Raw genomic sequence first — 144,179 nt, forward strand, 5'->3', positions numbered from 1 at the left:
CCCAGTACCTATTCTTGGCGATCTTCGGACCAGAGTGTGGCGGACACGGTCTTGGAAGAGAATGGGGCGGAACGAGCTGCCCTCCCTACAGTATTAAATCTGGAACCCCACCCCTATCCCCCGCCACTGAAGCAGATGTGCACAAAAAGTTCCCAGACTGGCGACCAAAGCGTCGCAATAGACTGAGATTAAGGATGCGATAGTGAGGCATTAAGTGCTTCTGGGAGATAAGGTCCTGGAATCTTGGAGGAATTTAACCTCTCTTCCTTACGTCAGCAAGTTGCCTCTTGTTTGCGTCACCTGCCGCCCCACTCACCTGGAGGGAGAAGTGGACCCCAGAGGTAGCTGGGGAAGACCCTCCATTCCCCCACTCCCGAAGGCCACGACACGAGATTTGCTTACTTCTGGCGAAAGTCACAAGATGCTAAGTGAGAAAATACATCAAGGGTCAGGCGCAAAGAAGCTCCCTTTTCATAAACATTATTCCAAATGTGTTAAAGACTAAGTGATTTTTATTGTTTGGAACCTCTGAACACCGTAGGGTCGGGACTAAGAGAGAATAGTTTCCAAAGGAACATATATGCCACTTAACCTTATCCAAAAGGTTCCAATGATTTTTATTAGGGAAGTTACATTAAGAAATTACATTTCCAGTTAAATAAAATTTAGTTCTCTTAGTCATTTTACAGTTTTTATAAACTGATGTCATTTGGTTATAAAACTTTACTTTGCAAAAAAAAAATATTGCTCCTTTATCAAATGATAGCATCATAGCAGCAAATAGTATGGCCAGCTTTTAAATACGGTCATTTGGAAACAAAATGTTTTCAACTACCTAGAAGCATACACACAACAGCAAAAAGAAGGTTATATTTTAGAAATTGTAATCATTCCCCTCTAGATATAAGAATTTACCCCAAGAAAGAACAGCTAAATCTGATTAAACAACTTTTCAATTCTCAGGCATGGGTTGGAAAATAATACATGAATATTTGCAAGAAAACATTAAACAGCATGAAGCATGATTAAAATGCCTTTACAATCTTCCTAGTAAGACATAATTTATCACACATTTCATAGGTAACCCCATTAAACTGTCACTTATTACTCTTGCACTTTTATGAGATATAATTCACTTATAATATTCATATTTTGTAGCAAAATTGGAAAAAGGTAATATCACTTACCCTAATTTAAAGCTCCCCCAAATGAGAGACTTGGAGTCTAAATAGCAAATACTGAAATTTAAAAATGTGAAGGAATTAGCTACTTGAAAACGTTTCTGCAACTTTAGAGGTTGTATTTGTGGGGTTGTCACTCTCTTATTTCTATATTTGACATGGATAAATAATTGGGTGACCCTCACCATTTTCCCCACATAAACCATGCATATTAGGTAAGAGAAATTAAATTTGAAATTCTTATTTATTTTTATAGTGATATGTATTATTGTTATAGTGAGGTGAGTAAGCTAAAAGCTTTTTAGTCACAATAATGGAGCAAATATAAGTCCTGCTCTATTGTTGACACTGAAAGGCAAGACTTATAAGCTGATCGATTTTTTTAAAAAATGTGTATTGAATGCTTTGGTCAGCATAGCTATATAATGTATGTTTTTTTATTAAAATAAAAATTAACATCAGGATTATAGAGCTAACTTTATTCTGAATTAAAGAGAACTTCTGAAAACACAGCATAAGAGAGTAAAAATATCTACCACACACATTGGAAACCCAAACTTCCTAGCCCCAGTGAAGCAGGAATAATCCTCTTATTCCATTAAAATGGTCACTAACCTTATAAAAAGAAAGGAATGTTCTAATCTCTTACCTGAAGAAGTCTTGTCAATGTAACAGGAACTGAAATTGTGACTGCTCTGTGCTGCCTATTACAGTACAGGGTTCTGTACAGCATTGCCTTTGTGAAGGCTAAAGTAATAATGTATGACTATGGCCTCCCGAGACCCTTATGAAAATGAGATATGTAGCTGGTTCACATGAATGCTGTAGACCTCAAGGGATGTAGTTGAGAAAAACAAATTATTTCATACACACTAAAACATAATTAAAGTGTTATTCTTAACTATAGTGTTTGCATGTATGTTATTTTGTATGTGCATATTAAAGTTATATGCAATCACAAAGATATGTTATGAAATTTTTGTACTTATGGAAATGTTACTCAGACTTTGTCAGAGGGGCAAAATTGCCTTAAAAAGCAACTGCATTGTAACTTCCACTTTCAAAGTCTTCAGAGACTGGATATTTTAATTTATGCCCCCCCCCAACCCCTGGCAGTGCTGGGGGATCAAATTCAGGGCTTTGAGCATTATGGATAAGCATTGTACCACTCTGCAACTCCCCAGCCCACATCTTTCTCATTCTTTTAAAAATTTTTGGGTTCTTCACAGATGGCATTTAAATTTTTTCTGTTTTTTTTTTTTTAGGCTCTGTATTTAAGGTTGTAGTTTCCATTGACCATCAAAATAAAGTAATTTTTTTTGATATTATATTTATTTGAAAGTGTGTGCATATTTGTTTAAAAGTATGAACTCTGGGAAGAATTAAAATGTATTATTATATTGTCAACCTACATTCATATTGATTTGAAAACAAGAATAAGCTGTTTAAATAAACTATTGGCATACTATATGTCATGTATATAGGGTTTTATTTATTTGTTTGTTTGTTGGATGACTTTAAAGAAATTAAGGTGGATTATCTAGTAAATTTTTCCAGTTTAAATTTTAAGGTGCTAAAACACAATTTAACATTTCACTTTTTGAAGTTCATTTTTTTAAAAAATCTCAAAAATCAAACACTTCTTAGAGGAAAACTCTATTTTAAATCATAAAAGTCATTCACACCTTTACGTTCACTGAAGTAGAAACATGAAATGATATTATGTAAAAGGAAAATTAAAAATATGACATATATTCATATATATGTGTATGTGTGGCTTTTTTAAAAAAAGAAGGTTAAAAGGATTTCATAATTTTGAGCAGCGGAAAAAGGGATTAACAAACAGCACGGTCCAAAGCAAGAATAAATCTAAGAATGGTTTTTAGACAAAGAAGGAAGGGTTATATTTAGTTTTATTTGGGGCAGTTAGGATGAAAGAGAGGCAGGTTTTCACTGAATGAAATTATCTGGATTATCTGTCTACATGGAGTAATAGAGACATATCCAAATGGGCTATGTAGATACACCCATAACATGAGAATATAGTCCCCCACTATTTACTTTTAAAATAATTTAGATTTTCCTTTCAGTTTTGGTAACATCATTTTGAGACTTAATTTTCAATTACATATTCCCTATAACAATATTCTTTAAGTGCAACACACCTCTAGTGAGTGCTCACCATTTATATAACATCTATTTATTGACTGCCTGTTAACATCCAGGCACTATTTTAGGGTCTCCAAAGAGCAAAACAAAGAAAATAACTACCCTAGGTGGAGTTAGGACTTTTTCTGGAGAGTATGGAAATTAATCGTAAGAGGTAGAAAATCCTGTAGTTTTCAGTTTATCCACTAGGTGGCAAAGTGTGCAAAACTGACAGCATAATATGCAAAGAATAGACGCTTTTGGACATATATTGAGTGAAAATTTCCAGCATATCTTGCTACAAATGTCTCTGTTTGAGTGTTACAGTTAATAGATAAATCTTGCATTTAATTTTAACAAAGTTTTCTTTGCTAGAGATCTCTCCTAGGAAAGAAGAGAGCCAGCTGTATTCCTTAGAGGCCCATTTGCAAGATCCCCAAGCTTATCTTAAAATTTTTCCCTCATTTCCTCCCCTTATTTCTCTGTGCCCCCAGATGTGTATATTGTAGAAATCTGCTTAAGGGTCTGAACATCTGGCTTTGTAGAAGGCCCAGGGAGCCTGTAATTTTATTCAAACTTATCTAGATAAATTTAGGTTTCACACTTTGGTTCGTTAATTTGATGGGGTTAGTGTCCAAAATACAAACACCCTAGAATCATGTCCATGGGAACAAATAGCTAAACACACCAATAGACACATATATGAAATCGTGCTTGTATTTTGTTTTTTGAAACCTCTTAAGTGCTACCTAACCCTTACACTGAGGAATTAAGATTACTTAATCAGACCTCTTCTTTGGAACGATTTTGAGATTTTTTTCCCCCAAATAAAATTGGATCCTTGCTATGTTTAGGTCTCCCCAAAAGATTTTTTTTAAATCTTCATTTCTTTGATGAATGATTTATAGAGGACACAGAAATACTTGAAGAGAAATTTAAATGCGGAGTTTGATATTTTTCTGTGCTTATTTAACATATGAAATCAAGATCTTCATTTCTAGATAGGTGTTCTTTAGATCTCAGAATGAGATGTTAAAAATGAATATTGCTATATGTGAAGATGCTATCTTCAATTCTTCCTAGTCCATGTGTTTCCCCCCATAAGGACACAGTTAGTAGAATATTAACATTTTAGTATATACAGTTGAAATTTTTCTCCTTACATATTCACTTTAGTTGGAGTGATTCTCAATACATTTGAAATGCATGGATTATAGCAAAGATTATATGTTTGGTCATGAGGTTTGGTAAAAGTTGTGAATAAACAAAGTTTATTTTATACATGAACAACTGGGAAATGCAATTAAGTTTTCTGATAGATGTAGAGTTATCAGAGTTCTAGGATAACTATTGTTTAAAGGAAAGTCAAAACATGTATGTAAAACTCAGTTATTCTTAATGTACAAGTAGCACCAATTAGAGCCCCTGTTGAATCAATAACTTTATTAGTAACTATGCTGTATTTCATAGAGAAATTATTTGTATAAAATTTACTTGTAGATCTTAATGTAGTCAAGAAAAGGTGGTGGTATGGTATTACTATTGAAAAATCCATTGTTGATTGGATTTTAATTATAAAATGATTTAGTTAGAAAACCATTTTAGGCTTGAGATCTAGCTCAGTAGTAGAGCAGTTGCCCAGCATGCTCAGACCTATGGGTTCCATTCCCAGCACTGGGGCAGGGGTGCAAGGAGAAGAAAGGGACAAAAAGGAGTTTACTTATAGTTAGTCTAAAAAAAGAAAGGACAATGTAGGGTTTTAAGTAATAAAGTGCTGTTAAATTGAAGGAATTGAAACCAGCTATTATCTATTCCCACTGATAGCAAAATTAAGCCCTGAAGAGGCTTATGAACTTTATATTTGAAGGAGGAGGAGGAGGAGGAGAAGGAGGAGAGGAAGAAAGGAAAACTTTTAAAGAAACTAAGACTATAAGAAATGGAATAGATTATAATGGGAACTCAGACTATTTCTCTTGAGGGTGTTTTGTTTGTTTTTGCTTTCTGATAATTTTTATTTAAGCATGAACTTTTAGCATAACTCAACCTAGAGCATGACTTTGAGTTATGTTTAATGGAGAGTTCAGGTCTGCAGGGACATGATGATGTTGCTGGTGTTAGTACAACTTCATCTAAAGGTGTGAATATGACCCAAAGGAAAACAACCCAAGAAGAGAACCCTGTGAAAGCATCTATCACTTTGCAAATCAGTTACCACAGACCCGAGATGACAGTGGCTCTTAGAAAATCTACCACAGAACTTAAATAACAACAACTAAAAATACTTGGGTGGGACAAGGAAATGGGAATACTCTGGTGGGAGATAGGGCCTTCGTCCTTATTTCTTTATTTTTAGCATTGCTGGGAATCAAACCCAAGGCATCTTGCATGCTAGGCAAGCACTCTGCCACTGAACTACATCCTTAGCCATTCATCCACAATTTTTAAATACAAACCATTTCAAGATTTGGTATTTTCCTTATCCACAAGACAACACTAAATCAACATATATTTTTAAGGAGTATGTTAAAAGAGATTCCATTAGTTTTGCAACCATTTTCTTGAGTATCTCTATTAACTATTTGTAAAAAATAAAAAGACCAAAATTCAGTAGCATACATCATAACAAACATGGTGTCCATGTGTAATATCATAGAAAAGAATACATAAAGGACAAACAATGACAATCAAACAAGGGCTGGGAATATAGCTCAGTTGTAGAGCACTTGCTTAGCATGTGCAAGACCCTGGGTTCAATTCCCAGCATTGCAAATAACAATAGTAATAATCATATAAAATATGACAAATGGTTGAAATATAGTCCATGTAAATAGTTTTGTGACCAAAAATGTTAATACAGTACTACATGTTATTTGAAACATAAAATTTCTGAATTTGTGTGCTTAATTTTTTTTTCTGTTGAACTTTTTTTTTTCTCTATACTGCCACTGTGACTAATATTACATCATCATTTTCATGAAGCCACCACCATGAGAACATCTACTTATAAGTCAGTTGTTATGAGATCACAGATTGGCAAAGTGGTGCATAAATGGTCTTGAACAGGACTTTCAATTGAACACCAAGTGTTTCACAGAAGTGGAGTCACCTTTGTCTCCTTAGAACATATTTGTGAAGACCAAATGAGTTAAAGAATAAAAGCCCTCAGCAGAGTAAGTGTTATAAAACAATGACACATTTTACTTAAAATTTTGATTTCCTTACCATTATTTTCAGTTAAATCTTTCCACAATCTTTTTCAGAGATTTCTGAGATTCAATTTCTCAGGGTATTGACCAAACTGTAAAGTTAGCTCCCCTACAGGAAACCTGAATTACAAAAATACATTTCCAAGATACTGAAACAGTGTTTCCTCCCACAGTCAGGACTCTGCTGTATGGCATGACACAGACATTCCCAGCTTAACAGGGTGGTTTTTATCATGGATGCCAACTGGAAAATAATTTAGAGATGTTTTTGATTGGAAACAAATTTGACCCTTTGGTGCATGCATTACATTCAAAATGTCTCCACTCCAAAGTGCTTAAACTTTTACTATTGCATTTATCACATTGTATTACAGTCTTGAGTAAGGTGACCATACATCCTTAGTTTATGCATGTTGTCCTGAAGCGCCATCTGGTTTAGCATTTTAGCACTCTCAGAAGTGTCCTGGTTTAGACAATAAACTCTATAGTCCTCCAATTATGAAGCAGGTGCCTGGCCAGAGAGGCCAAAGAGCACTGGGGTGGTCCTAAACGGAGTGTGGGCCTGTTTGACACATTGGTGGTGCTGGTGACCCAGAGATGTCTGGTGGCTTTGCCTGCAGAGGAAGGCTTTAAGGAGAAACTTAGGCTCCAAAGGCAGGAAGAATCAACAGAGGAGAGTTAGAAGGCCTCAAAGACTATGATGAAGCCTTGCAGGGAAATGGCTCCTATTCCCATTTCTGCTAGGAACACAACATATTCTAAAATAGTGTGGACCCCAGAGAACAGCACCATTTTGTTCTTCTAGGTTTGAGGTTGTATTAGGAAATAGCAGCTTGGTGAAGAAATCAAGCATAATGAAACACATCCCAGAAGACGCTTTGCAACCCTCAACCTCGGTGAGGAATGAAAACAACTCACCCAGAATTTCTCAGGCTTCTGAGAAATACTCAGAGCCCAGGGGGTGAGGTGGGATTGAAGATTGCATTTGTGTGTGTCTTAACCATCAGTGCAAAATTTAATTTTGTTTAGTATAACTTCAGTTTTGAGTATTCCAATTGTAGGGTCCATTACAGTCTATTAGCTAAAGAAGAATATTTTCTACCCACTTTTTGAAAATTAAAATTTACTTATTTTGGTGCTGGGGATTGAACCCAGGTCCTCACACATGCTAAACAAGTGCTCTACTACTGAGCCACAACCCCAAAGCCAACCCAACCCTATTTTTAAAACTGACATAAAAACTAGAAGTTGTACATAATAATGGGGCACCATGGCTGTTTCTATACATGTATATGCTATGTAATGTTTAAGCTGGGGTAAAAATATCCCCTCAAACATTTATCATTTCTTTATGGTGAAAATAGTCAAAATCCTTTCATCTAGTCTTTTGAAATATACAGATCATTATCTTAATCTATAGTCACCACAACGTTCAATAGTAAATGAGTCATTTGTTTAAGTAGAACACCTCATGTCCTGGCAGGGACATGGACTGGCAAGAGGAAACTTTTCTGAACAATTTGGTTAGTTTTTAAATTTTAATTGTGAAAGATTCTTTAACTTGAGAAAGAGTGGTGTTTGTTTGTATCCAAGGTATGTTATTAAAGTACTTGGATATTTTGGGATGTTTGGTTTGAGAACACTTGTCAAAATCAATTTGTCCTTTCAACAAATTCTTATTTTTGCCACTGTATTAAGTGCTTATGATGATGTCAATATTCATCTATTTCTGCGATTTATTCTACTGTTTCTATGCTGAGGACTCTCTGAAAATATACCAGCCATTATCCCTCGCCTGAGTGCTCTATTACATTTACAAACTAATTACTGAATACTTTCACCTAGATGTACATTAACCAACTGACCAATTGCTCACCTACACCCTCTCACCACCACCTTCCTCCCAAGGCAAGCAAACTTGGCTTTCACCTGTGTTTCTTCCAGAATGGCAGCACTTTCAGATTATTTGGAGAGTCAGTAGGGCACTGAGATGATTTATTCTTGAAAGTGCCTCTCAAATCTGTCCCCTATTCTTTCCACTCCAATAACAGTGCTGAAGTTCAGATTTCCTTCAAATTTCACTTACATAATTACAAGTGTAAAATTACCAGTCTTCATTGATTTCCTCAGACTACATTTCTACTTTTCATTTTTGATAAGCATTAGAAAGATCCTAAAACAGATCAGATATGACACATCTTAAAAATCCCCAATTGTCCACAAAATAAAAATGCCAACTTTCTATTACAGCTTACTCTCTCTCCAACTTATACTTTCCAGTCTTTCCTTTCACTAAACTGCTGCTCACACCTTACCCTCCAGCTCCCACAGGTAATTCCCTACTCCATGATGCCCATCCACGTTCGTATCTGTGCCTTTGGTCATCTCTTCTCTCAGTAACATACCTATTAAAGTAGCACATTTTCTTCTGCTATTCCTCAAGTTAGTAACACACACAAAGTACTTGGGAGTCAGTGTCTTTCTTGATCCCTGTAAATGGTCATATGATCCTCCAAAAAACACCTAACGTCTACCAACCTCTGCAAAATTAGGTTGACATATACAAAGTATTATAGGACTGGATATGGCTATGGTTGCCTTCCTCCCGTGAAAGTCCTGACAACAGGGGACAGTTTTCTTCCCTTTTCTCTTTCAGTGCACCCGTTAAATTCTTTCCTTGCACAGAATGAACCATCTTTAAATGCTTATTTGAATGTTTAAATTACAATTTCACTGTTATATAAAATAATGTCCTAATTTATTGCCATGTTATGGGGACTTGGGTGTTACATTGACCTTGATTATGTGCAGCAGAACTTTGGCATTTGCGAAATTGAGATTTTTCTTCAACACTGAGAAAAAAGCACAAAATGCATCAGAATGGACTGAGGCCTTAGATATAATGTAATTGGCTATATTAAGGTTGTATTAAATCGATGTGATTAGTGGAAGTATTAGAAACATTCTGAGTCAAAGAAAAGGTGAAGGAAAAACAAGGCACTACACCACTTACCAGTATAAAAGAAAAAGAAATCTGGATTGTGGGCTGGGGATGTAGCTCAGCAGTAGAGTGCTTGCCTGGCATGCCTGAGGCCCTGGGTTTGATCCCCAGCACTGAAAAAAGTAAAATAAAAATGGAAGCAAATGTTGGCACTGCCTAGTAGAAAGTGATTTATTAATTTTAAATGTGCAATACCACATCTACTGAGAAATGCATTTGGCTATTTCAGTCTGACACAAAGCACAAAGCACTTGATTTAAGTAACTCCCCTTACTCTAATTCCATGATTGTCAATCAATTTTCTACAGTAGGCTGGTAAATACTGATCAGTATTATCACTGATCAGGTTATCACTGGAAGATTTCCTTCTGTTCTGAATTTAAAATCAATGTCACGAAAAATACATTTGCTTAAGATGTGTTGACAAAACCAAATTTTTGAAACCAAGAACCAGACCCAGCATCAACATAAATTCATCATGGTAATAAATGCTCCCAGGGGACAGCTGTTACAAGGCATTGGATTTCACCTAATCTAATATGAGCTTAGTCCCATTCATTTAGGATATTTTTATTTCTCTGGTTTATTATTACTATGGCCATAGTACTTTTGGGATAGGACATTCTAGAAAATTCTATACATTTTTCTAATTTCACAATCAACTAAGGGAAGAGGAAAAATACATATTTTTTCAATTTCTGCAATAAAAATAAAAATCTCCAAAGAGAAGTAAAATAAATAACTCTGAATCCCTTTGTAAACACTATTACCTACATTAGATTTTGCAGTTCAAGCCAGGTATGGTGATCAACACCTGTGATTCTAGCTACTCAGGACACTGAGGCAAAAGGATGGCAAGTTTGAGGCCAGCTTTGGTAACTTAGTGAGACTGTGTCAAAATAAAATTTTAAAAGGGCTGGGGATGTAGCTCAGAAAGAGACTACTCTTTGGTTCAATCCCTAGAACCACACACATGTACACAAACATTCACACACTCACACACACACATACATATTTTGAAGTTCTTTTTTAGGTATTATATATGTAATGCAGCAACCAAACTGCAGTTGCTACAACTAAAATTCACATCCATTGAAAATAAAGTATATGATTTTTGAGAATTTTAGAAATGCTTTAAACTATTTGATGGCCTCAGGATTGAAAGTGATATTTGCTTTGGAAGAAACTAACTGTGGGCCATATGATAGATGACAGATGTACTGGTATACACACAACTATTTTATTTAGCTCTCATTAGTGTCCTTTCAATAAAACCAGTCTTGATAAAATTTTCTAGGTTATTCCACTGGATATTTAATGAAAGGCTGGTTCTGGCTGAAGGTCTCTCTCCTTGAGGAGACATACACTCAACTGAGAAAAACTACTACTTTGAAATTGTAAACATGAAGGCACTTTTGTTCATTTTTCATTTTGATGAAAACTGACAAATGTACGTTAGCTAATTTTCTACAAAGTAGTCAAGTGTCTCATATTCTCAAGATATTTTCTATGATGCTCTTGTTGGAAAAAATTTCATTTGCCTGAACTTTCTTGGATAGCTATTTGAATAAAATGATAAATATTGATATTGTATTGCTATTGATAATTGGTACAAATGCAAGCAACAATTTGCACAATGTTATTGTAATTCAGTATTGATATTTGGTATTGGTAATGGTAGTTGGGGTTTAATTTGTTTAATTAATTCTTGGTTAATTAAAATACTTGGTTAATACAAATATCAAACACAATAATTGTCCAATATTGAATATAATACCAATACTGAGGCAAAAATTTATATTTATTACATTTATTACCTAATAACTAGTCATATTCAGCAGTTTGGTTTTAGGTAATAATGTCATCATTTTTAAACATAACACATGAGGAAGAAAAGGTGTATTAAAAAGTGTTTTCCCTATTGAAAAATTTTACTTTTCAAGTGCTTCTTCATTTCTTTAAGTAAAAAAAAACAAAACAACAAAGTAACCTGAGATTCTAAAATTCCTTATTTGTTTATTTTAATTTTTAAAACAAATTAGGGAGGAGAGGGGGACATTAGTAAAGATTTTGTCTTAAGTACTTTCCATTGGAAAATGTCAACAACTTAAAAATTTAAAAAGTGATTAACTACTTGCAAAGAGACTGAAAACAATATCTTAGGTATGTGTGTCCCTAAACATACATATTTCTGATTTAGACTTTTAAACTGTCAATACCAGAAAGACAATGCCTTTGACGTGTACCTGGCACTAGTCCTTCCAGTTAATTTTTTCCCTGGAGAGTGGTTTTGGGCGACAGAGTGGCGTCCGGGCTTCCCAGGTTGTTGCACTGACAAACTGCAGTGGTGGTAAAGTCAAGGAGCTTGACAAAATCTCATTAATCATTTTAAATTAAATCCAACCCTCCTGTCCAACCATGCCAAGAATAAAGCCTTTTCTTTGCTTCTTTCTTCTTTTTTCAACAAATAAAAATTTCCTCAGAAAAAAAATTTGGTATGTTTCTCTTCTTGGTCTTTAATTTAGTTAGACAAAAATAAAACAAAACAATCCACTTTTCTAGGCTTGAAAACAAAACATTTGTCCAGATATGATTTAACAGATCAACCAAGTGTCTTTTAAAGATAAAACATATTTTGAATAAAAAGTCACGGAAACATTCTGAGAGGAAATTATACCACGCGGATTAGAAAGATCATTTATCTTTATTTCACTCATAGTTCAATGAATTTACTTTGTTCTAGCTAATAATCCTGCCAGGCATGGTGGCACATGCCTGTGATGCCTAGCAACTTGGGAGGCTGAGCCTGGAGGATTATAAGTTCAAGACCAGCCTTGGCAACTTAGCTAGACCCTATCTCAAAATAATAAATATGAAAAGGGCTGGAGATGTAGCTCAGTGGTAACATGCCCCTGGGTTCAATACACACACACACACACACACACACACACACACACACGCACACATACATGAATGCATGCATGCACATGTATATGCGCTCACTCTCATGTGCTTTCTCTCTCTCACATATACATGCATATTACCCTTAATAGGATTTTAAAGAAGAAATAAGAAAAAATTCATTATAATATGGTATCTTTTATTCCAGTCTCTTCTTTCCATTCATGGTTTATATGGTTATTATAATGTGTGTATGTACATATGTATATACACATATAATTTCATATCTTTTATATTTATAAGTGGTTTCCCATATTATTCAGAAACATCATGGCTTCACAGTAACACATCACGAGAATGTATTTTGGTCTACCTGACCAGTCCCTAGCATAGTGTCATGTACATAGTCCATACTCAAATATTTGTTGGTTATTTCTTACAATTGCCCCAAGTTTTGGGCATTCCACATGTTTCCATCTTTTTTTTTTTTTTTTTTCCTTTAAAAATAAGGATGTGATGAAGGGGATACACACTCCCTTTTCCCTATTTTTATTATTTCCTTAGGATGGCTTCCTAAAAGAGGCTCCATTCATTTATGAATGCTTGAAAAGAAATTATAGGTAGTTATAATATTTAAGAAAACAAAAAACACTTTAGGCACCAGAAAATGGGTTACAATTAGAATAAAGAGATTGTTATTTTAAATATTATAACCGAATAAGTCGACTTTCATCATCTCTGCATTCATTGATATTCATAATATTGCCAAAAATTGGAAAGAATAATTAAAAGAACTAACAAGATTAGACTTAAATTATTGAAGTCAAAAAAAGGGAGACAATTTTAAATCAACAGTGATTTATCCAGATATTTATAAGTCCTAGAGAGATGAATTTATGTTTCAAAAAATACACAGGTTGAGCCTGTCTTAAAAATTATTTTGTTAAATAATTATATATTGTGTACACCTGAAAAATCTGAATGTTTTGTAAAAATGAAACCAGTAAAGCTCTTTCTATATACTTATATAGAAACTGAATCAGAGCTAAAATAACTCAAGAAACTGCTTTTGGGAAACATTTATGTTAAGAACTGAATGAGACATAAGAAGAATTAAATTTCCATCTGCATGGACTGAGAAAAGTTGTCCTGGAGGGAACAGAATTTGAGAATGTTGAATGATGAATAACATTTCAACAGGTAAACATGAAGGAGCATTTAACAGTTTCCCAGAAAGCAGAGTGAAAGATGAAAATAGAGCATTCATTACAATCAGAATGTTAGATTCATCAGAATAGACTCAGGAAAAATCCTGCTGATGACAAATATGGAGGAGGCTCTAAAAGATTTAAGTAGTTTCTTCTTTTCTTCTCTGCCCTCTCCTCCTCTCTTTTCTCCTTTCCCCTTCTCCTTTTCCTTCTTTGCTTTTTTTCAGCCTTTCCTTCCCCTTTCTCCTCTTTCTCCTTCCTTCCTTTCCCCTTCTTTCCTTTTCTCTTTCACATGATCTGTATCTTAGAAAACATAGCCGGTGACTGTGTGGGAAGGAGTCACAAGAAGTACCCTACTGGCACAGTGCATTCTGGGCTTGAAACAACACAACCCGTATTGGGGAAGGGAGGTGTAGACAGGCCTAAGCACTCTTGTGGGTTTCAGCAGAGCTCAGATTACACCTCGGGTAAGGCAATATTTGCTAACAACCATATAAAAGCCATTAGCAGTATGGTGATTTTCTAGCCTCAAAGAACTCAGTCCCAGGTGGAAAGGTAGACTCAAGAAGGTTGAGTGTAGATGAGAAAAAACTTCCTTGGGCTGCAATAAAAGTTCAGCACTATTCTTGACAATTTCCTTCTTTAGTCATTGGGATACTATTCTTCTCTAGTGTTTCTAAAGCTTTGATGAACCCTCTTTTCTGACTCTTCTTTTTTCTCTACCAAAACCTAAAATAATATATTTCCCAATTATTTCTTTATTCTCCATACTTGTAAGAAATGTTAGCTTTTCCATGCATCACTCAAAATGCTTTAAATATTGATGTGTACTCCAACTTACACATCTAGTTCCATTTACTTTAAAAAAAATTTTTTTTTAATTGTAGATGGATGCAATACCTTTATTTTATTTACTTAATTTTATGTGGTGCTGAGGATTGAACCCAGTGCTCTACCATGAGCTACGACTCTGGCCCTCCCTTTACTTTTAACTCTAGTCCTATTTCTAGCTATAGTCAATGAAAACTCTATTCATTCATTGAAGTTCAAAATATGCAAAAATAGGGAAAATTCTTTACATTTTACTCCACCTGTTGCTTTTCCTAGTAGCTACCTTTCATAACAGAACAACCAGGCACTCAGATTAGAAATGTTTTTCCAAAATCACCAAATCCTATCAATTTCCAAATTTATCACTTCTCTTTACATCCTCTGCCACTTCCCTAATTCAGAACTTGAAACAGAACCTGGCTGGTTGGGAGCAGTCCAATCTTAAGATCATGTTTAACAAAAAAGTTGGACATACAAATGACAATAGTATAACTATTATAATAAAGATATGTATGGAGTGTCACAGTTTACAGAAGAAGAAGTGATTAACACTAGTGGTGTGTCTAACAGTTTGAGAGCTTTGAAAAAGAAATTACATTTGAGGTGACTCTCAGATGATTAGTAGAGGAACATTAGATATACAGGCAAGAAAAAGGTATCAGAGAAAGAGAGCTTATAAAAGGCAAAGAAAAATCAGACCATAGTTGAGGAATGTTATTAGAAATGAAGCTTTAAAGATAAGCTGAGGTCAGATTGTGAAAGGTCTTAAATACCATACTAAGGAGGTTATACTTAGCTATTTTTAGGGCAAAAGGGGACTTTGAAGTGTCATCAAGAAGATTTGTGTTTTAGAAAGATGTAATTGTTAAATCTGAAAGACGATGCAATTCTCAATTACAGGTAATTTGTTTCCCCAGCAGACATCTGAATATATGGAAACATTATTTGTATATCATGACTGGGAGAGGCTACTGGTATCTAGTAGCAAGATCCAAGCATGGTTATGCACTGTACTGTATGTGACATTATATACAATACAAAAATTCATCCCATGATGAAGACTAACCTTCCCTCAAAACCAATAGAACCCCTACAGGGAAACACTGAATGACTAATGTAGTTTTTATTATTAAGGGTCTTCATAGATGGAACATGTTAAAAATTTCTAATCACCTATTTTTAAAAATAATGAGGAATAAATCCCTAATCAGTAATCATAAAAAGAATATTACTCAATTAGAGAGGGTTTCACTTTAAGTGATAGTCAAGTAGCTCTTTCAACCTTCCAACTGATAAAACTACAAACTCTGGGCAACAAAGAAAAATCAGTGACTCAAAAGTAGTAGAAAGCAACCCAAAACAAGCTGATCCTACAAAATTTTGGGTAGTAGAGAACTTGGCATTGAATAAGCTTCCCATTCTGATCATTAGCCCAAAGGCAGTCCCCACTTTGCATCATGTGCAACCCATTGTTTTGTTGATGTGAAGAACTATAGGCTAGAGTTCGGGGTCATGGCTGCTACTGGAAAATGCAGAGGGAAAGCCTAGCAAGGAAAAAACCAATGAGAGTCTCAAATCCTGCATATGGACCTTGCCCCCAATTCTGGTGGTCTCTGAAGCATGCACACACAGAAACGACTCAAAGTAGAGCTGCCTAATGAAAGAACTGAACTGAAATTTGAGCTGCCATCAACTATAGGGGAGCCAGAGTTTACAGTTGGAAGTTTAGTCAGGTTAACTGCCTGTTTGGGGGTGGAAAAAAGTATCTGGAGAAACATATAAGAATCCAGGGCTTCTATTACATCTTATTCATCATGTCCAGAACACAGTCTAAGTTACTCAGCATATGAAGAAACAGGAAAATGTAACCAATTCTCAAAAGAAAGGAAAACCAAAGATCAACACTGATATGCTCCAGGATATTGGGATGAGCAGACAAATATTTTAAAGCAGTTTTTCTAACTATGCTTAAGAATGTAAGGGAAAATGTGCTTATAATAAACTAAAAGATAAGAAATCTTGGCATTGAGATATAAGTTATAAAAGCTAAAGGAAATTTCTAGAACTAAAAAAAATGCAGCAATTTAAAAAATATTTATTGGAGGTCTAAAAGGAGAATGATTATGTAAGAGTTAGTAAACTGGAATATAGATCAAGAGAAAAAACCCAAATGAAGAAAACAAGATTAGAAAAAAAATCAAGTCTAAAAAAACCTGAGACTATATGAGATTAAAAAATATTGGATGAAATAAAACACTCAGAGGGAAATGACATCAAACATGGGGAAAACAATTTGAACACTACTGCCTTCTCATCAGAAATAAGAAGTCAGGAAATAGTGAAATAATATCATTATAGGGGAAAAATGTTAACTCAGAAATATTCAGTAAAAAATTCTTCACAAAGGAAAACACAGACATTTTTAGCAGACATGAACTGAAATAGAAATCGGTTTTTCATTTTGAAAGGAATAATATTGCAAGAAAACTTGGATCATCAGATAAGAATGAGTATCAGAAATGATAACCTGGGTGAGTATGAAAGAGGATTTTTTCCTAATTTATTTAAAGTGTATATGCTTGTTCAAGGCAAATTACAACATGTAACATATACTGTATGTAATAAATGACAAGAATAAGAGTGGATGGGAGGATGGCATAAATGGGTCTCTATAGTCAGGCTGGTTTGGCTTGCACAGATACATGTCTATGTGAAGATTCATTGACTCTGAAGAGTTCTGTTGCTGAACGTAAGTTTTATCTCAAAGGAGATAAAAGAGTTCTGTTGCTGAATGTAAGTTTTATCTCAAAGGAAGAAAACTAAAAAAATAGACTTTTAATTAAAGATATGCAAGCTTAAGTCTTTAGGAAAGAAGTGTATATTGATGTTTGAAACTTATTTTAACCTGTACCAAACTAATAAAATGGATTCATTGAGGGAAAGAGGGAGGGATAAATATGTGATAAAATAAATACAGTAAAATTTTAATTGTAGAATCCATGTGGTATGTATATAGGCATTCTCTGTAAAATATGTCCATGTTTCTATATGCTTGAAAATTTCCATAAGAAAATGTTGGGAAAAAAAAGATACTGCCAATCCATTTTAATAATCGGATCATAGTAGTAGAAAAATAAGACTGATAAAAGAGAAAAAATTGGGAAGTGGGGGCTATTAAAAAAAAAGAGATACTGAAATTTAAAAAGACAGCAATCGAGAGGAATAGAAAAAAAGAGGAGTAGACAGAGAGGTCTATGTGCCACTGGAATACATGAACAAAAAAAAAAAATACATTACCACTGCTCTTTGTCTTTTGAAGCTTAATAAATTAGTCTGAACTTTACAAATTAGAATTATTTTGTTATGGAATTCAAAATTATGTACATGTGAACATTACTTAGATATTGATTCAGAATTTAGAAATTGTTTCCTATCAGTTTAAAATTCCCTCTGGCATTAAAAATCATTTAATTACCTTATATTTTGTCCGTGAAAAATCTACAGTACACCACTGCAGCTGTAATATTAACAATCTCTATGCATTTAAGGTCAGATCTGAAAGGAAGCCAGGATTCTACACCTCTAGCAAGAAGTCTCTACTCCCACTCCCCTCCCTCAAGCTAGCAGCTCTACCATCACATTCTGTGTCACTCCAAACCTTTTGTTGTTTATCTTACTATAAATACAATGTTCTCTATCAATCCAATGCTGTGTATTTAACCATTAAATAATTATTAAGATGCACTGAATACATTTGCTCTCCATTTAGTAGGATTTATCCAATCATGTAACACCTGTGAATTCAGAATTCATGCCTAGGTATCACTCATACCTAGCACAGTACTTAGCACATGGAAGTCCCTTGATGAACACTGACTGAGTTAATGAACAAAGACTATCATTCACAATATCCCTTTCTTACTGAATTCTGAACAGAGATTATCAATATTAGGAAAACAGTCAAGTTTGACTAGTTCAGCTATAAGCGAGCAAAGATTTATCAGAGTTCTAATATTTTATTCTGTTCTGGTAAGTGTAGATGTTAAGTTCAGACACATTTTTAAATCCTAAGTGGTTTAAAGGACTTACTGAGAATTGACTAACTCAAAAGTTATAAAAATGAAGAATCAAATGATAAATTTATATTATACAAATAAGTGCCAGTTTTGCATAGTAATATAGTAACAAATCAACACTCTTGAAAGTTCAAAGACAAGGAAAGCTGGTATTGGTTTCCATCTGAAGCCAGATCCTACTTTTACGAAGACAACAATATTCTCAGATCAGAACCAAATAAATTTCAGAACCAGTTTGAGAGAAAAGGAAAAAAACTTTAGTTAAAATCTTTACAATAAAATAATTATGATTATAAATCTCTTTCAATATGTACACATTACATGGAATCTTAAAAAAAGAACGTAAATGAATAAAGTTTTTCAGGCAAATCTAATGCACAAATACACCATCTTATAGAGTATAATGTATGTCAGTTTAACATATTTTCAACAGTTGAGTCAGACAATGGCTGTGCTTTGTGCAAACCATGATAAGCAAAATTAAGAAAAATCTTACTTAGTTCTCCAAGAAAATTACTAAAAAATAAAATAGTGAAAGAAAAAGAGGTTGTATACTCAAGCTTGATTGTATACAGAGGCTAAACGGGCCAGTACTGATGAAACCCCCATATCTGCTAAATAAGTCCTTGGGTAGCTTTTAGTCTGAAGTAGAAAGTTGAAGTCCTAGTAATTGTGCTTTTATGCAGCCACATGGCCAATAAGGTAGATGTTGTCATAAAGGTGCCCTACAAAATCTTCACTAATATTTTGAGCAGCACGACGGGTATTTCTAATAAATTCTCTTTTTGACATCTTATTCTTCACATGAGGGCTAGTGAGGTCAATGGAAAGTAGAATCAAAGAGTAGCACAGTACATAGACAGCATCTGTAAGGAAAAAGAAACATTTGGAATTATTTGATAGTTTAAAAAACTATCCCAAAGATTTTACATAAGGACAAATGTTCATAATTTCAAAGGCTCAAGATGAAAACCCAACTAAACAGGATGACCAGCTCATCCCAGTTTGCCTAGTTTTTCCCTTTTTCCAGTTCAGCACTAAAAGTCCTGGGAAACTCCTCAGGACTGGACAAACTGGGACCGTTATCCTCCATTCTGAATGCAAATTCAGTAAGCATTTCCTCCCTTCCTCCCTGACCCCAAATCCGACTGAACCCAGGGCCTCATTCATGCTAGGCAAGTGCTGTAGTACTGAGCTACAATTCTGGCCCTCATTGAGTATTTTCTTCAGTTCAGAAGAATTTTAGAATAGCTTATGAGTTAATAGTTAAAACACTCATTCTAGAAATAAGAATTTCAGAATTAACTTTATTTTCATTTTTGCTTTCAAATGTGATATTTATATCCAACTACCCATTAAAATTTACACTATTAGCATATTTTCCTGTTGTTTAAAAAAGGAACATATTTATTTACAGAGTGCTTTACAAAAACCTAGTTTAATATGAAAGCATTTTAATGACAAGAGAATGCATTACTTGCCATTAAAAATAAAATGTTAACGATTTATAAAATTATTAAATTAATATTCTCATTTGGAGAGATGTAGTTCAAAAGTCTATGAAATTTACCTATTAATTTCAAAAGTAAATCTTTAGGGAAAAAAAATCCCATACCAGAGCACTATGCAACAAAATAATTTTCTTTCTTATATAAACTCAGATCAATACTTGATGTTTAATATTACAATAGTAACAAATGATGGTTGGTCTACTGTGGTGTTTATATTTCATAATCCTACAGCCAACTGAAACATTATGTCTTGTAAAGCATGTTCAGCAAATTTCATATAAGTAAATGTTCTGTAATCTCTGCTTAGTAAGATAATCAAAATAGATTTTTGATATGAAAAGATAAAGCTATATTGAATGAAAAGAACATAGGAGACTAAGGTTGTATCACATGCACATGCACATGTACTCACAAAACACAATGAATACTAATTGTATTAAAAACAAATTTTAGTAGAAAATGTGGATTTTTAAAAGCTTTAAAATAATTTCTCAAGTTTTTAATTACACTAGTAAAACTACCAACACTCAAATAAGAATAATTTAAAAGAATATATGTAGCTACATCTAACTTTCTTCCTAAATCAATAAATTTACTATATATAAATGATAGCTATGACCAACTATAGTCTTTCTGTCTTCACATAAATGATATATGCCATACATGTAGTCACTGCTAAAACAGTAAAACAAGCATTTTTAATTAATGGAGGCATTTTTCCCCACAGAAAGAAAATGTCTCATATTAGACTGTTTTTACCTGGAGGTGAGGGGAGAAGGGAGGAAATAATGTACTATATATATTCTTACCAGGACTAAGGCCAAGTTCTCGCATTAAATCAGGATTACAAGCACAGAACCTATGTGAGAACTTTGTAATAAGAGTTTCAAGATATTCTCCACGCTCTTCAGGGGCATGGATATGACGAAAAAATTCTCTCAGTGCATTTGGCAAGAATTGATTTCTAAAATTATGCAATGTTACAAGGTCATCCAAGACATCTCTCCTATAGAAACAAAAAGAGGTACAGCTTTAGTTAACTTTATTAAAAAATGATAATAATAAAAATTGTAATTTTTTGGATAAAAATAATGGATTATTACTCAATCAGTTAATCCTACAAAAGTGTTTATTCTTCTTCTCCTTTTCTTCTTCTTTTTTAATGAATCCAGAGGCACTTAACCACTGACCCATCCCCAGTTCTTTTTTATTTTTTTATTTTGAGAAAGGGTCTCACTAACTTGCTTAGAGCCTCACTAAATTGCTGAGGCTGGCTTTGAACTTGCAATCCTACTTCCTTAGCTGTCTGAGCAGTAGGGATGGATTACCACCACACCTGGCTCAAAAGTATATATTATTCTTAAACTTAAAAAAATTAAGTATGATTATCTAAGAAGTTAAACAATTTTGAACTCTTTCATGAATAGGTTACAACAAAACAAAAGAAAGTACCCGGAATAATAAAGAAAATTCTGCAAAATTAAAACAGGGCTGTTTCTTTTGAAGTGTCTTCTTGGCTGAGTCTTTATTTTTTAAATTATGAAAATAATAACAATTTTCACCTACCATACCAAGCTACAACTTCAGAGGTAAAAACTATGTAGAGTTTTAAAAATGCCTACATATACTATATATTGCTTAGAATTTACTTTTGCTTTTTTCACATGATATACTGTTAACAGCTTTCTCTAACTTCACACATAGATTCACCTCACTGTTTTTCATGGTGCCACAGCAACCATTACAATCCTATTGATATATCCATCTTACAATCCTACTGTGTATATCCTATTCATATCACATTCAGGTTATTCATAATTATATAAATATTTGAATATGTATATTATGTATATTTAATCAACAGCATTCTAATATCTAGTCTCACTTTATTATAATATCCTGCAATTCTTACTAAACTCAATAACAAATGTGATCATAACCCGCAACTTGTACCAACTGCTTATGGCAGGAGAAGGCAAACTATAGACCCTGAGCAAAATCTGGCCCACTGCCTGTTTTTGTAAATACCTATATTAGAAAACAATCACAGTACTTTGTTTACAGATTGTGTATGTCTGTTTTCACAACACAATTGCAGAGTTACAAATATCTGTGACAGAGATTATAAGATTAGCAAAACATGAAATATTTATGGAAAGATTTGTTTCTTTACTGAAAACTGCCAATTCCAAGAGCCTGGCATTTAAAGACAAGAAGAGTCAATGAGAATATTTTTACATAAGAGACTTCTTGTAGTGACTATGCACCCTACTCTTTAGCAAAGTTTTCAGAACAAAGTGAAGATTTACAAATTGGTATTGAAAAATCCTGAGAAATAAAAAGATTGAAAATTATAAGGAAAGGCAAGCATTTTTGTGCCATTTATTAGTTTAGTATCAGATCTATAATTTTTAAAATGATAGTTTGTGTGGCATCAAAATGTCCCTTATTTTTTGTATTAGGGACTGAACCCAGGGGCACTTAGCTACTGAGCCACATCCCCAGCCCTTTTTATTTTTTATTTTGAGACAGGGTCTCACTACGTTGCTTATAGCCTTGCTAAATTGCTGAAGTTGGCTTTAAACCTGCAATCTTCCTGCCTCAGCCTCTGGAGCCACTGGGATTACAGGTGTGCCACCATGCTGGGCTCCAATTTTTTTAATGTCCATCAATAACCAGAATAATGGAGTATAAATAACTGACTATTAAATCAGAATAGCATACTAGTCATTATCTTAATGTGTGTAAAACCACTACTAAATGTTATGGTTTCAGAATTTTCAAACATGCACAAGGTATTTCTGTGTAGTATTGCTATACATATATATATTCTTATATCTCTAGGTTTTGATAATTTGTTTTCATAATAGATTTTTATATGAACATTTTAAGAATTCAGAATTTTCATTTACTTATTAAACACTTAAGATTATAGCTAGTTATTAGGAAAAAGGGCAGCAGCTTCCACAGAAATATTTGATTTTGGTTTTTTATTAGAAAAATGTTGGGCTATCACTTTGTGTACATGGACTTATTTTACTTTTATAATGGCAACTTCTTCATTACCAAGTTAAAACTCACAAAACAAAGGATTATAAGATACAGTCATCTTGTCCCATCATTACTCAATTTGCAACTAGTTGACTGTTATGTAGTATAATTTTTAAAGTAAAAATTAATCAAAAGTATCACAACTTATTTCTGATGAAAACTAAAACTTTTTTTTTTTTTTTTTTACCTTTCATCAAGATATATTCTCAGCTTTTTCCAGTTCAGTGTTCTTGTACAGAAGATAAACTTTGCTATTTCCTTTGGTGAATCATCTAGGATACCCTTGGACATAAAGTAGTTCACTCCCTAAGGCAGAAAGACAAGTCTACATAAATAAAATCACTCTTTATTTATAAATTTTAACAATTAGGCAATAGCAGAACCATAGCTACAATTTTTTTCCCAGCATTACTAGACTTTCTATAGCTTTATCATGCAAAATACAAGCTAGAACCTGAACTGAAACTATTACTTGTGACTGATAGTTTACATGCAATGAAAAGTAGGAAATTCAAAGTTAAGATTCCTAAAGAAATACTAATTTAATTTTCTGGCTCATGTCAGGTAAAACTAACAATACAGAAATACTGCCTAATCTGGGATAGCATGTGAAAGAAACCACTATATAGACTATAAAATAAGACTTGTAACTAATACTTCCCCTGCCTAATAGAAAACATGATTTCTTAAAACTCAGGCCATTTTCAAGGAAAACAGTTTCTTGAGAAAAAATAATATTCTCAAAATTAAGGATTAACAATTTTTATTCTGGAAAGAAAAATAATTAAAATATTGAACTTTAAGTAAAGCAGGCCATGTTTCAGGCTGGTTCATGGGTTTTACTACTTTGGTTTTAAGTATCACTACATTTACAAGAATTTAGCTACAGTGCACATTGAAGCAAAAACAATGTCAAAGTTTTCATAGGATTTATCTTTGAATTTCCTTTTCTCTGCATGCAAAGTTTTCCAGAGAAGCAATACCCATAATTTGCATCTACTTCAGATTTAAACCACCAACAACAAAACATCAACAAAAAATACAAAAAATCAAATGCTGAAATCACTGTTCTCTCACATATATGGAGGTCACATTCAAATAAATGTCTTAGGTGGATTTGAATGTGCAGTATTGAAATAAAATGCAGGTGTGCTTATTTCAACTTGTAGTTATCCAGAGCCATGCATTTCTATGAATGCTTATGTCTGGATACTAGCACTATGTGTGCAGTTAATTGGTAGAGAAGATGATGTATTACATACACAAAACATACTGTTTTCACACATAAATTCCTTCAGCATTTTTACATTTTACAAACATACAGTATGCAGAAATACTGCATGCATTAGAATTTAAAAGGTTGGAATAATTTCTATAAAAGATTCAAAGACAAAAGCTTTCTCATAAAATTTTTATATTGACATATTTTAAAAGCAATTTGGTACCATGAGGTAATGCTTTTGAAAGGTTATAATTATCTGTAAACTGTAATTCCAAGATAAGACTTTTTATATAAAACTAAATTTTATGATCCTTCAGAATAATACTTTAATAGCTATGTTACCAACTTTTCTTGTGAATCTTAATAGTACAAATGCAATGCCAAGGCCCTGATTTAAGAATCTACATAAAGAAGAGCAGAGTGTAATAACATGAAGCTTTCAGGTTAACTCAACTGTAAGTCATATTTCACTGAGTCCTGGATACAAGGGCTAGAAAATGTCATATGATCAAGACAGAAAGTCAAATTTTATCTGGAATGAGGCTCTCAGCAATTGTCTGAGGAGGCAGGAATGAGAGAACTTACAATGCTTGTTCCATCCTTTCCTCCATTAATTTGAATAATCGAGAGTTGACTGTATGTTTAATCAATCTGCTTAGCAAAAGTTGAGTCGTTTGTTTCCAAAATTCCTCTGTGTAAAAGAATAACTACTTTCAAATCATTTCTGTGTTTAATTTTAATTGAAGTAATTTAAAGACAAAGGAATGTCAATTAAGTATTACTTAAGAGTCTTTATTCATACCCAAATCATTATTTAAGAGATGTAAAATTAATTCTCATCTATTTATTTACAAATACACTAATAAAGTTCACTAAGTGGGGTATAATTCTGTAATGATATGATATGTCATTTTAATATCATTTGATGCTATTTAGTTATAAAGTAACCTTAGTATTTGCTTCATGTAATCATCATAAAAATATACTGCTGGCTATTTCCTTTTTTATGGAACATATGGTTTGAGAATTAAATATCTAATCTAACCAGAATTCTCCAAATTTAATCAAATGTATAGGAGTAAGCACATACACAAAGAGTTTTAAATCCAAACCTGAAAACTAGAAACGTACAGCCTGAAATAAGCCAACTCTATTGGGTTTATGAGGAAAGGAGGTGTCAGTTTCAAGCCTGAGATTTCTCGAAGAGGAAGCACTCTCAAAGTGAACATTAGGACAAACAAACTAGATTATAATTGTCTTGAATAAGCAAGCTGGCAATCATCTGAACTCCTTGTTACGTAATAGTAAAATACAAAAATATATCAGAACATGATATCTGCTGAAGGATGTTATATTTGTTTAATTAGTTTTTTAGTTTTTAACAAATTTTTAGAAGAATGGTACAGAAAGATCTCTAGAACACACAGCACACTAGCAACTAGAACTCTGAGCTATGTGTGTACGTGTGCACATGCATGTGAACACACTAATTTGTCTTTGTGGTCTCTCATAGTCATAAGAAATCATGAACACTCAAATTAGTCTATATTAATACATATACAAAGACAGTTTCCAGTAAAAGGAAGGTTGCAGCTTGTTATAGTCTATCTGATTACATGATTCACTAAAAAAAGTGTCCAATCTTGAAAGTTACATTTTATGAGGCATACTGACAAATTAGAACTTATGAGGATGGGGAAATCAGGGTGTAAAATTCATGTGATGTAAGAAGGGTTAAGGAATGTAGAGGTATTAAACCAAAGATGGAAATAGTTAGACAAGAAGAAAAAATAATGACTTTTAAGGTATCAGAATAAAACAGCATTAAATTTTTTTTTTTTTTTCAGAGCTGGGGATCAAATCCAGGACCTCTCACATGCTAGGCAAGCACTCTAACACCGAGTTACCCCACAGCTTTCCTATGCACTTTTAGAATAGAAATTAAACACCTGAAGTCCATCTAAGGACTGCAAGTTAGGAATCCCTATTCTAAATGAGTACAGGAGGATAGTCAGCGAGTGTCAGTTACAGGCAGGCCTGTTAGCATCTCATTAGAAAGGCATGCTTACAACTACAGCTGAGTTGTTCAAAAGCCAATAAGTTTGTTATTTGCTTGAGTCTATTTTTTTCTTTCGTATTTTCAAAATAAACTTAAACTTCAAACCTATTACACTATTTAATTTCATTGTTTACAAATTTTTTTCATTGTTTATAAAATTTAATTCCATTATGGAAATTCTATTCTGTTCAACTTTTAGAATTATTTAAATTGTTGCAGTCACAGTGTAGGTTTTTTTTTCCATGCAGGGAAGATTTTAAAATATTTCCAGAAGATAACTGTGAGATAAATCTTGATAGTGTCAAGATTTGGCTGGCTCCTTAGTATAAAGATAAGTATACATCAGCTGAAAGGAAACTATTGACCCAAGTAGATGCTACTTAAAAGAGTTCTAAAGGAAAGTTACAGTAGGATAAACAAAATTCCTGTTATGAAAGTAGAAATTAGGCCTCATATTTCTTTGGAAAAATGACAAGTTGGTAAATAATATTAGTGCTATAAATCTTAAATTTCTTAATTATTTAATCTTTTTTAAAAGTGTCCATTAACTTTATATTGATATAAATATGAATGCCCAGACTAGTTTATATAATAGATATGTATATTTACATGTGTGTGCATATTTACATATGTGTGCACACATGTTTAGCAGTATTGTTTTTCTAAAACAAATAAAAATTCATATATTAAAATGGCCCATATCTCCATTTAAAATTATGTTAAACATTGGTATTAAGTATGTGGTATTCAGTGATAGACACTAAGTAGTGTAAGACAGAATCTTGCCCCAGGAAAATTTAAAGTTTGTGGTGATGAGACAGGTACACAAATAACTTGAATATACAATGTGACAAATTGATGATAAAAGGCATGCCCTAAATGAATGGGTATGAAAAATAACAATTTCAATAGTTCAATAAAAGGAAAAATCACAACAAGATGGGACATTTGGATAGGTCTGAAGGAAAGATAAGAGTTCAGATAGCTCTGAATGAGGGGAACACTGGAGAAAAACTTCTGTTAATATTGTATTATGTGAGCAAAAGCAATATAACATAAAACTTAGTCTATTTTCAGGACAAGGGGAAATATCTTGAGTTTGAGAATAAGTCTGGAACTGGACTATAGTATAAATAGTGCTGAATTTTAAGGTAAGATTTTTATTCCATATCCATATGTAACTGGAAGTCCCTGAAGGATTTTTAACATGATGAAGCAATAACCTACAATATAAATTTGACAATACAGTAGTTTTTATTTGTGGTTTTGCTTTCTGTTCATTTAGTTACCCAGTCATCTGCAGTCTGAAAATATTACATGCAAAATTATGGAGTAAACAATTCATAAGTTTTAAACTGTGCACCATTCTGAGTAGCATGATGAAATCTCCTGCTGTCCTGGCTCCATCCCACCTGCTTCATATACTCACTGTATATGTCACTTAGTAGCTATCTTGGCTATCAGATCTACTGTCATGGTATCATAGTGCTTGTTTGTAATAACCTGTGTTATTAAAAATGACCACAAAGACCAGGAGAAATAATGCCAACAACTCAGATAAGTCAAAGAGAAACCATAAAGTGCTTCCTTCAAGTGAAAAGGAGAAAGTACAATAGAATATGTTGGGCCAGAGGGCACAGTCACATACTTTTTTTTTTTTTTTTTTTTGCAATATATTGCTATAAATGTTCTATTATTTTTCTTAATATCTTACTGTGCCTAACTTGTAGGTAAACTATCGTAAATATGTATGCATTGGAAAAAACAGTATATGCAGGCTCAGGACTATCCATTGTTTCAGGCATCCACTGTGAGTCTTGTAATGTATTCTCTATGGATAAGGAAGGACCACTCTAATATAAAAAGAAATAATAGAAGATAAATTAGATAGTGGGCTACTACAATTGTTTGAAAGCATGGACAAACAGTAGAAATAGGAAAGAAATAATAGGGTCTAAAAATATATTTTAAAAACTCCATATATTCCATAAATGAAAAGAGGTGCGGGTACTTGACAAATATGCTTGACAGACAATAATGAAGAACAAACGATAACTGATGTTTCTAGCTTGATGAAGAGGGAATTGTTTGACCAAAAAAAAAAAAAAAGACTGATAGGGAGAAGGAAAAAAAAGAAATTACAGAAGGTGTTGATTTGAAGAAAACTGATAAATTTAGTGTTAGGTTGAATTGGAGGTGATGATAGATAAAACCAGAAAGGCATAATAAGCAGTTGGCAATGTAACAAGATGTAGAGAAAGAAGTGAGGATTAGAGATATCGATTAAGGATCTTGATTAAGAAGGATCAGCAGGGGAGGTGGTAAAAAAGAGGAAAAGAGTAGAATAAGGTCCTAGAGGCCAAGAGTCTTTGAGATTCAAAAAAGGGAGTAAATATAGCTACATAGTAGAGTTGAAAGAGCATAATTTTCAGAAGAGGTCTCAAACATGGCTCTGCCAGTAAATGATGATGTGACATAAATAATTTACTCAATCTTTCTGAGTCTCAGTTTCCTAATCAGTAAAAATCTTGGATAGCTAATGTGAAGATTCTGAAGTGCCTAGCAGAAGAAACAGCTAACTTACCTTTTCCTTTGGATAGCTCAAATATGGGAGACAAACATGGGAATAGAGGTCACTGGGTTTAGTGAACTGAAGAAAAGAAAGTAGTGACTTTCAACAAGTCTCTTTCCATTCAGTAGTGGAGGTTCAAGTCTAAGTAGAAAGCTAAAGAAGAGGTCAAGATAAAGAAACTGAGTAAAGTCCACTTGCTTTAAAAATTTATTAGTACAAAAGGAAAAGATAAGTGATAAAATTAACAGGCAAAAAGAGAAAGTGAATATTTGTCAAAATTATTTTGACCTATGCATGTCAGAATACAAAAAAAGTCAATGAGGAAGAAAAAGCAGGAAAACTATTTCTCTGCAGGAGTGGCAACACAGATAAATGGGAGCAGGGGAAAAGACAGAAAAATACCATTGGAGTACAAAATGCTTTCTAAGCCAGGAGGACAGGGAACAGCACTGGTTTAGAGGCAGTGTGAGAAATAAAAACTTTGATCATTTTCAGAATATGGTATTTAGGCTTAATTGGGATGTCAAGATTCAATTGTAGCCATTTATAACTATAGTCCTTCCCTTTGCCCACCTCAATTTTAAAATTAGCTAATGGTGTAGATTGTAACCCCAAACTCCTCTTACTAGAGTAAGGGGGAGCCCTGTGGTCTGCTTGCCCATGTGTGCTTGGCTAGCCAGGTTCTGCCCTTCCAACGGAAGTAAAGTTTGCCTTGCTCACCCAGAGCATGTTTGATTTCTTGGGGCATGTTGGTATTTCTAACAATAGATATATTAAGAAAGTAAAAAGCAGAAAACAGCCTATGTTGGTTTCCTTCTTAGGGAGAATATCCATTTGGAAAGGGATTGAAAAGAGAGCTGATCTGGATCCTTGTGCAAAGCAGTGAAGATTTCTATTAGCAATGGTGGGGGGTATAATGGAATCCACTAGTAATAAACTATAATGGTGCTGAGCAGCAATAAGAATCCAGGAAAAGTCAATATGAATCAGTCCTGATCTCTCATGTTAAAATTCCGTAAAATCTATCATATATGTTTAAAACCAGTAAATATATATTTGGGAATAGAATGCATTCTAAAAAAATTAGGCACTTAAAGCCAAATGGAAAAGTATGTTCTACTGACTACTAGCACAGATACCCTGCAGGAACATTGTGTAACAGTTCATGTCAAAAAAGGAGATCACTAACATAACAAAGCCATCACATACGAGGGAAATATTCTTAAATTGTTTTCTTAGAGAACAGCTTAGTAAAGAAATTTTTGAAAAAAATTGATTTAGCTTGTTTCGTTCAAATTTGTCCTTTTATACAATGCAAAATCCAGTATCATGATAAACCTATTGTCAGAACACTAACAGAAAGAAACTGGACATTGCATTTAATTTTATTTTTTAAAAGGACATTTTAAAAATCACAACTCTTAAATTTTAGCAATAAATATTTATAAAATAGTTCAATCTAGATTTCTAATCTTCCTTTCAATATAAAACTGATATATTAATTTTTACATATACATTTTAATTACAGTGAAATGAACAAATAAAATTTAGTTGAAATGAAGTGTTTTCACAGTAAAAGTAATGTGAAAATTAAGAGATAAGACATGTAATGAAAATTTCACTTTCTACATAGTAACAAATAGCATATCAGAACATGGCCTGCTATTGTCTTCTTAGGAGTATTCTCATTGTCTACTTTAAATACAGAAGCAACAATGATTAAGATGACTGCTCTGATAAGATTTCTTCTTTTACAGGATTTCAGAATTGCTAAGATAAATACAAAATCTATTTTGTTCAGTTCAACAGCTCTCACTCTTCCTGTTTACTCAGAGAATATGTGCTCAATAGTTAAGGAAGTAAAATAAAAAGTCCACAAAATTTGAATGGCTGAGAATAATTTATCTGGTGATTTATTTGCAAATAAAATATCAATACCTTGTTTTTTACATGCAGTAAAATAAAGAGGATTTTTTCATTTGAAGCAACTGAGGGTCTGACACCTGGTAGAGATAACCACGGGTGGTAATCAGATGAATATTACCTGGGAGACTTTACCTGCACAATAAGACAACCTCAGTTGGGTGTGTTTTCTTTCTGTCACCATTCCATAACAGGTCATCACCTTCCCCAGCCTCATGACCCTACTTCTCTCTGTAGCTCAAAATAAGCTTAAGCATTTGGCCCTTTCTTTGATTCTCACAATTTGTATATGGCTCAGATGTTTCTGCACCTTGATAAATTTATGTGCTTATTTCCCTGTTAATCTATTTACAATTTGTTTTACAAACCAAAATTATCAAAACTTCAAAAGAGAAAATTTAAAAATTCTCCATATTTTATTAATGATAATTTAAGATGCTCATAATGATAATTGTTATTCCTAATCTAGCAACTAGATTCAAAGTTAAAAAGTTATGCCTGTAACAATGGCTACTCCTTTGTGCATTGTCTTTTGCAGTTTCAGCTCCTCCTTTTGCCCTGCATTCTAAGTTCCAAAGAAAAGCTGCATGGAAATGATCAATCTTTGAAATTGAATAATCTTTCTTTATAGAACCCAGAACATCTACTGACCTTCACCTTATATCAGAATGCATAAAATGATGCTTAACTTGTAGAAAAATCATGTGTTGGAGCTGGATGAATAACTCAGTGACAGAGAGTTTATCTAGTATGCTTGAGGTTCTGGATCTGATCCTCAGCACCAAGAAAAGAGAAGCAGGTGGGGTGGGGAGAAAAAAAATCTATTTGTCTACAGCATTTTAGAAATTAGCCCAGGAGATCAAGGTACTTTGCAATGTTCCTAAGAAAAAAGATACATGCCCTGGATGAGGAAAAGCCCACTCATCACCTAGCCTTCCTGCACATTATGTCAGTGTACCTTTTTTCCCTCCCTATAAAAGTCCTTATAGTCCTGGATTTCCCAAAATGGTCTTTGCGTGGGGGTCGGCAGGGATGATAGTTTCTCCCCATCTTCTCAGGGTGTCCATCTTCAAATAATTTTGATTATGTCCTTCCCAACAACTTTCATCTTCTTAGTATTAGTTTTTAAATAGTGAGCAGATGGGCCTGGGTTTCTTAACACCCCCAAGTTTTTAAAGTTGTACTATGTAGGCAGGGCACGGTGGCGCATGCCTGTTGTCCCAGCAGCTCGGGAGGCATTACAAGTCAGGAGAATCAGGATGGAACTGGAGACTATCATGCTAAGTGAAATAAGCCAATCCCAAAAAACCAAAGGCCAAAAGTTCTCTCTGACATGGGATGTTGATTCACAATAGGCGGCAGGGAGGAAGGAGTGGAAGTTCACTGGATTGGATAGGGCAGAATTGGGGGAAAGGAGCGGGTGTGGGAATGGGAAAGACAGTAGAATGAATCAGATATAACTTTCAAATGTTCATATAAGAATACATGACCAATGTAACTCCATATCATGTACAACCACAAAAATGGGAAGTTATACTCCATGTATATATGATATGTCAAAATACATTCTACTGTCATGTATAACTAAAAAGAAAAAAAAATCTAAAAAAATCCAATCCCAGCAACTTAGTGAGACCTGTCTCTAAATAAAATATTAAAAAGGGTTGGGGATGTAGCTAAGTGGTTAAGCAGCCCTGGGTTCAATCCGCAATACCAAAAAAGAAATATAGAAAGATTAGTTTATGAGGTTAATATGTTTTCCTTCTATATAGGTACCCATAACTAAGTTATGCACTGGAAGACTCTGTAATACACAGAACTAAATGGAAAGGGAATTTTGACGTCAGCTTGAAATCTGAACTGCAGATCTCAGTCTCTTCTTTTCCCTATGAAGAACAAAGAACAGTCACTGTCCACACACATGTGGGAGAAAAGAAAATCATGAGAAGAGAATGCATCAATGTCCTGTAGCTAATTCCCTTTACTATAGTTACTGCAATGAATCATAACATCACAATTCATCTGGAAGATAATGAAGAATTTTATTATTCAGATGTATGCAGGATGTGGGAAGAATCATTTTGTTTATGCATGTTCAAATTAGCAAGGATTTTAGAAGCTTCTGGGAACTATTTATTCAGAATGCTGAGGAATTACTAAGTACAGTCACATATATACCTGATATTATTTGTAGCTAGAAATCAACAGGAAATCTCACAAAAACGTAGGACAGTTAAAATAAAAATGAGAAATCTCCTCCAGTGGAATCTAGATAAACTGGAGGAGAGATGTGGGACAGATGTTTGTTTATTCTTCAAGAGAGAGAAAGCCATGACTTGAGACAAAATATATGAACCTCCCTACCTAAAATTTTAAATAAATAATTAAAAGTCATATTAATTATTCTAATAGTTTCAAACAAAAAAATGAGTCACATCTGGGAAAAATAATAGCTCCCAAAACAGGAACACTTGTCACTGGGATGCATCAATAAGATGACAGAGATGAAGTCACTTCACAAATGATAAATTACCAGTAAGAATTAAATGTAACAATAATTATTATAATTATTACTGAGAAAATTGCTATTAGTTGAGGCAAGATTCTTGGAAAAAGTCTTCTATCTTTAACCTGCCTCTAAAGTGGAAGGAAGAAAGCATTAGAATTAAAATATGGAAATAAAATTCTATTAAGGTACAATTAATAACAACTGAAACTAATGATAATGTAATATATTCAACACTGATGTTAGCTAATTTAGAATTTCCACTTTACAAAAATCACACAAACACTGCATTTGCAATGTTATAAAACTATGTAGCTCACTACAAATAAGGTATAGTTTTTAATCACATTATCTTAATATGCATATTTATAAATATTTTAACAGCTCTGAAACAATTGTGAAATGAACAATTATTTAAAAATTTTATGGTGCATATCAATTATGCACATAGGGGGTTTCATTGTGGCACATCTATGCATGTACATAATTGAATCAATTTCACTCTTCAGAACCTCTCCTTGCTTTCCCTTCATCCTTCTCCCTGATCGCCTTCCAGTTTTCATGAGATTCTTTTTATTCTCTAGCTTCCACATATGAAAGAAAACATATGACACTTTAAATAACTATTTTTTTTAAGTCTTAACAGCAGACAAGCAAAGAAAAGCAAGTTGAGGCTTAAATGGTACTTTCACTGCCAATGTATATATACATTTATTCATGTAATGAAAGTGTCTATTCCTGCTAACACCATTTGAGCCGAGACACATGTTTTAATTTGGACATAATTTTTGGACACCTAATTATTATTTAAAATGTCTTTAAAAAGATTAAACTAGGCATCATTATTGAAACAAAATGTTCATTGCACCTACAAAAGATAATTCATCATATGTCAGGAAATACAATTAAAGGCAAGGGTATCACTAAAGCTTGGAGATTTTTTGTGGGACCAATACACCCCTCATGAAGGACTAGTACTCAGGTATCAAGATAGTTATCTAATAGAATCTAAAAGTTCTAAAACTCCAAGGCCTAAACCAGCATCTGGTTCTTCAAATTTTAAGTTGTTGTAGTTGTACTTCTAGTATAAATACCTAGACCCATTTTGGTGAGCAGTTAGAAGCACTAAGAATTTAACATGTCTGTTTCACTAAATCTTTATGGCATCATGTTATACGTACTCTTATCGTACCCTTTTTAAAGAAGAATCAACAGAAGCACCGAGAGTTTAAATAATTTGCTCCAAATCTAAGTCATGAAACTTTGTAAGAGGCATAGATAATAAATATTTGTTGAAAGAATATCTGAACTTAGTGTACAAAGCTCTCAGCTGACATTCAAGAGAAGCTATAAACTTTTAAGAATTATTTAATTCATCTAAGAGAAAAAAAGAAAATAATACAACCCCTATAACTCTATGAGTTAGATTAAACACAAAGGGCAGATAAAACCAAATATACCTTGAAATGCCTCAAATTATAAATTCTAAAAGATCAGTGTCATTAGTTCATATAATCAAAAGCAGCATATTACTCTTATGCTATATTTAACTGTTGGTGGCCTAAAATACATCATAATTAAAATTTTGATTATAAAAAAGGTAGCTCTAAAAATTTTGATATGTAAGAAGGAAAAATGACAAAATCTTATGGATAAATGTATATTACATTATGATTAAAAAAATGCCCTTAGTGTAGTGCTTCTTTCCTATTCCTATAATTTAAAAACTGTAGTTGATGGTATCCATTAACTTAGACTTGACGACATTCAATAATTGAAGAACTACTGTCATACTTTGCAGTGACACGTACTCTGACAGTGGTAGTAACAACTGCTAAACTCAGAAAAGACATATAGGAGAGACTCCTAACTTAGACATTAAATCTAGACAGTGACATTAAGTTGCACTGAAGCTGTGGTTACATCAGATAGAAGAAATCATTTTGGACTATCAAAGTGGTCAGGTAGTATATGATAAAGACAAAAGGAAAATAGATTTTTCTTTGAAATATACTTAAAATACTTAAGCTAATATTACAATGTCTCTAAACTGGTAACAATTTAAATGAAGAAAAAATCTCAGTTCTGTAATCAACACATTGTTCATTAATACACTGTCTACTAATTTCAGATAACTTTTACTTCTAAAGATTCATACCTAGTAAGGTAGCAAGCATATTGGTATTTCATAGCATTCTGGGAAAACAAAAGCAAAATCCATTGGGTGGTTTGACCAATGAATAAACTATGGGAAATTTGTCTCTTTTAAGCTTCTTCTGAAAGGTTTACCTGGAATCCACAAATCTTTCTGTGGACTGATTCTAAACCACATGTTGCAATGACTACTGGAAACAAGGGAGGAGGAAGTGGCCGGAATAGAGTATGCTTAGGGCAAGTAATATAAAATTGACCTAATAGACACAGGATAAAGTTGCCCTTTTAACCATAAAATCACCTCATGGAGCATATTAAAAAAGAGATAGGTGGGTGGATAGACAGATAAATACACATATTCATGCCTTCATATATACATATTCACTTATACTACCTTACCCTCAAAGAAGTAAAAAAAAAAAAAAACCCTCCAGATTAGCAAGATTTGACTAGCTGTAACCTTTTGGTTCAAATTATTAATTTGTTTAGACAGAGAATGATATTTAGTGTCTAAGGGGCATAATTTTGCACTTTGACTAATGCTGATCAAGCAGAAGAGGCTTGGTCAATGAACATGAACATTTTAGCACCTTTGGATAAAGAATTCTTAGAAGCTAGTTAAGCTGTTTTTGGTGAGGGACTCTCTTCATTGTTAATTAGCTCTTTTTTCTCTGATTAAATTCTCATCAGCAAATCTGGGGATAAATTAATTTCATTTTCCAATTAGAAATGTTTAAAAAATAATCTGCATTCAGGATTACATATCAAACTCCTATAAGTTTGGGTAATAATGATAATAATAATATATCAGGCTGATTTGTGTTATAAACAATAGAGATCCTGATTCAAAATCAATAAAGGGATAAATTTACTTTAAAATAAAATTATCTTGTAAAACAAGAAGTTCCAAACTAATAGGGCCCTAGGGTTGTTGGGCTCAAGAATGGCAACTCAGACCCAATTTTTTCTTTCTAATCTTCTATTCTGTGTTTCTAATACCCCTCGTGACTGCAAAATGGCTGCAAGTGGTTCTATCATTGGACTCATACACCAATGCCCAGAGTTGTGCATGCCTATACACACACACACACACATACACACTCAATACTACTTCCTTTTGTTTCTTTTTACAACCTGGAAAATCTTACATTCCTAATCTCATGAGTCAGAACTGGATTATATGAATGTCATAGAAGCCAGGGGGGAATTGAATTAATGTGATTAGCTTAGAATAAGCTATATTTAACTCTTGAGACGAGGAATGCTACTGCAACTTAGCTGGTTGAGGTTCTTTCTCTAATGAGGAGACAAAGTAATGGGATCACATAGGCCTACCGTGAATTTTTAAAAAATTATTTTTGTCATAAAATACAGTCATATTAAAAGGAACTCTAAGGCATCTCTTGAATTCTATCTCTGTTCTCTTTTTCCTCACTGTGCAGTAGTAGGTATTTCCCTCTGGTAATGAAGCTTCAAGCACAACATAACCATCTCCCTTCTTTTTTGTCTGTTTGCTCAATGGCAGATGATTTAAAATGGTAAAAAGGAAGAGTTAGCTGCCAATTCAAAAGGCTGTGCTTCTGGTGTCACTACTTGTCCTCATACCTCTGACCCAACAGAAACCAAAAATAAGGGAGACAGAATCACAAATTTTGCAAGTGATCACTAATTAAATTGATGCTATGGATGCTCGGATGCCTTCCCATATGCCATTTCCCACTTTTCTAGCATCTTAGTAGTGGTTACTAAATCAATCTATCAGTCTAAATCAATCATGTAATCCTTCCTATTCTGCTCCCTATTAGTCCAGGAGTGTTGATGTAATTGTGATTCACTTCTACTCACAAGGAAATGAGAAGAAGTATATTGAAGGTTTCTGGAAAAATCTTTTAACCTAGTACATTTAAGGAATGTAAAGAAAGAGCTTCTTTTCCACCCTTTTTTTGTGCTGTGAAGAGTATCACTGGAGAATGTGATATTTTTGAACTATGACAGCCATCTTGCTACCAAGAGGTAAAAGTCAATAGGTTGTGGGCCCACAATGAGATCACTGTATTAATCTGGGATAACCACTTCCAGAACCCTTTTGAAATAAACAAATGTATATGGTCTAAGTCACTATTAGCTTAGGTTCTGTTGCTTACAGTAAAAAATATCCTAGCCATATATATAGGCAGAAGTGAGTGTGGCAAGCAACAAACCATGGAACTGTTGAATGAAGCAGCATAGTATAGGGCAATTGAGAACTAAATTATTCCTAAATAGACTCTAAATAATAGCCAAGAATTAGGAGTCTGTATTTATCTTTCTTTATGTTCACAGTCATTGTTCAGAGAACATACATCTCACTGTTGTTCTGGTTCACATTCTACTACTACTTGTAAGTTTAGTCCTGAGAAATTAATCTACTTTTGGTAGAATGATAAAGTAAAATTTCTAGATATATAGACCTAAGAATAAAATCTCACAAGGCAGTACATTTTCTAACATAAAAAGCATCTTGTGAAACAGGAGCTACTTAGATTTAATAGAGAAAGAGAATGAGATATTGAGGATTTAATGATGAATCGTTTATTAGTTTCAAATTATTTGACATGGACATTTATATCAGGGTCTACAGGTTGTTGCTTAAATTTAATATTGCTTTCAGGTTTATTTTCCTACACTTATTTTCCAAATTAACATTTCTTTCTTAACAAATTAGATACATAATCAAAATGAGAACATGAAAAAATACCTCAGTCTATCAAGACTCAAACACAACTCTCAGGTTTTTTTTCTTGATAATAGGTATTATCAGACAACATAAAAAAAATAGTTACAGATCTACAGACTTTCGTAAGAAAGAATATTACAGGTAAAACTAAAAAATAAGCAATTATGGATCCACAGATTCATTGAGAGATTCTATCAGATAGTTATAAATTAAGTATTTCAACCATTCTAACATTTATACACAGTAGGATTACAGATAATCTATAGTAGTGTATCTCAATATATGTTCCCTGGAATGTTCTTTTACAAAAAACATATATATACATATAGTCAAATAAACTTGGATAATTCTACATATGACGTCTCCCTTTTAAAGAGTCACAATGTGCATCAATGTATTAAAGGCTTTGAAAAGTTATGCTGTAAATAAGCCAATTAATCATAACATATGAGGTTCAATTTTATTAGACTTAGAAACTTCCTTTAAGGTAGGTATTTCTAAAGAATACAACTTGAGAAATGTTTGTCTATATATTCTTATAACATCAGGCAGAGCTTTTCCCTAGGAGTAAAAATCAAAGTGTCTTTCACCCCTGTTACTCTGCTATGAAGTAATGACCATTTTGTTGCCGTATATTGAAGTAAAAATTCAGGAAGATTCAGTATCAGTAAGAATTGAGTATAAACTCCTAAGATCCTTTCTAAAATGGAGAACTCTTACAACTTTCTTGTTTACACTTTAACAGGTCCAACAACAAAAAGAATATGTTGTCTTAAAAATAAATTGCATGTTGATTTCTATCTAAAATATGTATATAGGTCAAACTAAAATATTTTTATATTGGAGCTTATCTATGAACAACTTAGTAAATTACAAAAAAGTATGCATGTAGGTCTTTCTGTGTGAATACGGGGGAAAATACTTTTTTTTTTAATCTAACCCCAATGAGGATATAAAAAAAACTGTAAAAAATGTTTTCAGAAATAAAAAGCCTATAATAAAATTAAATCATATTCATTGCCAGTTTTTTAGTCTCTAAATTTAAAATACATGTCAAGAAAATGTTTTCATACAAAATATAGCACAAGAAATATAGCTTACTGGTTGGTAAGTAAAATTACTTTATTATAATACTGCTAGTAGAATAAAATCAACACACATAACTTGTACATGCAGGGGAGATACGACTTAATAGAAACAGGTCTCAGCACATTCCTTTACAAGAATGTGGTCATCTGCCACTAAATACACAAGCTCATGCATAAGATCAAGACATTACATACAGCTGAGATCACAACATCATGCATATAACAACAGCGTGCTAGATAGTCGTACCACAAATTGTGCAGATGTTCTCCCCCACCCCATGAGCCACTGCCAGCAGTTGTTGTGGAGTTTGGTTACCCATATCGGTGACATGAACGATGTCCTTTGGAGATTCTTGTTCCCTGTGGCTGTAAGTATTCTTATTTTTATAATATTTTAATGATGCTTACTATTAAAATGTTAAGTACAAAACTAGAAATTATGGAAAGTAGACTTTTATAATACTGAACAATTATATACATCTTATCTCAGGAACCTGTAATAAACACCACTTACATTTAAACATATCATCCAAAGTAATTTACTGCTCAGAGTTAAATGAACTAAAAATAATATTTCTGATGACAGTGCTCCAGTGAGTGGGGGGAAAAATCAATTTCCAAAAAATATTCTTTGATTCTAGTGCTCCAAAACCTTGACAAACATCATTCTAATGACCTGGCTAATGTATGAGTCATACAGATAAGTTCAACATAACAACATCTTTTTGGATAACTTTTACTTTTCAATTTGAAGACTTGGTAAACAATTGACCAAATGGTTATTATTTATATTAGTAACAAAAAATATACAAGATAGTCACTAAAACACTTTCCTTCAATTCTCTGAACATATTAAATATATTTCATTACTTTGTTTTGCCCATTTGTATCCTAACTGCATTCTGATAAAGACAGGATTCTATTTTGCTATCAGAAAACACCTGCTAAATTATTGATATTTATAAGAGCATAGCATCAGAATTCTGGAACCACAACACACTTTGAGTGGTTCAGGTTTCTGCTTTTGGCAGCACGATAAGGCCCTTTCAAAATGGTGAATTTGGTACTTTTGGAATGCTCAAGGATATCTTTAAATCAGGCCAAGGAGTAAAGAAAAAGAAAATACAGCCAACTCTCAATAGCAATGGAAGGTAGGATGGATAAGTAAAATCTTATGATCAAAAAAAAAATCTTATTTAAATTAATAATTTCAATCCACTCTCTTAGCAAACATTTTGACTTAAACTTTTTTAAAACTGTCAGATTAAAAAAAAAAGAATGTGAATTTTACCTCTTTTCTCTGCCTCCCCTCCAAATGCTCTAGAGGAGGTACTAACAAGAATGCTATAGGTTGATATATGTAGTTGTAAAGATGGACTCATATTTTTACATCTAGCTTTTTCAATTTGAATACTTAAAACTCCCACATTTTAGTGTATGAGGATATATATGTGTAAGTTTATATATAAATATATTTAATCTTTGAATAAAAAGATGGCTTTATGATTTGTTTTAAAAACAGATACTCTTAGCAAGGAATGACTACTTACCATAATCAATATCAGCAGTTACATCCAACTTTTCTCAATTTTATAAATTTACAACTTGGTACTTACCAAGTTTCATTTTCCTTAGAATGTAACATTTTCAAGTCATATCAATTAAATATGACAGTTTTTCTCAACATCAGTATAATTTGTGATAAGATCCAGTATGATTTGATAAATTGGGTACAATGAAGATTGGAGCTTAACAACAGCTGCCTCTCCTGATTTGTATGTATTCTAGAGTAAAACACGGTATAATTCTGCCTCAGTTCTTCAATTACCTCAAAAAATGGAGGCAAAACATATATCTTGTCATAAAATTTACCATGAGAACTATTTTAATTAGCAATGAATAATGTCTACTGTAAATAATAAAAACAATGAAGTCTCTGAAACCATGACATTCTCTGATCATGTCTTGAATGGAGTAGGTAAGCCCAAGATAAGCCCTTGTGTGAGATCAAAAAGGTGACATGCTCATATTCCTATATGTTTACAAGGAAAATAACTGGGATTTGATAAAAAATAAACTAAAAATAAGTGTTTTTTTCAATAATAAAGAGCATCAGAAAAATTTACAATAAAATAATAAAAAACCTAACTTATGATAGGTAATTTATCCATTCATTTGCCTTTCTAAAGAATGATCATTAGGTTCTAAAAACAATATTTTATTGGTTCTAAATGTATAATTTGAACTTTAACTTCCAAAGAATCATTCTGTTTTCATTAAGAGTATCAATTTCTACTTACCTCTTAGAACAGTAGAAAGAGGAAAGAGAACAAATACCTGAATTTCAAAATTATACCAGGTTTTAAAATATGTAAATTTTGTAAATTTGTGAGGATAAAACTCAAATGATATTTGTGTAACCATAAATCTTTGCAATGAAACTTTGATTTTTTTATATGCACAAGAAAAATTTAACAAAGAAAGAAACTATGTAATTAGTGAAAATCAATTTAAAAAATGCTGCCACTGGTATTATATGTATATTTATAAAATCAGTATTTCTATTTAAGATAAAAAATATTGTACATGGGAGAAACATTTCCCTAATAATAACCAAAGTTAAGATAATTTTAGAAAATAATTGGCTGCATAATTTAATGAGTCCTGTGTTTTTTCCTTGTGATACTGGGAATTGAACCCAGGGTCTCATATGTGCTAACTAAGCACCCCACCACTATGCTACATTCTCAGTCCTAAACAGTCCTTAAGACTTCCATAAATAAATTTTAAAAATTGGTTTTAAATTTTAAAAATTTGGCTAATTTTTTCCACCTAGAAGTATTAATTCTGAGTATTGAATAACTTCTACTTAGATTTCAAAGAATTAGTGTAGTAAATATTTAAACAATTCTGAAAGTCAGAACTTTTTCAGAATACATTAAAATGACAATAGGAAAAAAAGTAGAAGAATCAGCTTTGAATTTTGATCATTATTACATTTTAAGAAATAATTAAATAATCAATACAAAATTCTTCATTTTATAACAATCTATAAGTACTTTTTATGTCAACAAAGAATTATATTGTTAAAGATATCTATTAAAGATAACATGCTGATGTTGGAAACTAGAATGATGTTCTTTGTGATTACCTATGATAAAAGTACATCACTAGTAAATAGAAATAATAAACAAAAAATACAGTAGACAACATTTGATGAACATTTTCTATGTTCTAATTATCTAAAATGTCATACTCTCCACTAGTAAGTATCTCTATGAGACAGCAGAGGACTGCATATGTCACGTGGAAACTGTCATACAAAGTGAGCAGGCAGAGAGAAGAACATGACATAGTAAAGGAAAATGACTATGTCATACAGCAATAACTTAAAATACTAAGCTTCTCAGTGATTGAGAAGGTATGTTCAATGACTTATTTCACCTGCAAATTTGTTATATTAGAAAGCTGCAGTAAGATAATAATAAAGTTCGCATGACACAAACATTCACATTTTTCACTTACCTCATCTGGGTTGGCATTAAAGGTAAGGCTACCTTCATCCAGCTGCATATACAGTTTTCTAAAAGAAAATCCTAGAGGTGGGTTCTTATTGTAAATGGAACAGTGACCCCAAGTGGATTTGCACAAGCTGTAAAAATAAGAGAAAATGAGATAAAAAGTTACTGCATTTAATTTCCCATGCATGAACATGATAAAATAGTAATATTAAATGATATAAAATTAGATCTTGTAGTTCTAGAGTTTAAAATTTATAATTTTATACTTGATTTTTATTTATCAAATATGATAAATGCCTTAAATTTGGCAATTTTGATAGAACTTAAAAATCTGAGTTACAAAGATTAATAATAATATTCACGAGTACTATCTGAAGTTTAAAATAAGTATAAATAATAGTAAAAATAGCTGACAGTGCTTACTAGATGCTAGGCACTATTTTAAGTATTTCAATTGTATTAATTTATTCAGCCCTCTGGACAATCCTGATGTTGGTGCAATCAATAAGAAACAAAAAGACAAAAAAGTTGTCCAAAGTCACCCAGGCAGGATTTGAACACAATAAGTCTTACTCCACAGCTAGAAATCTTAATTAAGATGCTAAATGGAATCTATTAGGTAACCTATGCCCTACTGTAAAATAAAAATAAGTGGGATTTGGGGTTGGGCAGGAAGATTGTTGGGCAGGGGAACAATCTTTTGCTTTTTCAAAAATGTATATATTAACAGACAAATTAAACATAGTAACTGTAATGTTACAATTTTAATACATCAAAAATGTAATGTTAAGCACAACTGTTAACACAGTTCTTCAAACACACTGATTCATTACCATTACAATATACATGATTGTTTAAAAAGTCTATTGAACCTAAAATACTATTTGCATCTAAAAATACACTATTTTCTGCAGACTAGTGTAGTATAGTGATTTCCAACTTTGTACAGAGGTAATAGTTACAGGTTGTCTGAAAGCTCAAGTTTTATCTTGTTATGAATGCGTGGAAATTCTGGAGTCTTTGCCTCAAAATATGTGAATTTTTGTGTGTTCAAAACACCTGCAATTTGAGACAAAACGGTTTTACCCTCTAATATTCATTATTGATTTCTGACTCAAATTTCCTTCTTTTCCTTCTCTCTCTCTCTCTCTCTCTCTCTCTCTCTCACACACACACACACACACAAACACACAAACACACACACACACACACAGAGGAAAATCTGAAAAAAGTTATTGTCTTAGTAGTCTAAAACATCAAAATTTGTGAGGATAAGTGGTTAAAATATTTGATTTGAGACTATCCTCTTAATAGTTAATTTACACCCCGGCATTACTTTTACTAACTAAATAAAACCATTGACTTTAAAATCATAACTACAATAAATTGTTTAGAAAATTATTAGTATTTTAGCATTCTTTATTATCACAGCTTTTGAGTTTTATTACTAAGCTATGTGAAAGCAATAGAATCTCCCAACATCAATAAATATTCAACACATTCAAAGTTAAAAACTCAGTCAGCCTTTAATTTCAAATAGAAACAATTTATTAATAAGAAAAAAATCCAAACAATAAAGAAAGCATTTCCATCAGAGATCAATCATTCTGATTTAAACTTCAAATGAAAAATTCTGTTTGAGTTCAGATAAGCTTAGAAATGAACTTTTTTTCAAGTTCAAATGTAGGAACACAAATTAAGTTTGAGGGGAATGCTAAAATGTAGAAACAGACTATAAAGGATAAACTAGTTTTAAAGTATTTTAATTCCCTCATATATTCATAGGTAAGTAAACATTATATTTATTTCAAACACTTCTAATAGAATTTCCTCTCACATAATACCTTCACTATGACAAGGTACTGAAAGAATAACAATAACATACTAATTATTTTATCTATTTAAAAGCTGAGACATGACCTCTATAATTTTATAATATAATTATGTAACATTAGGAAGTCTAAGAAATCTCACTACTGGAAATACATTTTTAATAAAGTTTGACAATTTAGATTAACTTATTTATTCCTTCAATTAGATTCCCAGTTAGAAATTATTTAGCTTTAAAAAGATTTTTATTTCTAGATATGTTCTTTATCATTATAAAATACCATTTAAAACAATAAGACTTAAATAAACTTTGGTAAAGAATTCTAGAAAATCTGAGAGCCAATTATTCTCCTATGTTTGGTAACATTTTCAGGAGCTTAAAGAAACAAATCACAGGGACCTATGATTTTTTTTTAAGTATGTAATGCTATTTAAGAAGTAACAGGTTCAATTATAGACTCTATATTACCAAATGTTCTTAGATTTGTAATTTAATTTAAACTGGTATAATATTCACTAACATTTCTATTATCCACTTTAAGTTTAAGCAAATAGAATGTTTATCCGCTTGCTTTCTAATTTTTTTCTGCGTTAATCAAATGGTGGTTAAAAAAAATAAAAAGTAGATGAAATTTTCACCAGCTAAAGTTTATGCTAGCAAGCACCTTTGATTAAAAAAGGAATATATAACTAAAAACACACACATATACTCCCTTGGAAACCATTAACATCTAAGGAATATTTATTGATGTTTATGTATGCCTGCTCTTCAGAGGGAATACCCGTGGGAAGCACAAATGACAAGCAAGGATGTGAAGACTCCAGGTTGAAATTATAAATTCTCAGAACTTTATTGTACTTTTAGAATAAGCTGGAAATTTCTAATTTACAATAAACTGACATATTGAAATTTACAACCTCTCTTTTCACTGTAAAGTCATTGCTCCATTTTCCTTTCTACTGTCTTTCTTTTTTCAATATCAAATTTGCCTGTTATGATAACTATCTCTATTTTTTCAGGTTTTATTTAATAAAGTGCTATTCAAAGTACAAGCCAAAGTGAAAAACTTATTTTATAATACATACGTAATACAAGAAAAACATTAAACCTGATTATGTTTAGAGAGATCTGAATCAAATATTGGTGGGTTTAACTTACCCTTGCCAGAGAAGTTCATCATTAGCAAGGTCCTGCCAAACACATGAAGCCAAGCAGAGGTCAGTTGCATTCAGGTAGGACAAGATGGTAAAGCTTAGCTCAGGAGGCAACATTTCCAAGTTAATGAATCCTTCTTGTTCTTTAGATTTCCTTGCCTTTAAAAGATGATATATATCAATGCCTCCTTGGACTTGTTTACGGTGACTGGTGTTAGAAATGTTGCTTGCAGCCATTCTCCTGTTCTGCTCTCTGGTGAGGTAGCCTTGCTCACTATAGCCTTCCTGTTGTAGCTGCTGGTTTCTGGCCACTCTCCACAGCCCTTGACCCATCTGCAAGCCTGAGAGAAAGCCAGAATGTAATAAGGGTAACATTAAAAAAGTAAACCATCTTTCCCAGTAGTACAACAAATTTGACATGAAGCATTCACTTATCAGAATTAAAATTCCTCAATAAAGACTAGTAAAACCAAAAGCATATTACAAAGAATAGTGGGAACATTTTAAGTACAAAAGTTGGATGGAGAAAGTTTCAGAAATACTTGGTCTGATCATCACCTTTATCCCAGCTTGCTAACTACTTTTAAAGTCCATGGGTGACATAATCATTTTTCACATGGTAAGATTTAAAAGTTACTGATGTCCTAAAGACTCTTACAAATTATAATTATGTGGACTTATGGGCCAGTATTAAATACAACTCTGATCAGAGCACAGGACTTTAGTTAAAAGGCCTCCAGACCCTGCTTTTTATCACAATTCAGGCTAAGCTAAACTAGCTCCTTTTAACCAAACTCCCAGATGCATAACAGCTGTGAAACAGGCTTTTGGTTTAATTCTTGCCAGTCTACACTTATGTTGTAGACTGTAATAAAATGTAACATAGGCCCTGAAGTCTAATTCAGAAACCTTATAAATTAGACACCTAGAACTCCATGATAAATAGCTTAGTAACAGTGGACTATTTGACTTGCTTCTTTCTTTAATATAAAAATCATAATTTGGACTAATTTTCCAACACTTCTCCACATAGCTCCATGGATTCCCCTGGGGAACCTGGGGAAAAGCAAAAGAAGGTGTGCTCTAGTCTCCCTCACCTCCATTTGACCTGCCACCAGAGCAGTTCTAAATTTTTCAGTTACAGATACTGGACTTGCCCATATACAAATATTTAGAAAACAAGTGGCCTAGATTTCTTATTTAGTCTTGCTTTTAACATAAGTAGTTTTTCCTGATTAAAAATTCATTGAAAAAAATTAATAAGGAATAGCTTTTAATACAAATAATTATTTTAATGATCATTCTTACAAACAAAATATTCTTGCTTTATTAACCCAAGATGACTACTAATACCTGCTTGTGTTTAAAAAGTTTGGGAAAAAAATACTGATTTTCACATAAAAGCATTAATATTGTCAAATACTTTTCATAGCATTATCTGAATTTAAAATATAGTTTTGTTTAAGCAAAAAAAGAAAAAGAAAGGAAAAAAACCAGAAAGATGAAACAAAATAAATAACAAGTGAATGAACACAGAACTCCAAAACTGCTGGCAAGAAATTTTGAAAATTCTTAGGAATAACTTGAAAATTAAGTAGAGCTTAAAAGAATATCAAATGTATTATATTCTTAATATTTAAAAAGGAATAATCCACATGTATATTTACTAAATTATGGGCTATTATCTGGACAATGACTATTACATTAGGTTACATGTTGATCCAAACAAGAATACTTAATAATTTTTAACTACTCCTTACATTGAACTGCTTGAAATTCTAGCAGCTTAAACTAGAAATGGTGGCATGTTTGTGTGCATGTTGAAGTTGGAGGTTAAAAGAAAAGGAATATATTAATGATTTTAAAATGTGGGAAAATTTGTTGCATAGAAGGCACAAAAACTAACCTTTCCCCCTCCCTACCATGCACACCATTATAATGCTATCAGTTCCTAAATCAGCATTTCAGATTTAAAAATTTAATGCTTAAAAAACACAGATGATTAAGAAAATGGAAAGACAAACCACAGATTGGGAGAAAATCTTTGCAAAAATACATATATAATAAAAGACAATAATCCAAAATATACAAAGAACTCTTAAAACCCAACAAGAAACAACCCACTTAAAAAATGGGCAAAAGATCTCAGGAAGAGTCTAGTAAATTTTGTGTGTTCTTTTCCCTGTTTAGAAAAAAAAATCTCAATAGACACCTCACCAAAGAAGACATACAAGTGACAAACACATGAGAAGACACTCAACATTCTATGTCATTAGGGGATTGCAAATTAAAACAATGAGATACTATTACACAACTATTACTATTAAAATGGCATATTCAAATCACTGACAATAGCAAATTCTAGTGAGGATGTACAGGAATGTAAAAAGATATAGTTACTTTGGAAGACAACTGGCAGTTTTTTACAAAATTAAACATACTTTTATCATATGATCCAGCATTCATACTTTTTGGTACTTACCCAAATTAGTTGAAAACTAATTTGTGTAGACTAGGTCTACACAAAATCTGCACATGGGTGTTTATAGAAGCTTTATTCATCACTGCTAAAAATTGTAAACAACCAAGAAGTGCTTAAGTTGGTGAGTGCATACATATGATGGAATATTACTTAGCACTAAAAAGAAATGAGCTATCAAGTCATGAAAAGTCAAGGAGGAAACCTACATGCATATTACTAAGTAAAAGAAGCCTGTATGAAGATATGATCCCAATTTTATGATATCATGAAAAAGGCAAAACTATGGAGTTAATAAAAAACATTTACAGCAAAAAATATAAAATGCCAACAAAAATTTGTAAGGAGTTTTCAGTTTTCTTAATATTTAAATAGGTCATATCACATTATAAGGTAAGCACACTTAATTTTGACACAAATGTAACATTTTAAGACTTCCAATCAAAGAGAAAGATATTTTATTTTCATCATTTTTTTCTGGTCTGTTTAACATAGCAAGAAAATACCTAGCAATCACGTGTTGCTAATTACAACTAGTGTATCTGTTATTTTAAATAATTAAATTTATTTTTCTCTTTTGCTTTTGCATCACTAAAGGTAAGTAATCAAACATGGTAACTATAGTGTCTGAAGTCTTAAGATTTAAGTCGTTTAATAAGAACTTCCATGTACTTCCTTTAGAGCATCTTTCTAGTGGCATATGGTTAAGCAGCTGTTGTTAGGCATGTTGCTAGGGAACAAAAAATCAGGGTGATTTCCCTCAGCTCTGGGCTTTAATGAGCATCATTTAAATTGAGCACTGGATAATGTGATTCAGGAAGCATCCAGCAGGCAGTAAGAGGTAAAGAGCCAGTTGCTGATTCTTTAAAAAAAAAAAAAATTGATGGGGAGAGTGGAGATCATTGTGGCTCAAAGAAAACTGCAAGGTTACTTATGGGGCCTTGAGGAGGTTACTTGACTATTTACTCAAAACTGCTGCTTTTACATATGTGATATGGAAAAATAATAATACCTAAAGCTCAAAAGGCTGTTATATTAGAGATGAGTTTACAAATTCATTTCATGCCTAATAATCAATACATGTTAGGTATTACTTTGTTTTGACAAAATCATTTTGGCTTACGATGATAAACACTTTCATAAAATGTATTGAAATACTTTAGCTATTCTCAGGCTTTGCCTGCTGAATAAAGTAATTTGTTTGTTTATACTTGCCTAGGTTTGTAGGGCTTATACACAATTTTATACCTCCTTTAATTATTTTTATATTTTGGTCAAGTAATTTTTGGTTTTGGTTTGTTTTGGTAAATGCAATTCGTTTTTCAATGACCAACACCCAACCACAGAAAAAAAGTCCTTAGGAAAAAAAAAAGGTTGTTAATACCACCAAAAAATTTCAGAATGCCTGACACCAATGCCAATAGCAATATCTTGAAACAGGTTTTTGTGTTATCATTAGTAATCTCTTAACATCTGGCTTTAAAATTGAGATTCAAAATATGATATGAAACATGAGGAGATCTAAAAGATGCAGTTCATGCTGAGTTCTTGTATTATTGAATTAAACAAAACTTGATTTCAAGGTATGGCATTTTTAGAATTATCAAAGTCTTAATTAAATCTTGGCATAAGGATTTTTTAACACTGAAGCATAATATAAAAGATAGTGCTGTCACTGATAGCAATTATTTGGTCAAAAAAAAAAGCTGAATAGTTAAATTACTGAATATACAAAGAATTCCAAGTTGAAAAAAAAATGAATACAGAAGAAGCTTTTGAATTTGAAATCACTAGTTCTGTTGTAATATGGATTTTTGTGGTAAAGGTACTGCTGGTAACTTATTTGCTCACTACAAATAGGTTGAAGAAAATGGATAATGCTTTCTTGGAAAAAAATTCACTCTTAAAAGAGAATAATTAGTGTATTTCATGTATAAAAAATAGAAATAAAATTTCTTCTTGTTATCCATTGTAGCTGTTTTATAAAATTGCCACAAACACTGAATTACTAAATACTGAACCACTGTTCCTACAGACAATACAGAGATATTTACAACAGCCAAATGAATAAGATTCAAGAACTTCTATTTTCCTAGAATTATATAAACATGGTTATCAATTAATCCTGAAAACAACAGTCATTAAGTAAAGCTCCTTATGTCTCAAGAGTCATATACTATTTTAGTTTAGGAGCAAAATATTCATGTTCAATTCCACACTGCCCACAAATATACTCATGTAGCACAGTAGTGGACAGGACACTGAAATCTATTAATGACTGTTGAGTGGGGGACTGGTAACCAAACTGGGTAATCTTGAATACTCAGTTGGAATGCATCACGCAAACTGAACAATAGCTATTTTATTAATTTAATATCATGCACAAGGATTTCATATGTTGGTTGATTTATTATCATATTTTACATTTCAAATTTAACTTTCTGTTCCTAAAGTCCTATGCTGCTGTGGCATAGCAGCCCCAGTAGCCAGCAGTAGGATGAGGTAAATGAAAGTAATAAGATTCAGAATTATTAAAAAATAAACAAAGCCTTTCAAAAATATTTACAAGACTGCACAGAGGTTCTTAATTAGCTAACGTTCCCTTTATGGAATAAACAGCAACTACCATGAAAAAATTATTTCAACATATTTCTATAACATGAAAAGTAGAAGGAGGAGTGGTTTCCAAAGAAGTCATGTAGGAAAAAACAAAACAAAAAACAAAACAGGAGGATAGTCTGGAAAAGTGCAGAAGGATAGCAGAAGTTTATTTACTTTGCAAAATCCCCAAGATGTTTGGGACTCCAAAACATCGGGTAAGGAGGAGAAAAACACAGAGTGAAATGAGTAATAAAACATCTGTGGGTTAATATCTGTGGGTTGCTGTTTCCTTACCTATATCACAAAAATACAATTTTCCTACTTTTATGATTTTTGTGAGAATTAAATGAAATAATACATGTTACGCCACATGTCTAAAATGTTTAGGCATCCACCTCAACCCTTATCCCTTACCAGGCAAATTTTAGCATTTTCTCTAAAAAAAAAAAAAAAAAATTGAACAACCACAGAAAAAAAGATTCCTCTCCATGGCCCTCTTAACATATGCAATTGGCCCAGTATAATGGCTATCAAACCAATTCCCCTAAATCAAGAACCATCAGTCCTATGAGGGTTCACACATCCATAAACCAACATTTTATTGCCTCGAAGATTCAATGTTCAATCGTTAAAGTGTTGCTGAAACATCTGCACAAAAATTATTTGATTTGTTTTCTCCTGATTTTATCCAGTGACTTTTCAGTAAAAATTAACAGTTTAACTCTAATGATAATTTTAATAGACATAAAATTTTATACTCTACATGTTACATATTTTGGGGGTTTGCCCACAGTAGGTGCCCTCTGAAGCTGTGTGATACAAGTATACAGGAAGAAGATGCATTTTTCCCCAACTTTCACCTTTCAAGTCCACTCGGGACCCCTTTATGGGCCACTCCTAGTGCAATATTTCTTAATATGGATTATCAATGTCCCTTAAGCTAAAAGCAAATGAAAACAAAACAAACGCAATGAGATAATGTAAAAATGAACGCTTGGAGCTGTTCTGAAGGCAGCTCCTGTTAGCCCAATTTGGGTCAATTTGGGGAGCCAAATAAAAATGACAGTAATATAATCCATCACATAAAAAATCTTCCAGTCTACCTGAATAATCAACAAATACATAATTAAAGAAGAGGAAGTAGGTCTTTCTTAGCATTACAATGCTGACCAATAAAGAGAGAATAATGAAGTTAGAAAAATCACCACTTTACAACCTTCAGAGAGAAAATAATTCAGGCAAGAATTACCAATGGATGTTGAATGGAGTCTGACAAAGAACGCAATTTTTATAGTTTCAAGTATTGCCCCACATATAACTCATTGCTTGCAAAAAGAAATTAAGAAATCCTACAGTACTTTAACCAAATGTGCCAATAAAAGCAAATAGACATCATGTGTCTCTATATGTGATACCCTGAGACAGACACAAAATCAATTACATTGTATTCCAGACAAAATCCATAATTCAATTGAGAAATGTCAGAGAAACATAAATGGAGTCCATAAAGTAATATAATTTTTTCTTCAGAAATTCCAATGCTTATGAAATAATACCACAGAAAGACTGAGCAATAGTTTCAGATTAAAGAAGATATCTAAGTGCAGTATATGGAAAGGATCCTGTACTAAGAAACAATTGCTATACAGGATATTACTGGGATAATTGAGAAACTGGACATATGGACTGAAGATTGCATAAAAATGTTTTATCAATGTAAATTTTCTGAATCTGATAACTGCATAACGGATATATGAGTATATTCTTGTCCTTAGAAAACAAAACTGAAGCATCAAGGCATGATTTATGCAACCTTCTCTAAAATAGTTCAGAAAAAGTGATGTCTATGTCTATAAGAGAAATAATAAAGTGAAGTGGCAACATGTTAAAGACTGGTTAATCTGGATAAAAGGTATATAAAAATTATTTCTATTACTCTTACAACCATTACATAACTAGAAACCTCCTGGCTATGGAATCCAGGCATATGAATTCGAAAAAACCCGTGTTTGTGTTAGTGTACTAAGGTCAAGAACTGCTACCTTAGAGTTCATTGCAATACAGTCTGAAATCCATTAGTAAGAAAATAAATAGTATTATAAGAGTAGTAAGAAACCCTTTTAAGGAAAATATCAAAACATTAATTAAGAATTATTTTTGCTAAGGATTTTTTAAAGAGCAGAGAAAATATTTTTAAACAAAATAGGAAAAACATCCTTTCAACTCTTGTGTATGTGTGTGTAGAATTCCTAGCTGTGCAGGGCACTCTTGCAATCCCAGCAGCTGAGGTAGGAGGATCACAAGTTTAAAGTCAGCCTCAAGTAACAAGCAACAAGCAACTTAGCAAGATTCTGCCTCAAGAAAAGAAAAACAAAAAAATTAAAAAGACTGGGGATGTGGCTCAGTGGTTAAGCACTGGGTTCAATCCCTGGTATGAAAATAATAATAATAATAGTAATAATAATAGTAGTAATAATAATAATAATAATAATAATGGAATTCCTAGCTGCATTCCCTCCTTTGGAACATTAATAGTGTGTATATAATGCTTATTTACATAGTATTTAGTACTATAAATATTAACAAAAACTATTTTGTGCTATAATCAATTTATCTAATACTCTGGGCCATATGCTCTTAAATTTTTTACATATCATCTCATTTTAATCCTCACAACAATCTTAATAGATAGGTAGTATTATCTTAACCCAGAGAGGTTAAGCAAATTTGCCTAAGATCTCATAGCTGGAAAATGGAAGATTTAAGATTCGAATTCAGGGTTAGTCGAAAGTTTTTATTCCTGCCCAGAGCTATTAGAGCTCACTGATGTCAACGGCATTCTACCATCTGACTCTTCATCACTGGTACTCATCTCATTTACCTCTGTCACTGCTTACTACCTCTAGTGTTGTTCCCAGCTGCATCTGCTCTTTCAGGTTATTGCACTTGGAGAAAGCACATAAGCTTTGATATGAAAAAAGATCTGGATCCAACGCCAACACAGAATGTGATTAGCTATAATCTCTCCTCAATTTCCTCATTAGTAAAATAATGAATAATAATTCTTATCCCATGGAACTTAGGATAATGCTTAGAGAAATTAATCCATAGTAGGTAGTTAACAATAAAAGCAGTTTTATATACATTCCTTCCAGCCTCTTTAAATGATAACTTTAATTTTTATTCCATTTCAGAGTATACCTCATTATTTCGGATTGAATTACCTAACTAGTCATAATCCTATTCCTAAATTTCATTTATTTAGGATCTATGAAATTTGGGGAGATGCCATTGACTTTTGATAAGAAAAAATAATAACTAATAAATATAAAAAGTAAGTTGAAGTTAACTTTGCTTAGACTGATACATTATATAAATTAACAGAGTCTGGCAAATAAGGTAAATCATTGAGTCATCAGTCAGTGATAACAGGTGTCACTTTGGAAGTTAGGTACTTTTATCATTTTTAATCACTATCAATATACTTCCCTGAGGAACTCTAAAAGTTCACCGGAAAACTCAATGAGTCAAAAAGTTCTTTTGGAAGAACCACAAAATATATCTTCCAACTAATAAGAAATTATTTCTAACATAGATATTAGTAACACCTTCATATCCCCAGCAATTTAAATTATGAAGTGTTTTGTGGATAGCAGGTTAACTTCTTAGACCTTCCAAATCAACATATGAATGGATGAGATAAGTTTTTCAGGTGCATTTCTTGATTATTGTATAATATTTACTCAAACATATGTCTATTAAGATAATTTAGGAAATCATCTATTATATTATGCTTTTATTCATTTTGTTATAGTTTGTTACAAGAAAATTTGAATATATAATATATACAAATGTAAGTATAAAATATATGAATATATATACACCTACATGTATGTATACACAATCCTTGCTTTGTACCATTCATGACAACTACTTGTTAGCAATTACCATGGGACTACCCAAAGAGCACAGTGCCCACATGTACTAGTTTTAGTTAATGTGGCACCATGGAAATGAGGACTGCCTGTAAGTAGAAGATGAGGAGAGGATGCCACACAAAAGTGGATAAATGCAGTACAAAACCCAGTGCCTTGAACATATAAACTGCTCATCAAATATTTGTTGACTGAATGAATGGTAAACAATGATTAAAAAACTGAATTAGATGAATCATGACCTAAAGCTCACACCTTTTACAAAAATTAAATCACAGACAGATATGTAAGACATAAAAATATAATTAAAAAATACATAGAAGAAAATCTTTTCAATCTAAAGCTATGCAGAGTTCCTAGACTTGACATAAAAGCGTGATATATAAAAGAAAAATTAATAAAGTGGACAACGTTAAAATTGTAAACCTTTGCTTTTTGGAAGCTCATATTTAGAAGATAAAAGCATAACCCATGACTGAGAGAAAATATTCACAAACCACTTATCTGACAAAAGACTAGTATCTAGAAAATAAAAACAATTATCAAAACTCAACAGTAACAAAATAAACAATCCCATTAAAAAATGGCCAAAAGACGTAGACAATTATTTAACTAAGAACATACACAGTGGATAAGTGTGTAAGATGTTCAACATCAATAGCTAAGAAAGAGATAAGGGTAGCATGAGGGATTGCTGACTGTAGAGTTAGTTTAATATGAACCTGCAAAGAATTTCATACACACATACCCATTGTATCAATTGGATTGTATCAATGTCAATATCTTTATTGATAGTATATTATAGTTTGCAAAACATTACCAGGGAAAGAAGGTAAAAATGTAAAAGAAATCTGTGTATTTCTTACAACTGCATATATATCAAAAATTATCTTCAAAGAGAGGGTGGGAGGACAGGACAGAACTGCACATTTAAAATGCGTGAATTTTATGGTATGTAAATGATACCTCAACAAAATTGTTTTTTAAAAGGAATTAGAAACTTTAAAGAATACTCTGAAAGGAATGACCAAGGACATAGCAAATTTGGTGTGATTTAACAAAGAGTAAGTATTTTAGATTTCAGGAAATTAAGCTAATTTTTAAAACCTTTGACCTCTGATCTCTGATTTCATCAAATTTAACATATAGATCAAAAGAAGACACAATCAAGGAATATAAATACTTAACAGTACAAATGCCAAAATGATGTTTGACTATTATAAATGTATCAAAAATTGTGTTGAGATAACAATAAAAAGATTATTTTTGTGTCTCTTTATTTGGTCTATAAAAAAGAAAATGTAGAGCTAGGGATCAATCAGCAGCAGTGCACTCACTCATCTAGCATGCATGAGGCCCTGGGTTCAATCTCCTACAACACACACGCACACAAAACAAAAACAAAAGAAAATGTAAATGCAAAATACATTAGAGAATTTGTATAGCTGTTCATTTTAAAAGTGTATAAAATAGTGTGTTAATTTAGACTGTTTCAAATATTGTCTCTCTAGCATATGTGAAAATAATGATTTTGTTTATTAATATTTAAAAAATAAGCACTATTTAATCATTTATATTCTTGTGCATCCTTGTCTCTATTAAAATAACAATAGCAATTCTAATAGTAATACTTTTATTACATATTGACCAAATTCTTAATGGAAGAGTCAGTTTAAAAAAATCTAATTGGAAGTACTTGTGTCTTTTTGGTTTTCTTTAAATTCATTTCTAGCTTTATTATGCTGAAATTAGAGAACAGATCTCTAATGTCTGCTTTAGAGAAAAGTATAGAGGTTTTCTTGGCACTGCTACTGTAGAGGGTGAATTTAAAGCTACAATTATGCCATAACTTGACCTAAGGTATTTCAAACAAGGTCATGAGCTTCTGTTTGCTATAAAATGGGGGAAATCAATCCTATCTATTTTACAGGGTTACTACGACCCTTCACTAAGGTAATGTATATAAAAGTGCTTTTTAATTGGTAAAGCAGTAAGTAGTTCCTAGCTTAATTTCTTTTGTTTAATGCAAAAATCTGAGAAATAGCTTATTTTGAATGTAGTTTTCTCATTAAAAAAAGAATTATGGGCTTAGTCTAATAATAAAGTGTGTCGTAACATACCATAAAGGAGCTTCTACCTAGAAAGTAGTACAAATTAAAGATTAATTGCCAGCAACTATACCAGTTACTAATTTATAAGAACAATGATAGTTTTCAGTACTATTTACTTCTAGTAGATGGCTACATGTCTAAAGTATGTTTGTATGAAGTGTTTTCAAGAGAGTTGTCTTTCTACAAACAAATAAGATGGAAATTATTTCATAATTAGTTGTATATCAAATATAAAACTATCTGTAATCATCATAGCTTTAATCACAATATTTAAACACAACATGCTAAAAAACAAAGTATTACTCATATTAATAAAAGGGTAGCTGTACTAATGCTTTTAGTAATTTGATGGTACTGAGCATTCAAATGGTATATGCTACGGAGACAACTGTATGTAATGAAGAATGATTTTTATATACCATGTAGGGTATAAAATCTACATAGTAGAAAATGAGAAGAAAAGAGGCTGGAGGTCTCAAACAAGCATTCTCATTAAATACTTCTGTTTGAGGCAAACCAGTTCCATCAAGCACCTTCAGAAAAAGTGTTATACCATTTAGGTAATGATTGACATATGAATAGCCTCATTTCAATGCTCATTATAAATGGTTTTCTTCAACATTTCTTGGAAATCCAAATAAGGGAATTTGTAAATAAATGTTCTACCTCAGATAAAGGTCTAAAATGTGTAAAAAGAGTAATCTCTAAAACACACATTCTATTCAGTTTTAAAGATAAAGAAATTCATTTATACCTCTCAAATATTTTTCAAGAAGAAAGCAAACAATTTGATTTTTGGTTATTTTAGGTTTTAAAAATATTTAAGTGGTATCATGTGATATTATTCAATGGCCTACGAATGTTGAGAGAGTCTGTGAGAAAATATTTTGAGACACTGAGAATCAAAGTGGCAGCCCATTTATTTCTCTACTTTCAAAAGAACAGACCACCAAAGTAGTTTTGAATAGAGTGGGTAGAGAAATTTTAAAAAGAAAAGACCTGATAACCAATCACACTCCTAAAATTTAAGGGCAACAATTGTAGAGGAATGAAAGAAGGGTAAATCCACAAGGAGGTCTTTCTAAGGAGAAAAGGGAAATAGCTAAGTACTAAGAGGTCACAAGGTACATTAAACACATAAAAAAGGCCCCCACTCATTAAATTTAAAGATCTGGTCCTGCAAGAGCAGTTTTTCTTACTAAAAGGCATACCATTTGTAGGATTTTTTTTAATTCAAAAGGATTTACAATATAACTTTGTTTTCTGAAGGTTTCTTTTCCTGTTCTTTAATTTCATTCTTTAATGAGTGTTACCAAAATGTTATCTAAATAAACATAAAAATTAAGATGTATTATTTAAAACCTAACCAGAAATCTGAGAATCTTGGGCTTATTTCATTTTGTTAACCTGATTTGAAAGACATGTTCTATCATCTGTGTTAACTTGTAGATTAAAAAAAAACTTACACATTTCTCACCAGCATTACCTTTAATTATACTGGTTCTCACTGCACTATCATTCACTTATCATGACTGTAATCATCATCAGCCATGAGAGTATATCCCAACTCACCTCTTCAGTGAATTAAAAAACAACGAAAATCATAATTCTCATAGAACTTATTTTTTACAAAAATCAAGGTATTAAATACTGAGGATAGCCTGAAATAGCAGGAAAGTTAGAAATGTGATGAGAAATATTTAACAGTGAAAAGAGACCAATATAAAACATGGATTGTATTCAGACTACTTCTTTAGTTAGATGTGAGAATTGTGGAAAACATTTAAATTTTGAAGATCCAGTTTTCTCAACTATAAAACAAAGGTTTTGAACTTGATCATCTCCAAAGTCTCTCTTAGCAACAAAATTCTATGATTACAAGAGCAATTATGCTAGAAAAAGGCAAAAAAGACATCCAAGGTGGAAAGAAACAAAACTCATCTGTTTATGAATTATTTGATCTTATACGTAGAAAACATTAATATTCTTGAAAAAAACCTTAGAACTAATAGATGTATTCAGCAAAGTACCAAAATACAAAATCAACACATAAAAATCAGTAGTATTTCTATGCACTACCAATGAACAATTTGAAATTAAGAAAACAATTGCATTTACAATAGCAACAAAAGGAATACAATACTTGGAAATTAACTTAACCAAGCAAATAAAAGACTTCTACAATGAAAGGTAAAATGAAAGAAATGAAAGAAGACATAAACAAATAGGAACACACTCATATTCATGGATTGGAAGATTTAATATTGTTCAGAAGTCAATACTACATGAAAACAAGTGAAATAAGCCAGTCATAAAAAGACAAGTAATGATCCTATTTATATGACATATCTAGAGTAGTTAAAATTATACATATGGAAAGTAGATGGTAATTGCCAAGGACTGGAGGTGGGATGGGAATCAGTTGTTGAGTGGGTGTAGATTTTGTTTTATCAAGTAAAAAGAATTATGGAGATGGATGATGGTGATTACAGACACAACATTATGAATGTATTTAATACCAATGAACTGTGTACATTAAAATAGTTGAGAATAAAGTTTATGTTATGTGTATTTTAAACATAATTGAAAAACTAGAATAAAATTCTATGATCCTATAAAAATGTTGACAAAAATATCCTAAAAATATAAAATGAAGAAGTAATGGAGATGGGTATATGAGTCTGCGTATTTAGCATTCATCCTTCTTACTCCTTCTCCCTGTCTTCCTGACTTTTCATTCAAATACATATATATTTGAATATATATGAATGTATATACCCATATATACATTCAAATTATATTTATATTAACCTGGGGATTGAACTAGGATGTAGATTTACATTCCTAATTCTTTCTCAAATTTTCTATTTTGATTTTGTGACAGGGCCTCGCTAAGTTGCTGAGGTTGGCCTCAAATTTGTGATCCTGTCTCAGCCTCCTGAATCCCTAGGATTATAAATCTGTACAACCATGTCTGTCTCCTTCATTCAAATAGTTTATGAAATCCTATTTATTCTGTTCTTGAAGAATACACAAACCACTAATTACAGATCTAAACTCCCTAAACCTGCTGCCTACACCTGAAACCACATCTTTTTCTATCTCTGTATAACTAAAGTACTTTGCCCTAAATATGATATAAATTTACTCGTCAGTAAAAGATGTCTTAGTTTATTATAGAATGTATGTCAAGAAATTTGTCAGAAAAAACAATGAGAGAAAAAGAAACAGGAAACACATTTCCATAAATAGATGTCTTTCATTTATAAGTTTAAAAATATTACATAAGTAAAATATTCCAATGAAAAAGCAACATAAGTTACACAAAAAGTTTTTAGACTTCAGTACTGATGATTTTGCTGCATTATCATGACCAGGCAGTGGAATAGCCTCAGTTTCCAAATTTGCATCACGATGTAGAAAATATCATATAGCTTTACATGAGTGAGTGTTTATGAGGTCACAAATTTGAATAATTTCAAGGACACTGTGAGTAAAGAAAAGAGGAAACTTTTGGTAATTCAATGTTTTCATATTGTGAAATGAAGAGAATATTTTTAATCTAGCAAAAGCTAGATTTGGTTTACCTGGAAGTTATTACTGGAAAATATTTGTGGATGGAAGCATTTGAACTGTACTATTTCCCCAAGCATCTATTTAAAATTGTGCAGGCATCTAAAGGGCCCAACATTGTACCTGTTAAGTGACTGTCACCTACTATAAATGAATTATGTCAACCTGACAGAGAGCCCTCGTTTAAAAGCCAAATGTACAATCTGTGAATTGCCATATTCAAGTCAGTGGTAAGCACATGAGGTTTAGAAGATGAACTTAAAATAACATTTTACTAACAGATAAGAATTTACAGTATCTTTCAAACCTGGAGCAAGCATAATCAATTTGACATTGGGTCATAGCCAAAAAATTACCATAAAAAACTCTGGAGCCTGAATCTTTCATTTCCAACAATCTTATATGATTTACTGACAAACGCTGTGCTTGTGATGTGATGTACAGCCCCATAATGCAGGAAGAAGTGGTACTGCCACCTAAGGCCATCCAAACTACACTTCTTCTTTTCTTTTTTGGTGGGTGCTGGGGATTGAACACAAGGCCTCACTCATGATGGCAAAGAGTTCTACCATTAAGCTCTATCTGCAGCTCTTTTCATTTTATTTTGAAACAGTCTCCCTAAATCGCCCAGGCTGGCCTTGAATTTGCAATCCTCCTCCTTAGCCTGAATTAGCTAGGATTAAAGGCATGAGCCACCATACTTGGCCAAAATTAATTTCTAAGACAAACCTCTCCCAACACAGACTGCCACTGACCTACATTCTATCTATATTTATTCCTAGCCCCACCCTAATCCCTTTCTGCCTTAAGAGCCATCTTTGCTGATATTTATTGTGAACCAATTTCAACCATATAAAAAAGGCAGTGGGTAAGAAACACACAATCTCCTGAGGGGTAATGCTTTGCTTATGTAGATTCTCTCACACATATATCTCTCAATATATTCCAAGACAAATATAAAATAAGCCTTAAGATAATTAGTATGAAAAAAGAAAAAAGCATTTTGCAAGAGATGATAATACTAGTATGAGTTTGTTTACTTCTTTACAATCAATCCAGAATTTTTCCTTGTTAAGACTGCATTTCTCTTGGACATATTTTTTCTCAGTTATTCTTACCTAGTAATTCCTAAAAGTTATCATCCAGGATATCTATGTTAGGCAGTCTCTAAAATGGCACCCAGTGATCCCTGTCTCTGGAACTCATGTACCTGTGTAATTCCTTCCCTTTTCATTTTGAGCTGGACTGAATGGCTCACTCCTAACAAATATGAAATGGCAATAGTGATGGTTTATAACTTTTGAGATTAGGTTATAAAAGACCACAGTCTTCTTCTGTTTTGGATGCTTTCTCTTGAATTGTTTACCCAGTTGCCATACTGTGAGGCAGCCCTTTGCAGATATTCATGAAGTGGGAAACTTAGATTTGCCACCAACTACATGAGTGCAATTGGAAGTGGAATCTTCTTCACCTCAGTGGAGCCTTCCAATGAGAACATAGCTCCCAACTACAGCTTGATGGAACCTCATAAAAAAAAAAACCTGAGCCAGAGGCACTCTGTTAAGCTGTGCCTCTGATGCACAGAAACTGAGATAATAGATGTTTGTTGTTTTAAGCTGAGGTAAATAGGGTAGTAGTTTGTTACTCAGTAATAAAGTATCTTAGCAAACAAATTTCAGGTTAACTAGACAAAAATGAAATTTTATGAATCAACCTGAAAATAAAACAGAACTTTTTAATGCTTCATTCTGAAACGTGATATATTTGTAAACCATTTTTATGGAGGGGAGATCTCTTTATCTTAGAAATGTGGTTACCAAACTCCAAACATTAAAAGAAGAAGAAAAAATCATGAAATGGAAAACAAATTGGCTTCATTTGCAGTAAAGGGTCATGATTAATTGACCTAGGGAAAAACACCTAGAATCTTAAAAATAAAAGTTATCGTTGTAAAACAAGTAGACTCAATTATTAGACATACAGAACCTAAAATAAAACCAAAAAAGTCAAGTGCCAGAGAATTGGGATTCTTTTGTGCCATTCTGTCCAATTAGTAATATTCATTAAGCACTTACCATATGAGATTGGAGCCCAGTCACAATGAAACAAAAAAAGCGAAGACAAATTAAAAGTTTAACAAATTTTGTACTAAAATTTGACTGCTTGTAGCAACTGTCAATTTATCGTAACCCTGTGTTTGCATTCATAAAAGAACCAAAAAATGAGGCAAGAGACCCAAACAACACCTGAAAGCTACACTTGGGTTTGAAGAAAGTAACCCTTTGGTAGTTTCTTGGCTTTATTTCGGAACGGCGCTAGATCACCATCTGGGGTCCCAAGCTGACCTATAGCCCAATGGTCTAGAAACAGAAGGAACGCCCATTCCCGCCTCATGACACTGATTCTTCACTTTAATAAGCCATCACCGCTGTCACTCAAGATACGTTACACTATCATTGGTCCTGAACTCTTACTGGTCGACCAGTTTCTGCCAACTGGCAAGTACTGGCTGTCTTTATTTCCGTGAAGAAAAGTGAAGGTGAACAGACAAAAGAGATAAAGAGATCTGAAATATCTAGGCTGACGCTAGTACCTGAGCGACCTGCGATCTCCACCGCCGCCGCGACGAATCGGCCTCTGGGCGGGGGCTTTAAGCCAAAAAGAAAATGGCTCAGCCGGGAACTGATGCCCAGGCCATGGAGAAGTCTATCCAAACTTTACTTGTTCACGCCGGTGAAGATGACGGTGGCGAGAGTACCAGAAACAGCACTAGACCTTTGTGAACTCCGAGCACCTCAAGCTGCAGGAGCCAGAGCTGCGGACTGTCCGGGTTTTGACGTTTCCTATTGTTGCCGGAAGTGACGTTCGGATTCTGGCCCTTAAAGAAAAAGTATTTTAATTCCCATTGTTTAGATTCGCTACAGATTCCTTGTTTCTCGCTTCGCAGTCCGAGTTATTCTAACCATTTAAATTATACTGACTTATAATCTGCAAGTTAATATCGCACTGGACCTTGAGGAGGCTCTCTGCAGAGTCAAGTCACCTCAGGGTCTGGACGAATGGACTGTGGAATCTGCAGCGAGGAATCCTGGAGCGCCAAGAAGCCCGCCGCTTTGAAGATCTTGCCGCGGTGCGCGGCGGGCTTGAACTGGCTGTTCCGATACAAACGGTCGGCGCGAGAAACGCTCTCGGGCTCAGGCTCTGGCTTTCAGGGACTATCTGCTGGAGACTAGTTCGGAAAACGGTCTCTGGTTACAGATGCCCTTTCTCCTCTCCTTGTCGTGCTGGGCTGGAGGTCTACTTTGCTCGGGGGCTGCCGGGTGAGCCCTAGGGAGCCCGCGAGGCTGCGCCCTAGATTGGACAGAGGTCGCCTCTCTCTGCTATCCTCACCACGGCCCCGGGTGGGGGGCGAAAGACAAGGTCTGTCTTTTCAGCCTTTTAACTTAAATTACGGAACGGGAATTCCAGATGTGCCTTGCCAATATACCCGCCTGGTATATACTTGGTGTGTGTGTGTGTGTGTGTGTGTGTGTGTGTGTGTATATACTTTCAATAGCAACGAGGTAGGAAAGATCGGAGCACCTTATTCAGATTTAGGCGGTGGCTTAGGGTAGAGAAGTTAGACTTCAGAATAGGGCAAAGAATTGATTCCTGGTGGGTCCTCAGAACTGAGGATGCATCGGGCTCCTCCAAAATACTGACGGGAAGGAAGAGTTGAAAGTAGTTTGTTTTTCCTTGCTTGCCTTTTCCTGGTGTTTCAAATGTTTCTCCATCTTGAGAATTACAGATTTCCCCCTCACTGTAAAAAGAATAATCTTGAAATTTTGATTCTTTTTAAAAATTCTGTAATTGGGGTGAGGTAGATTATTTTTCCAGTTATTAGCAAACCTTTTCACAGTTACTCCCTTTCCCCCCAGTTTCTTCGATGCTTTCCTTTCCTCAAACGTTTCTCCATATCACTTAGAACAGTGTTTACTTAATGTCTTTTGTGAAAGTTTTCAAAAATTTAATATTTTCTCTTTACTCTTATTTTTTGACGCATGGTTTTTAGATATTATCAATCGTTTTGGTCTATGTCACAAACCATCCACATTAATTACAACGGTTGTTTCATTCTAACAAAAGCATTTGAGTCCTGTGGCATCCCATTGAGAAGCATCATTTTAATGACCTTTAACTGCCATGTGATTGAGCTAGGTTAAAAATCTTAAACCAAGATTTCTACTTAACAGTTTATATTGTTTTTATGCCTTTCTCATAATTTCACTCGCACAGGTTTGACTTGTATACAGAACTCTGGGGGAAGCTAGTTAGCAATATTGAGACCTTAATAATTGAATCCATTCTACAAGCTTAATGATGGAACCCGTGCTACAAACTGAGTAGTGTCTCCTTTTAATTTCCTTTGACAAGGGTAATAAGGTGAAAATGTTAATCGGTTTTTTTAAGTAAAAAAATGGCTTTCCATCTCCAAAAGTATAGTGTTAAAATATGCATAAGTAGATTACCGTCTTTTAATATCTTAATTTTAGTGTTTTCTTGTTTACTTTTTTCCCCATTTTTTTAAATCAAAGCCCGTCATGAAAATGTACAGCAGGAGCTGTAAATTTTTTCTGTAGTACTCCCATTTTCTTTTCTCTTCTTTTTTCCTGTTTTTTTTTTTTTTTTTTTTTCTCATCACTTACCTCCTTCACCTACAAATCCAAGCTGTATTTGTATCTTACTCTTCTTCAAAATATGTATTCTACTGGTACTGAAGAGGATGTGTTCCAGGGACATACTTTTGTCAGAAATTCTATTACCAGAGTTAGAAATAATGTAAGAGACATTGAAATGTGTTTTCCATATACTGGAATGATGAAATATACTTATGAAGGGACTAAAAGAAATCTGTGGGAAGAGATACACTTTACATTAAAGTTAGAAAATGTCTTTTGGGAAGAAGGTCCTGAGAGGAATTTTGTGAAGTTAGATGGGTCTGGAACCCATAATACTTCAGACATCTGATATTGTCCAGTGGTAGAACCCAAGATTTTTTTTTTTTTTTTTTTTTTTTTTTTCAGTTACTGTCAGATTAGTTTCCACTTCATTGTTTCCCAACAAAATAAAGGCTGGTCTTGTGAAAACTCTTACTGCTTCCATATATCCATCTATCCGCAGGCCTCCTATGAGATTTAAAGATTACCTTCTAGGCCAGTATTTTGTATAATTTGATTTTGGAATTGCATCTGTTTTTTTTTTTTTTTCCCCCCTGGTTATTTCCCATTTGACTGTAACAAAAATTCCCTCTGCTTACAAATGTAAATGTTTAGGTGGTATAATTGATTGGCTGAAAAGTAATGACTGGAATGACCATGGAAGAATGCATAAACGTATATTCAGTAACCTATTCTTCACCATAATAAAGGAGAACAGGCTACAAATAGGATAGAGAGCGTTCCTCAAGAAGAGAATAGTTGCTTTACCTGGGGAAATGGCTACAGAAATGGGCAGCAAGGGTCTTAAATAGAAAGCTCACTAAATTTAGGATTTTGCAAAATTGCTAGCCTTAAGACCTCTGGTTATGTTTAGATTCAGAGAATGTGTGTGAGGGAAGGAATGATTTGTATTCTGATAGCTTCCGAAATACAAGACTAGCAGGGAAAAGATCACACCAACTACTTCACCCAATTTATGAATTGTTCTGTTTAGTTTTGTTTTTAATGTCAGAGACTTCATTTTAAAGGAACTTCATTCTCAGAGAATTCTTACTCAAGGTATTATATATTATTTTCCTTTTATGAAGTGTCAATGAAGAGTTGTAGATATTTTTAAGTATGTTTTTGAGTTTTGCCTTACTGATTGACTAAACTTATGATTCAAATCTGTTTATTTCCATCAAGCAAAACTTCTTAACTAATTATCTATTTATTAATTTTATGAACCTCTTTTAGAAACAACCTCCTTTGGGAATCCTGTAGTCCAGGCAATAAATGAGTCATTTAGAAATTACTTCCTTGGTATTATTTTGGGGGGGGGGTAGTTAAAATGATCTTTTAAAAAAAAATCTCAGAGATCATACTTTTTTTTATGTTCGTTGTGGTATTTCTATCATGTACATTCTTGAGTCACTTCTCTTTCATAGATCTCTATGTACACCAGCCTTAGTTGATATCACCAATAAGTTTTTCAAAGTAATTGTACTGACTTAATCCTTTCACATCATCGTGTGAGAGTTTCAGGTGCACTACAGCCTCATATTTTGGATTTACTTCATAATTTCCTAAAAATTAATGAGATTGAGTATCTTTTTACATGTTATATCTTATAGTTCTTGCTGTGTTCTCTTGCCCATTTTTCTATTGAGCATCTTTTTTTTCCTTATTACTTTGTAGATGTTCTTTGCATGTTCTACATAAGATTATTTTTGTTGATTATATGTATGGCCAGCATCATCTTCCATTCAATGACTTTCACCCTCAGAGTATCTTTTGATGAACAGAAGTTACTAATTTTAATGTGGTTCTTTTTATCAGTCATAAGATATTTTCTTTGCCTGAGATCCTGAAGATATTCTCCACTGTGATCTTCACAAAACCTGGTTGTTTGGACTTTCTTTAATAAACCTGGAACTTTGTGCAGGTTGTGATAGAGGCTTCAAGATTTATATGGATATTTAGTTGATGTATTACCATTGGAAAAGACTATAGTTTTTTCACTGCTACTCACTATCACCTTTGATATAAGTCTATTATCAATATATGTGGTGTTTTGGGACTTGGTTTTGTTCCATTGTTCTGTTCAGACATCTTTTCACGAATTCCAAACTTAATTTCATAAAACATTTTGATAATGCATGGTATAAGTCCTCCAATTTTGATCTTCAAAATTTTGTTAGTTATCCTTTAACTTTTGTATTTCTGTATAAATTTTAGTCAACTTGTCAATTTCCACCCTCAAAAAACTGTTTTTTGTTTGTTTTTTGTTTAGTGGTGGTAGGAGGGGATCAATTGAATTCACATATCAAACTATTGAATCAGTCTTTGATCAAAATATATGCCTCTTCTCTAGATCTTCTTTAATGTATCTCAATAAGGTTTTATAGTTTTCTGTTTTGAGACCTTATACATCTTTTCCAGATTTATTCATGTTTTATGATATTTATCAGTGCCATAGTGAATTATTTATAATGTCATTTAAAAACATTTTAATTATTTGAGGGATACAGAGACATGCAATTGATTTTTGTGTATTGGCCCATATTCAACCTTACTAAATTTACTTATTTCTTTTGGATTTTTTTCACATACAGTTATGCAATGTGATGTCAAACAATAATGACATTTTTATTTCTTCCTTTTAAATGTTTATTCCTTCTTATATTTGTGTACTATCTAGGAGCTCCAGTTTAATGTTGAAAAAAAGTGATGACAGTAAATATGCTTGCCTCTACCCAGTCTAGGGGGAAAACAGTATTTCATCATTGAATATGATGTTTATAGATCTTTTTTTTCCCCTGGAGATTGAACCCAGCGGTGCTCTACCACTGAGCTACATCCTAAGACCTTTTCTATTTTTGGAGACAAGATCTCACCAAGTTGTCAAGGTGTTGCTTTAATTCTGAGACTGGCCTCAAACTTGCCATCCTCCTGCCTCAGCCTTCAAAGTTACTGGGATTACAAGCATGTATCACAGTACCCAGCTGTGGTAGATTTTCTTTTTTTTTTTTTTTAGATATCATTAATCAAGTGCAGGCAGTTCCCCTCAATTACTAATGTTCTAAGAATTCTTAAATAAATGTTGTATTTTGTCATACACCTGTTCTTCATTATAAGATTTTCTTTCTTTCACGTGTTAGATTACACTGATTGTTTTGTCTTGTACTTGGGTTATAATTCAGTAGTTATTAATTTTCCACTCCAGTTGTTTCAGTGGTAACCAATAGGAGCTCTTTCAGTTGGCTCCTGTGTCCCTTTGACATTACTCTTCAAAATTTTGTCTGTGGAGTGTTTTCTTATTTTCTGGAAACTACATAATGCTTTAGGTTCATCTTCTATCTTTCTTACCCCAGTTCTAGAATTAACCATTTCTTCAAGGAACCCTGATTTCTTTCATTGTAGACATGAAGATCGGGATGCTAGTTGCCATAGAATTGCTACACTTTTGCCATAGAATGTTGTTATTTTCGGTAACTTTCACCTGACGGAGAACCAAAATATATGTGTATATGTTGAACTCTACACAGGTTAAATATCTCTTATCTGAAATGTTTGAGGACCATAGTATTTTAGATTTTGGAGTTTTTCAGATTTTGGAATATTTGCATAAGCTATTGGTCAATCATATCTAATCTAAAAATCTGAGAAATGAAATGCTGAGAATCTGAAACTTTTTGCATGTAGACATGATGCTCAAAGTGTTTCAGGTTTGGGAGTGTTTTGGATTTGGGGTTTTTGACTTAAGATTGCTCAGTCTGTGTGCACATATCAATAAATATTTCTATTTGAAATGATTGGTATCAATATTAAGGTAAACATGTTGATACTGATGTTTCTAACTGTAATCAGTTAATGCATAGCTGATTCCAGTGTACTCCACTTATCTGTAAATTTCCCTTTCACTACTAAGAAACCTGGCTTCTGTTATGTAACCATTAATATACATACTTTTTAAATTCCAGTATATCTATATAAGAGTATCAAAATTTTCATCTCATATGCATGTGGGCAAAAACTTTATGAACCAGAGCGCAATATTTATGTGCTGTTGTTTTTGCCTTTAGTCTCACAGATGCTATTCATTTTCATCCATACCCTTTAATACTGTTGTTTTGTACACTGGTAATGTAATTATTATCCTGTCACAGTCTGTACTCTTTCCTGTGCAGTTTTCTAAATGATTGTTAAAAATTCTGTACCCATTAGCATTCACTCTTTGAGCTATAAAGTTTCGTGGATCTTGACGAAGGCCTAATTACATTTATCTATCTATAAGATATCAAAATGAATAGATTTCTTTCTAAAATAATACCCTGTATTTCATCTGTATACCTTCCTCTTCTCCCTCTGAATCTCTGGCAGCCATTGATCTCTAGTTTTTTATTGTCTCTATAGTTTTACTTTTTGCAGAAGATCTTCTCTTTGAAATGGTCTAATAAGTAGCCTTTTTGGATTTGTTTTCACTTAGCAATATGAATTAAGGTCTATCAATGTTCTTTTGTAGCTTGATAACTCATTTATTTTTTTGTTAAATAATATTTAATTGTATGGATGTACATTACTGTAATATACTTCAGGGTGTCTTGATTGCTTCCACTTTGGGGTGTTTCTGAATGGAACTGCTGTGCATATTGATTAGGATTTTATATATACACTAAATTTTTAAGTTAGTGGATAAATGAGTAGTACAATTGCTGAATGTATGGTAAGACTATAATTTGTTGTGTAAGAAACTGCCAAACTGTCTTCCAAAATGGCTATACTATTTTGAATTCTCACCGGCAATAGAGTTCTTGTTTCTCCATATTCTCAAATACATAGCAATAGGTTTTTGGGGTTTTTTTGTTTGTTTTGTTTTTAGATTCTAGCAATAGGTTTTTTTGTTTTGTTTTGTTTTGGATTCTAGCATTCTAATAGGTGTGTAGTAGTATTTTGTTATGATTTGGATTTGAGATGTCCTCCAAAAGCTCCTGGGTTAATACAGGAATATTCAGAGGTGAAATGATTAGATTATGAGAGCTTTGACCAAATTGATCCACCGTAGTTTGAATGGACTAACAGAGTGGTAACTATAGGGAGTCGAGGTGTAGGTAGAGGAAGTAGGTCACTGGGGCATGCCCTAGAAGGGTTCATCTTCCTGTGGCCCTCTCCCCCTTCTCTCTGCCTTCTGGTTGCCATGAGGTGAATAGCTTTCCTCTGCCAGGATCTTTGACCGTGATGTTTTGCCTCACCTTGGGAGCTCAGAGCAATGAGGTCTGCCAACCATCGACTGAGACTTCTGAAACCCTGAGTTTCAAATAAATTTTTCCTCTAAGTAGTTCTTGTCAGGTATTTTGGTCATAGCAGTGAAAAGCTATCTCTTTGTTTTATTTTTATTGTTTTATTTTTTAAATTTGCAATTACCTGATGATATGTTGAGCATCTTTTTAAGTATTATCTATTAATTTTTAAAATTTATTTATTGGTGCATGTTAATTATACAGAATAGTGAATTTTCTCATAGCATATTTATACATGCATATAACACATAATTTGATCAATATTACTCCCTAGTAACTCCCCTACCTTCCACCTTTCCTCTACTCAAATGGTTTGTTTCTATTTTCATGACATTCTATTTTAATTTCCCCTCTAGCTTTCATGTACAAGAGAAAGCATATGATACTTGTGTTTCTGGGTCTGGTTTATTTTGCTTAATATGATGCCGTCCAGTTCTCATTTTCCTGTAAATAAAATAATTAATTTCCTTATGACGGAGTAAAACTCCATCGTGTGTGTGTGTTTGTGTTTGTGTGTGTGTTTGTGTTTGTGTGTGTGTTTATACACACTGCATTTCCTTTAACCATTCGTTTGCTAACAGAGATTTAGATCAATTTCATAATGTGGCTATTGTGAATTGTGCTGTAATAATCATGAATATGCATGTATCCCTAAGCAGGCTGACCGTAATTCTTTTGAAAACAGGTGTTTTTGTTTTGTTTTGTTTTTCTGATCTGGGGGTTGAATCTAAACTCTTATACATGCTGGGCAAGTGCTCTGCTTACTACTGAGCTATATCCCCAGCCCTGACTTTAATTATCTTGCATAAATACTGAGGAGTGATATTGCTGAATCATATGATAGTTCCATTTTGCGTTTTTTGAGGAATCTCCATACTGATTTCCATAGTGGCTGTACTAATTTACATTCCCACCACAGTGTATAAGAATTCCTTTTCCCCAGCATCCTCACCAGCATTTATTGTTTATATGCTTGATGATTATTGCCATTCTGATTAGAATGACATGGAATCTCAGTATAGTTTTGATTTGCATTTCCCTGATGGCTAAAGATGTTGAACATATTTTTATATAATTGTTACATAATAGTTTTAATCTATTCTTTTGAGAAGTGTATGTTCAGTACATTTGTCCATTTAATGGTTTATTTTTTTGAGTTTTATAAGTTCTTTATGTATTCTGAATATTAATCATCTGTCAATAGAGTAACTGGCAAAGATTTTTCACCCATTGCAGCTGTCTCTTCATGCTGACTTTTCCTTTGTTGTACAGAAGCTTTTTATTTTATGTCATCCCATTTATTAATTCTTGCTTTTATTTCCTAAACTGTAGGAGTCTTACTCAAGAAGTCATTTCCTGTACTTCCTATTTAAGTATTTATCCTATTTTCTCTTCTAACAGTTGTAAAGCTTCTGGTGTTATGCCATTTTGAATTGACTTTTATGCAGGGTGAGAGTATCCTTTCTTATATGCTTGTATGCCACCTGTATATCTTTTTTGAAGGGTTGTCTATTCATATCTTTTGCCCACCTTTTTTTTTTTCCGCTTTTTAAATTGGGTACTTGGTTTTCTGTTCTTCAGTTTAAGAGTTTTTTTTTGATATTTTGGAAACAAATCTTTTACCCAATAGGTGTTTTGTAATACCAATCCATGACCTGTTTTTATTGTCTTAACAATATCTTTCACAGAAGTTTTAATTTTAATGAAATTCAGCTTACCAATATTTGGTTTTATGGATCATACATTGATATTATCTAAAACTCATTGCTGAACCCAAGCTCACATCAGTTTTCTAATATAGTTCCTCTGAGTTTTATATTTTTACATTATACATTAAGATCCATGATCCATCTGAACTAAATTTTGTAAAACATATAAGGTCTGCATGTAGATTCTTTTTGATTCTCTTCATATATATTTTTCTTTGGTTGTTTTTAGAACTACTGCTTTTCTTTTATGAGATACAGCACACTGACGTATCTTGGCATGAGTTTTATTTCACTTATGTTGATCACTCAATGTATTCTTTTAATCTAGAAAATAATGACATCCAGTTCTAAGAGGTGGTTTTATATTATTTCACACTTTCTTCTCTCAGTGTCCTCGATGTCTTTCTGGAATTACCATTCATTAGATGTCAGACCTTTTGGGTTGATCCCTTAGTTTTCTTATACTTAGTTTTCCATGTTTGTATCTTTTTCATCTGTTGAAATTTTTATTTTTACTATCCTTTTAAATTGTTTTTGATTTCTAGTTAAATTTCATTGTAGCCTGAAAGCAGAGTTGTATGATTTCTATTCTTTTAAATTTGCTACAGTGTTTTATGGTCTATTATGTAGTCTATTTTAGTGAACGTTCCATATGAGCTTATGAATGTGTGTGTATTCTGTAGTTGTTGGGTGAAGTAGTCTTTAGATATCTATTATATCCAGTTAATTGATGGTGTCATATGTCCTTATTCATTTTCTGCCTGCTGGATCTGGCAGGGTGTCAGAGGGTGTTGAAGTCTCCAACTAAAATAGTGAATTTATCTGTTTCTCCTCAAAGTTCTATTCGTTTTTGTCTCATATATTTTGATGCTCTTTTGTCAGGTACATATATGTTAAGGATTATTATATTTTCTTGGAGTTTGAATTTATCATTATGTAATGTCCCTCTTTATCCCTGATACCTTACCATATTGTGAAATCCTCTGTGTCTGAACTTAATATATCCCCACCTTTTTTGATGAATGTCACCGTGTTATATTTTATCTATTCATTTGCTTTTAATCAATATATGCCTCTTTTAAAATGGTCTTCTTACAGAAAGCATATAGTTGGATCTTGTTTTTTAAAAGTTTACTAACAATCTCAGACTCATTTTTAAATTATGACAAACTTTTTTATTCTTTTCTTTAAGCCACCTATTCAGTTTTAATATTTTTTCTAATGTCATTGAGAATATGTATGGCCCCTAGTTTACCATGAATAGTTTGATTTTATGATCTTTAAATTTTACAGTGTGTTTAATGGGAGCAATAAATACATTTTCTTTCTTATTAAAACAAATAAATGCTGGGAATTGCACTGAAAATGGAAGTCTTAGGACCTTATGCATGCTTGGCAAGTACTCTATCACTGAGCTATATCCACAGCCTGCATTTTTGACTTAACAATATTTTCAACTTACAATGGATTTATTGGGATATAACCCCACATCATAAGTCTGTATTATACTTTTCATTTTAAAATTCTTTTATCTCCTCCTTTAATTCTGTATCTACTACATTTTAAAAATTTGTTTCATATTGATCTCTGTCCTGCATGCTGAAGGCTTTCCTCTAATAGTTATTGACCTTTGGGTAAACATTCAGTTTTAAACATGAATGTCTACAAAGAGGTGCTTGGCTTGGGCCTGTGAATGGGATAGCTTTGCTGCAGCCTATTGGCCATGAACCTGGTCTGTTTAGTGGTGGTCTCCCTCAAATGTCAGTAATGTTAAGATAGTATTCTCTAGTTTTATCTACTTTCTCTAGAGTAGAGCTTGCCAGTATGCTGCCATCAAGGATACTTTTGACTAATAGCCATACTGAAGCTGAGGTATAAAAAGAAATTATGCTATTTGATTTTTTTCTTTACTATTTCTGCCTTCTAGCATTTGTTCTATATTCTTTGCCTTGCCTGATGTTTCCAAATTTGGTATCTCTTTGATACATTTTCCTCAGAGTTTAAAATTGTTACCTTTTTTTTCCAGAAAAATAGAGTAGTTAACTAGCTAAACAAGTTATTGGAGGTAGAAGACTAGAGGGGATAGGAAAAGAATCTAGGGCTTAGCCACACCTTATATGGACTTTCAAATAATTATTCTTATGATTCAGTCTGTTGGCCTTACCTCTGTACCTTTCAGAAGTGTCCGTTGCCCCATATTTGTGAATCTTATCTAATTTCTATTGTTTTCTTCCTAAATTGGCCTTTTGCAGTTCTGCTAGATTGACTGTCATTTTCCAAAATTTTGTTGATAATTTTTTTGTCACCTGAAATCTCCTCCAGTTTACTTCATCCCGGAGGGTATATATGATTTTTAATTATTTGCTTTCATCTTAGTGGTGTTTAGAAAATGGAAGTGAAGCAATATGCATTTAATCTGTCGTACTTAGGTGAACCTTGACTTTGTTTGTTTATTTATTTATTTATTTAGTTTTTGCTCATCCATTTTTATTTGTAAAGAAAGGCATCTTATTGGTAACTGTGTGAGGTCAGAGCCTCGGGAATAATAACTAAAGTCTCTACCAAATTTCTGTGTCTCCATTTTTTACTGACTGCATCATATAATTTATGTAAGTATCCAAAATAGTAACTGATGGATGCCATTTCAACTTGCTTTGTCTTTCCAAATGTTACTTTTTTGTTCAAAGTATTTGAGAGAGTGTCATATGAAACACATTGTAAGAACATGAACATAAAGCAAAATTTTTTATAAGAAAAAAATATTGGAGGGGTAGGAAAAAAACTCACTTAATATTCTAGAATTTGTGGTAGATACAAGCCAAGAAGTACTTGACAAGTAGGAGAGATAATAGCAGAAATAGGGCCAGGATAAAGTCAATATGATAAGTGCCCATAAGAGATGTGTACAAGGAAGAGTAGAGAAGTTTCAAAACTGACTTAACCACTCTTTCATGGATTTTTATTTTTAGGTAATAAATTAGATTATCTCAAGGGTAGGAGCTGAATCTAATGTTAAATAATGGCAACAGGTGACTTAAAAAGAAGTTTACGGAACCTTGAACAAGTGCTTCGCTTATTAAATTATCCTGAAGAAGTGGACTGTGTAGGGTAAGTTATACTGTGAAACTTATTTGTATTATTTTTGCTAATAATTTTAAGGGAATAGCTAAAGAAAAATAAAGATTTTATCCTATTTAAAGTTCCTTTGAAGTTGTAAAATATTTGAGAAAGCATTGTAGGAGTTTTTTTTTTTTTTTTTTTAAGTATTGGTTAATGAAAAATTCCAGCCCAAAAGATTTAAGATACTACTTTTAAGTACATTGTACACTAATATAAGGTATTTTCCTCTGTAACTTTTAAATTCTTAGAACTATAACAAACAGGTTTTACTATTATAATCTACCACTCATATTCAGTTGAATTATATTTCTTATTTTTTAATATATTCAAAATGAGCAGAAATTGCTGCTTTCTTGTAGAATGTAGCAACATACATTTTCCTTTACAAATGCCAATCTAATTTGATAGTCATGTTATTCTTTATCTTTTAATACATCTGTTTCTTCATAGTGTATATTCTTACCTGTTATCATTGTTTGGTTGATTCATTGATTAAATGTTTCTCCCAGTAGAATGTAAGCTGAAGTCTGGGACTTTGTTTTGTTCATTACAGAAACTCTACATTTAGAACTGTACCTGGCATATATTAGGAGTCGATAGACATTTATTGACTGGAAGAGTATCAAGGGACAAGTCCAAGTTAGGTATACATTCAAGTAGTGGAGTTAAATTAACTACTAAGTAGAATCCTCAAGTAATGGGCTTTACATAGGAGAATGGATATTCTTATTGTACACTAGGGAGGACTAACCCCAGAGAAGGATGTAAGTGAAAAGATAGGAGAATAAGGAGAAAGTTTAATTACTGTTACTACAGGCATTATATGTGAGAAACAAAGGTATGAAACAAATGTAATCCATAGTTTGTAGCAGTTATCTTGGCTTCTGAAAATAAGAAAATCTCAACTATCCAGAATTTTTAAAGACTTAACCAGTTTGAGTACAAAAGTTTTTTTTTCTTATCACTTTTGAGTGTCATTTTAAGACATTTTAGATAGGAACAATTCTCAAATATACCAATAGTGACTTGTGTTCTTTGTACAGTTGTTTTAATTAGCTTTTCATTGCTGTGACCAAATACCTGGGCAAGAACAACTTAGAGGAGGAAGAATTAATTTGGGCTCATGGTATTAGAGCTCAGTAGTAAGCTGAGTTCACTGCTCTGGGCACAAGGTGAGGCAGGATATGATGGTAGAAGGATTCAGCAGAGAAAAGCTGCTCAACTCATAGAGGAAGCAGAGAGGAAATGGGTAAGAAGTCATAGGGAAGATGCACCCTTCCATGTCATGCCCCCAGTGACCTGCCTCCTTCAGCCACACCCCACCTGCCTGTAGTTAACACCCAGTTCATTCAAGTGAGGATGAACTGATTAGGTTACAGCTCTTGAAATCCAATCATTTCACCTCTGAGCATTCCTGCATGAACAGAGGAGCTTTTGGGAGACTCTTCATATCCATAGCAGCAGTGTTTAAACATATAATTTTTTTAATTGAACCATAAGCATTATTAAAAATAATGCTTTTTAGATTATTCCCAAACATGGTAATATTGGCAGGGTCTATTAAGGGAAGTATGCTGCTTCTTCCACAGAGACTCAGATTGTTTCCTTCTCATCATCACACATATACAAGTACATACACATAAAACTCCCCTACATAATTTGATTCTTTCTACTTTTTCTGTAAAATTGAAAATTTTTTTTCTTACCATGAACTGTTTTTTTGTGTTGATATGCTACTGATTTGTAATATCCTTTTTGTTTTTTACTGTTTCTAATCTGCTAAGTCCTTAGAAGTGAATAATAAAGGTCTTTGAAATTGTATAAAATGTGTTAAATGTACTCCTGGCTGTCATCTATTCATAAAGTGAATAAAATGAACAGATTTTGCTGGTCAAAGGCATTTCTTTCATTTTCTGTTTTTGGACTGTACTCCAGATAAAGAAGGTTGCCAGAGCAATTTTCTCTTTGATTAAAATATTGCTTTACCCATATGGAAATACTAAAGAGAAAAATCCTGTGCATTTTTGTGGAAAACTAATAAGGTATAGGTTTCAACTGAGCAGAAAGTGGGATATAGTAAACTGCTTACCTAATTATTGTATATGCTCTTTCTAGTCCCTTTTTCCTTATTTGTAATATAACTCATAATATTTACTTTTGTAAATCTTTGTATCGAACAAATAAGGTAATGTAACAAGTATTTACAAAACCACCAAGTGCTGTTGAGCACTGTGAAGTGTTAGTAAGAGAAAATGAAGTAAATTGGGTAAGACGAAGCTCATGAATACTATCGTAAATAGACTGATGGTACTAGATGTTTCATACTAGTCTGGCTAGAGTGGTTTAGAATGGGAGATAGAATCTGGAGGGTCGTGTACCCCCTAATTGTATAATGGCTGTAGTATTAAGTTACATATTATTTAGAAGATTTTTAATACCACCTTGATCATTCAAATTTTGGAATTAAGCTCATTAAAGCCGGTTTTTTTTTTTCCTAACAGTTTGATAAAGGGAGACACAGCAGCATCTTTGCCCATCATCAGCTATTCTCTTACTTCATACTCACCTTACGTAACAGAACTTCTGATGGACTCCAACATAGAGCTAATTGCAAAGAATGACTTGCGCTTTATAGATACTGTCTATAAGGTATTTTGAGTTTATGAAACAATAATATTTTAGAAGTTATTAAATGAGTTTTTAAAATTAATGTTTTAATAGTAACTCCTTAAATATTGTCACATGTCACTTAACAGTGGGGATATTCTGAGAAGAGTTGTTTGGTGGTTTTGTCATTATGCAAACAAACATCATAGAGTGTATGTACACAAACCTAGACAGTATGACCTACTACATACATAGGGTATGTATACAGGCTATTGCTCCCAGTCTCTAAACCTGAATAACACATTACTATACTGAATGTTGTAGACAATTGTAATACAAAATAAAGATTTGCATATCTAAACATATAAAAGGTACAGTAAAAGTATTAGGCAATAGGAATTCTTCAACTCCATTATTATCTTCTGGGACCACTCACATATGTGGTCCATCATTGACCAAAGTGTTCTGCAGCCCATGCTTCTGTATGCAGCATATATAGTTGACAGAATATTTTTCATATTCATTCATGTCATTAAAATGCATAACCTATGTAAATCAAGATGCATTTCAAGTTTGCTTTATGAATATGAATGTTTCCTACTCTGATAAATTACAGCAACTATAAACACAAGTCACTGACTATCATTTACCATTTTCTATCAAATGTTGGTAAGATTTGGTATACTGGCAGAATTTGGAGATGTAATTATGTTCAGTAAAAATATGTAGTTCATAAAATTATAAGTTAATTTAATCATGCATAAGAACTGAAACTTTCAGATAATTTGTTGAGGTCTGAGACCTTGTCTTATATTGTATCTACTTTAGTATCTACATTTCTACTATGTGTATATTGAATGTAATCTCATACTTGATAGTTTTAAAACTATTTTTATCATTAAATTTTGTTCAAGTACTGTAATTTTTTTATGGTAAAGCCTATTTATTAAATCTAATCTAAAAAAATGGGGTTGCTTTTATACGTAGCTCCTACTTAATCTTCCTGTTCTTTGCATCTAACCCCAGAAAGCTTCCATAGAAGCCTAAGTAGCATACAAGAAATTTTAGGGCTCCATACAGCAGAACCTTAGAACCTTGGTCTAGTCTGTTTACAGATGAGAAATTGAGATAAAAAAAAACATACTGACTGGTCTAAAAGTGTAGTAGAATATAAACAAATGGAACTATGGTTTTCTGACATTTAGTATAGTAGCACATGGTTTTCTGATTATTTAAGGAGATTTCTACTACCTATGAAGATTTTTAATTTTTTGATGATTGACTATTTTTGCATCTCTCTGGCACATTGCTAGCTACATGATTTGTTTGTTTTGCTGTAATGGGGATTGAACCCAGAGCTTCTAGGTAATATTAGTGCAAACTGCCACTGAGCTACATTCCCCAGCCCTCTATGTTTTTTACCTGGATGTGTCTCCTGGCTCACACCAGCTCTGTAAATCTCTGTAATACCTTTAGTTAATGGCTTAATCTTTCTTGTTCTCTCAAAGGTAGCTATTACTCTCTTGACCTAGTAACCATTTATCATTTTGAATAAAAGAAAAAAAATGGCTTCTATTACATGAATCTTTTTCCTCTTTGCAGCTTCTTCGTGATCAATTTAATTATAAACCAATTTTGACAAAAAAACAATTTATTCAATGTGGGTTTGCAGAATGGAAAATCCAAATTATTTGTGATATTTTAAATTGTGTGATGAAGAAGCACAAGGAATTAAGTAGTCTTAACAAGGTACTTAATCTAATCTATGAATAGATTTGGATGCTAACTTATGCTAAATGACCCAGCATTTTAATGTATAAAATAAAGCCCCTGTATAATACGCCAGTTACTGCATAGTACAGTTATTGCGTTATTCATAGATTTGGGTAACTTCACAAAGTTCATTTACTTTAAATGCTAATCACTTACTTTTATACACCTGTGACTTGGAACTGCTAATCCTAAACCAGCCGTTCAAAGATAGTGCATATTCATCACTTCTTAATTTTTTTTTTTTTTGCGGTACTGGGGATCAAACTCAGGACCTTGTGCTTGCAAGGCTAGCACTCTACCAGCTGAGCTATCTCCCCAGCCCACTTCTTAATTTTTAAAAGACATGTAGTTTCATTAGTCTCATTATTTGTTAGATATATTTTATATATGAATATTTAAATGATAGTGAAGTTAAGCATATGTTATTCTTTCACAGAAAATTTGTAATTAATGCCTTTTTTTCATACCAAATATTGAACCCAGGGGTCCTTTATCACTGAAATATATCCCTAGTCCTTTTTATTTTAAAATAGGTCTCACTAACTTGCTTATGGCCTTGCCAAGTTGCTGAGGCCAGCCTCAACTTGCAATCCTCCTGCTCTCAGCCTCCCAAGTTGCTGAGATTAAAGGTATGTGCCATCCTGCCCAGCTTAATTATGTCTAATTTTTTTTTGTTTTTAGACTCCATCACAACAAAGAAAGAAAATCACTTCTGGTAAGTCAGAACCTTGTTCAAGCAGTGAGAAAGTACTTGTAGAACCTGTTGGCATTGATGTCACGACTGGCAGGTTTCTGACTTCAGGGAAGGTATGAAAATATGAAGAAAACATGTCATGTCATTTAATGAGAGTTATCTGTATGGTAAATAGGACTGGGATGTTTACTTCATAGACCATATATTGTTTAGAGAACATTCCTAAAGTTTTAAGAAGAGAATAGACATGTAAAATAAAATAATGCTTGTGTTTCTATTTTCAAATTCTGCCTCATTTCCCAGATAAAATAATAACAGTGTTACAAAGTTTCGTTATGCAATTATCTATATATGCTCTTCATTATTATGCATCTGTTCTTCCTAAAATGGGAACATATGAAGAACCTACCATTAATAATAGTGGTGGTTCTGATGATATTTACATACACTGATGTTTCTACAATTAAGAGTATTGATTATCTAATGGTTGATAATCTGCTAATTTGGAATTGGGTTTTGGTTGTTTTGAATATAGGTGCTTTGAATATTTTCTCTTTTTTGATGTCAGTTTTTGACTACTTTCAGCACCTATGCCTAAATGAATCCAGTATATTTAGAGGTATAGTATTTCCATCTCCAAGAGAGATTTAAACCAAAATATTATTTTTAAATTATAAATGTACTTTCACCTGTCTTCCATCTGGCAAAAACTTCCTGAAATTGAAGGATACCATGCCAGATGAATAGGTTCTTATGCTATTCCAGTAAAGGAATTCTAAGAGGCGTGGATTCTGAGTGCCCATAGTTCTCATCCATACACATCTCTTAGATCTTCTCTTGTTAGTTTTTATGATTTTCTGACTGTTAAATGATTTATATTGCATATCCTTCCCCAACTAGAAAATGGATAAACAGGGATTTTCTTATACTACTTTTTTACCTTCACTGTGCTTAGCACAGTATTAGGCATATTTAATAAGTACTTACTACTTTGATACTAAATATGGTTTGATATAGCTAAATGTACTTTTCAATCTACTATTTCAGTATGAAGGTTGAAGGGTAATCTAAATTGTCCTAACAAAGAAAAATGCCAAATTTCAAGACGCTCAACTTGTTTTTTATTGTCTTAGTTTTCTTTGTTATATATCAAAATTTAATGATTTATTTCAGCTCTTCAGTCTGATGTAATTAATACTTAATCATCAGAAATTTGAGTAAATATTAACATTCTAAGAGTTAGAAAAGCTAGAATCTTACGTACATCTCTTTGTCTGTAGGCAAAATATGAGTCAGTACTAAAGCAAATTATCTCCTTCCCAGCACTTTATACAGAATGCTATTTATGTCTTTTTTTGTCACCTATATCAAGATTGTATAGTGCACATGCAAACTGTTTGTGGAAAGTAAGTAGACAAAAGAGCCCCGTGTAAATGCATAGTTGGACCTAGTCCTTCTTGTCAGTACTTTCCCTTTGTCATCATTAGGTTTTAATTGTTAAACATGAAGGTCTAATATAGTTTGATTTGTTTCACAAAGAAATTTATATGAATCCTACTCACAGAACTAGTTCTTGATTATTTGTAAGTTATGTGGTAACCTCTTTTTAAATAACTTTTATGATTTTTAGTTTTTATAGTATACTTACTGAAAACATTATCACTTTAACATGTAATTGATGTTTTAAAATTGAGCAGTTTTTTTCTTTTCTTGTGGTAAGTCTGAAATACCATGTGTTTTGTGTTCTTCTGGCACATGCTAATTGGAACAATCAACATTTCAGGTGCTTACTTAAGACAGTGGCTACTGTGTGGAACAGCACAGTTCTTTTAAAATAACACTTTATATTATGGAATATTTTAAACATTAATAAAAGTACCCATTATCTAATTTCAAAAATTTATCAACTGTTTGCTAATCTAGTTTTGCCTTTATTGTAATCACTCTTACATTTTGAAACAAATCCAAACATCACGAAATAAATATTTCAATTTTTTTTCTAAAATAGAAATGCTTTTAAAATAGAATGCTTTTAAAAACATGAACCACAACTTCATGATCACATAAAATATTATAATAATAGTATTTTGTAGTATTTTGATACATTATATATGATGATTTAAGCTTTTTTTAATCCTTAAAAGAAGATCAAGTATTTTTTTACAAAATGAACATGTGTTTGTTTGAAATAATTGTGGGAGTACAACCATTAAAGCGTTTCTTACATATTTTTCTCATGCAGAAGAAAGCTGTGGTGATTCGTCACCTGTATAATGAAGATAATGTTGACAATCCTGAAGAGTCATCAAGTTCAGTAACAGATACTAGTGAAGCATTTGATGTGTTGAGCGTAAAGCCTTCTGATATAAACATTCCTGAAGAAAATGTCCCTGAAATCAAAGATGAGCAACAAGTACGAATGCTGGACTTCTTAACACATAGCAGTATTTCTCAATTTTGATATCCATGACTGTTTCAGTATTTAAACTTTGAAATATCTCTAGCCTTATATTACTCATGTTATTATTATTTAATAATGAGTCTTACTGAATACAATTCAAGAGATATTATTTGCTACTTCTGTTTAGGATTTTGGACATGTGTTATGAGTAATGCAAAAAAAAATAAGACATGGTACTTTGTTTCAAATAATTTACAATCTAGGAGTAGGAGGGAAGAATAGGAGTTCATTGGATAGGACAAAGGGGAATAAAGGGAATGGAGGGAGATGGGACTAGGAAAGACAGTAGAATGAATCAGACATAACTTTCCTGTGTTCATATATGAATATATGACCAGTGTAACTCCACATCACATACAATCACAAGAATGGGAGGTTATACTCCATGTATTTATAATATGTCAAAATATATTCTACTGTCATGTATATCTAGAAAGAACAAATTATAAAAGTTCTAAACATTTACATTCTAGTGAGATAGGATATAACACTTTATACAGTGGTGTTTCCCTACCACTTTTGTTCTCCTTTATTGGTGATAGGAAAAGCTTGGCACTTCATTGTCTTTTCATTTTCCTCTGATTCCATGTTTTTTTTTCCTATTAGATTACCATTTGTTAGTCTTTATGGCCATGGACCCCATTATGTATATGATTTCTACTGCTTTTGCAAAACATCTTTTTCTATCCTTCTTTTATCTCTTATGTCTTCTGTACATCTCAGTATATAACTGGCATTTTTAAAAACTATCAGATAGCCATTTGACTTATCCAGTTATATGGCACACTGAATAATCTCAGTGAACTGTCATTTTTGGTCATTTCTTCTTAGCATTGTGTTGTTACAAGAAGCTAGTTAGTGAAAATTTTATTGTACTACCTGTATTATTTAAGAGCATTATGCATATTAAGAGCATTATGCATATTAACTCACAGGAACCATATGAATACATATTGTTGCTCTATTTTTTTAGATGAGGGAATGAAGGCATCAGATCATACAATTGAGATGAACTAATTTAAGTGTGCAAGTAGTCCCCTTCCAGTGATAGTTCTCTTAACTTTCTTGTACTGTCTCTCCTAACTATTGAAATAACAGGGTGAGAATGGGAATACATTGACTGTAAAGGTATTTCAGCTTATAAATTATCTTTACTCTTTTTAATCAATTTAGGATATAAAAGTTAATCTTGAGATTACTGCACTACAGACCATGCTTGCTGAATGCCAAGAGAAACTTGAGAAGTTGACTGGCATAGAGAAAAGGCTAGACTGTTTGGAAGAAAGAATGAAAGGAAAAGTGATGGTAGATGAAACAATCTGGACTAATCTTCTAAGTCGTGTCACTCTTCTTGAAACAGAAATGCTTTTGTCCAAAAAGGTATTTCTTTCCTTAATATGTCTAGAATAGCTCAGATATAATAAAGTGTTTTTTTAGTGCTATGTGTGTTTTCTATTGGAAATGCTAAATGTGAGAATATTAGGTAATGGGAAAATGTTTACTTAGAATGAAGTCCTGTCTAAATTTAACCTGTTTTATCTGTGGCTGTTATTTTTATCTTCATCAAATAAGATAATCCGAAAAACCTGTAAGTTGAGCTGTTAGTTGTTAAAAATATTTGAATTACTTAAAATAAGGTAAGAATGTGTTTGACTTTGTTTATAAAACATTTGAAATTAATCTCAATAGTATAATGTTTGCAGGAAATGTTGCAGAAGATGAAAAATTAACTCTTTTTACTTAATAACTTCAATTATATTGTGAATAGATATAATGACTAAACTTACCATTGCTGTATTAAAACTGTGAAATTTAATTTTATTATTTAGGATTCAATTTCTGTTCTGTTTTTTTCCTCATAGAAAGTGAAGTTGGTAGATTCAAGAATTTTACATTTGCTTCTGCATTTAAAAGATGCGTCTAATTCATCGAAATACTTACCTATTGCTTTGAAAATAAAATAATTCAAGTTATTTAAACATTGTTCCCTTTTAATATTTTATATTTGGCAGTAAGAATATAAAATGAAAACTTTTATTTCATTCTAAATATTTAACTGTACTTTGCAGAGTGACCATACAGATTTAAATACAGTGAATGAAGACTGTGCTTCTGGTAGTGATGTGGAGCATCAGACCGTTGGTAAGTAAGTCCCTAAATGCTATTACTGTTGGTGGTATAATAAGGAATTTTTCAGAAAAATAATTTTTATAGGTACTTGGTAATTTTAGTATTCTCAAGCCTTATTTTTTAAAGAAAATGCAAAGAGAAGATAATGAACCTACAGACTACTAAAACTAAAGATTGCTTAAGAGGCCAGCTTACATATCTCATACAACATAGTTGGGTGAATAAATTCAGTGTTGCAAATTTTAGAGACATCTTGCTCTTTTAATCACTCTAATTTTTAAACTTAAGTAGTAGCATTCTTGAGTGCGAATAATATATGTAAAAGAGGAAAATATATTTGTTAGTAATCTGTGAAGTGTTGAAAACCTCTTGCATTTGAATAGTTCACTGATGGTGATAAAAGAAGAAAGATCTAGAATTAGTGACAGATCTTTCCTTTACAAAGATACTTTCAGGGTGACTGAACTACATGGAGCAGCTTGGATAAGATCTGTTTTTCAGCAACAGTTTTTATTCTTTTGATTCTTATGTTTTTCTTGAAAAAACACACTTTTGTGTCTATGATTAAATTGTATTTGTAGGAAAGATACTTTGTACAATTGAGAATTCATTGTGCAGTTAAATTTTAGTATATGCGAATACTTACATTAAATCTTTTTTCAGCTATTATATATATATAATAATAACAATAACATAAATACATTATAGTGCTAACTATGCCTGGTACTGTTCTACCTGTTATATTAACTTATTTAATTCTCAAAATAACTATCCAAGATAAATGCTATTATTACCCATATTTTATAGATGAAGAAACCGAGGTACAGTGAGATTAAGTAGCTGTGCCAAGGGTCACACAGTTATTGAATGGTGGTGGACAGATTTGGCAATCATTTGTTTTCTCTTAACCACTACTTATTTAATACACATGCCAGTTTCATCACATAGAACAATTTCAGTGATTGGGTTATTAATATAATTATTTGAGATGTTATTTCAGCTGCTAAATTTATTATACACTGCAAATTTCAGATTTGATAAAAATGTTAATTTTTTTCCATTTATCATTCATGCATTTATTCAGCATGTATCAAAGCTCCACTTTAAGATTCTTGAAAACAAAAATTATCATATGATATATCTAGCAGACAGGAAGTATATCTTAACTTCTGTATCCACTGTCTATACATAGTAGAGTTCACATGTTTATGCTTTGAAAGAATATTGAATGTATTTTTTGCAAAACATTAACTTTTTAAAGTTTGATTTTGCATATTCAGGCTTACTGTTTTTTAATAACATTATTATTATAGAATATACTCTAAGCCTATATCAGAACACTGAAACCAATTTTAGGTTATGAGTAAGGCAAATACCTGTTTCATACTGTTTATAATCCAACCTAGGTGAATTAGAGTCAAGTTTATAAAGCTTTAACACATTATTCCTTATGTGATACTTGAAAACATAAGGTTTGATTTTATTTGCATGCAGAAAACAGTTATTTACCAGTCTAGACACAGAATCCTATTCCATCAGAAATGATTTTCATGAGGTTCCAAGTTTGTTTCCCTTTATCAAAAGTGTAGTATTCATGGAGAACTATAAGGCAGCCCAGTATCTCAGGAAGAGTAAAGTAGTAGAACCTTTTAAGGACTGAGTTTCTCTTGGGTAATTTTTTTTTTTTTTTTAGAATTTAAGGAAGTGAGGGCTCTTCTGATTTGGGTATTGTCAGGAAGCAGGAGCAATTTGATGATAAGAATGAAATGGAGCTGAAATTTTCAATGGAAAAGAAGTACTCATGTTAGTGAAGAGAGGGCTCTATCTGGTCATTTTTATGGTTACATAATCCCCTGGTTTTGTCTCCTTAGAAATGAAAGTGGTTTTATTTTGATTTCGTTTTTTCTACTTCATGACCTTAGGTAATATTGTTTTTAAAAAAGTTATGTTCATTATAACGTGTTTGTATTATTTGTGGGGAATACAGTAACTTAGATATTAATTGCCATTTAGGCCACCCCCACTGTCAGGGCTGTTTATTTTGTTTTTGCCTGGTTTGCTTTGTTTGGGCCTTTCCCCCCATAGAAGTAAAACATATTATTACTTAAGGTCTGATACCACAAAAGGGTGTGGTTTGTTCTGGTACGACTAGAAGGAGGAGGGGTACATGTAGGAAGGAAGTTGAAGCAAGTGTGGGAAGAGCTAATCATGGAATTTACCCTGGAGTCTAGAAAGATGTTTAGCAAGGTAATATCCTCAATGTGTATCATAAAAGTAGTGTAATGATTGATTAGAAGAAAGTAAGACAAGGACAGTAGTTTAAGAATATGTCATCATCATTATTTTAGAATAATAATAAGTGTGTGAACTAGGGCAACAATTATGAAGATAAAGAGCAGAGATTTTATTTCAGAGATACTTGGGTGTTAAAATCGAAAAGCCTTGGTTATTGATAGAAGTAGAAGGAATGAAGGAGAGAGGAAAAGTTAAGACAGACAGACTGTTTACTCATATTTGATTCATGATTGAGTAGGTAGTTGGTACTCTTTAATAAAATAGGAAATTCAAGAAGAAGAGATTTAGGAAAAATTACAAGTTCCCTTTTAAATATATTTGAATATATTTAAGATAAAATATTCAGAACTGGTTCTAAAATATTCCGAACATAGATCCTTGATATGGAAGTATTGGCTTACAAATTATTAAACAGTAAAGGACTCACTGGTTCCCTTATTGGTAAAAGGTAATAATCTTCCAGAATTGACAGTCAAAGATAAGTGGTCATGTGAGGACAATTGGCTAGAATATCTAGTGTCCTGTACCTTAGATTTCCTTTCTTCAGAGGAATCTCTTAGCATTCATTACTGAAATGCTCTAGTGACTGGCTTCAGGGACCTGGTGTCCAGGGTCACTGCTCTTCATTTTCTTATCCAATCTGAATTTGAGTCTTTTCTCAATTCCCTGCAGCATGGCTAAGAAACCATTATGTTTAAATAACTGTTTACAAAAGGCTCAAGAAAGCAATAAGAAAAATTGTTATAAAAAATAATATGCACTTAATTCATCTCACTATGAAATATGACTGGTGTTTGTATGCTGCACTAAACAGCGTTTGGAATCCGCATGGAGAGATCTGTCTGAATAGCCACACAACCTGAATAATATCAATGTGCAAGGCACATCTTTGAATGAGGCTAAACACCTCAAAATTTAGACCCCAAAACACAGGGTAAAGCCATTCTTTTACCCCCCTCTGTCCTGACTCCTCTTCCTAGAAATCCTCTTTTTGGAATAACATCAATACTGTCAAAGGATACTTATCTCTACCCATAGAAAATAATAAAAGGTTTAGGGCAAAGTAGATACAATGCCTGCTTAGTTTTAGATTATTCCTTAAAATTACTTAATGCCCAAAGCTCCTGGTAAAAAATCTGTATCTTTCTAGTCTTCAAGTTGTACATATGATCTGGAGCCCCCAGGCTCAGCTAATTGGACGAGTAGTAAACACATAACCCAGGGAATACCAGTTCAAAGGGTGTTGAGCCAAATTCTCTTATCACTCTTAGAATTTGGAATTAAAACATCAAGAATAACTTGGTGTTACTCATTACCAAATAATGTTGGGCCTGGGCTAGGATGGCCATTTTGTCCAAATTTGTGCTGGTGACTGAACAGTGAACGCCATTCTACAGACAAAATCAGAGAAAGGGAGCAAGTAACAAGAGAAGTAGGCAAAAGAGACTGTTACTCCATGTGAGATAAAAATTAAAGTCTCATAGTTGTTTCAGTCCTCCTTGGTTAGTATTTTTCCCTAACCAAGGTTATCAATAAAGATTTATAATAAAACTGTATTATGTAAACCAGTTCAAATGGATGCCTGATTTTTTCCCCCTTATCTTTGCAGTCAGATTTACTGTGATATACTGTGGTATGACTATAGAAATGACTTGATAGGGGCATGTACTCTCTCTCTGATGGTGCATAATTTGTTGAATTGTAGGAAGAATTTACCATCATTTTGTCAAATTAATGATATCAGGATATCTGAAATGTTAAGATTTTTATTTAGAAAAAGTCTGTGGATCTTGAATTTTGCATATTATTTTTTCCATATATAGCAACTCAGGATAAGGATGTTTCTTGATTTTTTTAAAGGTATATATTGTCAGTTTTAGTAGTAGTTGCCATTTACCACAGAACAATACTGTAAATATTTATTAAATACTGATAAAAGCATCATGACAAATTCTTATTTGTTATTTAATATAAATTGCCACCATTTTAAGAAAAGAATATATATGCATCAGTGGCTTAAAAATAGGATAATGTTGTTTGAGTCATTCTCTTATTTTTTCCCTCCCCCCACCCCTCCCACCCCTCTTTTCCCTCTATACAGTCCTTCCTTCCTCCATTCTTGCCCCTCTCCCTAACCCTAACCCCTCCCACCCCCCATTATGTGTCATCATCCACTTATCAGCGAGATCATTTGTCCTTTGGTTTTTGAGATTGGCTTATCTCACTTAGCATGATATTCTCTAGTTTCATCCATTTGCCTGCAAATGCCATAATTTTATCATTCTTTATGGCTGAGTAATATTCCATTACATATATATATATATATATATATATATATATATATATATATATCACAGTTTCTTTATCCATTCATCAACTGAAGGGCATCTAGGTTGGTTCCACAATCTGGCTATTGTGAATTGAGCAGCTATGAACATTGATGTGGCTGTATCTCTGTAGTATGCTGTATGCTGATTTTAAGTCCTTTGGGTATAGGCCAAGGAGTGGGTTAGCTGGGTCAAATGGTGGTGCATCAGTGGCTTAAAAATAAATTACAGACTTAACCTATTTATTCACACTGTGTCATGATAAAAATATTTTGCATTTTTTTTTCTAAACAGGATCTTGTTAAGTTGCCTATGCTGACCTCACACTATAAATTCTCCTGCATAGTCTTTCTGAATAGCTGGGATTATAGGCATGTGTTACTATGCCCAGTTGCCTTTTAGTTTTAGTAGCCATTTTTTATCATTTAACTTCTCACGTGTAAGCTGTTCTCTTGAAAGAATACTCTACCAGTAGTCATTTTATAATGATGTTTCTTTTTCTTCCATCTGTAATTCCAAGTTTTAGACATTTGATGCTATTGTGAAAGGAAATGGTGCCCTAAAACTTATTTCTTCTCAGATAGGAAAAACCAAGTGGAGCCATCAGCAAATATTCCTCCATCTTCTGATTTTAGTACAGAATCACCAGAATCAACTCCCAGAACCTCAACTGTTATTTACAGTGGTTTAAAAGAGATTTCAAAGGTAAGAAAAACTGACAACTATATAGATGATTTCCTTTGTAAGGTCAAGAGGAGAAGCAAGCATTGGTTTTAGTGTATATGCTATTATTAGGAAAAAGCAAAACTGTAGATCTTAATATATCAAAAATTATTTGTGATAAGTAATAATATTCAATGCAATGTTTCAGACTGTATTTTATATATCATGGTCCATCTTTGAGGATGGTTTACTTTGAGAAATCGCCTAAATTTGTTGCTTTTTAAATTAAAGGAAACAACAATCCAGAAATTGGAAAGGATGAAAAAAATGTAAGTAACAGAAAGGGGCAACAGAAATTAATTTCTCTGTAGGGAATTGTATTGGATTACAATATATATAGAATGTGCATATGTGTTTCAAACCTTAAACGTCTCAATCAGGTGTGGAATTTCCTTCAAGACTCCAGTGGATAATAAATCTACCTACAATTCTGTGTTTGTGAGATGAATCACTGTTTTGGTTTCCAACAAGTGGTGTAAAACATTGTTAATGGAATTAACTGTGGATTAAAGAGTTCAAAGGTATTTTTGGTTGATAGTTAATCAAGTTATCTATTTTTGATAACTGACATCAAAATATTAAATATATGTAGATAGATGGTTTAGAGTATTTTTTTCAGTAAGTTATTGATAAAGTGATACAAATAACAGTACTTTTGTTTAGTTCAAATGACATTGCACCTGGTAGTTTTAAAGACCACTTCAAAGGAAATATAAAAAATGAAATTTTTTAAGAATATTATGCAACCTACCACTTCAGAAAATTTTTTATCTTTCAAAATGTGAGAAGTATTAAAATAACTTATGCTTCAAGAATTGACTTTTTTGTCTCCTGTGTTATACTTTAAGTTTATTAATAGCAACTGTGCCTAAAAGTAGGAAAAAATATTAAAATTTAGACTCAAAAGCATAATCCTAACATTTTAAATTTATTCATTATGAATTACTTATTGACATAATGTATCATTTGTTTATTCTGTTTCAGGTTTGAAGAAACAGCAGAGTTACTGAAATGCTCAAGTCACTAATTGTAGAAATTCCCGCATGAACATCTCTAAAACTATGACTACTGTACATGTTGTATATTTTAAAAATTCTCTACATAATTTTAATATACTGCAATATTTTTATTAAGAATTTGAATTCCATTTGATATGAGTTTTTCATTCATTATTAAATAAATATTATTATTGAGCTTTGATTGTACTGCTTTACTCTCCTTCACTTTTCTTAGGAAAAACTTGTTTCAGTACATTGCTTTTAAAGAGTGAAGTCATTGCAGCAAGCACTGTATTTTTGTGTTGACATTTGTTGGCAATGTGCTAAATAATATGTTTTTTAAAGTACAGACTTGAGGACCGTGGTTCACATCCTGTTGGAAACATTCCAGCTAGGACTTGCATATTGTACCCAGGAGGCTCTCGTACATACCATCTTGCCATCGGTGCTGATGAATAAGTTGTAGTGAAAAGTTTAAAATGCTCGTTGAACATTAAAACAAAAATACAGCTTTTTTATTCCTAGTCAAAAAGCAGCGATACCTTTCCAGTTAACACTGAGAATCAGGGTATGATTCTCCTTTTGTATTGAAACAGGTCTGAAAGATCACTTTGAGAAATGTGTTGAGTATTTAAGAGCCCTGTTCTATAACACATTTTAAGACCAGCAGCACAGATGCAGATGGTGGGTGTCAGAAGATACACAGGGAAATTTTTTTTTCTCTTCCAATGATAGGAAGTTGTAAATATTTTTGAAGAGAAAACGCCTTAGATGAAGTTCACAAGCAAGAGAAAATGAAAGTCATTTTAGAAATTATTACATAAGTATGTTTTTAAACTTTGTAAATAAAAATGTACTAATAATCCTGTGCAATACTCAGGAAAATTGACTCCATTATTGAAAGGATAAAAAGGATTTTTTTCTTTTTTATCATATAGATCATCTGATTTCATCTTACTTATTCATCTGTTTACAATACACATGTCTAATTTGATTTTCACTGGTAAACAAAATATTTAAGTTTTAAGTAGAGGTAACTTTTGAGAAAGCATGTTTAGTATCCCAGTAAATGTTGTCACTAGACTTCTAAAACTTAACTTTTTATGTTAGCCTATAAAAGCACATAACCTTGAATCTAGTAAAGTTTCAATAATACATCCAAAATTAATGAATCCTGTTAGCTTTATTTTATCAATTACAGGAGTACATTTATAAAACTCCACAGTTTTGAAAGAACTACTACAATATGTCAGCTTCTAAACTATCAGTACTAGTGTGAAATTATAGCACCACCTTGTGGTGGATATGCTAATATTTTACCTTTTGTTGAAACAAGTAATTTCCCATAAAACAGGATCTTATTTTCCCTTTTGAAAAAACCTCAATTCCAATTTTAAAGATAAACATTTTTGAAGTTTTCTTGTGGAAGACAAAATAAAAGGTAAGTTCCTTTGTCTCTTCCTATACTCTTTTTTTTATAGAATAAATGTAAAAAGTAGATGATTTAAAATATTTTTAATCTAATTTACATATAATCTGCAAAATATAAGTGTCTATTGAAAATATAATAAAACATTTCTTTTTTGTTACGAAGTAGAAATTTGTAATCCAAATTTGTAATCCAACTTAACCAGGAACAAACAAAATCAACTCACGTGTAACTACGTGTGTTTATGCTTACAAAGAATCTATACTATTTTGAACAAAAATAAATTTGATCTCATCAAAGATATTGAAGACGATTATCAAAATATTTTTTATTCTAGGTCTTTTAGAAATAGTAGAAACAGTTTTCTCTTTTAGGTAATTTGGAAAGTGGTTTATAACAATAAACCAGCCCCTTTTGGGAGTTCAAGAAGCTGAGGTAGGGAAGTCCTGGAGTGATTATCTGGAGTTATATAATTAACCCTTAGTTAACTATGACTTTTATACTACCAACAAAGGTGTCAGTAACCTGCGCTTGCCTGTTGACACTGTACACTCCACATAGGTCTGGGTAGAGACCATATATAAATACCATGAAGAAAGGATATGGTGGAAAATACTAGTCAGAAAGGGTTGAAAATAAATAACATCAACTATATGAAAATTCTAGGCAAAGTTAGGGACTATTATGTTGGAAAAAGTAGTTGTCATGTTTGTTTTACTCTACTGTTTTAATGTGATGTTTTAACATGTAATATATTCCTTGCAAAATAAAACTTAAAGACCTTAGAACTGTGTTTCATGCCATTCATTACTCAGAGCTTTATATAATTGGCACTTGGAGAAGCATTAAAAAATAAAATAACCTTGTCAATTTTATAAACTACAACACTTTTTTTTAGGCTCAAATTACATTATAGCTTTAATTTTTACATTTTTAACAATCCCCAGGTTTCTCTGTCTCCTTTCTTTGAAGCCAAAGAATGCAGAGAGTGTAAAGTGGTAGAGGTAGTATGAAACTTTAAACCACAAAATTAAAACTTAATCATTGTATTACTTAAGCTTTAGTATTTCTGGTGAAAATAATAGGTTTACACCACTCAAAGAGAGAGAGCAACTGGAAACAGTCCAGTATTGACAGCAGTAGCATCATTGAGAACATGTGAATTTATTTTTGGGGAATTTTTTAAATCTATATTTTATATGATTTATATTTCTAATAATTGTAGGAATGGAGGCTGTATAAATGTATATCTTTTTTCCTTACTGAAGTTTACTAACTCAAATAAAAATATAGGTAGGTAGGTTTTTTAATTCTTTAATTATTGATACATATTTGAATTGTTTCCAGTTTGTACATAATGCTGTTGTAAATCTTCTTTCACATGGTGAACATAAGTTAGGCATTTCCATTGGGTATATGCCTAATGATTTCCTTTTTTTTTCTTTTTAAAGATACCTGTCAGGGTATATTTTGACATATTGTACTCACATGGAGGGCAACCCATTCCAATTTTGATCCCATTCTTGTGGTTGTACTTGATATGGAGTTACACTGGTCGTGTTTATATGTGAGCACAGGAACGATAACTAAAATGCTTGAGGAAACTAATGAAGATGAGTTATTTTAACAAGGACTGCTTGGGCAGATTTTTCTCAGCCATGACTTCTTATCTCTGGTGTTAAGAATTCTCCTTACACAGAGTACACCTTTCACATAAGATTTTTCTCCCATCTCTGGCGATAAGGATGTTTCTTTTCTCCTGGTATGGAGAAGGGGGCATTTTATGTCTGCTGTTTTTGAAGTGCTTTTAGCTTAAAATAATCCATGTGCCAAAAATAGCATGTATTTTAGTGGCATATTCTTTCACTATCAAGAACAGGATACAAAATCTCACTCAGTCAAAGATAACTACTGCTACCAGTCTGCCCCATCTGAGTCCCATTGTTGATACTATGCTATCCTTTATTCTTTATTCTATTTCATCTACTTATCTCTTCCCATTTTCATTGTGTGACCTCAAGGTTTTCTCTTTGCTTGCAGTATTCACTGATCACCCTGTTGACATCCTACCCCTTCATTGTATCCACACTATTACCAAAGTAAGTTTTTTGAAAAGTTCCTTTGATTATGCCTTGTTGCTACTAAAAATGTCTTTAGTTTCTTCTATTCAGCAAAATCCAAACTTCTTCAGCTGAGCAGCAGAGGCCTGTTTCTCTGAAGTCTTGTCTTCCTATCCAGATCATCTGTAGTCCTATAGACAGTGTAGGTACAGTGCTTTCTTAAATTGTGCTTTTGCACATGGTCTCTTGCTGAGAATGACTTTCCCTTCTATCGAGTGAACCTCTGCTGAACCTCAAAAGCTACTTCACCTTTCTTGGGTAGGCTTTTCTCAACTACAGAGTCCAAATTCATCTCTGCTGCTTTAATGTCTTGTTTATACTTTTGATTTTTACATTGAGTTCATAGGTGTTGTTATTTTCAGTCCTCCAGTGCACCTAACATTTGTTTATTCAATTTTTTATTCACTACAAACTAAATGGTAATATTTATTGATTGATGACCACTGAATAAAGTAAGTTTCCCAGTTAACTACGATTTTATCAAGTTGAAATCTGGGACCTGTCATTTATGCTATATTCTTTATATGGAAGGAATCTATATTTACAGAAAAAAGATATAGTCATGTATCCTAGAAAAGAGTCATCCAAAACTGAATACCTCATTATATATTAACAAATGCTTTTAGAATGAAAGTTCAGCCAGTCAGTGTGTCGAGCACTGGACATAGGCAGAAAACAAGAAAAAGCTGTTTCCTATTCTCACTGAGATAATGACTGAGTAAGAAAGATAACTTAAAATGCAGTAACAATGTGTAGTCAGTGCTGTGATAAGGAAAGGCTGATGCATCAAAGTAATCGAGGTTGGTGGGAAGGCTTCTCAGGAAGTGGTGTTCATTTTGAGTCCTAAAGGATGAATAGTGCTATGGTTCGAAACTTAATTTTAAATTGTTTTAATTTTAATTTTATGGTTTGAATTTTAATTATAAGTTAATTTTAAGTCCTAATGGATAGCCAGGTGCTATGGTTTAAATGTGGTTAATTCCCTCGAAAATTCAAGTTGGAGTTGAATTCCTTTTGTGAGGTATTAAAGAGGGTAAAAATTGAATCTGACTATGGTGTTTTATGGGAGGTGCGTGGGATTATATCAGAGTGGAGCCCTGATTATATCAGAGTGGCTTTATAAGAACAGAAGCCAGAAGCAAATGCATGCTCCTTGTCTTGCCATGTGATGTCCTCTCACATGCACTCCCTCCATGCCATCTGCCAGGATGTCATAAAGCCAAGTAGGTGCTCACCAGATCTGGCATTATACTTTCTGGACTTAGCCTCCAGAACTGTGAGATAAATAAATGTCTTTTCTTTCTAAATTACCCAGTCTGTGGTACTATATTAATATTAAAACATTAATACATCAGCAAAGATGGTTTATGTAAAAGGACTAGCATGAAGAAAGACTTCAGAAGAAGGATTTTTGAAAGTCATGAGGGCTAGCATACTGAGTGTGCATTGTGTCTATGGGAGCAAGGTGGTTAGAAGTCAGTTTACACAGGCCCCAAGGGCACATTAACTTTTTATTTACTGAGAAAATTGAAGCAATAAAGATCATAATCAGACTGGAGTTTTGTTTTGTTTTGTTTTCAGACTGGAGTTTTTGAAGGATTGATTTTAGTGCTTTAGTATGGAGAATGGATAAGAGGACAAAACTAGAGACAGAGGAACTGTTCAGGAGGCTATGATATTAATCTAAGGAAGAGATAGGGTGATTCAGATAATGAGGACAGTGGTGATGAAGAGAAATAATGGGATTTGACAGAATATTTCTTTTCATTTAAGGACCATCTTCAGTTTGGGGGATGGATGGATATACACTAATGTTTAATATCTTGCCAAATTGTTTCTGGATTAGAATCTTAATTGGAAATGCAAAAGAGCAAGCCCTACTCCTAACCTGAATTGAATTCTGCATTGCAGCAAGAACCCAAAGTTATTTGCATGTACCTTAAATTTGAGAAACATTAGTTTATAATCCTCTTGCTTTATTAGCACAATCAACATGGAGTCTAAACTTTCAAATTTAGGATTCTTCTAAATTGTTTCCATCTAAATGCATGGAACTTTTTATAATCTGTAATTAGTATTTGGACTCAATACTTTCGAATGGATAGAGTGTTAGGGTTTGAGTGAATTTATGTTGTGGGATCTGGTTATTGATGCATAGACCACCAGAAACTAAAGTTGGAAAAAACTTTATTTTGAAGAAAGAGAAATTAAAAAGATTGATGCGTCAGGATCACCACTCCAAGTACGAAGGAGCAGCAGTGGCAGTGACTTCAGCAAGCTGGTTTTTTAAAGTGAAAAATCATACACAAGAAATAATCTTGGCAGGTTCACAATACGGGTCTTTCTTTTTTTCTTTTTCTCATGGAATACAAATAGCAAGCTTTATCTCTTTTTTAGGCTGCATCTGGTGGGTTAGCAGGGTAGGCTAACGGGGCGGCGGGGTGGGGCGCAGTGGGCTGGACTATCCATATCAAACTGGCAGCTTCCCGGGCCTCTGGAGGGATGGGTTGCTTCACAGAAATAGTCACAATGTCCTTAACTCATGGCCACATTATTTTATCTCAGGTACTGTCCTTGTATTTACCACAGTAAGCACAACAATGATTTTATTCACACCCATTTTGGTTTGGTCCATCTTAAATAGATATATTTGTTTTATATCAGAGGATCTCTACCTTTTTATAAGGGGGTCTCTTTCACATTTAGTTTGACTATATTTTCTTCTTAATTGAACTATATAGAGCTGGAAGTTAAAACAGCCTTTCTTCAACATTAGGTGTGTATTTTGTGCATATGTGTGGGGCCTCATCAATAATGATCTTTCCTTAAGTCTGCACAGATCATGCCAGTTATCCTCTATCTTTGAAATAGCTGTGTTTATACAGAGAAATTCTCTAACTTTTCACTTTTAATTATGTTGCCCAAAGTAAAAGATAATCTTCTATAGACAATTCAGTTTTTTCAGTATTATGTCATGGAGTGACATTTCTGAAGACATGGAAGGTGACTGTTCGGATCTACATTTAACTTAAAATTCAGCAGTGTATGTTTTTGCTATTTCTAAAAATCATTTGTCAAGTACAACCCAATTTTAGAAGTGTTAAAATGAAGGAAGAAAAATGGCAACTTAGATTTAAGAAAATATAATATTTAGAAAGCAATTTCAACAGGTTGAGTATGAGGAGAGGAAAGTAAAAACGTTTAACCTCAACTTTACTCTGCATTGCCATCTTCTGTTTAAGTAATTCTCTTAAGTTAGTATCTGGTTTGTGTTTTCAAATTCTGATTATTGTTACTCTGTTGATATTCAAATTAGACAGTTCAAAACAATACCCAGTTGATGGCCTTTTAAGGACCATCAAAAACAAATGTCAAAATGTTTATAATTTAAAAGCATCACCAAATTCCCCTTATCCCTTTTTCAGTTTGGCATCACATTTTGACTTACTGTAGTTTATTCTATTTTCCCCATTTATATACTGTGAAAAAGTTTTCGAACCTGCTAGACTTTCCATGACCTAAAAATACCATACTATCTGAAATATTCCTTATTCCCTACTCTTCATTAAGATGTCCTGTAATTTTCCTTCATTTCACTTTGTACCTTATTGAACCCATTTGCAGTTGTTAAATAAGGTTTTCCCTCTGCTAAACTGCAAGGACCATGCAAGAAGAGATCCTGAGTTTTATTTACTGATGTATTCTCCATGCTCTGCACAATGCCTGATACATGGCACACTCTCAATTTACTTTGTGGTTTAATACCTCCTCCCCCCCATATTTCTATGTAATTCAAATTCTGTAGGCACCAGGTACTAATTTTTAAATTCAAATCAGTTTCAATTTAATATCAACTATCTATTTCGATGTTATGCTACAGTTTGTGTCTGGTAAACTAATTCCCTAGTTGGTAATTTTTTAAAAGTTTCTCCATCCTATAAGCATTGATATTTTTGGAGTTTAAATACAGAGTTTCCCAAGAAAAAGGATTAGGAAATTTTATGAAGGTTTGCTCAAAAACATACCCTGCGTCTCATTTAAAGCACTAAAAGGTAGTGAAGTTTAAGAGAAAATGAGATTTCTGTTTGTGGCAACATGGCTGACAAGATACTTAAAAATGTACAAAATTCCTGAAAGAATTCATCAAATATTCTAGCAAAATGCAATAAGTAATTACCAAAGTTACCACAAAAAATTAGAAGAAATCCTTCATGGCTAAAAGAAGAGGAAATGAAAATTCAGAATATTACCCTTCCCTAAACAGCAGCTTCCCTGAGGAATTGCTGATGTTAGGAACCTAAGGTCTTGAGGTTATGTTCCTCTCATGTTTTTTCATTACCTTTATTATGGTATAATTTACATATAGTAAAATTCATCAATCTAAGTCATACATTCAAGTAACAGCCACCATAATTAATATATAGAAGAACATGCCCCTTTGTAACCAAATCTCTTAGCAAACATGATTCCCATTGTAATTTTATTGTTGTCATTTCTAGAATTCCACATTAATGTAATCACAGAGTATTTAGTCTTGAATCTGGCTTCTTCACTTCGCATATGCTTTTGAGATTCGTCCATGTTGTAAGTAGTGATGTAATAGCTCTTTCCAGAATTGAAATGTTGTAGACCCAGCCATTGTTCTGCTACCCAGATCTTTAAGGTTCTTTCTCCACCTTAGCTTCTTACAGGCAATCATCTCATGCTGAGAACAAAAACCGAATGGAAACTGTCCCTCAAATCCCTGGCCCCTGGCACCAAGAGGATGCCAACAGGACCTGAAGAAAAAGAATTAGAACAGACCTCTGGCCCCACAAGCCTGTGCAAATATACTTTGTTCTTCCCCTATTTAATTTAATTTAACTTGTGTGAGTTGAGGGAAAAGTAGAATAACTGTCTTCTTCATTTGGCCAAACTTTAAATAAATTCAGATTCCTTCTCATATTGTTTTAATCTTATTTCAGGTTTTGATGGGTACCAGAGTCTAACCTGTTGGGACCTTCAGAGTCAAGCCTATAGCTGAGGGCTAACTATAGTTTGGAAACTATAACTTTGGTAACTGGTAACTATAGTTTGTTCCTTTGTGCCCAAGATTTTGGGCACAGATTTTCACTTCTCTTGGTCAAATAACTAGGAATGGGGTGTCTGGATCACATGGTAAAATGTCTAATTTTACGAGAAATTGTCAAACTTTTCCAAAATGCCTGTACCATTTTGCTCTTCCCACCAGCAATGTATGAGAGTTTCAATTGCTTGACATTGGTGTCAGTACTAGATTTCGTCAGTCTTTTGGTGGGTATATGTTGTAAGGTGAAAATATAAGGCTTGATATGTACTGCCTTGACATCTGGTAAAATTGGGAAGGCCTCAAATTGTCTCACCACAAGATCCCCTCCTGACTCTGCTTCCATTGAAAGGATTCCCTAGTCAAATATTCCCCTCATCAAGGGACCAGACATTTACCCGTGAGTAGCAGGGTTTCAGTTCCATGCCAGCCAGAGATTATTCAAAAAACTAATCAGTCTCCTGTTGGAACCCAGGGTCACACCCTCACTCTTAAGTAATAGTAATACTACAAAGTCTGCCTGCCACTTTCCCCATGTGTTCACTATTCCTCAGCACAGCCCCCATGTGGCCCTGCATAATATATAATCCCATATCCTGTGGGACTCCCCACAGGCTATGAGGACATGTGAATAATAAACTATTGTCATTCTTGTCTAATGTTTAATATTGTTATGGTTTAGATTTTGTGTCCCCCGCAAAAGCTCATCTGTGAGATAATGTAGGAAAGATTAGAGTTGAAATGATTGAATTAATCCCTATAGGGATTAATTGGTGGTAGCCAATTAATAGGATGTGACTGAAGAAGGTGGGTCCCTGGGGACATGCCTTTTGGATTTATGTTTTGTCCCTGTTGAGCAGAGCTCTCTGCTTCCTGGTACCATGTTCCTAGCTGCTTTCCTCCTCCACACCCTTCCACCATGATGTTCTGCCTCTCCTCTAACCCAGAGCAATGGACTTGGCCATTTATGGAATGAGACCTCTGAAACCTTGAGCCCCCAAATAAAATTTTCCTCCTCTAAAATTATTGTTGTCAGGTCTTTTGGTCACAGAAGAAAAAAAAAAATAAAAAAGCTGATTAAAACAAATGTATGTTTGACCAACCCCATAACCCTGGGGAGGGAATTCCTCCATCAATGTGGTGATTAGTGTGTGACAGTATTCCATAGCAATTTTAGTTTACATTGCTTTAAAATGTTGGGCATCATGTATTTATTTATTTAGTATTCATGTATCTTCTTGATAAGTCTCTTCAAAGATATTACCCACATTTTAATTTGGGTTGTTTGTTCTGTGGCATTTTGATAGTCTTTTGTTGAACATGTTTTGCAAAAACTTTCTCCCGTTCTGTGTTTTCCCATTCATTCCCTTAATACTATGTTTTAAAGTACAGAAGTTCTAAATTTTAATCACATCCAATTTATCGATTTATTAGTTATTGGAAAGGAGTATCAAAGTTTCCCCCATCTTTGTAGTTGGAGACTACAAAAAATTCTGTTTTTCTGGTTCTATCGTGTATTTTTAGACTCTTATTAAATGCATAAACACTCAGAACTGTTATTTTTCATGATAATGGACTTATTTATGGATTGACCCCCTTTATCTCTGTATTCTCCAGATATCTACTGTCTCATAATAATATAGGTTTCCTAGCTTTCTTTTAGAAAGTGTTACCAAAAAAACCATTTCCCATCTTTTTACTTTTAATGTATTTGTATCTGTGTTTCACGGGATCTCTTAAAGACAACATAATTTGGTCTTGCTCTTTCATTAAATCTGAAAATCTCTGAAGTGTTTAGATCATTTAATTTGGTTTTAAATATAATTGGACTTAAATCTACCTATCTTTTTGTTTTCTATTTTTAACATTTGTTTTTCCTTCCCTTTTATTGCTTCTTTTTCTGCATTATTTGCATTGAGTTTTTTGGTTTCTTTTTTGTATCTTTTATTGCCTTATAAAATATACACATATGAGCATGTGCATGTACACTCACACACATGCATGTGCTCCCATGATTGCGGTATATATCTTTAACTGATTACAGATCACCTTCAAATATCATACCGCTTCAAGTGTAATGTAAGAACCTGAAAACAATAAACTCTCATTACTCATCCCTGTCTTTTTTTTTGTCAAATATTTATTTCTGTAATGTTACAAACTCCATAAAGCGTTGCCATTATTTTTTGCAGTAAGTAGACAATTATCTTTTAAGAGGTTTAAATCTTTTTTTAAAAAAAGTCTTTTAAAATGTACTCATCATTTCTGATGCTACTTATTCTTTTGCGTATATTCACATTTCCTCCTGGTATTTCTTCTGCCTGAAGGGCTTCCTTAATTTTTTTTTTTTTAACCCCTTTTCCAGTTCTGGGGTTGGAACCCAGGGTCTTGCACATGCTAGGGAAATCTTTAACTTTACTTTATAATATTTGCTGATGATAAATCTTAAGGAAAAAAGCATTTCACTTTCATTTAAAACTATATGTTTTTGCTGGGTAAGCAATTTTAGATAAATAGGTTCATTAGTTCTTTGGGGAATTTAAAGATGCTCATGTTTTGCCCTTTTTTTTTTTGCATTGTTTCTGATGAAAAGTCTGCTATCATTTTTATCTTTGTTCCTCTATGAAATCTGTATTTTTCCTCTGTCTACTTTGCTACTTTTAAGATTTCTCTTTTATTACTGATACTCAGGAGGGTGATGTAGAAGAAACAAAGTACAGAGCAATCTTTAGAGTTAATAAGATTTGACAGATCTTTGGATAGTAGATCAACACATAAGAACCAATTTTATTTCTATAAAGGAACCATGAATTGAGATTTTTAAAAGATATATAAAACAAACAGGTAATAAATAGTACTTAGAAACAAACATATTAAAAGATGTGTGTGAACATCGTATAGAATATTACAAATAAAAACATTAAAGAAAACTACATAAATATAGAGATACACCATCTTCATATTAGGAAGACTCAGTAATGACTATTAATTCTCATGATTTATATTTTCAATACAGTTATTGCCAATCAAAGTCTGGACATTTTCCCCATAATTTAATACTGTACAGATTAAAGAAGATAAAGATCTGAAAGATAACTAATTCAATTTTGAGGGAGAAAAATAGGATTCGGGGGACTTATCCTACAGGATATTTAAATTATATACTGTAATAATTATAGCAGTAGTTAAAATTGTTATAACAATGCTGTCAGTGCAAGGCAAACATATAGATTAATTGAAAAGCAGAGAGTCCCCAAGCATAGTCTATATAAAAAATAATATATAACAAATGCTGCATTACTGATTAGTAAGGAATGGGTAAATTATTCAGTAAGAAAATTAATTTAGAATCTTATTTTGTACCATATACAAATCATTTTATATTAATTTTAAAGGTATAAATATGAAAATAAAAGTGAAAGTAGTTCTGTGAACAGCAATATCAGTATCACCTCCAAGATAAATCAGCATTTAAAAAATATTTTCAGGTACTTCTATGAAAATTAAAGTTGGAGATGCACTGGTAAAGGAGATTGTTTTTATAACTTTGAGGTGGGAAAATGGTTCCTAAAACAAAAGATGCACAAGCCATAAGGTAAAAAAAAAATGAATTTTGTTTCTCAAATTAGATAATATTAATTACTGGCTAAAAAGATGTTGGCTTCCTGGAGGATTGGTTGTTCACATTGAAGGTAGCCCTGCAAATATGTCAGACCTAGTTACTTAGAGGTCATCTCAAGCGTCCTGCATCCATTGCACAAATAGGTGACAGAAAGCTCAATCTAAATTGTCTTAAGAATGATATGGAATTTATTGGCTCATTGAACATATAAGCAAGGGGAAACATAACATGGCAGGGGCCAGAAATCCCATCAAGAAGGAGAAGGAGAAAACAGCTAACTTGTGGCTATGTGTGTATTCCAATCCTGAAAGTTATGGGGATCAGTCACTGGGGTTATTAAGACCAGCGTGGAGAGCTATGGTATGAGTGAAGGAGATGCAACTAAGGTGGGTCACTGCACCACTACCACCTTCCTATTCTCATGGATATTTGCCTACAAAGTCTAGGTAGGTGTGTGCAATGAGGCACTATTGCCTGACCTTGTCATAGTTAGGTTCAAAAGCTCCAAAACCAACACCCTTAGTCTCTCAGAAGGTGGTTTAGATGTTTGTATTTACAACACAGTATCAACAAGGGCTGTGAGTTAGTGCTATTGGTTATGACTGTGCTTTCAGGGAGATGTTCAGCTGGTTCAAATGAAGTAGTGATTGTCTCCTTTTTCACCTTCAACCTAGAAAGCCCTTTCAGCCTCAACCGACAAATGAGATAACAGCCAGTCATGACTAAGGGTCAGATTATCCCTATCCATGTTTTCCACACAGCCCTATCTACACCCACCTTCTCTGCCAGCCCTGGTTCTCTGGTAGATCACAGAAGGAAAATGTGTTTATATTTCTTCTTTGATGTCACATACCCATGATGGAGCCAATGCCATGGAAAAGGTAAGGTGGTAGTCTGGATACCTCAGACACAAATTCTAATATAAGGTAACATTGACTGGGTCCCTCCATTTGCTTCTCTATAGGACCAAACTGCTGTAATGCCCTTTTTAGAGGAGGAGAAAAAAAAACTCCAAGACCAAGGCCACCAGCTAAGCCACCCCTGCCACTCCAGTATGTTTTCCACCCTTTTCTTCCTTCCCCTGGGTTCCCGGGGAAAGTATGTAAGCCTCTTGAGCATTGGTTTCTTCCTATTTACAAGGCACTTTGGCTTGTGACTGGTTCACAAACTGATCACCATAGAAGTTTTGAAGTTTCAAGAAGTCATTGGGGGCCTCACGTAAAAACAGAAATTACATGAGAAGCCCCCCTGGTTCTGAGCCTTCGTCCTCCATAATTCCCAGCTGATACCCCCTTCTTTATTTGCAAATTTCACTTTTAACTTCCCATGTAATTTTATCACTGAAAGAAAATTTGAGAATACCTTAAGAAATACTTCTATCAAAAGAATATGTGAAATAATAAAGCAGAGATGGAGAATTTTTCACTATAAATAACCAACAAAAAGTTAATTTCAAAGAAAGTTAATTACAAAGAACACATAAATAAGTAAAAAAAAAAATTTGAAAGAAAAAGAGAACAACAGATGATCAGAATTCCTAAAAAAAAAAAAAAAAAAAAAAAAAAAAAAAAAAAAAAAATCCTGGCTAGGCACAGTGACATATACGTATTGACTCTTTTTGGTTTGTTTTTGTTTTTAAAATAGCATTTATTTTTTAAATGTTAATGTGTGCATTACAGGAAAAACAAAAACACAAGCAAAGAACAAAGTCATCCAGTCACAAGCAGCTTAGTTGGACGTGTCCCTCCAGGTTGTGCATATACATACACAATATCCCATTTTGTGATTGAGATTGTAGTGTGTATCATGCTTTTCCACACATCATGAATATTCACCAATTCAAAATCCCAAAGCTACATGAGTATTTTTGATAACCAAGAATACACTATACCAACTCAATCTGTTATCCTTTCTTGGGGACAAAAATTTCACTGAAGACAGAAATGGCAACAGGCCTCTAGGATAGACATATTTGCAGAGTTACAACTAAAATAATGCATTCCCTTAATGCATTTAAAATGAGACAAAGCAACAGGATACACCAAGTCAAACAGGATTACATTTTGTTAGGGTTATTGTCAATAGGAGTCAAATTCTTCTAGTGAGAGTGCAATTGGTGCAAACACTTTGCAAAAATAATTTAGCAAAGTCTAGTGAAGGTGAAGATCAGAATATGCTTAGATCCAGAAATACTCCATTGGGGTGTATACATTAGATAAATTCTCTCACAAATGCTTAAAGAATATACAAGAATATTCATAGTACATAGCAACATTGTATGAATAGCTAAAAAGTTTTGCAATAACCATTGGTAAGAAACAAGAATGAAGAAGTAGAATCATGTCTATTAGCCTAGAGAGCTTTTCCCTGTGAAACAGTGGGAAGCCTTGGGGTTCATAATTTAATTTTATAATGATCACGCTTGTGACATTTTAGAAAGTGAATTAGAAAACAACAAAGGTAGTAGTAGCAGGAGTACTGATTAGGAAACTATTACAGTACCTAGAAGAGAAATGGGGACTCAAGGTAGAGAATTGTAGTGGAGATAAAAGAAGACAGGAGAGAGAAATACTAAAGAGATACAGTTGAGGAATTATTGTCTGGTTATATAAGGAAATGAAAGGATATTTCTGTCTTGGGTAAATGACAGTAATCCTTTTCTTTTTCTCTTTTTTTGGTACTGGGTATTGAACTCAGCCCTTTTTATTTTTTTGTTTTGAGATAGGGTCTCGGTAAATTGATTGAGACCTCAAAATATTGCTGAGTGCAGGTCTTGAAATTGTAATTCTCCTGCCTCAGCCTCCCAAGTTGCTAGGATTATAGGTGTATGCCAGCTCTGTGGAAAATTATTTTTGAAGAGCCCTATCTTCTAATTGAGGTTACTAGGATAAATCGTCTCCAACCTGTAACTCCAGGAAATTAAATATATTTACTCATAAAATAGACCTGTTTATATGTGGTTGATATGAATTTTGAACAGTGATTCAGTTTCTTTTTTAAATTTTTTTTTTAGTTGTTGATGGACCTTTATTTTATTCATTTATTTATATGTGGTGCTGAGAATTGAACCCCGTGCCTCACACATGTGAGGCAAGAACTCTACCACTAAGACACACCCCAGCCCTCATTCAGTTTCTGCATAGTTTAAATCTTAATTTTCTAGTAGTAGTTTCACAAAGTTCACCCAAATAGAACCCTTTTTCTTTATGCTACCTATCATAGTCTTTGACACATTATGGAACCATTCCTGTCTTCTCTTTGCTCCTATCTAGGACCTATTTTCAAGTTAAAAACATGTCATTGTTCATTTTTATCTTGGAATTCCAGGCCTAAAATTGGTTTTTAATTTTGGTTGATTTCTCTGAAAAGTGAGGAAGAAAACAATTATTAATGTATAATAATCTATGTAATTGTGATGGGTGTAGTAGGTACTTATTTCCTGTCCCTTCCTTCTGTTTGGGAAATTTACCCAGGTTCCTAATGGAAAGCTAAAGCAGCAGTGGCCTTATTCTACTTAGAGCTCTTTCACTTATTCCCAGCTACTGACTGACAGATGAGAAAATTATTCCCTGGGGAATTTTGCTGGGTCTTCTAGGAGAGAGAGAGAGAGAGACTTTTTTCCTTTCCACAGTAGCTACTAGAAGAGATTCTTTCTCTGTACAGTGCAGGGTGAGAATGTGAGTTTGGAATCGATAGTTATTTGTATCTGAGTGAAAGTTAACCTTATGGAAATAATGTTAAGACAGTATTTGAAATGCTGGAGGAAGCTTCATCCAAAGCCAGACCTACTATGAATTTTTTTGGGTTACTTGAGCCATTGTTATTAGAGGCCTTTTAGGTAGAATGGTTTATCTAGAAAATTGTGGCTAATTTTTACAAAAATTCAAACTCAAAGAAATAGCTTTATTCTCTATTTATTTATGTTTATTGTTTGTTCTATTTAGATATACATGATAGCAGAGTGCATTCTGATTAATTGTACACAAATGGGGTGCACCTTTTCATTTCTCTGGATGTACACAATGTAGAGTCACACCATTCATGCAATCTTATGTGTACATAGGGTAATGATGTTTAATTTTTTTCTCATGGCAAAGAAGTCCTCAGTAAGTATGACTTTCTAACCATATTAGTCTGACACATATGAAAGATATTGGTATTTTATAACTCAAGATCAACTACTGTCAACTTTCCAGGTCCAAGCTATAACTTAACAATATAAATTGAAACAGTTTTTAATTTGAAGTTGCAGAGAAAAATGTATGATAAACCCATTAGCATTTACATTTAGGAAAGCAATTATACTTTTCCATTTTATTGGGAAAGTGAATCAGGATGAGTAGGAAAATATCCCAGGAAAATACTTTGTTCAAACACAAAACTATTACTACTTTAATAAGAGTCCTAAGAGTTTTCAGAGGTTGTTAACCCTTCTGCTCTTAGAACAAAATTAACTGATTTGATTTTCAGTTGTAAAAGCTAAAGGAAACATGCTTTAAAATTGTTTTGATCTATCTTCAAAGTAAAAAAAGTTTTAAATTAGTCAATGTTAAAATATATTTGGTAGTTTAGCAATAATATTTTGCTTCCAGGGTAATGTAATGTTCTCACACTTTATAACTTCAAGAATGTACTTCACTCATGGGAACTAAAAATGTTATGCTTAGAGAAACCAAAAGGGGAAAGTTCAAAAGGTAGTCCATGCATTTTTTTTTTTTTTTGGCTTAGAAAAAGGATAAGACTGTTTGGATTATGTTGCTCTCTGATTTAGTAAAAAATAATTGTTAATGAATATATGTTAACCTTTAGGTTATCATCGTTCTTGCTCAAGATAGATTTATGGTAAAAATAGACTACTGAACTGTCTTGTTAAATGTTTAAAGATGAGTTTGGATGAAAAGCAAATAACATCCTCTACCCTTAGGTCAAAAAGAATATGTAAACCCAAACAGTTTTAGATAAGAATACTTATTATAGTTTCAACTTTCATACTTCCTATTAAAATAATTATATGAAAATTTACATCTTTTTAAAAGTTTTTATTATAAATATATTCTGAATTTTTAATATATTCCTTTTACACATGTCCAAAGTAACATCTCTTTATTTTTATTTTTAAAATGTGGAAGAGTACAAAGAACAAGTTTTCCCTGGAAATAACCTTTGTTAATATTTCAAAGTATCTCACTTTTTACATTTCTCTGTATGTATACTTATGTGGATTGTATTGGTTTTTAAAATTGAAGGTCATATCATAGATGTAATTTTCATTTATTCATGGAAATCATGAACATTTTCTGTTTCATTGAAATATGTTTCAAATGTAAAATATGGATTTTCCTAATAAAATATTCTGTCCTAGTTCAACATTGAACTTTTTCCATGTGCTAGATCCAGCACCATAATCTTTTATATCATTTTCTGTTATGTATTTCACTGGTTTATAAAGTTCACTAATATGAAAATTAGTGAAAATTTTCTACATGTAAATTTTTAATAATATGTATTATTACTTTTTAAGAATGTGTCTTTAGTGTATGCAGTGGTTAAGGTACTTGATATCTATTGCTGGCTTTATATCCACTAAAATTATCCCCTTCTTTAGGAGTTTTTATTTAAATGTACACTCATCACAAGTGAACATTTTCACTTATTAAATTTCTTCTAATTAGTACATAAATTGTTACTTCATCATTTTATTTATTACTCATCTTTTTCATTAAGGTAAGATAATTGCTTGGCTTTTTATCCCCTTTGCTCCTCTCTACAGAGGAAAAATCTTTGAATATTTTACTGTTTCTTCTGGTATCTAACTACATATTTCTAAATAATATGGTTCTGGCTTTTATTTGATCTACCTCAGACATTATTTTTGGTTACCTGTTATGGAAGGAGGCGAGTGCACTCCAATGTGCTCTAATTCCTATCCATCTATCCTGCCCATATATTTATATTACATTTTAAATCTATCATTTTGTGTTTTCTTCCTAGAACCTTCCCAGGTGGAACACTTCACCCTCTTGTTCCTTCTTTAGCAGCTGCTCCCCAGGCCTTCTTCCATCCATTTCATCATGGAGCGCCCCTTGGTCACTCTCCTGGGTTTAGTCTTGTTTCTTGGATCTCATTGTTTAAGCATGCATTAATCATGACCACTTACTGTTCTGATTCATCTGTTTGCTCAATATATGGGGTGAGAATCAGAGTGTGCCTTTGGCTGTACTCTGATGTTTTCACAGAGCTCATCACCAAGTCCAGAGGCTTCCCCGAATTCTGTCTGCAAAGCCAAGTCCCTCCTCAGCCGCAGCTCTTTCAGTGTGTGTACCCCACCCTACAGCTTTTTCCTGCCTGCTACATAGTGAACTCTTCTCTAATTTTTATTTTCTTAAAATTTCTGCTATCATATTTCTTCATTGTCATGGTGAGAGCTAGAGAAGGTGAAACAATATATACTTTCTTAAAATAGAAGCTCTACTTCATTAACTTAAATTTTTTAATTAGCTTTAGAAAAATGATACACTTTGCACAAGACAATTAGAAAAAATCATTAAGCACTATCAAAGTAGTACATCCTTATGTTCTTCCTACTGATTATTAAATGGACATATAGGTAAAGTATTGTGAGAGGAGTAAACATTGAGGGAGGTAAGAATTAAGATATGTAGTTCAACAGTGAAAGCAGCAGGGAAAGAGGTGGGCAGGGCAAATAAAACCATCTCCTTTGGGTTGAACACTGAAGGCAGTGTTCCACATAAGCTGGGACAAAATGAACAAAATAAAGTTTCTTGTACCTAAGTTCCCTAAGTGTTTATTGAGCACCTATTCTAAGCTGAACCATGTCATTCATTAAAATGGAGTGAGAGGGGCTGGGGTTGTGGCTCAGTAGTAGGTAGAGTGCTTGCCTCACACGTGTGAGGCACTGGGTTTGATTCTCAGTACTACATATAAATAAATGAATAATGTGAAGGTCCATCAACTACTAAAAAGTACTTTTAAAAAATAGAGTGAGAGAGGTAGTGGCAAGGGAAAGAAGGGAAAATAATGGGGACAGCATTATTCATTCTTTGAAAAGCAATACTGACCAAACTCCAGACTCACTCTATTAATTTAAATCAACCACATTTTATAGAATACATTTCCATAGGTCATATTTAATAGACCTTAGTTCCATTCATTGACTTCTTATAATTCTAAAGTGTAATTTTTTTCTCATCATTTTCACTAAATAAAATTCATATTAATTTTAGGAGCATATTTTCAATGGAAAATATGTCCTCAAATAGTCTGTATCTCAGAGTGACGATATTTTATGTGCTTCACATTTGAACTGCCTTGAATAGCAAAGCATACATTGCTCGTGACCGCTAATTGTTCTGATTCAGATGTTTGCTCAATACATACAATTAGCCTGAGAGTGTGCCTTCAAATAAAAAGAATATCACTCGAGTTGAGCGGATCCATGACCTCTGACTCAAGCAATGTAGTTCTGGAGCAATAAATAGTTTTATGCCTAGTTGGAGAGACATAATGCTTAGAATCGAACCTTTTTCCTTACTAGAACTGAGGTCTAGAACACAGACATTCCTCCCTAACTAATGCATTTGTAGATAGAAATATCTGCCAGGATGTTGACCCAACAATTCTTGTGCAAAGCAGAGTCTCTGGAATTGACTGAAAATGGAAAACTGACTACACTGGGTGCAGCGGACATTTATATTTATAGAAACACTTTAGATAAGACAAGACTTTTTAAAAGCAATCACTTTTAAAAGGAGTATTTTAGAAAAATTGTTGTAATCTCTTATTTTTGTAGGAATAAAAATGATTGTTATATTGATATTGATAAAAATTGTATGACTAGGTGGATATTTTAACCTAAAAGGTTGAATTTCTCCAACACTGGTTTAGAATTTTTTTTTTAACCATATACAGTTTGATTTTGTGGTCTGGCAAATGCCCAATGGTCATTTATCTAAAATGAATACATTTCCACAGCTGGATTTTCAAATATGATTATAAAGTTCATATGACAGAACTATCCTGAAAATAAATATGTCAGCAGGCTTTGCTGTATTTTATGTATTTATTCTGGATGTAACATAACTTCTTACACACACAGACTACAATTTAAGACATTTTGCCAAGGCTATTCAAGTATAGATAGTGTTGTTTGAGATTGTGGAAGGTGAGTTAGAAACACCTGGGTCGAATATTTATATCCATGCCTTAAATTTAAAAGCCTTGCAAAGTTTTATAGTCCTTTTGGGGAAAGACAGGAACTGCATTAACACTTGTCAGTGTAATAGTTAATGCACTGCTGAGACTGACATTAAAATTTTGAAAATTATGCAAAAAAACAAAACAAAGGAACACTAAAGAGGCTTACTGTCTGATCAGCATTTATAGATTTAGGAATATATATCTTAGAATCTATTTTTAGCAAAAAATTTTAATATTTTGGGGTTTGAGAGGATGAAGTGAAAATTCTTTGGAATAAAATGTTTAATCTTTTCTTTAAATGAGTATAATTGTAATACTATCAAAAGGAATATAGCTTAGAGTCTCAGTTAATAGTGATATGCTTCTCAAGCTTGCCGTTGTTGTCCTCTTGATACCTCTTTTTTTATACTGGGGTCTAAACCCAGGGGCAACCTACTACTGAGCTACATCCCTATCCCTTTTTATTTTTTATTTTAAGGCATAATCTCTGTAAGTTGCTGAGGCTGGACTTGAACTTGCAATCCTCCCATGTTGGCCTCCTGAGTCACTAGAATTACAGTCGTATGCCACTGCACCCCCTATCTTCTTAATGATTTTTTTTTTATATTCTCTCCTTCTCCCCTCCCTTATATCTGCTTGATATAAATTGTTGTCACACCAGACAAAAATCGTACTTAATTTGAAAGAACAATATAAAATGATAGATTGGTAAGGAGAAGAAAGAAAATGTCTCTTTCTCGTTTTACTAGCAACAAATTCACATCTAAGAGCAATCATGTGAAGGACATCTTCAACCCTCTTATAAGAATGGTTTTTCCAACAGTGGTAATAGGAGTATAAAGCTGTAGCTTATGATGTAAATATTTTCTCAGGGTAGGAAGTTTACAGGCTATCAGATAACACATTAGTCAGATGACATACCACACTTTTGGAAAAGTCCCTCCATAAGATAACCTATATCAGTAATAATGATAATAATTATTGCTAATACGTTTGAGCACTTACTCTGGCCAGGTTCAGAGTGGTTTACCTCCTTTAAATCTCCCAACAATTCTATTGGGTAGATACTTTTATTATCTCATTCTACTGATGAGATACCTTATCAATTATTTTTTATGATTAACCCAGAACTTTCAAAATTTGTGACTTAAAATATCAACACCTCATTTATTTAACCCATGATTCTGTGGATTGGTGATTTGAGATTGATGATTTGAGCCAGATTTAACTGACTGGTTCTTGGTTTTATTCAGGTTTAGGTGATCTTGGCTGAGCTCAATGAGCTTGTGATCAGCAGGTGAGTCAGTAAGGCCTTATATGGGCCTCACTCCAGAATACTCTGTCCACACGTCTCATCCTTTAACCTACTAGCCCAAGCTTGTTCATGTGGTAGTCTCATATTTTTAATCTCTACAATTGTAACTACTCTTGATGTCCAGGCTTGGAACCAGCCTAACATAATTTTGAGGGCTTTCTATTGGTCGAAACAAGTCACAATTGTTTCTAGATTAGAAGGGTGAGAAAATATACTCAACTTCTTGGTTTCACTGTGACAATATTTGCAATCTAACATTGTTTTTGAGTCTAAGAGAGGTATCTTGATTTTCTAAAGATCACATTGTTACTGAAGGAATTAGATTCAACTCCAGTTTGAAGTCACTACACTACACAATTCAGCGTAGTGTTCAAACGTCAATGCTAACCCTTGGCCTCATTCTTCATTTGATGTTAAAGATTCATAACAATCTCTAATTATGATTTGTATTAAAATGATAGCATTAGTTTTGAATGTGCAAACTGGAATTCATTAAATAATCACTGTAAATCTAATTAATCTAGACCAGAACGTTGCAGACTTTCCACAAGTCTCCAGAGTTCAAGCCTCTTGGACAAGGACAAAAATGGAAGGGTATCATATCTGAGAGTTCAGATTCACAATGTGCTTTTCACCTTTTCAGAATGATCTCTGGGATAAGAAGTTAATGGTATAGATTGAGAGTGGCATTTGGGATGTGGGACCAGATTTTGGGGCAAGGCAATGGAAACCAAATGTACAGAATACCCTTCCCTACTAACAATCCTCTGTCCATTGTTTTACCCAGCCCGCACCTACTTTAGTTCAACTATAGTTCAAATTACTAATAGCAGTTTGAAATCATGGGGACTCCCTAATGGTTGCTGGTTTAATTTGGGGTTCTAGATACCGTGATTCTTTTTCTTATGTTATTTAGCCATGGATTTGATTCAGGTCTAGCAACAAAACAGCTTTGATATTTTTCTATTTCCTAAACCTGTGAACTCAGGTTCAATTTAAATATTGGTATTCCAGTCCCCAGCCTTTTCAAATTAGAAATATGTTTAGCTCAAATTTATTTCAAATTTCTTTCCTCTATAGTTGGTCCTAGGGAGCATTTTCTTTTCCCTTCCTGGAATTCCACTTTTCCCTTGGAGTAAAAAGGAAAGAGAAAGAATTGGGCTCAAAGTTTTCTTCTTCCTCCTCCTCTTCCTCCTCCTCCTGCTGCCTCCTCCTCTGCCTCCTCCTCCTGCTGCCTCCTCCTCTTCTGCCTCCTCCTCTGCCTCCTTCTCCTTTTCCTTCTCCTCCTCCTCCTCCTCCTCATCCTCATCCTCCCCCTCCTCCTCTTCTCATCTTCCTCCTGGTCCTCCTTTTTTTCATTGCCATGCTCTGCACTATGTATTCTGGAGAGGGATGGAAGGCAAGCTCAGGACTCAGTGCAGGGTCCCATGGATGATAAATGCTGTCAACACAACAGCTGCTGTACTCCAACTAGTCCAATTACTCTTACTTTACACTCTCTACTTCTTGGTATTAGCAATGGGGGTGGGAGAGCAGTCTCAAAAAATTGTCAGCTTCTTTCCAGAACCATGAGGCACAGAGAATGACTGCAGATTAGATACTTCAATCCAACACTCCTTTCAGAAAACTTCCATCCTTTATATGTGTCCCTGAAACTGTCTGGTCCTTCTTTATATTTTCAAAAATGATTATATTTTTATTTATTATCTTGTGTATATTTAAAACTACTTTCTTGTTGCTTAATAAGTGTTGTTTCAGTCAGGTTTTTTTTTTTTTTTTGTGCTATGACCAAAAAACCCAACGAGAACAATGTGGAGGAGGAAAAGTTTATTTAGGGCTCATGGTTTTAAAGGGCTCAGTCCACAGACAGCTAGATAGCTTTGGGTCTAAGGTGAGGCAGATCATTGTGGGACTGAGGAAAGCAGATCAGAACATCAGGAAGCAGAGAGAGAGCTCTTCTCAACAAGGATGAAATATATGTCCCAAAGGTACACTCCCAGTTACCCAGCTCCAGCCAAACCCCACCTGCCTACAGTTACCACCTGAATGTCCTTGTGTTTTCTCACATGTGAGCCTTTGGGGGACACTCATATCTAAACCATAACAAGTATTAAGCATTATTCTGTTTTACCAATATTAAGTAATTTACCCCTTATAATAACTGTATCTGGTTGTTGATAAATGCTATGATGAAACTTAATGGAGTAATGTGATAGGAAGTTACTAACCATAGGTATCAATTCTGCCACTCCTAAATCTTCATGCTCCTTTTTAATTTGTATAATCCTCTACTTTTTTTCTCAGGGAAGCACTTATCTGCTTTTTGTCACTATATTTTCCATGTTCTAGAATTTTAAATGCATGAAATCACAGTGTGCACACAACATAATGATGTGTCAATATTTTATTCCTTTTTATTGCCAAATAGTATTTCACACCTGGATTTTCCATAATTTTTATCCATTCACTTATTGATGACATTTGAATTGTTTCTTACTTTTGATTATCAGTTGAACTGCTATATTACTAATCTTTATATGGATTTATGTTTTGATTTCTCTTGATTAAATTGCTAGTAGTTAGATAGATATTTATTTTTAAGACACTGCCAGACTGTTTCTGACAATGGTTATACTGTTTCTGACAATAGTTTTAAAATTCCTACCAGTATTGTGTAAGTCTAGTTGTTCTATATCCTTGCTGTCTCAATCTGTTCCTGCTGCTATAACAAAATGCCTTAGGCTGTGTAATTTATTAATAACAGAAATTTTATTTTTCATTGTTCTGGAAGATGGAGGTCCAAGTTCAAGGTGCTGGTGTGTTTCCTGTCTGTTGTGGGTTGCTCTCTTTTTCCAAAGTGGAGTCTTTTTGTGCATATTTGCATGTTGAATGGTGGAACAGCAAAAGGGACAAATACTGTTAATTCACTGCTTAGTCTTGGCAAATTTTATATCAAAAAAAATTTTTTTTTTTTGCAAAAAATGAGGTGCACCCATTCTGTGAAGCTTTTCTGCAAAAATGTGCTGGTATTACTTAAACACCATTTATCACTATACTGTCTTTGGTGAATGTTTGTTATTTCAGTGGTGATTATTATACAGTGAAATACTACTGTTTCTCACAATGCAGGAGAGACAGAAGGACTGAAGGGATGAATGCTTTTACACCTCCTTTTTAAAAGGACATTAATCCCATTCACTGGTGTAAAGTTCTCATGATTTAATTACCTACTAAACACCAGACTTCTTCACACTATCACACTATCACATTTAACAATTAAATTTCAGCATATGAATTTGGGGGGACAAACCATGACATTCTATCTAAAGTTCATGTCCTTCTCACGTGCAAAACACATTCATTTCATTCCAATAGTCTCAAAAGTCTTAATTCATTCCAACACCAACTCAAAAAATTCTAAATCGAATGTCTCATGTAAATATCATCTACATCATATACAGGGTGACATTCAAGGCACAATTTATCTCAAGGCAAATTAAATTAAACAAGTTGTATGCTTCCAATGGTGGGGCAGAAATAGGACAGACATTCCCATTCCCAAAGACAGAAATAGGAAGGAGGAAAGGGGTAATAGGTCCCAAGTAAGTCCCAAACGCACCAGCACAGCATTATAACATGAGACTGGAGAATAGCCTTCTTTGACTCTCTGTTCCATCTTCTGGACACATGGGGTAGGGTTTGGGTCCTGACAAACAGATTACAGTTAAGCACTTGTGGCTCTGCCAAGGATAGTGTTACACTCCTGTGACTCTACTGGTCTGTGGCCTCATGGGTGGCCTGGCCCCTGTGACTCCATTTAGCATTACCTACTGGGGACTACCTACTGGGGACTGTCTGTGGGGTCTCACCTTTGTGGCAGTTCTTTTCCTGGATGGACCTCCTTTGGAGTCTACATGGAGGTAGCCATGTGCCTACATTTTGTGCACTCTGCCCCTGGAGACCTCGTACATTGTGGATACCACTAAGTTTGCCACCTATGACCTCTAGAGCGCTAACCGTTGTAGGCTGCACTGCACCCAGGTCCACTGGAGCCACACCTGGGGTGACTGAGGAGCACTGTACCAAAATGCAGGAAGTGGAAACATGAGGCAACCCTGGGCAGTGAATGCTGAAGTTCTATGGGTGCTCTGAGGCCCTATTTTGAAATCATCCTGCCTCAGTGATACTCTGGTGAGAGGGGCAGCCTCAAAGATCTCCCAGGTGCCTTTGGTGTGGTTCTCAGTGTCTCAATCAATAGCATCTGCTTCCTTATATCCACAAGCTAAGTTCTGCTTCCTTTTTTATTGTAAATTTCATCTTTAGTTCATTTCTCTTTTCTCAAAGTATATGATAAGCAGTCAGGAGAAGTGATACCACTTCCTCCACACTTTGCTCAGAGATTTCTTCAACCGAATACCGTAGTTCATCACTCTTAAATTCTGCCTTTCACAAAGCAGTCACAGCCACGTTCTTTGCCACTGTATTATAAGGATGAACTTTCTTTCAATTTTCAATACCTTGTTCCTCATTTCTGTGAGATCTCATCAGAGTTGCCATTACCATCCATATTTCTGCTAACATTCTGTTCGTGTCTAATTAGCTGATCATTAAGATTTAGGTGCTCCCTTATGAGCCCTCACCCAAATCACCCTCAATGCAACATTTGCAGCGATTTAGGCTTTTGAAAGCATGTGTGTCCAAACTCTTTCAGCCACTCATTAGCCAGTTCTAAAGCCACTTCTGCACTTAAAAGTATTTGTTATAGAAACACCCTAATTATCAATACCAATTTCTGTCTTTGTCCATTCATGCTGCTATGACACCATATCACAGACTAGATAATTTATAAATAATAGAAAATTTTCTTACAGCTCTGGAGGCTGAGAAAGCCAAGATCAAGTTTCCAGCAGTTTCAGTGTCTGGTCAAAGCTAAATGTCAGCTTCATAGATGATGCTTCCTGATACATCCTCACATGGCAGAATGGCCAAAGGAACTAGAGTGCTCCCTTGAAATTATTTTACAAAGTTATTAATTCCATTCATCTATCACCTTCTAAAGGCTCCATCTCTTAATATCATGTTGGTGAGCAAGCTCCAACTTTTGAATTTTGGAGGGACACTTGCACACTACAACTTGATATGGTTAGTGTTTTTAATTTTATCTAGTAGTTACTGGTATTGTAGTGGTATTTCACTGTGGTCTTAATTTGTATTCCTCTGTTGACTAATGATATTGAACATGTCTTTATCCACATATCCATGCTAAATTATTGTCAGTATATTTCTATATTATTTTGTAAAAGTATATCAAATCTTATGCCCCCTTAAATTCTTAATAGAAGTCTTTCATCTGACATGTACTGTGAACATTTTCTCCCAGTTTTGGGCTTGCTTCTTCATTTTCTTTATGGCATTTTTAAGGAGCAAAAGTTTTTCATTTTAATGAAGTCCAACTTATCAATTGTCTTTTTTTTCAGTTTTGTGCCATTGTTGCTCTGTTTCAGAAAAAAATGAGTGAATAAAAAGTATTCGAGAAGAGTCAAAGTGTGTCTATAAATGTACAAGGGTGTAGCCTGAAGTGGTCCTAAGTGTTTTGCTGTCAATTTCATGTGAATTTTGCATTGTATTTAATAAAGTAAACTTACACGCTTTAACATTAAAATAGTGCTTTTCTTATGAGTGAGTTTGGTGCTCCAAGGTAAAGTTCACAGTTATTTGATGGCATAGTACTGTATACCTTCATAACAAAAGAACTCTAGGAACTCTAGGCGAGAGTCATAGAACTGAATGCACAATGGCCTCAGAAACCATAGTATTATCGTTTATGAGTTTCAGTACATACAGAAGGGAAAAGGCCACAGATAAAAATGGAATTGAATAAAAATTAATATGTATTATTCTTTTCTGACCATTGACTCTATTAACTTTCTATGAAGAATCAACAATTCAAGTGTTTGAATGTATCTATGCTACCAGATATACTCATCTGAATGAATAACAGATGAACAACTGAATATAAATGAAAACAGATGGCCCTAAAGAAGAGGATCCAGACTTGTCATCAACTCTTCACGATCACTACATGTTTTCTCTAACAAACTCATAAGCCCACAGTACAATGCCAAAGTTTATTGACTTATTCCAAAATTCCTGTGTGAAATGATGATTATGATCTCATGGAGTCCAGGATTGCTGGCTAAAGGGCAACATCGTCCCCAAGGATGTTCTTCCAGAGAAGCTGGCACCCCCAGGAGTGCTGGGGGAAGGAGGCACACAGGACATTACTAGCTAAATCCTGTTGCATGATCTCAGAATCTTCCTAAATTTTACTTCTTTCAAATCTGAAAATCCAGAGTCATTCCATGGTCCAAAGAAATAAATGGAAAATGGAATTTGAATATCAAATACTACCCCTGCATTTAGTATTTAGAGTCTGGTGTCTTTAAGACATTTATGTGTTAACTTGATTTATTTGTATCAATAGTATTCCTATACATATACACATATTCTTATACAATAATGTATTGATGATATATAATAAAAAACGGGTAGCATAATTCTTTTTAAAACAGAGCATAGTGGTTTCTGTTCTTTGATATTCACTCTAGATTTAATATACATTTCGATGTCAGCATTAAATATCTTTTTAAAAAATTATCATTTATTTTATTTTTACAGACTGCATTTTGATTCAAAAGTGATAACAAGTTGGATAGCAAACAACTGAATATGGCAGCAAAGACTAAGGTATATTACTAAATTTTCATTCTCACTGGACAAATCCTAACAGGCAGAAAATTCATTTCATACTTTGCTTCTGCACATGCTTCATATTGATTTAAATACTTAAATACTTTCATGGAGCTATACCTTTGATTCTACTTATATATTTATTATTTTATTATATATTTATATATTATATATTTATTATATATTTATGATAAAATAATAAATATTTATATAATATATTTATTATATTATTACTTATATATTTATTTTTTTCTGACTCCTTTTCTGATAAAAGTTGTCAATGCTTATCTCTTAGTACTAAATAGTATTCCATTGTCTGGATATACCACAGTTCATTTATCCCTTAACCTATCAAAGGACATCATGGTTGCTTTCAAGCTTTGACAATTATAAATAAGCTTATATAAATATCCATGTACAGATCCTTATGTGGATGTAAGTTTTCAACTCTTTTGAGTAAATACCAAAAATATGATTGCTAGATTATGTGGAAAGTATGCTTAATATTTGTAAAAAACTGCCAAGCTCTCTTAGGTGACTACCAGTTTTGCATTTCCACAAAGAATGAATGAGAGTTCCTATTGCTTCACATTTTCTTCAGCACATTAATTTGGAAATTTTGATTTAACTTGATATGGTTAGTTACATCATGGCTAGTGACATTAGTGTTTGATATTTTTAGTGTTCTGAATTTTGGCCATTCTAACAGATGTGTAGTGAGATCTCATTATTGCATTAATTTGCATTTTCCTGATTACACATGGCTTGGGCATCTTTTCATTTCTTTAGTTCTGTTATTCTTGGTGAGTTGTCTCTTAAAATATTTGGAGCAATTTTTTAACTGGGTTGTTTGTTTTCTTAGAACTGAATTTTAAGAGGTGTTTGTATAATTTAAGAGTCCTTTATTAGATAAATCTTTTGCAAACATTTTCCCCCAGTCTTTGGCTTATTTTTTCATTTACTTCACAGTGTCTTTCACAGGGCAAGACATTTTAATTTTAGTAAAGTTCAGCCTATCAATTCTTTCACGGATCCTTGCCTTTGGTGTAATATGTAAAGTCACCAAATTCCAGGTCACCTAGAGTTTTTCCTATGTTACTTTCTAGGAATTTTATAGTTTTGTATTTTATTTTGCATTTAGGTCTATGATGCATTTTTGAATTAGTTTTTGTGAAAGGTGCAGGGTTGTGAAAGTTTGTGGCTAGTTTTTTTTGTTTGTTTTGCATGTGGATATCCAGTTGGTTCAGAAACATTGCTCCATTGCTTGAAAAGCATGACACCTATTTTAAATGTATGTGGCTTTGTGGTGGAGCACTTGTCTAGCATGGGCAAGGCCCTGGTTCAATCCCTACCACTGATTTTTTATTAAAATTTTTTTCTAAAACGTCATAATGTTTTATGTTTTCTCACTCTATTCTTACCTTTCCTTGGAGTAGGTACCAGACTATGGACCCTGGTACACTATGAATCATTTTCTTGTAACACAGCCCAACATGCCCCTAAAATTAAAAAAAAAAAAAAAAAAAAAAAGACTGATGTGTTAAGATAAGCACAACATTTCTTGGCAGTGTTCCAGGGCCCTTCTTTCCCAGACTGTTTGTCTGCCTTCTGCATATCAATGTCTAGGGTCCTGAGCACTGAGTGGGCCTCACTAAGTAATTGCCAAGGTCTATTTATAGGTGGAAATATAAATTCTACTTAAATTATTTATAGGCAGTGTATCAGGCATTTTAAGGAGAAATGTATTAACTTTGTCATCAAAAAGTCTCCAGTTAGAGCAGTAATTTTATATTTAAAAAAAAGATTTGATGTTATATTATTTTAAAATTAATTTTTACATATTTCTCTAGGAAGTGAAACTAATGCATGTCTTTAAAATCTTCAAAAATACAAATAAAAGGCAGAATTGGCCTTCCTGACGTTTCTTCTTGTCCTAAGTCTATATAAAGGCCAATATGATCAAATCTTTAGAAACTTCTTCATTAGAAAGAGGTTAGTGAGGAGATTAATTGAATAGGTTTTGAGAGGAGATTTATTTTTAGCTGAATTCTTAGCTTTACTATGTACTATTTTGGTAAACCTAGGCAAATGATTTTATCCCACCAAGCTTCAATTTTCTCACTTATAAAATAGAGATGCCGCTATCTTTCTCATTTGGTTGTATGAGGACCATACATGTGAAATGTCAGTTTACATGCTGGTGTGTGTGTTTGTGTGTGTGTGTGTGTGTGTGTGTGTGTGTGTGTGTGTGAGAAAGAGAGAGAGAGAGAGAGAGAGAGAGAGAGAGAGAGAGAGAGAGAGAGAGAGAGAGAGAGAGAGAGAGAGAGAGAGAGAGAGACCCCCCTCCCCATATTTTCTACTTTCTTTCAAGCAAATTGGTGCAGGGCAGAAAGTGGAACTGGCTTTCAAATCATTCTCTTTTATTATTCAAAAGCCACAAACCTTCAGAGAATTTAGAGGATTTGGAGGAAGCAGGAAAAGGATGGGGTGTAATCTGAAGCCAGAGATAGAATGCTTTGAAATAATATAAAGGAGCAAATGTTCCTCCAGAGTACAAAGAAGCTTCCCAAGGATGAAGAGGAGGAGACAGACTTAAGGATGCTGAGAGCAGAGGTGATCTGCATTTTTTTTTTTTTTTTTTTTTTTTTTAGGCAGTTTCCAAAAAGCCAGCAAGACTTGAAAGAGGATGGGCATTCAGTTCTCTGGCAGGGGAAAGCCCTAAGGAGTCTCACGGTAGATTCCTCAGTCCACGGGCCTCAGTGGCAAGGTTACGGAATAACTTGGGTAATTGCAAAGAAGATTGCAGATAGCCAGAAGCCCCACATGTCATTTTGTGTGACTCCAGAACCACAGCACGACTGCAATTTGGGCAGGGAAATTTTCCAGGAAGGACTCACAGTAGCCCTGTGGGATAGGGCTGAGAAATTGAATTAAGTTGCTTTATTAAAAAATAAATAAATTAATAAGTCTCAGGTACAACTGAATTTGTGAATTCAGATTCATGTCCAACATCCTCTCAAATAGTGTTATTAATGGCAAATTTTAGCCTATTATTAATATGGAAGAAAGTAGAAAAAGGAGCACTCCCTAGCTGACATCTTTTAACACTTCTGCCTACTTAAGCGTCTTGCTTGATCAGTTGTATCTAATTTTAACAATTTTTGAATCCTTTTCTTCCAGGATTTGCCTCCAAACATGTTAAAAGTTTCTCTTATCCTCAAACAAGTACTAAATTCTCTTGCTCCACCCTTCTTTCAAGTTCTTATATTCTTCCTTCTTTATCACATTTCTTAGGCAAAGTCATACTGATCTGCCCACTTGCCTAACTCCCCTGCACTCTGTTTATAGTTTGGTTTATTTTCTTGCCATTGATGGAAACTGTTTTTACTAGGAACATCATGACCTCTTGCAAGCCAAATCCAATATTTTTTTATACTGCATCTTAAATAGCCTCTGAAGAGTATTTGACACTGTGTAACAATTCAATGCGTCAAAAAGATTTTTTTTTAATTCAGTATTGTACAAGAATTTTAAAAACTCTGCAATAAGGAAATATTACTAGAAATGAATGTCACATCACCCTAGCCTGATACCTAATCTAGTGTTTTATAGTCTAAACTTCAGTTAATTTCTTTATTATGACAGTGCTCCTGGATTAAGATTTCATCATTTCTTTCTTCTCCAACACTCACATCCAAGAGGATACCAAATCCTGCAGCCTCTACCTAAGAAATAAATTCTTAGTCATTTTTCTTCCAGCTTCCACTGTGATAGGAATCTCTCAAGATTTAGTAATTCCTAATGGATTTTCCTGTTACAGGTCTCCCTATTCCAGTCATATCTCACATTGACCCCAAAGGCAATGATATGGATCTCCTCTCTGTAAAGTTGTCTCTTGTCTTTTCATTGCCCCCAGGATGAAATCCAAACTCCTATCTCAGTATTTCCAAGGGTGGTCTGGAGGGAACGTGTTAGTAAAGCAAAGTCTTGGGCTCCAGCCCAAATGTACTAAAACCAAAACGCTTCAATCCAATGATAAGTGATTTTAAAAGCCTCCCCTCCAACCAGGTGATTCCAATTCACCCTCAGTTGTAGAACCACTACCAGGACTGGGAACGAGAGGAACCTGTAGATTTGTCTGCTCCCAGACTTCACAGTCTCTTCTGCTTTTAAGCTTTGTTCTCATCAATTCTTTCATCTTGCTAATGCCAGACTTTCAGACTGTCCTTCCAGATTGAAATGCCACACCTGCATTTTTCTTTTTCTCTTGGAAAATTGCTATGATTTCTTCAACATTAGTCTAAAATGCTGTGAGAATTCTGACTTCCCTCAAGGAACAATACTTGCCCTGTTGTCTGTTGACATTTTGCTCACATTTCTGTAATAGCACTTCACATGTAACATCTTAATTTATCTCTTTCTATAATATTTTCCTTGTAAGACTATGAATTCCTCAGTATATAGACTAGGTCTCATTCTTCTTTCTACCCCTAGTGGCCTAACTTGCTGTTTTCTGGTTTTTTGTTTGTTTTGTTTTGTTTCTTCATTTTTGTTCCCTTTTCAAAAAAAAAAAAAAAAAAAAAAAAAAAAAATTAAGACAGTGAAGAAATATTATTGAAATGCATTTCAATAATATTTGCTCTGTGCCATAATGATCAACAGGAAGCTTGGCAGCCAGTACAACTTTGCATACCAGAGCAACCAGTTTCCAATTGCTCTTTTGTCCACCTGCATACATAAAATGACAGAAATTGTTTGAGCAACAGACTGATTCCTCTCATATATTTACCATATGTTATTTCTATTCTACTTTATCCATGTGTCCCAACAGGCCCCTTTATACAACTTCCTATGTGACCCTAAGAGTCTGACAATAGGATATAATGTTTCCCAGGTGATTTCTCTTTACTATGCAAAAATTCTATTGCTTTTGGTGCAGTTATTGAAATCCCCTCTGCTGTTTTTTTGTTTTTTTTTTTTTTTTCTCCTTAAATCTGATTGTCATTTTCTTGTGAAGGAATGTTGTATGTTGAAGAGATAAAACAAAAACCAGCTTTACTAGCACAATCTCAGATTTGGGATTCTGATGGCCTCTTTCACTAAACTATAGTTCTCTCCCCCTTTTTGATCTTTAATTCATGAAAATGAACATTAAAAGAGAAAACTTAATTGTGGATTTGAAAATAGATGCATTTAGAAAAATAGGAGCTGGTATTTGCAGATTATTTCGGGGTAGCTTTGCTATTACTATTGATTTGCTTCAAGTACCTTCTTGTTCCCGTAGCTTGATGTTAAACTGCTTAGTAAATAACTCTCTCAAAGCACCAAATTTAATTCATTAGCTTAAAAGCTTAATTCAGTTTCAACAAGTAATTGTACATTTACAGAGTATCATGTGCCTTCTTTCAGAGAAATGAAATTTAGAAGCTAAGCAAAAGAAATAATTTAATTACCAATAAAGCAGTCTGGAAACTTTTTTGATTAATATCTAATAAAACAAAAATCAACTAATAATTTTTCCATGGCCTTTTAATTTCATCATGAGTATTCAATATTCCTTGATTACTTCCATGGATTTATTTTATATGATGTGTAGAAAACCACATTTGCCAAGCCAGAGTGGAGTGAATTTTTAATGTGGCTTTCTTCGTGGTTGTAAGAGACAGATGTTTGACAAAGCTCAGTTCTATCTTTGAACTATTACACTCATGTATTTTCCAGCAGCAAGTAATTCCACCTCCACACATGGTTAATGAGAAAGTCAAGTTCATCAGCTAAGTCTATACCCTGAGAGTTAAGGGTTGGTTACATCCTGTAGGGAAGCCTCAGGGTTAACCAGTAGCTGTTTCTTATAGCAAAGAAGCAGAACTGCTACAATAGTTTTAAACTCCAGATAAGTGGGAGACATAAAACTAACGTGTTTTTGATGTTCCACTTCAAGACAACATAGAATCTACTCTTAACATATATGCAGTTAAAGTTATTTGAGCCATGGAATCTATGAAGAGAATATAATCAAAGACCAACTGTTTGAAGAGCTGAGCTGCCCAAATGTCTTGGTCTGCTGTAATGGACCACTGAGGCCATGTAATACAACACTCCCCTCCCCTGCAGGCTCTGAATAATCTTCTTCCTTTCTATGTCATCCTGCAATAGGACTGTGCACTTGAACCCTTCAGCCTCTGCCAGTGGCCAGAAGTTGTTAATTAGCTACCATAAATTTGCCTTATCTGAGTGCATCCAAATATTTTCCCCAATTTTGCCTAGTATGATAGACATTCATTATGAATATTCCAAAGCATAAGAATAATTAGCCTCTCTCTGTACCCTAACATGTAGAGACAGGGATAAGATTGACTATAAAATTGTGTGTGGGGGAAGGAGATATTAAAAATATTGGCAGAGAGAAAAGCACAGCTCATAGCTCCCCTAGTATTAGCAGCTCTGAACCTTGAGTGCCAGTGGCTCTCAGTTCTTTGCCCACCCTCTTTGACCTCCAGCCACCCTAAGTTACCAGCCCCTTACTGGCCACTTCCAGTGCCAGCAGCCTTTAATGTTACCAGCTCAGCCTGCTCTACCTGAGATAGAAAGCATGAACAGGGAAAACACAACTATCAGAAAGGAGGCTTTATTAAGACTTATGCTGCAGCATAAGGGGAAGCAGGAACTGTTCTAGTGATAGATATACAGTGGAACCTGCTTAAACAGACCAAAGGCAGGCTCACACATGTGCAGTGACCTCCGGCTAACTGCAGATTTTCTACTTGATCATGGGAAAGGGAGGGGCTCCTTGCCAACTGGATTGGGGACAGCTATAACAGCCATAGAAGTGTGGAGTTGTCCAGAGAGGCTGTGGGGCAGAGTCATCTGGAATAGATCCACCACTCAGTGGTTCCGTAACTAAAGTCTCACAAGTGCTGGGCATGGTGGCGCTGGCCTATAATTTCAGAGACTTGGGAGGCTGAGGAAGGAGGATCTGCAGTTCAAAACCAGCCTCAGCAATGGCGAGAGGCTAAGCAACTCAGCAAGACCCTGTCTCTAAATAAAATACAAAATAGGGCTGGGGTTGTGACTCAGTGGCCAAGTGCCCCTGAGTTCAATCTCCAGTACCTACCCCTGCACTGCCCCCCTCCAAAAATAGTCTCACAAGTGACCCTGGGGCATCTGATTAGCAGTGACTAAACATGAGGACTTTGAGGGCAGCCACAACTATCAAAGATGGAAGATTAAAAGAAACCTTTGGGGAGCATCAGACCATTGCTTTCTGTCTCAGAAAGAATGTAGCACTTTGCCTCAGGAGAATCTACCCTTGTATCACAATTATATTTTCCAGCATTGAAATTAGGTATTAAACTCAATGATAAAATCAACATCAGAATCATTTTGTGGTTATTTCTTCCCATTGTCTTCTGAGGGGGCTTCTCTCTCTCAGTGCCCTGAAGAGTGCTGGCAGCTGTAGAGAAAGGCAGCGATGATCGGCGGGTGCCCTTTGTCCAGTGTGCCATGAGGTATATGTGAATATTCCAATTAACACTCCATTTTCATCAGCCACCCTCCCACCCTTATAAGTTAGCCTAGAAAAATAGGCAGAGGTTAAGAAACTTCCTTGTGATCCTGTGATTCACAAAAGCCATGGTGCATCTGCATGGTCAAGTTGTTGCCCTGTCCCCTTCAGATTGAGGGGGAACGTTTAGGTGATACTCTGAAAGAACTTAGTCTCAGTCTCCCTGTGAGGAAGACTTAATGCCAAATGTTCACTGATAAGCCTGGAGTTACAATTAAGGAAGCTGTCTGTGATTAAAAATGACAAATTAGTGAAAGTGATCAGAAAATTAAAACCCAGATATTGGTTGGGTTTTTGTTTTAGGGAAGGAAGAAACTCAGACAATACTTATTTTCTTCCTGCATAGCTGGTCAAAGATTGGGTACTGATTTCTATTGACTTTGACTAACTCAGACGGTTTCAGGCTGATAATGCTCGTGGTTTAAATGAATAAATAGTGCTTGTATGTTTAGCACTTATATCCAGTTGTGGCTTTTGCCTATGTATTCATTTATTCATTCATCAAATATTTATTAATCCTTAACTATGTTCTAGACACTAACTGGCACCAGGGACACTCTTTCAAGGAAACTCGAGCAAATTTTGATGACAGTATGATGATCTAGGCAGCTCACTTACTTCTCTGGGAAACATGTCAAAGAACAACTGTTAAAGTAAGTTACTTAAGCCAGGTGCAGCAATGCATGCCTGTAATCCCAGTGACTGGGGAGGCTGAAGCAGGAGGATCACAAGTTCTAAACCAGCCTCAGCAATTTAGGGAAGACCCTAAGCAATTTAGTGAGACTCGACTCAAAATGAAAAATAAAAAGGACTGGTGACGTGGCTCAGGGGTAAAGCGCCCTTGGGTTCAATCCTCAGTACTTAGAAAAAAAAAGTGATTTGAATCCAACAAACCTTGATAGTTCTTAAGGTTATGGGAACACACACGTCACACTATCAGAGAAAATCTGTAACTAAATAATAAAGCTTTACATCCTTTGGTGATAAACTGACAACACTTAATGCAATTTGACTATAAGACTGTAAGACAGAGCCAAGCATGGTGGCACACTCCTGTAATCCCAGCAACTCCAGAAACTGAGGCAGGAAGATCACAAATTTGAGGTCAGCCTGGACAACTTGGTGAGACTCTGTCTCAAAACAAAAAATAAAAAGGTGTGGGAATGTAGCTCAGTGGGAGAGCACTCCTGAGTTCAATCTCCAGGACTAGAAAAAAAGAAAAAGAAAAAAAAGATCAGGCAGAAATTCTACATTTTAAGCTTTATGTTAGTAACTATAGTTTGAGATTGACTTATTCTAATTTATTCAGTCAACTGCTTTTGAATAATAGAATAAATAATAGAGGTAAACTGAGGAAACTTCTTTAGTACTTTCATTATAATAAAATTGGTACTTATTCATTAATTATTTCACAAAAAATTTTTTGAATAACCAATTAGTAGTGTGTTCAAGCATGGTCTTGGCATCTATTGAGGGATGCCTTGTGCCATTTCAGCATAGAAGAGCGGAATGTGCATGGGAGAGAGCAAAGAGCAGCGGCCAAATCCACCCCTCCATCAGGAATCCCACTGGCTCTGTGGGCTTCTCTCACTAATAGCTAACTCCACATCGTTGATAATGGCATTAATCCCCACCATGGCAAAGCCCGCATGACCTAACCACCTTTTAAATTTCCCATCTCTTAACATGATTGTATTGAAGATCAAGTTTCCATCACGTGTGCTTCGGGACACATTCAAATCATAATAGTGCTAGAAGCTAACAGTCCAGCAGAGGACCAGTAAATACATTTATAATGTGTAAAATCTGAAACAGAAGCTTTATGGTTATAGGAGGTCAAAAAAGTCACAATAAAAACCAAAGAATAATCTAGTTAACTGGATAGATAATACTCCAACATTCTCTTAAACACTATTTCTCCTTCCTTTCCCTTATCCAACAATGTCCCCCCACCCCACCTTTAAAAAACCAAGCAAATAATAATAAAAACATTATCAGACACCATCATTAGTGATCAGGTATGTATAGTTGTTATTTTAAACTTGTTTTTCTGTATCACTTCCTTCCTTCCTTTCTTTCTTTTTTCTTTTTCTAGTTTGACTAAAGGGCTTTACTTGACTAAACTCTTGATAGTTAGAGGCAGGAGCTATAGGATGCTCACAGGCTCCAGACAGAAACTCTGGGAAAAAGAGCTCCTGGGGAATCCCAGAACAAAACTCAGAGGTGAATGGAATTTTCTTGATTTAAGTGCATTTTAATGCATTGTGCTAAAAGTCAATCCTCCTCCCAATTGGTTCAAATTATTCATCATGTAATTGGCTCAAAGTATTCACCATGTGCCACAACCCCATCTCTCAGCCATGACCTTTAAATAAAAAAAAAAAAACCAAAAACAAAAAAAAAAAAAACAGTGGGGGGTGATGGGGGATTGAGGGAAGATAGACCTACATAAAGAGAGAAAAAGTTGAGACCAGGTGCGACATCACCCTCTGATGGAGGATGATGACCCAGAGCTAGTACACAGCACGTTTATTATATAAATTTCACCAAAAGGTTATTTGTGGGAAAATTTCAGCAAAGCTGGCAACCCAAAGGATGCAGGACTGGTGAGACATTGGGCTTATCTTGTTATGATCAGAATTCTCTATCACCAGGAGTTGGTGCTTGAGCTCAGGTTCCCAACTGATAATAGCTCTGCGACTTTGCACAGAGCCTTCTTAGGCAGGCTTCACCAGCCTCTGGTTACAACTTTAACCTCAAGAAGGTCAACTCTTTTTTTTTTTTTTTTTTTTTTGGTGGTGCTGGGGATTGAACCCAGGGCCTTGTACTTGCAAGGCAAGCACTCTACCAACTGAGCTATCTCTCCAGTCCAAGGGTCAACTCTTTATTCTCTAAAAAAATGACAAGTGGGGAAAAAAAAAAAAAAAGATAGTTCCCAAATTTACTGGTTTACTTCAAGGCATACAAAAGCAGAATAATAATCAAAAGAAATATATAAAAATATAGGCAGAAGTAGGTAAAATAAAATTACTCTAATGCTAGGAAGTAAACCAAATACCATGCACCCGTGAAAGAAATTGTCCAAATGGTCTCAGAGATCAATGACTTCAAGGTGACACCCACGTGGGTCCAGATCACACTCAACTCATCGGCAAAGAAGCAAAGGACTTGTTTACTCCAGCAGAGACTCTGGTGGCCCATTCCAATTCTGCAGGAATACTTCAGAGCAGAGTCACAGCAAGATGTGTTTCAAATGGTGATGTATTAGCTCAGCTTCCAGAAGAATTTTGGCTAAAGTCCTAGACACCAACTATGTCATTTGCATTTTTGTGCACAGTGGTCAATGTGACTATCAGTCATCTGGTTTTTGAGATGACTGTTAGCCAGCTACTTGGCTCTGTTCCAAGAGACAGTTCAGAATGGAGTTAGTTGTCAAGGCATAATCACACTAATCACAATTAAAACACCAATTTACTTAGATTCACAAGGAACACAACATGGCAAAATAGACATCATAATGGAGAAAAGATTCACAAGAAATAATACAAAATAGACTATAGTCAAGCTTCAAACTGTGTAATATAGATGTTCTGAGAATTGTGTTGGTTTTTGTAAGCACGGGAGGCTTTGCAAAATATGAATGAATAGAAGTCATGGAACTGAGTGCTTTTACAGGCTCCAACCCTTGTCCCTGGAGTCATCTTGGGGAAATGTTCTCACACTTTATTGCCTAAAGGCTCTCACCTGAAAGAGGGTATTAAAATGCTTCTCTTCCTTGCTAAGGATTAAATGAGATACACTTTGGGGAAGTCATGACTTAGCTGGGTGGGGTAGTGCATGCCTGTAATCCCAGTCACCGGGGAGGCTGAGGCAGGAAGATTCCAAGTTTGAGTCCAGCCTCAGCAACTCAATGAGACCCTATCTCAAAAGGACTGGGGATGTAGTTCAGTGGTAAAGCACTCCTTGTTTCAGGCCCCAGTACCAACAAAAAGGGTATGTCTTCCATTTCAGTGATTTTCAGATTTTCAGCCTGATTACACCAATTTTGTCTTGTTAAACTACAGAGGTAACACGATGTAGTTAGAAAATATTCTTCTAAATATTTGGTCCAGAATTCCTTTCGTGAGCTGTTTCTGTTCAGAAAAAAAGGTTCCTAAATACTAAGAGTGTGTCATCTGGTGACTTCAGGAGAAAAGAGAAACTGCTATGCATGAGGTAGGAGGAGGAATGTGTCATTTTGCTTCTAAGGAAGACTGTCAGAGAGGAATGGACAAAGAATGTACAGAGAACAGCAGAACAGAGTCAGCAAAGAAGAAAAGCAGAGAAAAGGAGCTGGGTGAGAAACTTCTGGTGGTGAGTGGTACAAACAGAGCTGGGTGGTACAATGTGATCAGTGATGTGCCTTTCCCACCACGACCCATGCCCACTCCATCTCTCCAGTTGTCAGAAAAATCTGTCTTGCTTACAAATGCTTTGGTTCTATTTTTGAATAATATAATAAAGGTGCTGCTTTATATCTGATTTGACATGAGGCAGCACTTCATGTTGACCCAAATATAAACAAGAAATAAGAGCCCAAAAAGCGAACAAAGTTATGAGACACTATGCTGTCCAGAAATTAGCCCATGATAATGGAATGGATTTGGACTTCTGCACCAAATGGAAAGATGGGGTTTATTCCAGGTTATTCTAGACTGTCAATGGTCAGATGAATTCTCCTCTGGCGTGTGTCTTCTCTCTACTTTTAAGGACATAGGAAAAGTTTACATTGTTTCAAGTGCCTGTTTGTTTTTAACCTGCATCTGATCTCAGATTAAGAATCACCAAAATACCGCATCCTGGTATAAGCAGAAAGGTCATTCTCTTGAATTTCTCCTGCCTTTCCTCTCTGAGGCCATGAAAATAATTCTCTCTTCCTTCCCGCTGAAGACCCTGTGTGTAGGTGTACTGCCCTACACCCACAGGAAAGGAATGAAGACACAGAGACATGGGGAAGAATCCCAACAAACAGGCGTGGCTGTTTCCTGTTATTACCATTAAATCACCCTTTTAGTCCAATGTGACTTCTGCACAAGAATCTGAGGCATTTATGTGGCTTTCATGTCATGTAAAATTTTGGATAAAAAACTCCATTATACTTTTCTCATGTTGATCTGTCTTTTGGTACAGAGATGTCAGCCATAAACCCTGCAATGGTGAGAAAAACTACTTTTTTCCCTCCTACACATCTAATAAAATACTTCAGTTTAAACTGATTAACATCCCAGATCTCCTGTGTTTACCTCCACTGACTGGGCCTTGCCTTTTCATAAATCAAATGCATCCCTGTGGCTCTATTATTCTCATTTACATGATCTTTAAAACAGAAAAAACGCTTTATTGGAGACATGACAACATGCTGTTCTGTAAGGAAGATGCTTTATTACACTAGTTTTATGCCATTCTTCTTACACTGGCATTTTTAAACTTGTAATTCACAGTTCTGTTCTTTGCAACTTTGATTCTAAAATTTTATTGTCATTTAAATAATTTAATTCAGAGAAGGAATTCTTCCTGTATTCAATGACCTTATTACCTTACATCTTGGTCACTTCCTCCCTTTTCCCATCAAGACCCCTCTGCTGAATCATGCTCCACATCCCCAATTCCTTTTCTGATTATCTCTATAATGGAAAGTGGAGGCGTGGAGAAGCTCACAATCACAACAAATTCAGACCCAGTCAGCTGTAATAGTGTCAGCCCAACCAATGCAGGCAACTTGTAACTGTGAGGAAACATATGGTAACATTGCAATAAAGTATTACACAACTTCCTTGTCATAGAAATGTTCCATGACACTCTCTGAGAACACTTTCCACTGCATAAATCATTTCTTGTGTTGCCTGAGAGAATGACAACTCTTGCTTCGAAAATTATTCAAAACTTCCTAGAAAACCAAACCAAAGCAAGCCCAAAACCACACTGTATTTTTATTGTACTGGTGAATGTATATATTTTTCCTGTTCATATTTAGGTTGCTGTGAGAGTTAAATAGCAAATATAGGAGTACTTTCATTGTAGAACATGTTCAAACACTCTTGTTTTATTAGCTGTTTTCAAAATGCCCCAAACTAACAAAATACCCCTTCATTCCTACAGGGTAACAATGAACTTGGACCCAAATCCATTCATTTTTTCCTTAAAATCTATTTTGATCACACTTCTCAGGTTGGTCAGTTATATTTAGGTGTGAAGAAAAGGTGAGACAGACTGTCACTGGTCAAAACAAGCACATCCAAGTGTGTTTCAGGTCAGTCGCAGAAAGTTTCATGATGTTGCAGGGTATCCACTCCGAGGAGAGAGTTCTCCTTCTTGTTCCCATGGCAGAAAGGGTTTAGCTTTGGTGAGCCTTGGTTATGTTATTTGGACTCTTGAAAAAAATGTGGACACGATCCTGAAAAAGAAATATGTGTAAGTATGTTGCACAATTCTAAGAGTTATTGTCTTCAAAATCATAAACATACAACAAAGTAATTCATAGAAAAAGAGGCACAATATAGTATTATTATTTTTAAAGAAAGTTAATAGACCAGGAGGGACAAAGTGATATCATATAGTCATGGACAGACTGATTTTCAAGTTGGATCTATCTATGTATTGTACTGATATGAACTGAAAAAAAAGTTCTTGCTCAGCCACTAGATAGAGTTCATTGCAGCAGCTTAGCTTACTTCCTTTGCTTATAATAAGTTCAGTGGGCTTCTCTGAGTCATTTTGCTTAACTGGACAAGTGAGGTGTTTGCTTTTAGCCTAGTGGGCTTAACAAAGGTACTGCTGTCTATGCTGCAAATTGATGAATTATCAGCAGGTGGCAGTGGTGTGCAGCTGGTGTTTTGGCTCACCTTAAGATTGCTAACCAAAAAAAAAAAAAAAGATTGCTAACCAAGAACTACGAATTTAGTAGATAGAATGCACCGCTTTTCTTTCAAAATAATGATATGTTTTAAAAATACAGTGTTATGAATTTTATCAGTGTATGAATAATAGATAAGTACAGTACTTTAATGGCCCATGGGGAATTTCCTTTGTTGACAATCAATTCTTATGTATGCTAAATTAAGTTGATCTTAATTCTGCTGTTCTTCCATAGAAGATTAGGTTAATCTGTGTTTCTTTCTCTTAGGCTATCAGAGGAATTTAATTTTCATGTTTGCTAAATGTTTTGCTCTGTCTTCAAAAACTGGGTCACTAGAGTTGCTTGTGTCTGAAATTCTTCAGGGTTCAGACTACAGTGGGTGTTTTGAAGATTGAATCTGGTCAGTCTTATTTGCCTCTGAGAGCAATAACTTCCCTCCCTCTTCTATTGAGCGTGTCTTAATTTTACTCGTAGGCTATGAAATGCAATCTAGCCTTGAACTACCTTTATTACTTTTAACCTTAGTGGCTAACATAGTACTTTATATACACACTGGGGCCCACAAATGTGATAGTATTGACAAAGGTACAGTATGATAAGCAATATCTTTCTTACATTTCATAAAACTAATACTTACTAAAGGAGTGTTTACTAAATGACAGAGCACTGTGATACATTCTGCTAACACTTTAGCTCATTTGTTTCTCATAATTCTATTTTACAGATGAGGAAATGGGCTTAGAGGAGGAAGCTTATTCAAGTAGCAGGAATTGAATGTAGGGGCACTTAACCACGGACCTCAGCCTGTTTTTAGATTTTATTAGAGCCAGGGTCTCCCTGAGTTGCTTAGGGCCACGCTAAATTGTTGAGGCTGGCTTTGAACTTGAGATCCTCCTGCCTCAGCCTCCTGAGTCTTTGGGATTACAGGCATGTGCCACCATTCATTAGGATGAATATTTTTATCCTAAAAAATAAGTTTGATGAGTTGTCACTGGAATTGTCAGACATTTTATATGAGATGTTATGAATGATAGCTGGCATTTATTTGATTCTCAGTATGCCAAGCATTGTTCTAAGTGTTTTATGTATATTAAATTATCCTCACAGTAACCCAAGGAGACAGGTGAATTATCATCGTATTTTGGAGACAAAAAATTCAGACATTGATGTTTGTTAACTAAGGATTAAGAGGTCCTACAGCTAACTGGGAAAAGGTCCAGTCAAGAATTAAATTCTGCAAATCTCTTCAAAGATGGACTCTCTGCCGATTTGTTATTCAGCCTTTCATTTAAAATTAGATTTTTAACCCAGCAAGAGATGGACCAATTAAGAGTCTGCTTCTCATTTTAAATAATTTTCTGTTTTTCTAGCAAAAGTTATTTAATGTTACAGAGTTTCACTTCTCATTTTTATAGCATTATCTCATCAATATATTAATGTCATCAGAAAACAAAATAAAAACCCAGCTTATACACATCCAATTGACTTTTTGTGGGGGGTGGGGCTTGAGGGGGTGTTCCTGGGTATGGAAGCTGGGACTTTGAACATACTAGGCAAGCACTCTAACAATGATACATTTCCAACATCTACTGAATTTTGACAAATACATAGAAATGATTCAGTACAGAAAGAGTAGTATTTTCGACAAATTGTGCCAGGGTCTTGGACATTCATAAAAATGAGGCTCAGCCTAAACTTCACATTTTGCTTAAAAATGAACTCAAAACATATCATATACTTAGATATAAAATGTAAGATTATAAAAATGTTGAATAAAGTAAAGGAGCATAGCTTCAGTACTTACGGCTGGGCAGAATTCTTAAAGATGACACCAAAACATGATGCTTTATATATATATATTAGAGCCCATCAAAATTTTTTTAAAAAGTTCTGCTCTATGAAGAACCAACCATGTTAAGAGAATAAAAACACAATCTACCCGGTGGTAGACAGTACTTTCAAACTCTATATCCCACAAGGGAATTGTACCTAGAATATAGAGAGTGTTCTCTGAAGTTAACACTTTAAGAGAGACAAGAAAATAGGCAAGAGGCAGACATTTTTCTAAGGGAAGACATGGATGGCAAACAAGCATGTGAAATAATGTTCAGAATCATTCGCAATTAGGGAAATGTACAACCTTGATGAGCTATTGCTACATGCTTATCAGAATGGCTAAAATATAACCCAGTGGCTGCACCAAATGCTGATGAGAATGTCAAGACTCTGTCTCTCATACATTGCTGGCAGAGATCTAAAGTGGTACAATAACTTTGAAAACAGTTTGGCAATTTCTTCATGGGAATCCATGTACTATCTTTGTAACTCCCTATGAATCTAATTATTTCAAATAAAAAGTTAAAGAAATTACATAAACATAGTGAAATGGTAATGAGTTGTTACAGTATTGGTAATAATATGTGTAACAAACATGTATTATTTATTTCTTAAACTTTTAGTCTCTAAATTGCATCAGATTAAAATACCTAAAATATTCTAGCAGTTAAAAAAAAACCCCTTTTAAAATGCTTGTCATAACTTGCTGAAGAAAAATGGTTTTTTTTTGGCATTGAACTGTATATTGCTTTTTTAATTGTAAACAAATGGGATACATGTTGTTTCTCTGTTTGTACATGGAGTAAAGGCATACCATTTGTGTAATCATAAATTTACATAGGATAATGTTGTTTGATTCATTGTTATTTTTTCCCTTAAATTCAGAGGGGCCACTGGGTGGCAGTAGAGGTTTGGGTTTTGTGGGGATTTTTTGGAAAGCTGAGAAAAGGGACTAATTTGGCAAATTAGCAAACAAAAAAATCTGTTAATGATAGATATTATTACTGATTGGCAAGGTTTAAAAACTGTAAATCCAATAATTAAAAGGTCAATGTTGGTGTAAGTTAAATAAAGCACAATTAATAACATCTACTTAGAAGGAACCATATACAGAGTAGTAAAACCTCGTAAAAATTAACCTGGGGTCAACAATTTAAGATAAAAATGAACAATTTCAGAGAATAAAGAGTTAGACATTGAGCTCTGTAATCATATTTGGGATTTTTTTGGTTTGAAATCTTAATGACTTTCAGAAATTCTAAGTAATCCCTTTATTTCTCCACCTCCTCCCACTAGTAATGATATAAAACACAGCTGCATTTCATTACTTATCTGGGAAGAAGTCTTCCTCTTTTAGATTTAAAGATTAAAGCAACCAGAATATGAGTCAGAGGAACAAAAATCTGCGATTTTGTGATATCACATTTCAAAATACTCGATGTCTTTTCAACTTGATAAAAGGGAGGAAACGTCTCTATGCAACTTTCAGTAAAACCTGTTTGCCAGGGGTAAATTCGGACTGTGAGTCACTGGAACTCTGAGGTTCAAGAGATCCTACTTTCTTTCCTTTTTTTTTTTTTTTTTTCTTTTTTCACAGTTTAACCTCATTAATGCATCTCATTCTGAATACACAACACCATCAAGGATATTTCTGATTTCTGAGGTATTTATTTGCATATGTTCTGTTCTTTTGTGTTATTCTATCATCAGATGGAATAAAACAATGGATAATAGATTTGAGATTACTTATGCAGAAGAGAGACATTTACAGTATTTCTGAATATTGGTGTTAGTGTTGTCAAACCAAATCTCTACATGAGTCCATTATAATAAAAAAAATTTAATCAAATGACCCAATTTTTAGTCTGCCTTCTATGATGTCATCTAAACCTTATAGATGCTAGACAGTGAGGGAGGAGTGGAATCAATGTCTATAATGAGTGAGGCTGGAATAGTAACGTGTAATAGAACTATGAGTGGTTTTGGACCTGGATAAATTGCTGAGATTGACCTTGAACTTGCCATCTTCCTGCCTCAGACTCCAGAGTTGCTGGAATTACAGACATGTGCCACCATGCCTGACTCTGTTGAGCATTTTGAATGTGATCGTATAAAAAGTCTGATTACTATACCTACCTCAGGGCAGATGCTCAATAAAACCCATCTGCTCTGAGAACATGGTTGGATGAGAATATTCTCATGTATAGCAGACTCAGCACAGCAAACCATTTAAAAATAAAAAGCTAATATTAACATCTTCATAGAGAGATAAATGTAAGCTTTCTCATTTTTCTTCTTATTTACTTTATCCACACCAGCAAACCTCAAGAATACGATTTTCATGACATAGTTATACTTCCAGATAACGAAACAAGCTTTCTGAGGAATGTGGAAGACCTGTTTTTTATGAGGAGAATAAGATTATTTTCAGTGTAGTTTTGTGAGTTGATAGTAAAGTAGTGAATTCACGAGGAATAGGAATATGTTTGCTATAACAGTTTAGTAACAAGATGAAGCAACTAAAACGTTCTCAATCCTTCAATATCAGTTTTCTACTTTTTCCTTAGGTGTGATAACAAACATTATCCTAGATTTCAAGATCAGAATGTTTTCTAAAGAAAATTTTCTGGGGACACTGAAGCTAATGAGAAGCGATCAATAACAATGATTCTTAGAAATCCCCCAGGGCATATTTATTCGTCTTGTCTCCCCTCAGTTTTTTTCTCAAAAACTTGCACAAAATATATTTCCCATTCCTCTTCATTCTATGCCTCCTACCCTCACAGTTTCAACCCTGCATTTTTCTATTTGTTCTTCATGAATTTCCCAGTTGAAAATCTACCTCTGATTTCTGTAAATCTTTCAGGTGTACTTGTAATACAAATAGCTACAGACAGGCATTCAGAAAATTTGGCCATGGAGCCCAGAATATAGTGCTACATTTATGAAAATGAATAAGTACTGAACTTTCCAGGGTTAAATTTCATCATATTTAAATAAGTCTTTGACCTTATCCAGATGATTGGAAGTTGCATTGTTTCTTGAAGTTGGCCTCTAGAGTCTCCTAGCAACACTCCTCAAGTGACTTCTTTTTTAATACTTTTAGGAGAAACACCAGGGGAATAGATTAATGTTTTATTGTAGGAGTTAATTTGATTCATGTGCACAGTGTCTGTACCCCAAAGCAGTACATTCCTGAGAAATTGCCTGAATCTTTGCAAGAAAGAAATTGCCCACTGCGTCATAAAGAAGAGGCCCTTTGGAACACATCTTGCTATAAATTTTTATGCTCTAAAATAGTAATAGATAAGTCAGAGCATTCTCCTCCAAGCATGCCCACAGCAGTGACCTGATTACCTGACTGCCTTTTACACGGAGCCTATCTTTAAATGCTCAGATTTTTCTAAAACAGCATCACGTTCATTCTTTTCTTGGCCCTCTCAGCAAAGTAGCAAGAATTAGTCACTCCATTTTGTTAATGACAGCATTAAAACAGAGAGTTCGAATATGTTGGAGTCGGTTGTCCCCAAACCTTTTTAGAACCATTTTGCACATATACCAAATAAGTTCCATTTATTCTTATGAACAGATGACTAATCTGTGCTACCGAATTTATAACTAATAGAAATCAGGCAAGGATACATATGTATTCCCCAACATAGTTAAATCTTATATGGTTTTCATAACTAGTATGTGATTCACATTGTACCAAGCACCATAAAATGATTTATCAACCTATCTTCATAATCCTGTGATGCATATTTCTTCTTACACATGAGGAAACTGTAATGCAGAAAGTGAGATGATTTATGTCATGCAGCTTGGAACAAGTGGAACAAGATTTCAATCCCTAATTTGTCCACCTGTGAACCCAGCCCTATACATGGTGAATAAGAAGTGAGCTCAATTAAAACTCTCTTTCCATCCAGATATATGGCCATTCTAATAACCATCACAAAGGGTATCACGTGTTTATTCTACCTTTCTTTGAAAGTGTGGAGACTTGGCATTTCAGGATCCAATCTCTGTTTTGGAAGTAACACTGTAGAGCTAGGCAAATGTCTAGCTATGGAACCCTGTAAAAAAGCCATGTAGCTTCTCTGTACTTCAGTTTATTGATCAATACATTGTTAAATTTGTACAATGCTATTCACTAGGTTGGAGAGAGAATTCAATGAGAAAATGTACCTAACGTACTTAGCATAGTGCTTATCATGAAGTTAAATGGTTATGGAGGTATTTGTTTTTGTTACTCACTTGTAGCTAGCATCCAGATCTAGATTATCTAGGGTTTTGCTGTTCAAAGGGTATCAGAAGACCAGCAGCAGTGGCTTCAACTAGAAGCCAGGAAGCTATACAGAATCCTAACTACAATTCCCAGCCCGGACTTATAAATTGGAATCTGCATTATGATAAGATTCTCATTTTTTTTCTTTTATATGCACGAGAGCTTGAGAATCACTCAAATATCAAGGTATTTTCTTTCCATTGGCCTCTCTCATGGGTATGTTGTTTTGTTTCTTTCCTTTGTATCTACAATATCATCCCTCTGTGTCTCAATGTACACATATGTACCTGCCCATATGTGTGTGTACATATGTATATGTGTGTATTTGTGTTAAATAATCCTTATCGAAAATCTTGGGTACAGAAGTGTTCTAGATTTCAGATTTTATTTTAGATATCAGAATACATGCATATACAAATGAGACACTTGGGGATAGGACCCAAGTCTAAACATGAAATGTATTCATGTGTCATATATAGCAATGGGAATAGGCTGAATTTCATACACTTTTAAGAATAATTTTGAGCATGAAACAAACAAATGATGGTATACATTAAACCATCAGAAAACACAGGTGTCACTATCTTACTACCCCCGGGGACAGTCTATGGTTATTTGGTATCACCATCATTCCTGACTCTGAATTTATATGCTACTGATGAATGATCACTATCTTAGGCTTATTCACATATCAGTGCTTACTAGTAAGAAACACGACAGACCATTAATACAGTGGAAAAAAAATCTCCTGTTCAGGATAAGTGAACAGCAGAATGGCATCACCAGAATCAGCCAACAGTGGCAACTTTGTTCTCCATCTGTGAGGCTGTTTTGAAAGGTTACTATATCTATATTCCGTCTTTTTTTTTTTTTTTCTTTTTTTTTTTTTTTTTTTGGTGAGGGACCAGGAGGTAGGTCTTTTAGAGATGTGGAGGCAGTCTGCTAATGGGTTTTAAAATGTGTCTTCCAGAGTCATCTGCCTCATTTACGGGAGTTTTGATCTTGGAAGCCTGTCTGATTTTATGAACTGTGTGGTTTCTTTTTCTGTTACAGAATGGACGAAGCTCTAGTTCTTCAATTAACCCATCACCCATTCTCACTGTATAGTCTACAGGAACTTTTTCTGCAGTGTCAATGTCATTTTTAGTGTCACTCTTATCATGCTTACCTTGATTCAGAACCACTTTGGCTGTTTCATCATCTGAGGCCTTTTTTTTTTTTTTTTCCCACATTTTCAACGATATCCTTATACCAGGAATAGGTAGTGGCAGTGTTCACACATAAGAAGGTAGTCATACTACCTGCCATTCATGAATTAGTCTAGCCAGTTTAAGGTCTTTAAAAATTAAAAATATATTTCCATGGACTTTTGGGGGACTTTTGTGAATTGATTGTTGGTAAAAACCTTTGAGTCAACAGTTCTTGAAACATCTTAGTCTAGATGAATTTCGCTTTGGTATGAACTCAAGGAAATGTCCAATCATACCATTAGAAGACTGAGTTTAGCAATATGTCACTATTTGCTGATGACATGATTCTATATTTAGAGGATCCAAAAAACTCCACCAGAAAACTTCTAGACCTTATAAATGAATTCAGCAAAATAGCATGATATAAAATCAACACATATAAATCTAAAGCATTTTTATTCATAAGCCATGAAACATCTGAAAGGGAAATGATGAAAACAACTTCATTCACAATAGCCTCAAAAAAAAAAAAAAAACAAATTCTTGGGAATCAATCTAACCAAAGAGGTGAAAGATCTGTACAATGAAAACTACAGAACATTAAAGAAAGAAATTGTGGGGACATAGCTCATTCAGTAGAGTGCTTGAGTGCAAAGCCCTGGGTCAATCCCCTGCACCTCAAAAAAAAAAAAGAAAAAAAAAAAAAGAAAAAAGAAAGAAAGAAATTGAGGAATACCTTAGAAGCTGGAACGATCTCCCAAGTTCTTGGATAGGCAGAATTAATATTATCAAAATGGCCATACTTCCAAAGGTGCTATACAGATTTAACATAATTCCAATTAAAATCTCAACGACATTCCTCATAGAAATAGAGAAAGCAATCATGAAATTCATCTGGAAGAACAAAAGACCCAGAATAGCCAAAGCCATCCTGGGCAGGAAGAGTGATGCAGGAGGTATCACAATACCAGACCTTAAACTCTACTACAGAGCAATAGTAACAAAAAATGGCATGGTATTGGCACCAAAATAGATAGGTAGACCAATGGTACAGGATAGAAGACACGGAGACATGCCCACATAAGTACAGTTATCTCATACTAGACAAAGGTGCCAAAAACTTACAATGAGAAAAGATAGGCTCCTTAACAAATGGTACTGGCAAAACTGGAAATCCATATGCAGTAAAAGGATATTAACCCCCTATCTCTCACCCTATATAAAAATCAACTCAAAATGGATCAAGGATCTAGGAATTAGGCTTGAGCCTTTCACCAAATAGAAGAAAAAGTAGGCCCAAATCTTCGTCACTTTGGCTTATGACCAGACTTCCTTAACAAGACCCCCGTAGCACAAAAAATAAAAGCAAGAATCAATAAATGGAATAGATTCCAACTAAAAAGCTTTTTCTCAGCAAAGGAAACAATAATGTGAAAAGAGAGAAAATCTTTTCCACACACACCTCAGACAGAGCACTAATCTCCAAAGTTGATAAAGAACTTAAAAAACTTTACACCAAAAATACAAAGAACCCAATCAATAAATGGGCTAAGGAACTGGGCAGACACTTCACAGAAGATATAGAGGTGATCAACAAATATATGAAAAAGTACTCATCATCCCTAGTAATTAAAGAAATGCAAATTAAAACCACCCTAAGATTTCATCTTACTCCAATTAGAATGGCTATTATCAAGAATACAAATAATAAGATATGTTGGTGTCAATGTGGGGGAAAAGGTACACTCATACATTGCTGGTGGAGTTGCAAATTGGTGCAGCCACTCTGGAAAGCAGTATAGAGATTCCTCAGAAAACTTGCAAACCATTCGACCCAGCTATCCCACACCTCATTTTATACCCAAAGGACTTAAAATCAGCATACTACAGTGATACAGCCACATCCATGTTCATAGCAGCTCAATTCACAATAGCTAGATTGTGGAGCCAACCGAGATGCCCTTCAATTGATGAATGGATAAAGAAACTGTGGTATATATACACAATGGAATATTACTCAGCCATAAAGAAGAATAGAATTATGGCATTTGCTGGTAAATGGATGAAATTGGAAAATATCATGCTATGTGAAATAGGCCAAGCCCAAAAAACCAAAGCCTGAATGTTTTCTCTGATAAGTGGATCACGATATATAATGAGGGGGAGTGTTGGGGGGAAGAGAAGAATGAAGGAACTTTGGATGGTATAGAGCAAAATGGGGTAGGGGGATGGGGGACGGAAAGATAGTAGAATAAAACAGCTAGTATTACCCTGTTTATATGTATGATTACATGAATGGTATGAATCTACATTGTGTACAACCATAGAAATGAAAAGTTGTATCCCATTTGTGTGCAATGAATCAAAATGCAGTCTGTAAAATTTAAAAAAAAATTTAAAAAAAGGAGACTGAGTTTATGTCCTGCCTTCCTAATCTCCACTAGGCTAACAAAATTAAGAACTTTTAAAGTGAAGCTTATTAATTAAAGCTAATTTGGGGGGTTATCAAAACCACA

The 144,179-nt window shown here is 33.8% G+C and overlaps 2 protein-coding genes and 1 long non-coding RNA gene across 7 annotated transcripts; 2 read left to right on the plus strand and 1 right to left on the minus strand.

The window, feature by feature from the left end:
- The first annotated feature begins 12,540 nt into the window (after positions 1 to 12,540).
- Positions 12,541 to 17,957, plus strand: LOC306662707. Its single transcript, XR_013764207.1, has 2 exons — positions 12,541 to 17,215; positions 17,254 to 17,957. It is a non-coding gene; the product is annotated as an uncharacterized lncRNA (long non-coding RNA).
- An 837-nt stretch (positions 17,958 to 18,794) lies between these two features.
- FBXO8 (F-box protein 8) lies at positions 18,795 to 63,400 on the minus strand. Its single transcript, XM_079142700.1, has 6 exons — positions 63,153 to 63,400; positions 45,865 to 46,201; positions 42,880 to 43,006; positions 23,302 to 23,420; positions 20,873 to 21,069; positions 18,795 to 19,418 (listed from the first exon to the last, which is right to left on the minus strand). The coding sequence occupies exons 2-6, from the start codon at positions 46,191 to 46,193 to the stop codon at positions 19,231 to 19,233; spliced, it is 960 nt and encodes a 319-aa protein (XP_078998826.1). The 5' UTR covers positions 46,194 to 46,201; positions 63,153 to 63,400; the 3' UTR covers positions 18,795 to 19,230.
- Positions 39,631 to 91,574, plus strand: CEP44 (centrosomal protein 44). Of its 5 annotated transcripts, none has more exons than XM_079142697.1 (11): positions 39,631 to 39,722; positions 75,214 to 75,352; positions 77,866 to 78,013; positions 79,574 to 79,720; positions 80,426 to 80,551; positions 82,681 to 82,851; positions 84,073 to 84,279; positions 84,969 to 85,041; positions 90,232 to 90,356; positions 90,606 to 90,643; positions 91,359 to 91,574. In XM_079142697.1, exons 2-11 carry the CDS (start codon positions 75,264 to 75,266, stop codon positions 91,399 to 91,401), a joined length of 1,167 nt encoding a protein of 388 aa, XP_078998823.1. In that variant the 5' UTR covers positions 39,631 to 39,722; positions 75,214 to 75,263; the 3' UTR covers positions 91,402 to 91,574. The 5 variants fall into 5 exon arrangements, with proteins under 5 accessions (XP_078998823.1, XP_078998822.1, XP_078998824.1 ...); XM_079142696.1 differs by lacking the exon at positions 39,631 to 39,722 and adding an exon at positions 63,606 to 64,053; XM_079142698.1 differs by lacking the exon at positions 39,631 to 39,722 and adding an exon at positions 63,606 to 63,879.
- Positions 91,575 to 144,179: the final 52,605 nt, after the last annotated feature.

This window comes from Sciurus vulgaris, assembly GCF_902686455.1.
Source record: "Sciurus vulgaris genome assembly, chromosome: 5".
Taxonomy (NCBI): domain Eukaryota; kingdom Metazoa; phylum Chordata; class Mammalia; order Rodentia; family Sciuridae; genus Sciurus; species Sciurus vulgaris.

Bases quoted from the DNA above. Each gene is read 5' to 3' on its own strand.
- FBXO8 (XM_079142700.1), bottom strand. From the start codon at position 46,193: ATGGGTCAAGGGCTGTGGAGAGTGGCCAGAAACCAGCAGCTACAACAG. The intron at 43,007-45,864 runs GTAAGTTAAACC...TTATTTTTACAG, and splicing joins GATGAACTTCTCTGGCAAGG to CTTGTGCAAATCCACTTGGG. The intron at 21,070-23,301 runs GTAAAAAAAAAA...TTGTTTCTATAG, and splicing joins AGAATATATCTTGATGAAAG to GAGAGATGTCTTGGATGACC.
- CEP44 (XM_079142697.1), top strand. From the start codon at position 75,264: ATGGCAACAGGTGACTTAAAAAGAAGTTTACGGAACCTTGAACAAGTG. The intron at 78,014-79,573 runs GTATTTTGAGTT...TCCTCTTTGCAG, and splicing joins TTATAGATACTGTCTATAAG to CTTCTTCGTGATCAATTTAA. The intron at 85,042-90,231 runs GTAAGTAAGTCC...ATTTCTTCTCAG, and splicing joins TGTGGAGCATCAGACCGTTG to ATAGGAAAAACCAAGTGGAG.